At 36.7% G+C, this 144,179-nt stretch overlaps 4 protein-coding genes across 9 annotated transcripts in view; 2 read left to right on the top strand and 2 right to left on the bottom strand.

Moving 5' to 3' along the window:
* Positions 1–16,732, top strand: part of LOC133647135 (excitatory amino acid transporter 5-like) — an 18,000-nt gene extending 1,268 nt beyond the window's left edge. Inside the window, exons 2-11 of the mRNA XM_062043266.1 lie at positions 1,231–1,310; positions 2,783–2,998; positions 10,357–10,399; positions 10,468–10,681; positions 10,755–10,854; positions 12,437–12,670; positions 12,748–12,942; positions 14,449–14,583; positions 14,653–14,809; positions 16,217–16,732. Of these exons, the coding sequence (XP_061899250.1) occupies positions 1,231–1,310; positions 2,783–2,998; positions 10,357–10,399; positions 10,468–10,681; positions 10,755–10,854; positions 12,437–12,670; positions 12,748–12,942; positions 14,449–14,583; positions 14,653–14,809; positions 16,217–16,363 (1,521 nt within the window). The 3' untranslated portion in view covers positions 16,364–16,732. The remainder of the gene's footprint in view (positions 1–1,230; positions 1,311–2,782; positions 2,999–10,356; positions 10,400–10,467; positions 10,682–10,754; positions 10,855–12,436; positions 12,671–12,747; positions 12,943–14,448; positions 14,584–14,652; positions 14,810–16,216) is intronic.
* A 6,802-nt stretch (positions 16,733–23,534) lies between these two features.
* On the bottom strand, positions 23,535–51,273 carry LOC133647134 (ELAV-like protein 1). Of its 2 annotated transcripts, XM_062043263.1 has the most exons (7): positions 51,115–51,266; positions 45,313–45,372; positions 37,081–37,264; positions 29,475–29,578; positions 28,978–29,131; positions 28,683–28,908; positions 23,535–24,990 (listed from the first exon to the last, which is right to left on the bottom strand). In XM_062043263.1, exons 2-7 carry the CDS (start codon positions 45,346–45,348, stop codon positions 24,681–24,683), a joined length of 1,014 nt encoding a protein of 337 aa, XP_061899247.1. In that variant the 5' UTR covers positions 45,349–45,372; positions 51,115–51,266; the 3' UTR covers positions 23,535–24,680. The 2 variants fall into 2 exon arrangements, with proteins under 2 accessions (XP_061899247.1, XP_061899248.1); XM_062043264.1 differs by lacking the exons at positions 29,475–29,578; positions 45,313–45,372 and having other exon boundaries at positions 51,115–51,273.
* A 3,392-nt stretch (positions 51,274–54,665) lies between these two features.
* Positions 54,666–126,425, bottom strand: LOC133647133 (serine/threonine-protein kinase PAK 2-like). 2 transcript variants are annotated; one of them, XM_062043262.1, is made up of 15 exons: positions 115,453–115,513; positions 108,262–108,455; positions 107,125–107,231; positions 106,814–106,961; positions 106,721–106,737; positions 106,540–106,650; positions 101,218–101,329; positions 99,752–99,815; positions 98,387–98,435; positions 96,323–96,435; positions 96,137–96,254; positions 90,875–90,974; positions 88,509–88,705; positions 87,521–87,658; positions 54,666–55,130 (listed from the first exon to the last, which is right to left on the bottom strand). In XM_062043262.1, the coding sequence occupies exons 2-15, from the start codon at positions 108,437–108,439 to the stop codon at positions 55,044–55,046; spliced, it is 1,539 nt and encodes a 512-aa protein (XP_061899246.1). In that variant the 5' UTR covers positions 108,440–108,455; positions 115,453–115,513; the 3' UTR covers positions 54,666–55,043. The 2 variants fall into 2 exon arrangements, with proteins under 2 accessions (XP_061899246.1, XP_061899245.1); XM_062043261.1 differs by lacking the exon at positions 115,453–115,513 and adding an exon at positions 126,223–126,425 and having other exon boundaries at positions 54,667–55,130.
* Positions 126,426–135,304: 8,879 nt separating this feature from the next.
* hltf (helicase-like transcription factor) overlaps positions 135,305–144,179 on the top strand; it is a 53,953-nt gene continuing 45,078 nt past the window's right edge. For all 4 annotated transcript variants that reach the window (XM_062043257.1, XM_062043258.1, XM_062043256.1 and 1 more), the window contains exons 1-3: positions 135,305–135,802; positions 139,772–139,938; positions 140,007–140,131. In XM_062043257.1, the coding sequence (XP_061899241.1) occupies positions 135,608–135,802; positions 139,772–139,938; positions 140,007–140,131 (487 nt within the window). In that variant the 5' untranslated portion in view covers positions 135,305–135,607. The remainder of the gene's footprint in view (positions 135,803–139,771; positions 139,939–140,006; positions 140,132–144,179) is intronic.

The raw sequence follows: 144,179 nt of genomic DNA, 5'->3' as shown, positions 1-144,179 counted from the left end.
ATGGATGTAAAGTCCAATAGATAGCCAGCGGCATGGCTGTACAGAGGGACGGATGGATGACTGGACAGAGTAACAGTTGGGACTAATGGACAATGGATGGTCTAAACATTGAATAAACGGTGACATAAAGTATATGGATAAGGTTGGACAGACTGACAGATTAAATTATGACTCAAATAGCCGCTGAGACCATGGATCATGGATTGTGATAAAATGGCAACCAAGGTCATCAAAAAGGTTAACCAACGAACGAGATTTCTCTACAGAATTTCCTCTCTGGTCAACAAAAGCACCTTGAGGATTCTGGCGGGAACTCTCGTTCAACCCTTTTTCGATTACGCATGCACCTCCTGGTACCCTAGCACCTAAAAAACCCTCAAATCTAAACTCCAAACATCTCAGAACAAGCTAGTCAGGTTACTTCTAGACCTCCACCCCAGATCCCACCTCACTCCTACCCACTTCTCTAAAGTGGGCTGGCTCAAGGTGGAGGACAGAGTTAAACAACTTGCACTGAGCCTAGTCTATAAAATCCGCTACACCTCCCTGATACCGAAGTACATGTCAAACGACTTCCTTAACGTAAATGACCGCCATAACCACAACACCAGGGGGAGCTCCACCAACCACGTTAAACCCAGATTCCGAACTAACAAAGGTCTTAACTCATTCTCTTTCTATGCCACATCAATGTGGAATGCGCTCCCAACAGGTATAAAAGAAAGGGCATCTCTATCCTCCTTCAAAACCGCAATAAAAGTTCACCTCCAGGCAACTACAACCCTAAACTAACACCCTCCCCGGATTGCTAATAATCAAATGTAAACAATCAAATGCAGATACTTTTTCTTTTTCTTATGCCTTCTGATCTCTCTCTCTCTCTCTCTCTCTCTCTCTCTCTCTATGTCCACTACTTGATGTCCATATCCCCCCTCCCCAACCCCCCCCCCCCCCCCTCCCTTCACACCCCTGATTGTAAATAATGTAAAAAATATTGTATTGTGGGACAGATGGGAGTATAGGTTGATAAATGTTTGGAAACAAACAAATGGACATGCAGAGGTTAGATCCATGAATTAACTGACTGAAGTTGGACAAACGGGTGGATGGATCGTACAACAGTGGCTGGGAGGACGTTGGATGGATGGACTTTTTCTGCCTAATTGATGTCTCCAAAACCACGCGGCATCAAAAATCTGTTTCATTTTCTCACGGTTGTCTGTCACACAGGCCAAGATCTACTTTTCCTTCCCCGGGGAGTTGCTGATGAGGATGTTAAAGATGCTGATTCTGCCTCTCATCACATCCAGGTACAACACGCGCTTTCCTAAAAGCAGCCAACTTCCAAACCTCCTTCCTAAGTATCTCAGTTTATACTTCTTTCTGCTCCTTTTCATTCGTGATTTATTTTCATGTTGTATGGATTGTTTTCAGTTGACTTTGACTTCAAAGGGTGTTTGCAATAACAAAAAGTCTCCTTTCGACATCCTGCCGACCGTCTTTCATTACCGTTCAACTTTTATGTCATCCATCCATTTTCTACCGCTTGTCCCTTTCGGGGTACTTTTATATCATCTTACTTACTAAATCAGTCAGAGTAACAATCTAAATGTTATGTTATCACTGCACCTTAACCATAATCTGAACACATAAGTAAAGCACCACCCACCTCTTTCGAGGCGCACAGCAGGCGTTTGCTGCAGGGATGTCGCCTCTTCTCGCTGCGAAAAATACTCCTTTCTTGTCGGGAGAACAACTTGCCATGGCTTTGAACCTGATATTTCCAGAAAGTAGACTTTCCTTTGTCCATTTCTGCTCTCTTGTGGCTTATCAGTTGGATGTGAACTGCAGCCAAGTTCCCCCGCTATGGCATGGCCGGAGTGTCAAAAAGGAAGTGTTCGCGTTAATCCAGCCATCCATTTTCTACCGCTTGTGCCGTTCGGGATACTTTTAGGTCATCTTACTTACTAAATCAATCACAGTAACAATCTAAATGTTATGTTATCACCGCACCTTAACCGTAATCTGAACACGTAAGTGAAGCACCACCCACCTCTTTCGAGGCGCGCAGCAGGCGTTTGCTGCAGGGATGTCGCCTCTTCTCACGGCGAAAAATACTCCTTTCTTGTCGGGAGAACAACTTGCCATGGCTTTGAACCTGATATTTCCAGAAAGTAGACTTTCCTTTGTCCATTTCTGCTCTCTTGTGGCTTATCAGTCGGATGTGAACTGCAGCCAAGTTCCCCCGCTATAGCATGGCCGGAGAGTCAAAAAGGAAGTGTTTGCGTTAATCCAGCCATCCATTTTCTACCGCTTGTGCCGTTCGGGATACTTTTAAGTCATCTTACTTACTAAATCAATCACAGTAACAATCTAAATGTTATGTTATCACCGCACCTTAACCGTAATCTGAACATGGAAGTGAAGCACCACCCACCTCTTTCGAGGCGCGCAGCAGGCGTTTGCTTCTCATGAAGAAAAAGAGGTCTTTCTTGTCGGGAGAACAACTTGCCATGGCTTTGAAACTGATATTTCCAGAAGGTAGACTTTCCTTTGTCCATTTCTGCTCTCTTGAGCTCAACGTAAGAGGGCGTAAGTAAGGTAAGTTAGTAAGTAAGAGGGCGGGAGATATTGTTTAAAATACATTGGAAAGTTAGCAAACAGTCCATTTAATGAACAAATATTGATCTTTCCTGTAAGTTTTCTTAGAGCCTGTTGAAGATGAATTACGACAAATGTAATCTCTTCTAACCGTGCGCCTCTTTCATTTGTACTCTTGTAGTCTTATGTCCGGTTTGTCAGCCATGGACACAAAGGCCAGCGGTCGCCTGGGTGTCCTGACCGTCACCTACTACCTGTGGACCACCTTCATAGCGGTCATCGTCGGCATCGTGTTGGTCCTCATTATCCACCCGGGCTCGGGCGCCGACAAGGACGGCCACCACGCGCACTCTGGTCCGGTTATGACTTCGGCTGATGCTCTGTTGGACCTCATCAGGTAAACATCCTTGGTTGTCACGGGTAGAGCAACGTAGATCGTCTCCGGTCCTTAGCTTTCTGAAAAAGTGGTCTTTGGAAGAACTTAGTTGAAAAGCCCTTGTACAAACCCCGTTTCCATGTGAGTTGGGAAATGGTGTTAGATTTAAATATAAACGGAATACAATGATTTGCTAATCATTTTCAAGCCATATTCAGTTGAATATGCTACAAAGACAACATATTTCATGTTCAAACTCATAAACTTTATTTTTTTTTGTGCAAATAATCATTAACTTTAGAATTTGATGACAAGGAAGTTGGGAAAGGTGGCAATAAATACTGATAAAGTTGAGGAATGCTCATCAAAGACTTATTTGGAACATCCCACAGGTGAACGGGCAAATTGGGAACAGGTGGGTGCCATGATTGGGTATAAAAGTAGATTCCATGAAATGCTCAGTCATTCACAAACAAGGACGGGGCGAGGGTCACCACTTTGTCAACAAATGCCTGAGCAAATTGTTGAACAGTTTAAGAAAAACCTTTCTCAAGGAATTTAGGGATTTCACCATCTACGCTCCGTAATATCATCAAAGGGTTCGGAGAATGTGGAGAAATCACTGCACGTAAGCAGCTAAGCCCGTGACCTTCCATCCCTCAGGCTGTACTGCATCAACAAGCCACATCGGTGTGTAAAGGATATCACCACATGGGCTCAAGAACACTTCAGAAAAACCACTGTCAGTAACTACAGTTGGTCGCTGCATCTGTAAGTGCACGTTAAAACTCTCCTATGCAAGGCGAAAACCGTTTATTAACAACACTCAGAAACGCCGTCGGCTTCGCCGGGCCCGAGCTCATCTAAGATGGACTGATGCAAAGTGGAAAAGTGTTCCGTGGTCTGACGAGTCCACATTTCAAATTGTTTTTGGAAACCGTGGACGTGGTGTCCTCCAGACCAAAGAGGAAAAGAACCATCCGGAGTGTAAAAGGCAGCATGTGTGATGGTATGGGGGTGTATTAGTGGCCAAGACATGGGTAACTTACACATCTGTGAAGGCGCCATTAATGCTGAAAGGTACATACAGCTTTTGGAGCAACATATGTTGTTATCATGGACGCCCCTGCTTATTTCAGCAAGACGATGCCAAGCCACGTGTTACAACAGAGTGTGGGTACTAGACTGGCCTGCCTGTAGTCCAGACATTGAGGCTAAAATATGAGAAGGGAGACTGTTGAACAACTTAAGCTGTACATCAAGCAAGAATGGGAAAGAATTCCACTTCAAAAATGTGTCTCCTCACTTCCCAAACCTTTACTGAGTGTTGTTAAAAGGAAAGGCCATGTAACACACTGGTAAAAATGCATTTTTTGCAATGTGTTGCTGCCATTAAATCCTAACTTCATGATTATTTGCAAAAAAATAACAAAGTTTCTCAGTGTGAACATGAAATATCTTGTCTTTGCAGTCTATTTAACACAATAAAAGCACATCCGCTTGCACACCCTTCAAAACAACGGTCGTATATTACATAACAAAACAGAAATACATTCACTAAGCAGCATTTAACAGTTGTCCCTTTCAATACGTTTTTTTTAAATGAAGATCCTTAGGAAGAATATGATGAGTTTCATTCCACAAAACCCAAATGTCTTAAAAAGCAAAGACACAAAATGTCTGTTAGTTGTTTAAAAGTCCAACAGTTGCAGAGTCATGGCTGTCTAAGACCAGGAAGCCACTTAGTGGTCATCAGATAATCCTGCACTTTCCCTGCTGGCTGGCTGGCTTAGTGCAGCTGCATTCACGTAACACATCCACTAATAAACTCCTGCTCATCTCATTAGTCAAGAGGAGCAGCCAGAGGTCAGCTCAGGACCTCACAGTCCTGCTGGCATCAAGTCCTGCTGGCATCAAGTCCTGCTTTAAGTACGCTCTTTGGACCTGCTCTCAGTTCAAGCACACACAGTTGGAGTTCATCAAATGTTGAATATTCCCACGGGAGCTCATGGAAATTAATTTCTAGAACTTTACCGGCAATTTCTAATGAAATATACCATATTTTCCAGACTATAAGGCGCACCTAAAAAGCTATTTTATTTGGTACATGGTGTAATGATAAGTGTGACCAGTAGATGGCAGCCACACATAAGAGATACGTGTAGACTGCAATATAATGGCAGTCACACATAAGAGATACGTGTAGACTGCAATATGATGGCAGTCACACATAAGAGATACGTGTAGACTGCAATATGATGGCAGTCACACATAAGAGATACGTGTAGACTACAGTATGATGGCAGTCGCACATAAGAGATACGTGTAGACTGCAATATGATGGCAGTCACACATAAGAGATACGTGTAGACTGCAATATGATGGCAGTCACACATAAGAGATACGTGTAGACTGCAATATGATGGCAGTCACACATAAGAGATACGTGTGGACCGCAATATGATGGCAGTCACACATAAGAGATACGTGTAGACTGCAATATGATGGCAGTCACACATAAGAGATACGTGTAGACTGCAATGTGATGGCAGTCACACATAAGAGATACGTGTAGACTGCAATATGATGGCAGTCACACACAAGAGATACGTGTAGACTGCAATGTGATGGCAGTCACACATAAGAGATACGTGTAGACTGCAATATGATGGCAGTCACACACAAGAGATACGTGTAGACTGCAATATGATGGCAGTCACGCATAAGAGATACGTGTAGACTGCAGTATGATGGCAGTCGCACATAAGAGATACGTGTAGACTGCAATATGATGGCAGTCACACATAAGAGATACGTGTAGACTGCAATATGATGGCAGTCACACATAAGAGATACGTGTAGACTGCAATATGATGGCAGTCACACATAAGAGATACGTGTGGACCGCAATATGATGGCAGTCACACATAAGAGATACGTGTAGACTGCAATGTGATGGCAGTCACACATAAGAGATACGTGTAGACTGCAATATGATGGCAGTCACACACAAGAGATACGTGTAGACTGCAATATGATGGCAGTCACGCATAAGAGATACGTGTAGACTGCAGTATGATGGCAGTCGCACATAAGAGATACGTGTAGACTGCAATATGATGGCAGTCACACATAAGAGATACGTGTAGACTGCAATATGATGGCAGTCACACATAAGAGATACGTGTAGACTGCAATATGATGGCAGTCACACATAAGAGATACGTGTGGACCGCAATATGATGGCAGTCACACATAAGAGATACGTGTAGACTGCAATGTGATGGCAGTCACACATAAGAGATACATGTAGACTGCAATATGATGGCAGTCACACACAAGAGATACGTGTAGACTGCAATATGATGGCAGTCACGCATAAGAGATACGTGTAGACTGCAGTATGATGGCAGTCGCACATAAGAGATACGTGTAGACTGCAATATGATGGCAGTCACACATAAGAGATACGTGTAGACTGCAATATGATGGCAGTCACACATAAGAGATATGTGTAGACTGCAATATGATGGCAGTCACACATAAGAGATACGTGTGGACCGCAATATGATGGCAGTCACACATAAGAGATACGTGTAGACTGCAATATGATGGCAGTCACACATAAGAGATACGTGTAGACTGCAATGTGATGGCAGTCACACATAAGAGATACGTGTAGACTGCAATATGATGGCAGTCACACACAAGAGATACGTGTAGACTGCAATATGATGGCAGTCACACATAAGAGATACGTGTAGACTGCAGTATGATGGCAGTCGCACATAAGAGATACGTGTAGACTGCAATATGATGGCAGTCACACATAAGAGATACGTGTAGACTGCAGTATGATGGCAGTCGCACATAAGAGATACGTGTAGACTGCAATATGACTCAAGTAAACAACACCCAACATTTTATATGTTCCATTGAAGGAGCTAATTGTTTAGCGGCCCCGCCACACATTCTGGAAATACTATTGTAAAAATAAAAAAGAACATTAAAAAAAGTGGAATGAGGTGAAATCTAACGAGAAAAAGTTGCAATGTTGACACAAAAGCTGCCATGCAGGCTGTTCTTTGTTACTTTTGTCTTTCTTTATTTTTCTTTTTTTTTTTGCCATTGCTCAAAAAATAATAATAATGACAAAAAAATCCATGTTATAATGAATTATTTCCAGGGCTCCAATTACTTCAAATATTTCACTTTCAAATGTTTTATGTGGTAAATATTGCATACATTGTGTAGTAGCCATGTAAAAACATCAACGTTTTCTTTGACAAAAGCGCATGAAACAAACAAAATAATAGTTCCAGCATAAAATGGACAAGATATATCTGAAGTTGACCTTGTAACTTAAGTGTTGAAAGTCAAAGAAAAACCTACTCACTTTATGAGTGGGCCACCTTTTGGATCCCAAATATATTTAGTGATTTTTTTTTTATCTTTTCACTGTGATTACTCAAAAATATGAAATAATTAAAATCAATGGTGTCCTGCATTATTGATATTTTAGGGCTCTAATTACTAAATACTGCATATTTCAGTTTTACTATAAAAAAATGTGTTGTTTTTGACAGAAAAGCCATAAAACATTTTTTTAATTTGTATTATTTTATATCAACTTGAAGTTGATATAGAGATTTACTGTAAGCGTTAAATAATTAAAAAAATAATAATAATCTGACTTATTTTTAACATTTTAATGACTGAGACTAGGGATGTCCGATAATGGCTTTTTGCCGATATCCGATATTGTCCGACTCTTTAATTACCGATACCGATATCAACCGATACCGATATCAACCGATATATACAGTCGTGGAATTAACACATTATTATGCCTAATTTGGACAACCAGGTATGGTGAAGATAAGGTACTTTTAAAAATAAAAATAACAAAAAAATAAGATAAATAAATTAAAAACATTTTCTTGAATAAAAAAGAAAGTACAACAATATAAAAACAGTTACATAGAAACTAGTAATGAATGAAAATTAGTACAATGAAGTGTTAAAGGTTAGTACTATTAGTGGAGCAGCAGCACGCACAATCATGTGTGCTTACGGACTGTATCCCTTGCAGACTGTATTGATATATATTGATATATAATGTAGGAAGCAGAATATTAATAACAGAAAGAAACAACACTTTTGTGTGAATGAGGAGGGAGGTTTTTTGGGTTGGTGCACTAATTGTAAGTGTATCTTGTGTTTTTTATGTTGATTTAATTTTAAAAAAAAAAAACAAAAAAAAAAACGATACCGATAATAAAAAAACCGATACCGATAATTTCCGATATTACATTTTAACGCATTTATCGGCCGATAATATCGGCAGGCCGATTTTTCGGACATCCCTAACTGAGACCCTTTATGGTCCCCGGGACCCCTAAAGGTAAAATAAATAAAAAAATCCATATATTTTGTTATGGTTTGAAAATGAAAAATATCAAAATGGCCCCCCACATGCTTTAATTTTTCCGTGTGTGGCCCTCAGTGGAAAAAGTTTGGACACCCCTGCTCTACTCCCATCTGGTGTTGGATATATTTTTTTCATCATTCTAGCTATAGTGGAAAGGGGGGCCCTCACAACCTACTGACCAAACGTGGGTCCACACAAAGTAGGCAAGACGTGTGTGTGTGTGTGTGTGTGTGTGTGTGTGTGTGTGTGTGTGTGTGTGTGTGTGTGTGTGTGTGTGTGTGTGTGTGTGTGTGTGTGGTACACAGAACATCAATTTCCACACTTCTATTAGCCCAGGGTGCAGTGGACCCGGACATCTTATATGTAACAGAAAAGTGTATGGTGTGTGGTCATTAAATATGTATTCTGATATATGTTCTTCACAGAAAATGAGCCAAAGTCAGTGAGTCTCAGTTTGAAAAATTAATTGCATCATTTGTCTTTTTATAAAAACCGAAAACGGGTCTCACAGACCCGAACGCCACACAAGGGTTAACTCAAAGGCCTACTGAAATGATTTTTTTTTTTATATGTGTCATACTTGATCATTTCGTGATATTGCCATATTTTTGCTGAAAGGATTTAGTAGAGAACATCGACGATAAAGTTCGCAACTTTTGCTCGCTGATAAAAAAAAAAGCCTTGCCTGTAGCGGAAGTAGCGTGACGTCACAGGTTGAAAGGCTCCTCACATTTCACCGTTGTTTACACCGGCAGCGAGAGAGATTCGGACCCAGAAAGCGACGATTACCCCATTAATTTGAGCCAGGATGAAAGATTCGTGGATGAGGAACGTGAGAGTGAAGGACTAGAGTGCAGTGCAGGACGCATCTTTTTTCGCTCTGACCGTAATTTAGGTACAAGCTGGCTCATTGGATTCCACACTCTCTCCTTTTTCTATTGTGGATCACAGATTTGTATCTTAAACCACCTGGGATACTATATCCTCTTGAAAATGAGAGTCAAGAACGTGAAATGGACATTCACAGTGACTTTTATCTCCACGACAATACATCGGCGAAGCACTTTAGCTACGGAGCTAACGTGATAGCACATCGGGCTTAAATGCAGATAGAAACAAAATAAATAATGGAAGGATAGACAGAAGATCAACAATACTATTAAACCATGGACATGTAACTACACGGTTAATGCTTTCCAGGCTGGCGAAGCTTAACAATGCTGTTGCTAACGACGCCATTGAAGCTAACTTAGCAACGGGACCTCACAGAGCTATGCTAAAAACATTAGCTATCCACCTACGCCAGCCAGCCCTCATCTGCTCATCAACACCCGTGCTCACCTGCGTTCCAGCGATCGACGGTCATAGATGCGGAGACGGAGGAAGTCAAGGTGAGGTCGGCGGCTAGCGCGTCTGCTATCCATCTCAAAGTCCTCCTGGTTGTGTTGCTGCAGCCCGCCGCTAATACACCGATCCCACCTACAACTTTCTTCTTTGCCGTCTCCATTGTTCATTAAACAAATTGCAACAGATTCGCCAACACAGATGTCCAGAATACTGTGGAATTATGAGATGAAAACAGAGCTTTTTTGTATTGTATTCAATGGTGTACCAATACTTCCGTTTATCTAATGACGTCACGCGCATACGTCATCATACATAGACGTTTTCAAGCGGAAGTTTAGCGGGAAATTTAAAAGTGCACTTTATAAGTTAACCCGGCCATATTGGCATGTGTTGCAATGTTAATATATAAACTATCAGACTGCGTGGTCGCTAGTAGTGGCTTTCAGTAGGTCTTGAATTATCCTTTCCATCCTTACCCTTTTTTAAGTGAGCTACAGTGTGAATCAATAAAGTTTGTCTAAGTCCAAGTCCATCCCTAGTTAAAGTTTAAGGAAGTGCTAAATGGCCGTGGATCTTTGACTTGGTGTTTTGTCTCTCCCAGGAACATGATCCCGTCCAATCTCATCGAAGCTACCTTCCAGCAGGTAAGAGGATCAAGTCCGGGGCTCCTCCGCCGTCACACTCTCTTAACGCTCCCCTTGTCCGACAACAGTACCGAACGGACCTGATACCGATCGTGCAGAGCGCCAACACCAAAGAGTCGCAGGCCAACTACGTGTACGTCATGCCCGACTACCACAACCCTCGCCTGGGCCACCCCGTCTTCCTGGAGATCACCCCGGCGCCCGACGTCAAGTACAAGATGGTGCCCAGCACCAGCAAGGGCATGAACGTCCTGGGCATCGTCATCTTCTCCGCCACCATGGGTGAGCACCACCACCACCACCACGATGACGACTTGACAGTCGGGAAAGGGTGTGACCTTTGCATGTTCCTCAGGCCTGCTGCTGGGCAAGATGGGCGAGCGAGGAGCGCCGCTGGTCAACGTGTGTCAGTGCATCAACGAGTGCGTCATGAAGATCATCAACGCCGCTATGTGGTGAGCCTGCGCTGTCACGCCAGCGCGCACACACGCAGCGTTGGTAAATAAAGCCCTCAGATTAGGGCTAAAAATAAGACGTCACAACAGCTCAGCGGGAGGAAGGACAAAAAAGATGTCTTACCTTTGCAGCCGCCTCAGGACCCAACGTCCTCTGCAGTGGACATTTGGTTTTAGTCTCCTTCAAGGACTCCTGTTGCAAAACAACACCCAAAAGCAGTGAAGTTGTCACTAAATGGTAAATAAAAAGAGAATACAACAAATCCTTTTCAACTTATATTCAACTTAATAGACTGCAAAGACAAGATATTTCATGTTCACACAGAGAAACTTTCTTTTTTTTGCAAATAATCATGAATTTAGAATGTAATGGCAGCAACACGTTGCAAAAAAGGCATTTTTACCACTGTGTTACATGGCCTTTCCTTTTAACAACACCCAGTAAAGGTTTGGGAAGTGAGGAGACACATTTTTGAAGTGGAATTCTTTCCCATTCTTGCTTGATGTACAGCTTAAGTTGTTCAACAGTCTCCCTTGGCATCGTCTTGCTGAAATAAGCAGGGGCGTCCATGACGACAACATATGTTGCTCCAAAAGCTGTATGTACCTTTCAGCATTAATGGTGCCTTCACAGATGTGTAAGTTACCCATGTCTTGGCCACTAATACACCCCCATACCATCACACATGCTGCCTTTTACACTTTCACCCTAGAACAATCTGGATGATTATTTTCCTCTTTGGTCCACAGTTTCCAAAAACAATTAGAAATGTGGACTCGTCAGACCACTTTTCCACTTTGTATCAGTCCATCTTAGATGAGCTCGGGCCCAGCAAAGCCGGCGGCGTTTCTGGGTGTTGTTGATAAACGGCTTTGGCTTTGCATAGTAGAGTTTTAACTTGCACTTACAGATGTAGCGACCAACTGTAGTTACTGACGGTGGTTTTCTGAAGTGTCCCTGAGCCCATGTGGTGATATCCTTTACACACCGATGTGGCTTTTTGATGCAGTAGCGCCTGAGGGATCCAAGGAGTGTAATATCATGGCTTACGTGCAGTGATTTCTCCACATTCTCCGAACCTTTTGATGATATCACGGAGCGTAGATGGTGAAATCCCTCAATTCCTTGTTGAGAAATGTTGTCCTTCAACAATTTGCGCAGGCATTCGTTGACAAAGTGGTGACCCTCGCCCCCGTCCTTGTTTGTGAACAACTGAGCATTTCACGGAAGCTGCTTTTATACCCAATCATGGCACCCACCTGTTCCCAATTAGCCTGTTCACCTGTGTGTTGTTCCACATAAGTCTTTGACGAGCATTCCTCAATTTTCTCACTCTTTTTTGCCACTTGTGCCAGCTTTTTTGAAACATATTGCAGGCATCAAATTCCAAATGAGCTAATATTTGCAAAAATAACAAAGTTTACCAGTTCGAACGTTAAGTATCTTGTCTTTGCAGTCTATTCAATTGAATTTTTATTTACCATTTACACAACGTGACAACTTCACTGCTTTCGTATGTTAGAAAAAAACACCCCCTTTACCGTTTGTCACCTACTTTCAATGACTTCCTTATCCCCGCAGGTACTTCCCCTTTGGGATCGTGTTCCTGGTGGCAGGGAAGATTCTGGACATGCATGACCCCGCCCACTTGGGGGAAAAACTGGGCATGTACTTCATCACGGTTCTGTCCGGCCTCTTTGTGCACGGCCTCATCCTGCTGCCCCTCTTCTACTACTTCTTCACCCGCAAAAACCCCTTCACCTTCATCCGGGGCCTGCTGCAGGCTCTCGTCATCGCCTTGGCCACCTCGTCCAGGTAAGCGGTCCCGCCCGGGGGGGAGGGGGAGAACCCTCGCCCCGTTCTGACAATCCCTGCCGGTGGTCGCCCTTCAGCTCGGCCACCCTCCCCATCACCATGAAGTGTCTGTTGGAGAACTGCGGAGTGGACCGGCAGATCGCTCGCTTCGTGCTACCCGTGGGAGCAACCATCAACATGGACGGGACGGCCCTGTACGAGGCGGTGGCGGCCATCTTCATAGCTCAAGTCAACGAGTACGACTTGGACTTTGGCCAGCTGGTCACCATCAGGTACTTAAAGCTACATGTCAGGTTCAAACACTTATGACATTTATTAAACAAGACAAGAAGCAAAGAATCAAACAGAGACAGAATTTAATTTAGACTCAATTTTGAGGAGAGACGCGGCCACTGTACTCTCTGGACAGTCTTGCACCACGCTCTGCCAAAAGATTGCACTCCTCCTTCTTTATTTGACTTTCTCCCCCCACCTGACCACAGCTGCTTCCAGAGGGAAGTGGGTCGTAAACAGCGTTGCCTTTGGTTACCATCCATCCATCTTCTTACGCTTATCCGAGGTCGGGTCGCGGGGGCAGCAGCTTAAGCAGGGAAGCCCAGACTTCCCTCTCCCCAGCCACTTCGTCCAGCTCCCAAGGCGTTCCCAGGCCAGCCGGGAGACATAGTCTTCCCAACGTGTCCTGGGTCTTCCCCGTGGCCTCCTACCGGTCGGACGTGCCCTAAACACCTCCCTAGGGAGGCGTTCGGGTGGCATCCTGACCAGATGCCCGAACCACCTCATCTGGCTCCTCTCCATGTGGAGGAGCAGCGGCTTTACTTTGAGCTCCCCCCGGATGGCAGAGCTTCTCACCCTATCTCTAAGGGAGAGCCCCGCCACCCGGCGGAGGAAACTCATTTCAGCCGCTTGTACCCGTGATCTTGTCCTTTCGGTCATAACCCAAAGCTCATGACCATAGGTGAGGATGGGAACGTAGATCGACCGGTAAATTGAGAGCTTTGCCTTCCTTCTTCACCACAACGGATCGATACAGCGTCCGCATTACTGAAGACGCCGCACCGATTCGCCTGTCGATCTCACGATCCACTCTTCCCTCACTCGTGAACAAGACTCCGAGGTACTTGAACTCCTCCACTTGGGGCAGGGTCTCCTCCGCAACCCAGAGATGGCACTCCACCCTTTTCCGGGCGAGAACCATGGATTCGGACTTGGAGGTGCTGATTCTCATCCCAGTCGCTTCACACTCAGCTGCGAACCGATCCAGCGAGAGCTGAAGATCCTGGCCAGATGAAGCCATCAGGACCACATCATCTGCAAAAAGCAGAGACCTAATCCTGCAGCCACCAAACCGGATCCCCTCAACGCCTTGACTGCGCCTAGAAATTCTGTCCATAAAAGTTATGAACAGAATGGGTGACAAAGGGCAGCCTTGGCGGAGTCCAACCCTCACTGGAAACGTGTCCTTTGGTTACCGAACAGTTCAAAAGGAGAGGTGGTAGAATAGTTCAAAAAGAGTTCCATAAAATAGCTCAAAGAGAGTTCCATAAAATAGTTCAAAAAGAGTTCGTCTGGAAGTTGGGCAGATCCTGCCATCCGTCCGCTTTGAAGTCACAGTGGAGTTTTACGAGCCTTCCTCCTGGTAGGCCCCAAAGACAGCTCCCGTCCCCCGGCCAGGAAGTCAATGTAATACAAAGCTTTTGTGATCATTTAGAAACAATTATTCTAACACTGCACAGATCAATCCATAGTTGCTATTTCATCTCTCACATCTTTCTCCGTAGCATCACAGCCACAGCAGCGAGCATCGGGGCGGCGGGGATACCTCAAGCCGGTCTGGTAACCATGGTGATAGTCCTGACCTCTGTGGGGCTACCGCCTGCTGACATCTCCCTGATTGTGGCCATTGATTGGGTTCTGTGAGTCTGCACAGCACGGCGCACGTTGAAAAGCTCAGGCGTGTTAAAAGTCTTGTCTGGTTTCGGCAGCGATCGCTTCAGGACCATGATCAACGTCCTCGGCGACGCCTTAGCAGCAGGGATCATGGCGCATGTGTGCAAGAAAGACTTCGAGAGGGCGGCTGCTGCCGAAGCTGCGACCGTTGCTAACAACTCGTCCGTCAGTAAGGGAGGAGGACCCAAACGGGTAAGCTTGAGCTTTGAATCCTGAGTTAGTCTGCCTTTAAATCAAGGATTAGGTCAGGGTTGCCAGGCTGAGGCTGGAGTTCTGGTGGGAAACGCTTGGTTTCTGGCTTCGGAGTTAGATCAGGGTTTGGGATTCCAGATGGAAAGAAAGTTTGTAGTTCTGAGGTGAAGCCTGTGGTCTCAGTCTGGGGGAAAGTATGTCTGGGTTTGAGGAATCCTAGGTCCGCCACAGGCTAAATTGAGGCCATTAAAATAATTATTATAGGAACCCCCCCAGGGAAGGGAAGTTATATTCATATCCATGACGGAGCATTAAACGGCTAGAAATAGGTTTGCAATACAATTTCATATGAAGCTGCTCCTCCACATGGAGAGGAGCCAGATGAGGTGGTTCGGGTATCTGGTCAAGATGCCACCCGAGCGCCTCCCTAGGGAGGTGTTTAGAACACGTCCGACCAGTAGGGAGAAGACCCAGGACAAGTTAGGAAGACTATGTCTCCCGGCTGGCCTGGGAACGCCTCTGGGATCCCCCGGGAGGAGCTGGACGAAGGGGCTAGGGAGAGGGAAGTCTGGGCTTCCCTGCTTCGGCTGCTGCCCCTGTGACCAGACCTTGGATAAGCGGAAGAAGATGGATGGATGGATGAAGCACCATGTCATTTATTTACATTTTACATGCGCTTCGTCACACAAAACGGGGGAGACTCCAGCACGGCGTGTGTTCTACATTTATGATGAGGCTGCCTTGGTCCTGGGTTTGCAATCCAGGAGAATCTATAAGGGGAATGTAGTTCTGTGCTTGAATCACCATTAGGTAGAGGCGATTGTTTGGGTTGTAGTGCTGGAGGTCTCAGTCAGGGGAAGGTAGTCCCATGTTTGGGTCAAGGTTAAGGGTCTGCCTTCTCTGGAAAGGTTAGGGTACTGGGTCAGCATTTTAGGGTTTAGGTGCGGTTTTTGGTTTTGGAGTTTTAGAGGTGAAGTCAGGAGTCTCCATTTGGTAGAAGGTACTTACAGTATGTGCTTGGATTAAGGGTTTGAGAAATCAATCAATCAAAGTTTATATATAAAGCCCTTAATCACAAGTGTCTCAAAGGGCTGCACAAGCCACAACGACATCCTCGGCTCAGATCCCACATCAGGGCAAGAAAGAACTCAACCCAATGGGCACAATGAGAAACCTCGGAGGGGACCGCAGATGTGGGGCGACCGGTGCAATGGCTGTCGAGTGGATCTAGTTAATAATGTGAGAGTCCAGTCCATAGTGGGGCCAGCAGGGGATCATATTGAATGGAGAGGTGCAAGTCCTGGCTTGTGTTTTTTTTATTTTGTGGCTCAGGTGTTAGGCCATGTTTGGGTTTTTAGGTTGCGTTTGGACTGTGTTTCTGATATCTGATTCCCTCTTTCAAACCAGAGAGACACGGTGATCTCGGTGGGCAACCAGAGCGTGACACTGTCGGACGCGCCCCTGATGGCACACCGCTGCGATTTCGTGTTCGAGGTGGACGGAGACAACATCCTGGAGAAACCTGTGGCCTGCTACAACCTCTGCCAAGTCTAGAGACACTCACGTCAGCAGTGCTCCAACTCACAGGAGACCGCATTTTTGCCAGTGCCATGCCTAAAGAGAAACCTTCACTACTTGACGCATCTTTTCAATCGTCCGTCTGCAGCCAGTAGCGACTTCGGCTTTTAGAACCTCCACCATAGAGATTGTGCTAGCTAGACTCCAGTCATGTTGCCTTAAAAAGTGGTCTCACCCAAACTGGGACAGCAGTAGCTGACTGACAAGCAGGGACACTTTGCCCAAGCTGCGACCCTGGTATACAACGAAAACCGCAACATTTTCTTAGAAGTCACATTAGGATGGTTGTTTTTATACCGATGGTTGTTGTTTTTTTGTCTGCTTATGTTTTCCAAATAAAACTTGCCTCACTTAACGTATGCTGCCCTCTACTTGTACCTTGTCAAAGTTGCGTCTGAGTTTGGTTAGACCGAGGGTATCCAAAGTGCGGCCCTGGGGCCCATTCGCGGTCAGAATCAATCAAAGTTTACTTATACAGCCCTCAATCACAAATGTCTCAAAGGGCTGCACAAGTCACGACGACATCCTGGGCTCAGATCCCACATCAGGGCAGGAAAAAACTCAACCCAATGGGATGACAATGAGGAACCCTGGAGGGGACCGCAGTTTTATTGGCTTGCTACACATTCTGAAGACAAGATTAACACATCCCGGACTAGAACACTACACAAATTGCGTTTGGACGCTGAAATGCGCGAGTCGAAGATTGTATTCCTCCTTCTTTATTTGACTTTCTCCGACCACATGACCACAGCTGCTTCCAGAAGGAAGTGGGTCGTAAACAGCGTCGCCTTTGGTTACAGAACAGTTCAAAAGAAAAGGTCGTAAGCGAGTTCGAAAAGACGTTCGTAAAACAGTTGGAAAAAGGAGGTTCAAAAAGAGGTCGTCTGGAAATTGGGAAGATCCTGCCTTCTCTCCACTTTGAAGTCCTTGGGTTAGACCAATATCTTTTCTGTTGATTACCATACATGAAAGAAAACAGAACACCTTCATTTTGCTTGGAGTTTTACGAGCCTTACTCTTGGTAGGTTTCAAAGACAGCTTTTGCTTCTCACCGGACACTCAATGTAACATATTCTAACACAAAGTAAGCGTCAAGTACCATGTTATATGACTGAGGTGTTGTAGTATTGATATTTTTAATTGATTGAGGTGTTTTTAGGGTTGAAAATGATACATTTAGAAGAGAACTGCGTAGAATATGTTGTGTTATTGGTAACACAAAGCTAAGATGTGGATGTTGTGTTCAGAGAGTTTAGCATATATTGATAGTCCCACATTGTATTGGTTGTAGTATCTGTAATGTACAAAGTGTATTGAAGTGGCCTTCGATTTTTTTTGTACGGAGCCCCCGCTGGAAAAAGGTTTAACACCCCTGGGTTGGATGCCTGGAGGCAAGGCAGCACAGATAATTACATTCAGTCCAGATCCACTTCACCCTCTCTCTGCCTGAAGAGACGAAATAGATCTAATCTTCAGGGATCACAAGGATCCCAGGAGCTGACATAACAGACTTGTCAGCAAATCCTGTGTCACAAGTCACAGAGACTATAATCTCCTCTTGAAATCTTGCCGCATGCTTTGTATGGGCAAAAGTGGCATCCTCAAATATCAGCTTTTTAGCTCGAAAGTCAGAATTCTGAAGTGAGATCGTAACATGATTAATTCACTTATGGAGTCAGAATTCCGGTATGCTGGGTTTAAAGTGAGCTAAAAAGAAACAACTTTATTTCAACAGTTTTTAAAAAGGCAGAGCTCTCAAACTCCATTTACCTGGAGTTTACTGAGTTAGCATTTTAGGGTTTTTGGTTTGGAGTTTTAAAGGTGAGGTCTGGAGTCTCCATTAGGGAGAAGGTACTTACCGTATGTGCTTGGATTAAGAGTATGAGAAATAGGCGTAAATCCTGGATTGTGTTTTCCAAATAAATCTTTCCTCACTTAACTTGTCATAAAAGTTTAAATAGACAGTCTGGGCAAAATGTGTTCTATCACATGTCATCTACATTGATACAAAATGTCTTAAATAATCAATTAATAGAGTTAGTGCAGGGGTGTCAAACTGGTTTTTATTGAGGGCCACATGGCAGTTATGGCTGCCCTCAGAGAGACGCTTGTAACAGTGAATAATGTATGTATGAATATGAATGCATAGAAATTCTACCATTATATCCTACAATTGCCTATGCATTTGATTATGAAAAGATGTTAAAAAAAATAATGTTTAGATTTACATTAATAAAAAGACCTGGTAGCTTAGTCGCTTCAATTTTACAGTACAATGTATGGTGGTTTTACAGCATATTACTGTAAATGGAAAAAGTGTACTATAGTTTTTTTTAACGGTAAAATTCTGGCAACTGTTATTTTTACAGTGTAACATTTTATGGAAAAATTCATAAGCAATCATAAGCAGATATTTATCCTTATTTTTAACCAAAAAAGTTTGAAATGAATGTAGTATTGTATTTATTGCATTAATAGATTATAATAAAATATAAGATATACAAGTGTTTGCAATACGTGTATTTTTTTGTAATAGTATTGTATTTGTTGCATAAATAAATGTTAAAATATAAAATATATACAATTGCATGCAATACTTGTATTTTTTCTAATAGTATTGTATTTGTTGCATTAATAAATTATATTAAAATATAAAATATATCCATCCATTTTCTACCGCTTATTACCTTCGGGGTCGCGGGGGCGCCGGAGCCTATCTCAGCTACAATCGGGCGGAAGGCGGGGTACACCCTGGACAAGTCGCCACCTCATCGCAATACAATTGCATGCAATACGTGTACCGGTATTTCTTTTCTGATAGTATTGTATTTGTTGCATTAATAAATTATATTAAAATACATGCAATTGCATGCAATACGTGTAATTTTTTCTAATAGTATTTTATTTGTTGCATTAATAGATATTAAAATATCAAATATACACAATTGCATGCAATACGTGTATTTCTTTTCTGATAGTATTGCATTTGTTGCATTAATAAATTATATTAAAATATATGCAATTGCATGCAATACGTGTATTTTTTTCTAATAGTATTGTATTTGTTGCATTAATAGATATTAAAATATAAAATATATACAATTGCATGCAATACGTGTATTTCTTTTCTGATAGTATTGTATTTGTTGCATTAATAAATTATATTAAAATATATGCAATTGCATGCAATACGTGTATTTTTTTCTAATAGTATTGTATTTGTTGCATTAATAGATATTAAAATATAAAATATATACAATTGCATGCAATACGTGTATTTTTTTCTAATAGTATTATATTTGTTGCATTGATAGATATTAAAATATAAAATACACACAATTGCATGCAATACGTGTATTTCTTTTCTGATAGTATTGTATTTGTTGCATTAATAAATTATATTAAAATATATGCAATTGCATGCAATACGTGTATTTTTTTCTAATAGTATTGTATTTGTTGCATTAATAGATATTAAAATATAAAATATATACAATTGCATGCAATACGTGTATTTCTTTTCTGATAGTATTGCATTTGTTGCATTAATAAATTATATTAAAATATATGCAATTGCATGCAATACGTGTATTTTTTTCTAATAGTATTGTATTTGTTGCATTAATAGATATTAAAATATAAAATATATACAATTGCATGCAATACGTGTATTTCTTTTCTGATAGTATTGTATTGTTGCATTAATAAATTATATTAAAATATACAATCTATACAATTGCATGCAATACGTGTATTTCTTTTCTGATAGTATTGTATTTGTTGCATTAATAAATTATATTAAAATATAAAATCTATACAATTGCATGCAATACGTGTATTTCTTTTCTGATAGTATTGCATTTGTTGCATTAATAAAATAAATTAAAATATATGCAATACCTGTATTATTTTGTAATAGTATTGTATTTGTTGCATTAATAGATATTAAAATATAAAAGATATGCAATTGCATGCAATATGTGTAATTTTATCTAATAGTATTGTATTTGTTGCATTAATAGATATTAAAATATAAAATATACACAATTGCATGCAATACGTGTATTTCTTTTCTGATAGTTTTGTATTTGTTGCATTAATTATATTAAAATATATGCAATTGCATGCAATACGTGTATTTTTTTCTAATAGTATTGTATTTGTTGCATTAATAGATATTAAAATATAAAATATATACAATTGCATGCAATATGTGTATTTCTTTTCTGATGGTATTGTATTTGTTGCATTAATAGATTATATTAAAATATATGCAATTGCATGCAGTACGTGTATTTTTTTCTAATAGTATTGTATTTGTTGCATTAATAGATATTAAAATATAAAATATATACAATTGCATGCAATACGTGTATTTCTTTTCTGATAGTATTGTATTTGTTGCATTAATAAATTATATTAAAATACATGCAGTTGCATGAAATAAGTGTAATTTTTTCTAATAGTATTTTATTTGTTGCATTAATAGATATTAAAATATAAAATATATGCAATTGCATGCAATACATGTATTTCTTTTCTGATAGTATTGTATTTGTTGCATTAATAAATTATATTAAAATATATGCAATTGCATGCAATACGTGTATTTTTTTCTAATAGTATTGTATTTGTTGCATTAATAGATATTAAAATATAAAATATATACAATTGCATGCAATACGTGTATTTCTTTTCTGATAGTATTGTATTTGTTGCATTAATAAATTATATTAAAATATATGCAATTGCATGCAATACGTGTATTTTTTTCTAATAGTATTGTATTTGTTGCATTAATAGATATTAAAATATAAAATATATACAATTTCATGCAATACGTGTATTTCTTTTCTGATAGTATTGTATTTGTTGCATTAATAAATTATATGCAATTGCATGCAGTATGTGTATTTTTTTCTAATAGTATTTGTTGCATTAATAGATATTAAAATATAAAATATATACAATTGCATTCAATACGTGTATTTCTTTTCTGATAGTATTGTATTTGTTGCATTAATAAATTATATTAAAATACATGCAATTGCATGCAATACGTGTATTTGTTACTGATAGTATTGTATTTGTTGCATTAATAGATCACATTAAAATATAAAACATACGCGTTATTTTTTTTCCTATCAAAATAGAAATGCATTTTGTAAGAAAAGATACAGTACTTTATTGATGCATGTCATTTCATAGCTTTCACGGGCCACTTTAAATGTGGCAGGGCAGATTTGGCCTCCGAGCCTTGAGTTGGACAGCTGTGCCTTAGAACTTTCCTCGTCTTTCCCACATGATTTTGCAAATAAATGTTTGGAGTTATTTGTTTTGGCTGCAGAATTAGTACACAACTATTAAAAGTTTCCTTTTTGCAATCTGCATGTACATTTTTCAAAATGAGTCATTTTTGTTGTTAGAAACAATTCATTTGCGTCCCAAATCAGCAGGATGACTGTTTAAAGGAAAAACTCCACGAAAAAATATATTGGTTTGCTCAAAACATGAAAAACTAAGATATGTTTTTGAGCATGAACCTTCACCTTTTTTTTTTATCTGCACCTAGCCTGCCATCCCTGCACCATGCGGTCCCGACCAAAAACACCCAACTAGGGAGGATGTTTGATAAGAAATTATCGAGTTCGAGCCTATTATCGAATCCTCTTATCGAACCGATTCCTTATCGATTCTCTTATGGAGTCCAGATAGGTTGTTGTATATGGAAAAAAACACAATATTTGGTTTAACAAAAGCTCACTTTTATTATATAACAAAAAAATAAAATCTAATAAATAAATAAATATTGACTGTTACCCACCTAAAAAAATAAAATATAATAAATAAATATTGACTGTTGTTACCCAAAGTATATTAAGTGGGATTTTTCAGAGAAACAAATATATACAGTAACACAAAAACAAGCTGTCTCTGTGATCACTATAGGTGTATAAATAATAATATAGTGTTAAATAAAATCAGTCCCTTGGGCACAAAACTGAAAATAATACAGCTCTCCAAAAAGTGCACTTCTGCTGCTATTGGAACATAACTGTTTGTTATGATGCTTTGACATTTTTACACTTTATTTCTTTATTGAAAGAACATTCTATGAAGAGAAAAGTTGTTTGCAAATGTGGTTACAATGCTAAAAAATGAAAAGTTAAAGCTAAAAAAAGAAATACACTTTATTGAGTTAACATTATTTCTTTATGGGGGAAAAAATGTTATGAGCTAGAGAATATAACAACTACACTACCCAGCATGCAACGGGAGTTACGAGCATGCGCGGTAGCCCCGAAAAGTGTTGCATGTTGCCACGCTGTGAAAGTAAACGTCAAGAACTCAGCCAACACGCCTCGTCTGCATTATTTATAATTAGACAGACAACACATATACAGTGTGATTTTGTTTTGTTTACAAGGAAAGAAAAAGAAAAGTTAAAAAAGGGAGATATGTTGTATATATATATGTATGTGCTGCGGTTGTTTTAAGAACGTTGCGACAGCTGCCGTAAAGGAGGTGCGTTGCTAGCCTGGTTGCTATGTTTCCGGTTGGTGGTAAAAGTGTCCGTCATGTGTTTTACCCTGCTCAAATCTCTCAGTAAAGTTATTCGATGGATTATAGCTTTTGTTTTGAACTTTATTACACCTTGGAGCGCTTTTTCCCGTCCATTGTTTTCCTGCTTTCGCTATCTGCGCCTAATGACTGAGCTACGTGACGTCATTTCTTGTGATGTCCCACGGAGCATTTCTGGTCGGGACGGGATTCGAATAAAGAATCAACTCTTTTCCTTTACTATAGTGGTCTCGATAACGGGTACCGGTTCTCAAAAAGGGATTCGAGTCCGAGGACTCGGTTCTTTTCTTATCAAACAACCGGGAAAACCGGTTTCGAGTATCATCCCTACACCCAACACCGGAACGTAACAAAATCTTGAAAAAAAACAAAAATAAATTAACTTTTCTGTTAAAAGAGATATTAAAATATTAAATACTATTTGAGTCAAAACACAATGTTTGGCCGTGCGATAAACAAGACGGTGTACGGAAATTGGTGCAAACTATGGGTGAAAATCTTCGTCCAAAACAATATACTATGCTGACGAATCAAATAATTTCCTCCCCTCGAAGCACACAAGTTCATTCTTTGAAATAAAAGCCACCATTGCTTTATTGAAATGATCCGACATTTTTACACACACTTTAGTATTGACGGCTGCATACATGAACAGATAGTTTGCGTACCTTCACAAAGGAACCACACAGCGCCTTCTCTCGCTAATTTAAGGCCCAAAGCAGCATCTTTTTGCTTGCATTCCAAGCAGTGGCAGCTGTCAGTAGAAAAACAAATCAAGATGAACATACATTAGAGTTGTTAGCTGCCTTGAGAAAGGCAGCACATATTGGCATGTTTGCACACATTTTAAGACTCCGAGGGGCAAAAATAAAGTTAGTTCAACGTGTCGGGAAATTACAGCTCGTTGCCAACACAAAAAGAAATTGCACATGCTGGAGGTTCAAATCCCTACCAGAACCCAGCCTCTTTAATTTATTCATATATTATTTTAGAAAAGCTTTAAATCTTTTGTATACAGGATATATTCTTTTAACTAATCCATTTGGGCCATTCAAAACTTAAACTGCTGTGAAAAGAAATGAACCAAAGCAAACGTTTGGCAAAACAAAAGTAAATTTAATGGTGGAAGTGGAGGGGGAACAAGTGAAAGAAAAAGGGAAAGCAATTAAAAAGTAAAAATTAGTAACAAGGCTGTTCATTTCACTCCAAACTTAAGATGAGCACTAAAAACAACTACGTAAAAGAAGTCAAAACAAGTAAAGATGCATTGAGTCTGATGGAAATCTTCGTACCGCTTGACAAAAAACTAACAGCTTTTGGTCCATCACACCGACTTGAGCACAAATATAACCATCATCAAAGTTCACTTGCAGGAAGGGACAGAAAGACAAAGTGCTGGATGACAATTGAAGGCTTTTACGTCTCCCTACTGTGTACTTACTGCTTTTCTGCTCACAGCTAACCTTGGCTCCACGTGAGGGCGTTAATCAAAGAAACGTGGACACCATTTCACAGGAAGTCTGCCTCCTGGGCGCACACTCGTCGCCACAGGTGACTTTTCCTGTGTTTGGGATTTTTGCCGCCATGTTTCAAATGTGAAAACCGAGAACAAACAACATGAATAGTTCCGAGACACTTTTTAGACAAGGTGCAGAAGACTGAACATCATTAACCGTGTGGAAACACCGACCGGACATTCCCCCGGCTGTTACTTGTGGCCCTTGCTGGTCTTGAAGGACACTTGCAGCGTCTTGTCTCCCAGCCGGTAGCCGTTGAGGCTGGCGATGGCCATGGCGGCCTCCTCGTAGTTAGTCATGGTGACGAAGCCGAAGCCTTTGCACTTGTTGGTGTTGAAGTCGCGGATCACCTTGACGTTGGTGACGGCGCCGAAGGGCCCAAACATCTGCCAGAGGACGCTCTCGTCGGCGTCCTGGTTCAGGTTGTAGATGAAGATGCACCAGCCGGACGCGGGGTTCCCGGGGACGCCGCCCATGTGGTCCACGCTCATCGGGGAGAACCTACGGGAGGACAACCAGCATGGAGTGAGACACAAATTGTTAGGCATTAAGCATTGATGTCAACCCAGAGCCATCCAAAATGTTTAAAGTACTACTGAAATGAATTTTTTTTATTTAAACGGGGATAGCAGATGTGTCATACTTGATCATTTCGCGATATTGCCATATTTCTGCTGAAAGGATTTAGTAGAGAACATCGACGATAAAGTTCGCAACTTTTGGTCGCTGATAAAAAAAAAGCCTTGCCTGTACCGGAAGTATCGTGACGACACCGGAGGAAGGGCTCCTCACATTACACCATTGTTTACACCAGCAGCGAGAGCGATTCAGACCGAGAAAGCGACGATTACCCCATTAATTTGAGCGAGGACGAAAGATTTGTGGATGAGGAACGTGAGAGCGAAGGACTAGAGTGCAGTGCAGGACGTATCTTTTTTCGCTCTGACCGTAACTTAGGTAAAAGGGCTCATTGGATTCCGCACTTTCTCCTTTTTCTATTGTGGATCACGGATTTGTATTTTAAACACCTCGGATACTATATCCTCTTGAAAATGAGAGTTGAGAACGCGAAATGGACATTCACAGTGACGATACGTGATAGCATCGTGCTTAACTGCAGATAGAAACAAAAGAAATAAGCCCCTGACTGGAAGGATAGACAGAAGATCAACAATACTACTATCAGGAGACACCGAACCAAACACTGGACCTGTCACTACACGGTTAATGCTGTGCCGCCTGTCGAAGCCCAGCAACGCCATTGAAGCTAACTTAGCTACGGGACCTCGTCAGAGCTATGATAAAAACATTAGCTATCCACCTACGCCAGCCAGCCCTCATCTGCTCATCAACACCCGTGCTCAACTGTGGTCCGAGCTTTCAGGAAGGCAGGAATTGTCACTGAACTGCTAGACAACAGCAGCGACACAGACTCCATTAATGACGACTTCCACGAGACGGATGTCGTATTCACCCAACTGTTTAATTCGGACACTGAAGAAGAAGAATTCGAGCGATTCGTGGATGAGGAATAACTTCATAAAGTGAGCTTTACATGTTTATTTTGTGTGTTGTGTTGTGTGACATTAACGTTTGAGCAACGTTGAGTTATTGATATATTGTTATTGCTCTGCACTATTTACTATATTGTGATTTATATATTGATTTACCGTAACATGAGTAAATCAGCTGTTTATTCATTTTGGGAGTGAACAGAGTTGTCAGAACGCTGGTTTGTAATCGATTAATAAAGTTTGACTGACCTATCTGACTGTTTTGTTGACATTCCCTTTAGCGCAGCTCCATCTAATGCAGACCTGGGCATTCTGCGGCCCGCATCCGGCCCTTTGTGCGTCCCTGTCCGGCCCGCGTGAGGCCAATTATAAATTACAAAATAAATTTTAAAAAGTATCTATGTCGAGTGTGCAATACAACGGTGCTGCTTTTGTTTTGAAAATCGTTATTTGTATTACTTCTGTGTGGACGTGTGCGCGTGCGTGATTGTGAGTGAATGTGAACAACTGCAATGACAAATTACAAAATAAAGTTGAAAAAACATCTATGTCGTGCGCGCAATACAACTGTGCTGCTTTTATTTTGAAAAGTATTATTTATGGGCGTGTGTAACCTGCGAGTGAAGGTGCACATGCAGCGACAAGTGATGCACAGTTTACACCCGAGACGCTAAAAAGAGAAAAGTTGATGAAGAATGGCGTGTTTTCAACAAGACATGGACTGCCAAGCAACGTTCCCTCTAAGGTGCGTGCCTGCGCAATTGCGCACTGCTCAAGCGTCCGCTGCGTACAGCAAATATATGCCGCGCACCAAATCAAATCCCATCTGAATTCTAAACAAAATAAACATATTTATTTTATGTAATTTTGCAATGCAACTTTGAGTGACAGTGACAACAAGCGGCCCTAACGGTGTTCGTCAACACCGTTCAATTGAACACCGTTCAATTATTGTAACGTCTATCGAGATGCTTCGAGGACAGGAATTATATCCATCACTTTATTGAGCAAAACTGTTTATATTCGGACATAACCACACCAAAAACATGAGTAAAACACTTCTATCTGGAAAAACTAGTCATTTTCTGCCGTACAAACCAGACCAAAAGCAACTTGTCATCTGTCACCAACACGCATAGCACTAAACCACTGGTGCGTTTATGGCCACACAAAAAGTCGGACAACTCAAACACCACACAATGTTACACTAAGACTCCTCAGTCATACGTGTGCTTATTTTACTGTCATTTATTATTAATGTTCATTCATTTATATTAATCATGGAATGCTGTTACACACACTATGTTGAAGTATTACTATTATTATTAATTATTATTATTTATCTTACGGTATATATCAAAAATAATATTGAGCAAAATTTAATTGAAATATTGTCGATGTGGCCCTCCAGCAGTGCTCGGGTTGCTCATGCGGCCCCCGGTAAAAATGAATTGCCCACCCCTGATCTAATGGGTGCATAGGTGTGCCTTATAATCCGGTGCACCTTATATATGAACAAAGTTTTGAAATATGCCATTCATTGAAGGTGCGCCTTATAATCCGGTGCGCCTTATAGTGCGGCAAATACGGTAACTTGAAGTGTTTTGTCAAGAGGATTATTTGTGATATGTAAATTTTTAGTAAAACAAAGAAAACAAGTTGAAGTTGTCGTAGTTGTACTTTTAAGTTATTATGCCGTGATTTTACCCGTCCGGCCCACGTGGGAATACATTTTCCTCCGTGCGGCCCCTGAGCTAAAATGAGTTGGACACCCTCGCTCTAGAACTACCACTGGTTCGGAACCAACGGTGTTAGGTTGGTGATCATCCAAATATGATCAGAAGCAAAGCGAAATAGAAACGAGGAACCAAAAGCGTCTAAATTCAGAGGATATTGTTGGGTTTCACTTGAGGTAGACTCCAGCTGGGCTAGCTCTGAGGCTAGTGAGTGCATAGAACACAGTGTTTCCCATAAACTGCCAAGATACCTGTGGCGGTGGGGGCGTGGCTATGGGCGTGGTCACCATGACATCATCGAGTAATTTGCATAATTTACTACAATATGATTTTCTCTAAAAAGGCTCAAAAAATGTATACTTACTAATTAATAATAACAGTTTTGTTTTAAACGTCCATCCATCCATCCATTTTACAATATAATTACAACACTTAATGTACATATTTATATACAGATTTGAACAATAAGTTATTCACTGAAATATATTTATTAATTGTGGTTCTTACAAAAAATATATCTTATAAAATATGAAAGCTAAAATGTCTCTTAAAGCTCTGCCCCTTTAATTAGTGCATACTAAATAATTTAACTTTAGCCTACTACTACAAGCATATTATTTACCAGCAACATAAAGTGAAACAGAGGCAGAGGTGTCCTGCCACAGTCAGTAACAAATAAACAGAAAACAGTAGTGGTCAAATACAAATAAGGCAACAAGAGAAGTATCCTACACTTCTCTTTTGTAAAGTAAATCTGAACAGCCTATATGGGCATCTACATCAACTATATGATTTGCCTGAGAAGCTGGACAGGACATTTTTATTTTTTATTTGTGGCGGACGTAATTCTTTTGTGGCGGGCCGCCACAAATAAATGAATGTGTGGGAAACACTGGAACATAATAGACATTTCCTTGGAGTATGGTGAGCTGAAAGAACAGACCTGAAGCGCTGAGCCTGGTGGTGCATGGGCCCGGGGAAGCGCCTGGACTGGTTGTGGTAGAGCTGGGAGACGATTTGGCTGTTCTTCACCTGATTGGGGTTGCCAGCAAACCTGACCGCGATAGGATCAGAGACCCCGTGCGGCTTTTGACCGTTGAGGCTCTTGACCGCCTCCTCGGCCTCGGACCGCTTATCAAAGCGGATGAACGCCACCCCGCGGGACATGCCTGGAACGCAAAGAGGATGCAATGAGCTCGTCCCAAGTCCTCCCGGGAATCAGCTGCCCGGCATCGTACCTGAGTTCTGGTCGACGAGCACGCGGGAATTAATGATGCGGCCAAAACATGTAAACATTTTCTCCACGTCCTTTTGGGTCATGGACATGGGCAGGCCGCTGATATACAGGTTGGCATCCTTGATGGTATCAGAGCTGGGCCGTGCGTACGACACCTGCAACAGGAAGCAGTGACGGCACAATGAAACCCCACCGATGCAGCGCGAGCACTGGAATCTATCAAAGACGTTTCTACTTAAACATTCTTGTGTTCAAACCCGCCATAGAGAAATTGTCCAAACAAATTGAACTAAAGTGTAGCTGTGAGGTGTATTTAAAAACAAACATTACAGGCACAACGCATCAAACAATGGAACTAAAGCAAACCAGTGTGCAGCTTTCTGCGGCTGTCTGACACGTGCTAGCGAGTTAGCGCCCATCGCAGAAGCGTGTGTTTGCATGACATGACAAATCGTTGGCATCTTGTTGACAATTGTAGAACACCTTAGTGCACGTTACCTTGATAGTTTTGGACTGTAGCCTTAGTCCGTTCAGTGATTCGATAGCTCTGCCTGCATCACTAGGGTTAACATAGTTAACAAATCCGTACCCTAAACTGTGGCCTAGAGAAAAAAAAAAAGGAAAACAATAAAATAAAACAAAAAAACGTGTAAATACCCACCCCACCCAAAACAAATAAATCTGCAAACAAACAAAAAGTATGTAAGAACAAAGTCAATTGTTGACATTGCATGCTAGTCAAAAACAAACAAAATGTTGACAAGAGTATGCTGTTAAGGGAATTATGCTCGGGTGTTGAAATATCTTGGACTTTTTACCCAAAATAGAGGAAATAAGAGAAGCTGACCCATTAAAGGAGAACTGCATTTTTTTTACAATTCATATGTAAGACAAGAACACGTTTTTCTTTTTTTCCTGCATTCTAACTACAGGCATGTGATTTGAACTTAATGAAAAAGACTGAAAATAAGGTCTGGGGGCCGAAGCTCCTGGTTTTTCAGCAATTGAACATGCAAAAATTAGCCCAAAAAAAGCACCATTTATAGATGTTTTAGTGTTTAAAGTAGAGATGTCCGATAATATCGGCCTGCCGATAATATCGGCCGATATATGCGTTAAAATGTAATATCCGAAATTATCGGTATCGTTTTTTTTATTATCGGTATCGTTTTTTGGGGGTTTTTTTTTATTAAATCAACATAAAAAACACAAGATACACTTACAATTAGTGCACCAACCCAAAAAACCTCCCTCCCCCATTTGCACTCATTCACACAAAAGGGTTGTTTCTTTCTGTTATCAATATTCTGCTTCCTACATTATATATCAATATATATCAATACAGTCTGCAAGGGATACAGTCCGTAAGCACACATGATTGTGCGTGCTGCTGCTCCACTAATAGTACTAACCTTTAACACTTAATTTTACTCATTTTCATTCATTACTAGTTTCTATGTAACTGTTTTTATATTGTTGTACTTTCTTTTTTATTCAAGAAAATGTTTTTAATTTATTTATCTTATTTTACTAATTTTTTTAAAAAGTACCTTATCTTCACCATACCTGGTTGTCCAAATTAGGCATAATAATGTGTTAATTCCACGACTGCATATATCGGTTGATATCGGTATCGGTTGATATTGGTATCGGTAATTAAAGAGTTGGACAATATCGGCATATCGGATATCGGCAAAAAGCCATTATCGGACATCCCTAATTTGAACTTAATGAAAAAGACTGAAAATAAGCCGGGGGTCTGGGGGCCGAAGCTCCTGGTTTTTCAGCAATTTAACATGCAAAAATTAGCCAAAAAAAAAAGCACCATTTATAGATGTTTTAGTGTTTAAAGCATTGAAAAATGATCAAAAGTTGACATAAATACATACCCTATTCATCCAAATGAATCACTGTGTCTGTTTCAGTCACTATGTTATTTAGTCACTACAGTAATTACAACTGGAACCACATGGGTTAGCCTACTCTATACAGCAGGGGTCACCAACCTTTTTGAAAGCAAGAGCTACTTCTTGGGTAGTGATCAATGCGAAGGGCTACCAGTTTGATACACACTTAAATAAATTGCCAGAAATAGCCAATTTGCTCAATTTACCTTTAACTCTATGTTATTATTAATAATTAATGATATTTACACTTAATTGAACGGTTTAAAAGAGGAGAAAACACGAAAAAAAATGACAATTCAATTTTGAAACATAGTTTATCTTCAATTTCGACTCTTTAAAATTCAAAATTCAACCGAAAAAAAGAAGAGAAAAACTAGCTAATTCGAATCTTTTTGAAAAAATTAAAAAAATTATTTATGGAACATCATTGGTAATTTTTCCTGATTAAGATTAATTTTAGAATTTTGATGACATGTTTTAAATAGGTTAAAATCCTATCTACACTTTGTTAGAATATATAACAAATTGGACCAAGCTATATTTCTAACAAAGACAAATCATTATTTCTTCTAGATTTTCCAGAACAAAAATTTGAAAAGAAATTCAAAAGACTTTGAAATAACATTCAAATTTGATTCTACAGATTTTCTAGATTTGCCAGAATATTTTTTTTTAATTTTAATCATAATAAGCTTGAAGAAATATTTCACAAATATTATTCGTTGAAAAAACAGAAGCTAAAATGAAGAATTAAATTAAAATGTATTTATTATTCTTTACAATAAAAAAAATTAATTTACTTGAACATTGATTTAAATTGTCAGGAAAGAAGAGGAAGGAATTCAAAAGGTAAAAAGGTATATGTGTTTAAAAATCCTAAAATCATTTTTAAGGTTGTATTTTTTCTCTAAAATTGTCTTTCTGAAAGTTATAAGAAGTAAAGTAAAAAAAAAAAAAAAAATGTATTTAAACAAGTGAAGACCAAGTCTTTAAAATATTTTCTTGGATTTTCAAATTCTATTTGAGTTTTGTCTCTCTCAGAATTAAAAATGTCGGGCAAAGCGAGACCAGCTTGCTAGTAAATAAATACAATTTAAAAAATAGAGGCAGCTCACTGGTAAGTGCTGCTATTTGAGCTATTTTTAGAACAGGCCAGCGGGCTACTCATCTGGTCCTTACGGGCTACCTGGTGCCCGCGGGCACCGCGTTGGTGACCCCTGTTATACAGTATTTACAACCTTATTAGTGTTCACTTCACAGCCACAGATGGTTCATCTAGTTATTTACATTATTTACACATTACTTTGGCATTTTTGCTTCGATGGCTCTGACATGAGCCTTCTGGGCAAATTTCTGAGCAGCTTGCATTTTCCTTTTTGTTTCTGCTTTAGATAATTTGATAGACAATTTATGTCTCTTTGACTCCCTCTCCAGTTCTAACTGCTCCAAACACAAAAATCCTGAAGAGTACAAACAATGTTTATTCTATTAGCTAACTTCCTTTATCTGAATAGCCATTTGTGATTTAAAGCATGAAATAACAAATATCTTGCAGTCGTGTTGTTTGTTTCAAAATGATTCAACTATTCAAGGTCAAAATATAAAGAGTAGAAATAATGAACAAAATGTCAGGTACTTGTTGTAAAACACCAATGGAAATTAAATGTAGCATTTAGACGGGCTATACCAGACCTGGGCATTATGCGGCCCGCGGGCCGCATCCGGCCCTTTGTGCGTCCCTGTCCGGCCCGCGTGAGGCCAATTATAAATTACAAAATAAATTTTAAAAAGTATCTATGTCGAGTGTGCAATACAACGGTGCTGCTTTTGTTTTGAAAATCGTTATTTGTATTACTTCCGTGTGGACGTATGCGCGTGCGTGATTGTGAGTGAATGTGAACAGCTGCAATCACAAAATAAAGTTGAAAAAACATCTATGTCGTGCGCGCAATACAACTGTGCTGCTTTTATTTTGAAAAGTATTATTTATGGGCGTGTGTCCGTGTGTAACCTGCGAGTGAAGGTGCACATGCAGCGACAAGTGATGCACGGTTTACACCCGAGACGCTAAAAAGAGAAAAGTTGATGACGAATGGCGTGTTTTCAACAAGACATGGACTGCCAAGCAACGTTCCCTCTAAGGTGCGCGCCTGCGCAATTGCGCACTGCTCAAGCGTCCGCTGCGCGCAGCAAATATATGCCGCGCACCAAATCAAATCCCATCTGAATTCTAAACAAAATAAACATATTTATTCTATGTAATTGTGCAATGCAACTTTGAGTGACAGTGACAACAAGCGGCCCTAACGGTGTTCGTCAACACCGTTCAATTGAACACCGTTCAATTATTGTAACGTCTATCGAGATGCTTCGAGGACAGGAATTATATCCATCACTTTATTGAGCAAAACTGTTTATATTCGGGCATAACCACCCCAAAAACATGAGTAAAACAATTCTATCTCGAAAAACTAGTCATTTTCTGCCGTACAAACCAGGCCAAAACCAACTTGTCATCTGTCACCAACACGCATAGCACTAAACCACTGGTGCGTTTATGGCCACACAAAAAGTCGGACAACTCAAACACCACACAAAGTTACACTATGACTCCTCAGTCATACGTGTGCTTATTTTACTGTCATTTATTATTAATGTTAATTTATTTATATTAGTCATGGAATGCTGTTAAACACACTATGTTGAAGTATTACTATTATTATTAATTATTATTATCATTATTATTATTTATCTTACGGTATATATCAAAAATAATATTGAGCAAAATTTAATTGAAATATTGTCGATGTGGCCCTCCAGCAGTGCTCGGGTTGCTCATGCGGCCCCCGGTAAAAATGAATTGCCCACCTCTGGGCTATACTGTAGCAAAAGTCATCACATGTCTGCCACTTAAATGTGTATTCCACCTCTTCCATGTCGAGAGCAGTTTTGATTTAGTATTACATGGTAAACAACTAAAATAAATGTGTTGGGCATTGTTTGATCCAGATGCATATATTTGTCCAAATGTGGCCAAGTAGACGAATTGTGGGTTTCCTGGACGTGGTCTACGTCGCGAAAAGAAAAATCTAAGGCTTCCACTACTTTTTTTAATACATAAATCGCCCGCTTGAATATTCTCTCTTCTCTTCTCCGACTCTCTCCTCGTCATTCGGGATGTCTGTTGTGATTTCACTTCCTGGTTCCATGACCCCGCCCTAGCTTGCCTCTGATTGGCCTGTCTCTAATGTTTTGCCCTAATCTTAACCAATCGTGACTCATCATAGTAAAACCAACCAACCAATCATGGATATTCTTATACATAAACCAACCCAACCATCATTGATTTTCCCTTATATTTTGTCCCTTGCCCGTGGAGTTGCTTCGATTTTTAAGTTTATCATTTTTAATGGAAAACCGTTTTTTTTCCTATCACTGGATTATCAGAAACTGTACTCATGACGGGTAAACCGTAGTTGTTGGCAGGTATGGCAAAGAGACGGATCGAGATTTTAACACACATTGTAGGTCGGAAAAAAAGAACGGAAACTTTATTTTTTTTAGATTTTTACAGAGATAAAAAAAAGACGGATTTCCAACTATCGACGGAAAAATCAAATGCCTGTAACTAGGGAATAAGCGGTAGAAAATGGATGGATAGTAAATAAATGTAAGCAAAAGTCAGCTAACAATGGAGCTAAAGGGAGTCGCTATATTCCTAAGTTAAAGTTAAAGTACCAATGATTGTGACACACTAGGTGTGGTGAAATTTGTCCTCTGCATTTGACCCATCACCCTTGTTCACCCCCTGGGAGGTGAGGGGAGCAGTGGGCAGCAGCGGTGGCGGCGCCCGGGAATCATTTTTGGTGATTTAATTAATGAAATTATTTAAACAAGTGAAGACCAAGTCTTTCAAATATTTTCTTGGATTTTCAAATTCTATTTGAGTTTTGTCTCTCTTAGAATTAAAATGTCGGGCAAAGCGAGACCAGCTTGCTAGTAAATAAATACAATTTAAAAAATAGAGGCAATTCCAAGCCTTGATGCTGAGTGCCAAGCAGGGAGGTAATGGCTCCCATTTTTATAGTCTTTGGTATGACTCGGCCGGGGTTTGAACTCACAACCTACCCATCCCAGGGCGGACACGCTAACCGCTAGGCCACTGAGTAGGGCATAGGTAAATATTCTGCCCCTAAAGCACTCTAAAAAACCTCCGTCGACGTGTTATATACACGCTGTATGTAATGTAGTAACAGGCACAAACATAATAACATTTAATATTTATGTATTTTGCTCATTTTAAGCATTTGATAATCATTTTACAGACGCAATACGGAGGTTCGCTTTGACCTTCAACAACACCACCACTACTGATCATGGCAGACTTCATGAAAGACAACAAAGACTACTCTGGGACAAATGTCTATCTGTGTTGGCCCTGCGATTCAGGCGGCAACTTGTCCAGGGTGTACCCTGCCTTCCGCCCGAATGCAGTGGAGATAGGCTCCAGCACCCCCTGTGACCCAGAAAGGGACAAGCGGTAGGAAATGGATGGATGGAAGGAAACTTATATTTTTGATCCTAAATATAAGGAGGACAGTGTTTCCCACACATTCATTTATTTGTGGCGGCCCGCCACGAAATAATTACGTCCGCCACAAATTTAAAAAATAAATAAATAAATAAATTTTAAAAAATTATTTTTTATTTTTTTGTCCTGTCCAGCTTCTCAGGCAAATCATATAGTTGATGTAGATGCCCATATCGGCTGTTCAGATTTACTTTACAAAAGAGAAGTGTAGGATACTTCTCTTGTTGCCTTATTTGTATTTGACTTGATTAAATGTATTTATATTAGAAACACAACATGTGTATACAACAAAGGGTGCAAAGTCTGCAGGCAGTAGGAAACACATGGTTAAGTGTAGGGAGTAAAACTGATGGCAGTCTAAAGTTCAACATTTTTGGAGCTCTTTGTTCAGTGGATCAGATGTTTGATGAAGCTCTGTGTCTATCTACCACCACTACTGTTTTATGTTTATTTGTTACTGACTCTGCCTCTGTTTCACTTTATGTTGCTGGTAAATAATATGGTTGTAGTAGTAGGCTAAAGTTACATTATTTAGTATGCACTAATTAAAAGGGCAGAGCTTTTATGAGACATTTTAGCTTTTATATTTTATAAGATATATTTTTTGTAAGAACCACAATTAATAAATATATTTCAGTGAATAACTTATTGTTCAAATCTGTATATAAATATGTACATAAAGTGTTGTAATTATATTGTAAGATGGATGGATGGACATTTATAAATTTTTTTTAGCCTTTTTAGAGAAAATCATATCATTGTAGTAAATTATGCAAATTACTCGATGATGCCATGGTGACCACGCCCACAGCCACGCCCCCACCGCCACAGGTATCTTGGCAGTTTATGGGAAACACTGGAGGATGTAATTTTTTAAAAGCTGTGTGCAAAGCAAATTCAGCATTAGTGCAACACTAAGCATCGTGTAACTGTATTTCTACTCGCTAAACAAGGTATACAAATAATAAAACAATCACTTACTGTGCAACGTCTGCTGTGACTGAAATGCCGACTGGATGAAGAAGTAATCATAATACAGTACTCTTGAACGGTTAAAAAAACAAACAGCCAGAGCGTTTTTTTTGCGTCTTTCTCGCCATCTCGGGCTCTAACTTGAATGTCAAAGATGACTAACTTCTCGGTTTATGGCCACAAGCTTCTACTACCCAGGCGAGAGGCATGATTCATAATCTAAACTGAACTTTTACCAACTCAGAGGCGATGCAGCAGCTCAGTGTGTCAATGTAGCAGCATAAGCTGGCTAGCTCTCTGTGATCACGACGCCGCTAAAAATAGTTAATCTGTTATAATAAGAATATTGCTAATACTTGGTAGATATTCAGGTCTTGACATGTAAATGGAGTATTGGCGGTTTTTGAATGTATTTTAAAGAGCTTTGCGGGCGCAATAGAGGGACTCCAATTGACTCTTAGCTGATTTTTATTTATGAATTACAATGCATAAACCACATATGTTCTTGCCTTACATAAGGATAATGAACAGAAGGCAAAATTCCCCCCAAAAAGTGCAGTTCCCCTTAAAAAGGACACTCAGCGTTTCCCAATTTAACACTTCAACCTAAAGCCTGAGTTTGCCGGCGGCGTACCTGCGACTTTGTCTCGAATCAGCTTGGCTGACTCCACTTCGCCTACGGTGCTGAAGAGCTTGCGCAAGTCCTCCTGCGCCATGCTCTGGGGCAGGTAGTTGACGATCAGGTTGGTCTTGGGGTCCTTGGCGTCCTCCCCCGCCATGTGGTCTTCGTATCCGTTGGACATGTCGTATACCTCCTGCTGCTCGGAAACAAAATAGAAAAGGCAAAATGAGGCGAGTAAACATGAACTACTGTACATGAAAAATAATATGTGTCCTTTGTACTTCAACAATTAGCTTAAATGCTACAGTTAACGAGTCTTCTGTAGTTGCTGGACGCGGGGTCTACTATAATAAATAACCCCTGGGGGTCAGCAGTGCTGTACGGTGCGACAAATTTACTCGCAAATGCGCCTAAAAATAGACGGTGCAACTTTTTTTAAACTGTCGCACACGTGCGAAAAGGAGTTTAAACTCTTGTTGAAATTTGCAAATAAAATAAATCCATGCAAAATTGCTAAAACTAGAGTAAAATGTTCACCAATAAATTTCATCCATAACCAAATGGACTGTGATTGATCACTCATGTGTATCTCTGTTTGTGTCTGTATTTTTAAGTAACACATTAATACATTTCCCTAGTAAATACATTTATTAAAGAGTAATTCAATTAATTTTTTTTATGAAGTAACGAGTAAATAAAATGAAGTCACAGCATAATAAAGCAGTTGGCAGGTTGGTGTTCCTGGCTAACATATTTGTGTGTATGTCCTATAATGTTTACCTATAAAAACACCATTGTTAAAGGTCCATTATTTTTATGTTGCTGCTGACCTTTCAACATGTCCTCTTAAACCAGAGCACTTTATTTCAAATGTTGTTCTTTTGCGGTTTTGTTAGCTGAATAATTTCAGCATAGCTAAATGTTTTCAAAGAAGATTGGACTCGCAAATCCGCCTAAAAATAGACGGTGCAACTTTGTTTAAACTGTCGCACACGTGCGAAAAGGAGTTTAAACTCTTGTTGAAATTTACTCATAAAATAAATCCATGCAAATTTGATAAAACTAGAGTAAAATGTTCACCCATCTGTATAGCATGTTTGAAATAAATTTCATCCATAACCAAATGGACTGTGATTGATCACTCGTGTGTATCTCTGTGTTTGTGTCTGTATTTTTTAAGTAACACATTCATTAATTTCCCTAGTAATTACATTTATTAAAGAGTAATTCAATTAATTTTTGTTTAATGAAGTAACGAGTAACTAGAATGAAGTCACAGCATAATAAAGCAGTTGGCAGGTTGATGTTCCTGGGTAACATATTTGTGTGTATGTCCTATAATAATGTTTACCTATAAAAACACCATTGTTAAAGGTCCATAATTTTTATGTTGCTGCTGACCTTTCAACATGTCCTCTTAAACCAGGGCACTTTATTTCAAATGTTGTTCTTTTGTGGTTTTGTTAGCTGAATAATTTGAGCATAGCTAAATGTTTTCAAAGATTGGACTCGCAAATGCGCCTAAAATAGACGGTGCAACTTTTTTTAAACTGTCGCACACGTGCGAAAAGGAGTTTAAACTCTTGTTGAAATTTGCTCATAAAATAAATCCATGCAAATTTGATAAAACTAGAGTGAAATGTTCGCCCATCTGTATAGCATGTTTGAAATAAATTTCATCCATAACCAAATGGACTGTGATTGATCACTCGTGTGTACCTCTGTTTGTGTCTGTATTTTTTAAGTAACACATTAATACATTTCCCTAGTAATTACATTTATTAAAGAGTAATTCAATTAAATTTTTTAATGAAGTAACGAGTAAATATAATGAAGTCACAGCATAATAAAGCAGTTGGCAGGTTGGTGTTCCTGGCCAACATATGTGTGTGTATGTCCTATAATAATGTTTACCTATAAAAACACCATTGTTAAAGGTCCATCATTTTTATGTTGCTGCTGACCTTTCAACATGTCCTCTTAAACCAGGGCACTTTATTTCAAATGTTGTTCTTTTGTGGTTTTGTGAGCTGAATAATTTGAGCATTGCTAAATGTTTTCAAAGAAGATTGGACTCGCAAATGCGCCTAAAAATAGACGGTGCAACTTTGTTTAAACTGTCTCACACGTGCGAAAAGGAGTTTAAACTCTTGTTGAAATTTGCTCATAAAATAAATCCATGCAAATTTGATAAAACTAGAGTAAAATGTTCACCCATCTGTATAGAATTTTTGAAATAAATTTCATCCATAACCAAATGGACTGTGATTGATCACTCGTGTGTATCTCTGTGTTTGTGTCTGTATTTTTTAAGTAACACATTAATTAATTCCCCTAGTAATTACATTTATTAAAGAGTAATTCAATTCAATTTTTTATGAAGTAACGAGTAAATAGAATGAAGTCACAGCATAATAAAGCAGTTGGCAGGTTGGTGTTCCTGGCCAACATATGTGTGTGTATGTCCTATAATAATGTTTACCTATAAAAACACCATTGTTAAAGGTCCATTATTCTTATGTTGCTGCTGACCTTTCAACATGTCCTCTTAAACCAGGGCACTTTATTTCAAATGTTGTTCTTTTGTGGTTTTGTTAGCTGAATAATTTCAGCATAGCTAAATGTTTTCAAAGAAGATTGGACTCGCAAATGCGCCTAAAAATAGACGGTGCAAATTTTTTTAAACTGTCGCACACGTGCGAAAAAGAGTTTAAACTCTTGTTGAAATTTGCTCATAAAATAAATCCATGCAAATTTGATAAAACTAGAGTAAAATGTTCGCCCATCTGTATAGCTTGTTTGAAATAAATTTCATCCATAACCAAATGGACTGTGATTGATCACTCGTGTGTATCTCTGTGTTTGTGTCTGTATTTTTTAAGTAACACATTCGTTAATTTCCCTAGTAATTACATTTATTAAAGAGTAATTCAATTCAATTTTTTATGAAGTAACGAGTAACTAGAATGAAGTCACAGCATAATAAAGCTGTTGGCAGGTTAGTGTTCCTGGCTAACATATTTGTGTGTATGTCCTATAATAATGTTTACCTATAAAAACACCGTTGTTAAAGGTCCATAATTTCTATGTTGCTGCTGACCTTTCAACATGTCCTCTTAAACCAGGGCACTTTATTTCAAATGTTGTTCTTTTGTGGTTTTGTTAGCTGAACAATTTGAGCATAGCTAAATGTTCTCAAAGAAGATTGGAGACTATATTTCACTTTTCTTTCACATTGAAATTTACAGTTTTTGCTACCAACTCGACAAGATTGACGCCGTTAAAGCACTTCAGAACGTCATGCGTTAAGTTGCTTTTAAGGAATGATGCGCTGTTATTGCTGGCCAAGTTCATTGTTGCTGTTGTGTAACATACTTGTTCATAAACGAATACATATGGTCAATGAGAGTCGCCACATGTTCATTTCCACTTTCTCATGCACATACGCAGGCACAATCGGGACATCTGTACCGAATGTGGACTAGAGGTCCCGGAGTCATAAATGGCAGACACCCTCGAATGTGGTTGACATTTTTGGGGACTCCCACTTCCAGGCAGACAAAATGGTGATGGCCAAGCAGCCTGAGATAATGGTGATGGATTAACATCAGAAGACAGCGGTGGTAATAGAAGCAGCAATCCAAAGTCAGAACAACATCCAGAAAATGGAACAGCAAGCTAGAGAAAACGCGGGGTGTGAAGGCAACAGTGCAGGACCCTGGTGGATGACTCCAGCAGATACCAGGAACAACATGACATCAGAGGACCATAATATCGGGAACATCCAAGATCCAGCGTAGAAGCCTCAAGCTCACAAAACCTCTAGTAGATTTAGGAACAGCACTGCATTGTCAAAAAAGTGCATTTTTAGTAACTAAATACATAGTATTCTTATTGAAGTGTACTGATACACGTTTGATCGGAAAAAAAAAAAAGGAAAAGGGTGACGAGTGAATGCAATGCATTGTGGGTTTCATGGGAATCTGCATGAAAAAGCATATTTACACGGCCGAATGGAAGACTCTGTCCTAAGTTTTTAACAAGTTCAAAACATGGTGCAAAGGTGCTGCATCATTAACTTCCACTATAGTTTACATGCTCTAGCACAGGGGTCACCAACATGGTGCCCGTAAGGACCAGATGAGTAGCCCGCTGGCCTGTTCTAAAAATAGCTCAAATAGCAGCACTTACCAGTGAGCTGCCTCTATTTTTTAAATTGTATTTATTTACTAGCAAGCTGGTCTCGCTTTGCCCGACATTTTAATTCTAAGAGAGACAAAACTCAAATAGAATTTGAAAATCCACGAAAATATTTTAAAGACTTGGTCTTCACTTGTTTAAATAATTTCATAAATTTTTTTACTTTGCTTCTCATAACTTTCAGAAAGACAATTTTAGAGAAAAAAATACAACCTTAAAAATGATTTTAGGATTTTTAAACACATATACCTTTTTACCTTTTAAATTCCTTCCTCTTCTTTCCTGACAATTTAAATCAATGTTCAAGTAAATTTATTTTTTTTATTGTAAAGAATAATAAATACATTTTAATTTAATTCTTCATTTTAGCTTCTGTTTTTTCGACGAAGAATATTTGTGAAATATTTCTTCAAACTTATTATGATTAAAATTCAAAAAAATTATTCTGGCAAATCTAGAAAATCTGTAGAATCAAATTTAAATCTTATTTCAAAGTCTTTTGAATTTCTTTTAAAATTTTTGTTCTGGAAAATCTAGAAGAAATAATGATTTGTCTTTGTTAGAAATATAGCTTGGTCCAATTTGTTATATATTCTAACAAAGTGCAGATTGGATTTGAACCTATTTAAAACATGTCATCAAAATTCTAAAATTAATCTTAATCATGAAAAATTACTCATGATGTTCCATAAATTATTTTTTTAATTTTTTCAAAAACATTCGAATTAGCTAGTTTTTCTCTTCTTTTTTTTCGGTTGAATTTTAAAGAGTCGAAATTGAAGATAAACTATGTTTCAAAATTTAATTGTCATTTTTTTCCGTGTTTTCTCCTCTTTTAAACCGTTCAATTAAGTGTAAATATCATTAATTATTAATAATAAAAGAGTTAAAGGTAAATTGAGCAAATTGGCTATTTCTGGCAATTTATTGAAGTGTGTATCAAACTGGTAGCCCTTCGCATTAATCACTACCCAAGAAGTAGCTCTTGCTTTCAAAAAGGTTGGTGACCCCTGCTCTAGCAACTGTGATATTGACAAAAACAAATGTCTTAAAAGCACAAAAGATGGCAACTGTAAAGCATGCTTTATGGACGCTGGAAAACTTACAGACGTAATTTTCATCTATCCTCGGTTAATTTACTTATCGAATATCGACCCAGGCCTATTTACACATAGTCACGGGTAATCACAAAAATTATAATTCTTTTTGGAGAAGAGGCGCCGTAATCAAATATTTTGAAAGTAATAATGGCCGTGTTTTTTCTTGGTACATCGGCTTAGGAAATGAATGAATGAATTCAAATCTCTTGTCCATTGGACGTGCTCGTATGGATTAATCCCACCAATTTTACTTTATTCCCCGAGCCTTTGTACAAAAGCCAAAAGCGGTGAAGTTGTCACGTTGTGTAAATGGTAAATAAAGAGAGAATACAACAAATCCTTTTCAACTTATATTCAATTGAATAGACTGCAAAGACAAGATATTTCATGTTCACACTGAGAAACTTTGCAAATAATCATGAACTTAGACTTTAATGGCAGCAACACATTGCAAAAAAGGCATTTTTACCAGTGTGTTACATGGCCTTTCCTTTTAACAACACTCAGTAAAGGTTTGGGAAGTGAGGAGACACATTTTTGAAGTGGAATTCTTTCCCATTCTTGCTTGATGTACAGCTTAAGTTGTTCAACAGTCTCCCTTCTCATATTTTAGCCTTCACACATTTGCAATGTCTGGACTACAGGCAGGCCAGTCTAGTACCCGCACTCTTTTACTATGACTGTTGTAACACCTGGCTTGGCATCGTCTCGCTGAAATAAGCAGGGGCGTCAATGATAACAACATATGTTGCTCCAAAAGCTGTATGTACCTTTCAGCATTAATGGTGCCTTCACAGATGTGTAAGTTACCCATGTCTTGGCCACTAATACACCCCCATACCATCACACATGCTGCCTTTTACACTTTCACCCTAGAACATGTCTTGACCACTAATACACCCCCATACCATCACACATGCTGCCTTTTACACTTCCACCCTAGAACAATCCGGATGGTTCTTTTCCTCTTTGGTCCGGAGGACACCACGTCCACAGTTTCCAAAAACAATTTGAAATGTGGACTCGTCAGACCACGGAACACTTTTCCACTTTGCATCAGTCCATCTTGGGTGAGCTCGGGCCCAGCGAAGCCGGCGGCGTTTCTGGGTGTTGTTGATAAATGGCTTTGGCTTTGCATAGGAAAGTTTTTAACTTGCATTTACAGATGTAGCGACCAACTGTAGTTACTGACAGTGGTTTTCTGAAGTGTTCCTGAGCCCATGTGGTGATATCCTTTACACACTGATGTGGCTTTTTGATGCAGTACCGCCTGAGGGATGGAAGGTGCGTAATATCATGGCTTACGTGCAGTGATTTCTCCAGATTCTCGGAACCTTTTGATGATATTACGGAGCGTAGATGGTGGAATCCCTAAATTCCTTGTTGAGAAATGTTGTTCTTCAACAATTTGCTCGGGCATTTGTTGACAAAGTGGTGACCCTCACCCCCGTCCTTGTTTGTGAACGACTGAGCATTTCATGGAATCTACTTTTATACCCAATCATGGCACCCACCTGTTCCCAATTAGCCTGTTCACCTGTGGGATGTTCCCAATAAGTCTTTGATGAGCATTCCTCAACTTTCTCACTCTTTTTTGCCACTTTTGCCAGCTTTTCTGAAACATGTTGCAGGCTTCTAATTCCAAATGAGCTAATATTTGCAAAAAATAAAGTTTCTCAGTGTGAACATGAAATATCTTGTCTTTGCAGTCTATTCAATTGAATATACCGTATTTTCCGGACTATAAGCCGCTACTTTTCCCCCTCGTTCTGGTCCCTGCGGCTTATACAAGGGTGCGGCTTATATACGGCCTGTTCTTCTCCGACACCGACGAAGAGGATTTCGGTGGTTTTAGTACGCAGGAGGAAGACGATGACACAATGATTAAAGACTGACTTTTCATATACGGGTAGGCTGGTTATTTTGATAACGTACAGGCGAGCACTTTGTATTACTTTGCAGCGTTGTATTATTTGTACTCTGCACGAATGCTGTTCGCCATGTCAAAGATGTGAAAGTTTGATTGAATGATTGAAAGATTTATTGTTAATAAATGGGACGCTTTGCGTTCCCAAACAGTCATCTCTGTCCCGACAATCCCCTCCGTGGTAGCAGGAACCCCTATATACTACGCTAATTACACTATATACTACGCTAATTACACTATATACTACGCTAATTACACTATATACTACGCTAATTACACTATATACTACGCTAATTACACTATATACTACGCTAATTACACATCAAACCCTGCGGCTTATACAAGGGTGCGGCTTATATATGGAGCAATCTGTATTTTCCCCTAAATTTAGCTGGTGCGGCTTATAGTCAGGTGCGGCTTATAGTCCGGAAATTACGGTGAGTTGAGAAGGATTTGTTGTATTCTCTTTTTATTTACCATTTACACAAACGTGACAACTTCACTGCTTTTGGGGTTTGAACATTCCATTTTCATCCAGTTTGTTGCTGCCTCTTTCAAGGTCCAGCCATGTAAACAAAAGCAGAAATGGCGACCAGAGCCCCACAATGCCTTGCAGAATCCCGTGCCCTGTACTCTATTTACTTCCAAGCCTTTTATTAGGCAGTAAACTTCGAGGAAAAAATAGCAGTGCATCAAAGTGGAGACTGCGGCTACCAATGGTAGTGCGTTTCATTTGATATTTTGGCGAACACTCCTTGACTAAACGGCGCCGGCAAAGTAGGCAGATTTGGGTGAATAGTTTTGCTGTTGGCGGACACACAGAGGGGAGACCACATGGTCACCAGGACAGAGCTTCATTGAAGAACCATAAGGCTGGCACGCTCAGCTGCTAGTAAGCAAACCGCCGATTCACTGATTCAGGGGTCACGCTCCCATTTATTGGCACAGACGTATATCGCTGTGATGCACAAAAGACTTCAACCCTAAACAGAACTGTATCGATCCGTAACAACTTACATCCAAGTACTGAATGTGTCCTCTACGAACTGCCATGAAGACACTTCACTGCTCCAGAGGCTGAATAAGGATAGAATGAAATCATACATCAATATTATACGATGCATGCAAGGTAATAATACATACGCGACTAATGCGTGCATCGGGCATGCTCACTAACGAGCCAAAGGACAAAGAAGTATTCAAGACTTATGTTAGTATGGAAGAGTCCAACATTATGTCAGCAGCACTTGGAGTAAAATAAGAGAAACTATTCAGCAACTATGCTGATAACTTGACTCGCCCGTGCTGAGTCCATCTTTACACCACACTTTGGAGAATTGGTAGTGCAGGTATGTACAGTGGTGGTGAAAAGTGCACATACACTTGTAAAGAACATCATGTCATGGCTGTCTTGACTTTACAATCATTTCTACAACTCTTATTTTTTTGTGATGTAGTGATTGGAGCACATACTTGTTGGTCATAAAAAAACATTCATGAAGTTTGCTTCTTCTATGAATTTATTGTTGCGTTCGACCAGATGTTCCTCCAGGGAATTTAAGTTTCTGGTCACTCCCAAGTTCTTTCGATGACACATAGCTGAGCTCAAATTGAACACCAAACAGAATAAGTATTTTGTGATTTATTTTCAAAGCTTTGAAAACAAGCGTTCACTAGCGCAGCTAAGATCGATCTCCCCCCCAAACCCACGGAAGTGCTGTGTTTCTTCCCTCTGTCCCTCGCTCCCACCCTCGTTGTTATGGCTACTCCCTGCATACCAAACTATCAAGGCCGACACACAGTACTTGCAGACCAAAAGAGCACAATTGGAAGAACACTAGCTGTTTTGTAATATGACTATGAAAATAAAGAAGTAACACTTAAATATAGATATATGAAAACATCTGCTTCCGTCAGTCTACTGAAAATGTGACCAATCAAAAGTATACATACAGCAATGTTAATATTTGCTTACATGTCCCTTGGCAAGTTGACCTGCAATAAGGCGCTTTTGGTAGCCATCCACAAGCTTCTGCTTGACCACTTGACCACTAAATTGCTGCAGTTCAGCTAAATGTGTTGCTTTTCTGACATGGACTTGTTTCTTCAGCATTGTCCACACCTTTAAGTCAGGACTTTGGGAAGGCCATTCTAAAACCTTCATTCTAGCCTGATTTAGCCATTCCTTGACCACTTTTGAGGTGTGTTTGGGGTCACCCAACTGCGCCCAAGACCCAACCTCCGGGCTGGTGATTTTAGCTTGTCCTCAAGATTTTGGAGCTAATCCTCCTTTTTCATTGTCCCATTTAAAGCAGCAGTTCCATTGTGGGAGTTTTTCCAGTTCAACAAACAACTTTGTTTTTTTTGTCCTGATTAAGAGGAATTATTTGACGGTTGAAAAGTAGTCGCCAGAAAAAAGGGTGGAAATAGGGCTTTGCAAAAAATGGAATTCTGGAAAATCCTGGAATTTTTTTTAACTTGAAAAAATGGTAGTTTGAATGTCCAGGATTAGTGGAATGTGTTGAAGGTGGAATGGTTGGAATGGGTTGAAAAATGTGGAAATTGTGCAACTTGGAAAAATGTCCCATTCATTTTGAATGGGGAAAAATGTCCCTGAAAACTGGGAATTCTTGGAAATCTGGGATTTTTTTTAAAATTGTTGAAGGAGAGCACACAATTTTGAAAATGTTGAATATTTTGGAGTTGGAACGGTTTGAATCGGATGAAAAAATTGTGGAACTTTGAAAAATGTCCCATTTCATGAAAATGTGTGACTTTTGGGAAAAGCTGGATTATTTTTTTTTAGCAAATGTTAAAAGACTTGAATTTGGAAGTAATGCTCCTTTTTCATTGTCCCACTAAAGCAGCAGTTCCATTGGCAGCAAAACAGGCCCAGAGCATAATACTACCACCACCATGCTTGACGGTAGGAATGGTGTTCCTGGGATTAAAGGCCTCACCTTTTCTCCTCCGAACATATTGCTGGGTATTGTGGCCAAACAGCTCCATTTTTGTTTCATCTGACCACAGAACTTTCCTCCAGAAGGTCTTATCTTTGTCCGTGTGATGTCAGATGAAACAAAAATTGTTTGTATACTTTTGACCCAGCAGATTTGCTCACATTTTCAGTAAACCCGTAATAAATTCATAAAAGAACCAAACTTCGTGAATGGTTTTTGTGACCAATGCCCTAAAAAATTGACCAACATGCAACAACATGCCATGACCGCCCTTGACTTTTTACTTGTTGATGGATGAGGGATGTAACAATAAACGATATAATGATAATTTGCGATAAAATTCCCGACGGTTAGTAATACCGTCTAATTTTTTAATTAATCAAAAAACCGTCATTATTAATGCATTTTAGGAAACACGAAGTGCGCACCAGCGTCGTTTGGCGGACTAACTACACAGACTTTGCTCCGGAGATTTCCTCTTGGAGTAAACGGGGGCCAAGCGCTTTTTTAACGTCAGTTTCCCACGCTTCCCAGCGTGCGTTTAAGAGCGTTTGGATCAGACCTGGGCAAATTAAGGCCCGGGGGCCACATGCGGCCCGTTAAGATTTTCAATCTGGCCCGCCGGACATTCCCAAATAATTTTTTTAGAGCTTTAAGATGGAAAGTGTAGCTGCCATTACGATGTGCACTCATGTTTTCTAATGACCGGAAGTCTTCAACTATACAAAGTATTTCAATAGTTGGAATCTGCACTTTGGGATGATATACCAGTTACTATGGTCATCTAATTAGTTACTATGGTCATCTAATTAGTTACTATGGTCATCTACGTCACAGCAGCTCAGACGAGGCACCAAGCAGTGTGGGCGGGAAGCGTTTCCACAGACGCGGAAGGAGATTTTCACAACAAAGTTCTAAAGCTTAGTGATATATCAGATATATCAGATTGTAGGTGGGTTTATTTTGTATCCTTCGCGTTCATATTTTACTGTTTGTTGCATTTTTGTTGCGTTCCACTCGATTGTAAAATATGTCGATCGAAAGGGGGTGTGACATTCAAAATGTCATCAATATTCAGTGTTTTATCGTTCATAGAAAAATTTAAAATACCATTACGTTTTTTAAGGCGGTCTGTCATAACGTTTTTAGTAGGGATGTCCGATAATGGCTTTTTGCCGATATCCGATATTCCGATTTTGTCCAACTCTTTAATTACCGATACCGATATCAACCGATACATGCAGTCGTGGAATTAACACATTATTATGCCTAATTTGGACAACCAGGTATGGTGAAGATAAGGTACTTTAAAAAAAAAATAAATAAATAAGGTAACTAAATTTAAAACATTTTCTTGAATAAAAAAGAAAGTAAAACAATATAAAAACAGTTACATAGAAACTAGTAATTAATGAAAATGAGTAAAATTAACTGTTAAAGGTTAGTACTATTAGTGGACCAGCAGCACGCACAATCATGTGTGCTTACGGACTGTATTCCTTGCAGACTGTATTGATATATATTGATATATAATGTAGGAAGCAGAATATTGATAACCGAAAGAAACAACCCTTTTGTGTGAATGAGCGTAAATGGGGGAAGGAGGTTTTTTGGGTTGGTGCACTAATTGTAAGTGTATCTTGTGTTTTTTATGTGGATTTAATTTTTAAAAAACGGGGGAAAAACGATACAGATAATAAAAAAAACGATACCGATAATTTCCGATATTACATTTTATCGCATTTATCGGCCGATAAGCCGATATTATCGGACATCCCTAGTTTTTAGCATTCAATCAGACATTATTGTGAGGTTTTGTATTAATGTTCCTAAAAATAGATATACCAGCCCCCAGACACATTTTTTTCTCTAAATGTGGCCCCCTCCCCCCGAGTCAAAATAATTGCCCAGGCCTGCTTTAGATGGAGACAGGTGTGGACAGTATTGTCCCCACACTAAAAGTATAGCAGATTTGCTCACATTTTCAGTAGAGCCATAAATAAATTCATAAAAGAAGCAAACTTCATGAGACAGCCATGACTAGGGATGATACTCGAAACCGGTTTTCCCGGGTGTTCGATAAGAAAATAACCGAGTCCTCGGACTCGAATCCCTTTTTGAGAACCGGTACCCGTTATCGAGACCACTATAGTAAAGAAAAGAGTTGGTTCTTTATTCGAATCCCCCGTCCCGACCAGAAATGCTCCGTGGGACATCACAAGAAATGACGTCACGTAGCTCAGTCATTAGGCGCAGATAGCGAAAGCAGGAAAACAATGGACGGGAAAAAGCGCTCCAAGGTGTAATAAAGTTCAAAACAAAAAGGTATAATCCAATGAATAACTTTACTGAGAGATTTGAGCAGGGTAAACAAACTCATGAAGAACACTTTTACGACCAACCGGAAACATAGCAACCAGGCTAGCAACGCACCTCCTTTACGGCAGCTGTCGCAACGTTCTTAAAGCAACCGCAGCACATACATATATATACAACACATCTCCCTTTTTGAACTTTTCTTTTTCACACTGTATATGTGTTGTCTGTCTAATTATAAATAATGCAGACGAGGCGTGTTGGCTGAGTTCTTGACGTTTACTTTCACGGGTGACGACATGCAACAACACTTTTCGGGGCTACCGCGCATGCTCGTCACTCCCGTTGCATGCTGGGTAGCGTAGTTGTTATATTCCCTAGCTCATAACATCTTTCCCCCTATAAAGAATGTTAACTCAATAAAGTGTATTTCTTTTTTTAGCTTTAACTTTTCATTTTTTAGCATTGTAACCACATTTGCAAACAACTTTTCTCTTCATAGAATTTTCTTTCCTTCTTTAAAGTACAAAAATGGTCAAAGCATCATAACAAACAGTTATGTCAAATAGCAGCAGAAGTGCACTTTTTGGAGAGCTGTATTATTTCCAGTTTTGTGCCCAAGGGACTGATTTTATTTAACACTATATTATTATTTATACACCTATAGTGATCACAGAGACAGCTTGTTTTTGTGTTACTGTATATATTTGTTTTTCTGAAAAATCCCACTTAATATACTTTGGGTAACAACAGTCAATGTTTATTTATTTTATTTTTTAAGGGGGGTAAAAGTCAATATTTATTTATTAGATTAAATTGTTTTGTTATATAATAAAAGTGAGCTTTTGTTCAACCAAATATTGTGTTTTTTTCCATATACAACAACCTATCTGGACTCGATAAGAGAATCGTTAAGGAATCGGTCCGATAAGAGGATTCGAACTCGATAATTTCTTATCAAACATCATCCCTAGCCATGACATGATGTTCTTTACAAGTGTATGTACACATATGACCACTAATGTATATCAGGACTAGCAGCAGTTATGTAAATAAACAGTGCTAACAGTTCAGTTAGCACTGCTAGCTCGTCACAAGACGAACCACTCACGACTGGCCATAAAGTCATAAAATGTTCAGTGCTATTTCAAAGATATCAACAATGCGTTTAAGTGTGTTTGTGGTCAAAAATGAGCTGCATTTGGAGAAAACTTACGAGCATTAGCATTAGCATTAGCCACGATGCTAGCAGCAATGGACCGTCCGCTGCGGTTCCAAGAGGCGTCAAGTGAGTGACTTTACTGCGTCATAAAGGAGCTGAAAACATCAAACCAGACTGGCGTTCGTCGCTCACTCGCGTTAAGGGCCGGGGTATCCATTTGAGTAAGCGGCGAGCAGAGACACTTCCGCGGCCTAAACTCCCAAGCAGGCCTCGGAGCCCGCCGTTAGCATTAGCATTAGCCGTGACGTTCACACGTACACACTTAAATAAACGACTGATAAATGTTGTAGGCGCGCCACAAGAAATGACTTTACGTCTTACCAGTTTTTCCCAAGGATCTCTTTAAATGTTTTTATTGGTGCTCGCCTCCTTCCGCGGCTTCTGCGTGCGCCTTCTTGCAGCTCGCCCGGTTCTCTCAAGGAGCTTGGTGACGTCACGCGGGCAGCCACGCCCACCCTGGCCGCCGCCGCCGAGGCTCCCCGGAGCCCCCCGGAGCCCCCCGGAGCCCCCCGGAGTCGGTGTCCTGTCGAAGTTGGCAGCTTCCTCGGGGAAAATGTTACTTTAAGTTTCGTGGCGCCGATTTAGATACCAAATTGCGCTCCCACTGTAGAATTGCAATGATTACCTTCTTTAATTATTATTATTATAATTATGATTATATAACATAATTATTCTAATTATGATTTTGCCAGGTTTACATTGTTTGTTAGCGACATAAATACTTTCCTAAACACAGATTTAGATATCAAATAACGCTCCCACTGTAGAATTGCAATGATTACCTTCTTTAATTATGTTTTTGCCAGGTTTACATTGTTTGTTAGCGACATAAATACCTTCCTAAACACAGAATTATATATCAAATTACGCTCCCACTGTCAAATTGCAATGATTACCTTCTTTAATTATGTTTTTGCCAGGTTTACATTGTTTGTTAGCGACATAAATACCTTCCTAAACACAGAATTATATATCAAATTACGCTCCCACTGTCAAATTGCAATGATTACCTTCTTTAATTATGTTTTTGCCAGGTTTACATTGTTTGTTAGCGACATAAATACCTTCCTAAATGCAGATTTAGATATCAAATAACACTTCCACTGTCAAATTGCAATGATTACCTTCTTTATTTATGTTTTTGCCAGGTTTACATTGTTTGTTAGCGACATAAATACCTTCCTAAACACAGAATTATATATCAAATTACGCTCCCACTGTCAAATTGCAATGATTACCTTCTTTAATTATGTTTTTGCCAGGTTTACATTGTTTGTTAGCGACATAAATACCTTCCTAAATGCCGATTTGGATATCAAATAACGCTCCCACTGTAGAATTGCAATGATTACCTTCTTTAATTATGTTTTTACCAGGCTTACATTGTTTGTTAGCGACATAAATACCTTCCTAAATGCCAATTTGGATATCAAATAACGCTCCCACTGTAGAATTGCAATGATTACCTTCTTTAATGATGTTTTTACCAGGCTTACATTGTTTGTGAGGAACGAGAGTTCCCGCCAGAATCCTCAAGGTGCTTTTGTTGACCAGAGAGGAGATTCTGTAGAGAAATCCCGCTCGTTGGTTGACCTTTTTGATGACCTCGGTTGCCATTTTATCACAGGAAAGGTGAGCCTCTAGAATGGAACTTAGGTAGGTGACCTCATCTTTCCTGGTGATAACAATGTCACCCACTTTGGATGGCCATGAGTCCACCTGGACTGGCTGGTGTCCTGGTGCAGCCTCAACACCTACAAGAGATGATCGTGGACTTCAGGAAAGTCCCAGCCCCACCATCCCCCTGATGGACTCTACCACACCCGTCTGTTACCTACGGCGGGGGAAGGAGACAACACCAAAGCAAGAATCGGTTCAAAAGGTTTATTGAACCTCTTGATGAGTGTGTGGGAGGTGTATGCTACTCTATGTGTTTGGTGCTACATGATGTGTAGAATTAACAATGATAATATTACCAGGGTGCTGGATGACTCTTTGGTCAGACCAGAGGGTCAAGGCGAGAAGCAACGAGGCCCGTGTCCAAGCAGGGGTGGAGGCACACAGCTCGATCACGGGGAAACAGGAAAGGCACGGCGGAGAACACAAAGGACATAAGACACTGGAACTGGGAAGTCACAGAGAGAGAGCAAGTACGCAGGAGGGAAGCCAGAGACGGGATGCTTACTACGAGGAGTGAGCTACGTTCCGGCGCTGGATCTTCGGGTACGCTGCTTTTTATGCTGCCTGCCCTCATTAGTTCCAGGTGCGCTGATTACTGATTGCCTGCAGCTCTGCCGGAGCGTGGCGCGCTTCCAGCGGAGACGTCGGCCGAGCTAGTAGCGGAAGGCGCGAGGGATTGCGCGGGCGCCGTGACACCGTCTCCATCGTGGACTCCTTCCGTTTCCTGGGCACCACCATCACCCGGGACCTCAAGTGGGAGCCGACCATCAGCGGCCCTTCATCGAGAAGGCCCAGCAGAGGATGTAGTTCCTGCGGCGGCTGAGGATCCTGGTGCAGTTCTACTCGGCCATCATGGAGTCCATCCGTACCACCACCATGCTTGACGGTAGGCGTGGTGTTCCTGGGATTAAAGGCCTCCCCTTTTCTCCTCCAAACACATTGCTGGGTGTTGTGGCCAAACAGCTCCATTTTTGTTTCCCAGGAAGCAGCCACATTGGTCAGAACAGGAGCCCACACTGAGGATTCCTGACTCTAAAGTCCACGCTGATGTCCTATGAGATATATTTCAATACCTCCGAGACCCAAACAGAAGACTCCACTTCAAAATATAAAAACATGTACAATTTGGTATAAAAAGTGGTTGTAGTCCACTAAGAATGATGGCATATTCATTACCTTGTGCACAGGAGTTCTCTCTCTTCTCATCCACGTCTCTGACAGTAAACAAGGCCTACACAATATTCTAACCCTCAATACTGCCCTCTTGTGGAAGAATGCCATAACCAATCAATGGATGAATAATTTACCAACCTTTTTTATTCATCTCCAGTCAGTTCTTTCCAAATAAACCACTTCTTAGAAGAAGTTCATCAGTCACTCACATCACCAAGTTTATATCCACAGTCTTTATATCACCAAGTTTATATCCACAGTCTTTATATCACCAAGTTTATATCCACAGTCTTTATATCACCAAGTTTATATCCACAGTCTTTATATCACCAAGTTTATATCCACAGTCTTTATATCACCAAGTTTATATCCACAGTCTTTATATCACCAAGTTTATATCCACAGTCTTTATATCACCAAGTTTATATCCACAGTCTCACCTAAACTTCTTATCAGTCAGGGAGATAAACTCCTTTCCTCATTTCAACACTTTGTCATTCAAGGCAAACATTGTGTCATCTCTGTTTTGGGACACACACACACACACACACACACACACACACACACACACACACACACACACACACACACACACACACACACACACACACACACACACACACTGTGCTACCTTCTTTTGTGATGGTGGCTACCAAATAATTTTATTTCTTTTAAATAAAAACAACTTTTGTCCATGACATCATACATTGTGTTTATAAAACCTATTAGTCTGCTATATCATACAGATTTTTCTTTATAAAAACAACTTGTCATCATAAACATTTTTCATAAGAAGAACTAGTCATTTACATCATAACAACTAGTTGTCCGCCACATCATATTTAATACAACTAGTTGTGGTCATTGCTTATATGTACTGTACATATTGATGACATATAAGCATGTACATGAGTTATATGTACTGCACATATTGATGACATATAAGTCATGTACATGCTTATATGTACTGTACATATTGATGACATATAAGTCATGTACATGCTTATATGTACTGTACATATTGATGACATATAAGTCATGTACATGCTTATATGTACTGCACATATTGATGACATATAAGTCATGTACATGAGTAATATGTACTACACATGTACATGACAGGAAGAGGGTGGCAGATGATGTAACTCTGTCAAATGCTCCCCACACGTAATGACTTGTGTCAGTGTGGATGTGAACGAGCCCTAAAAGAATGTTGGCAGAAGTATAAAAAAAAAAACCCGCTGGTGTTATGACTGTGTGGCGTACCCTCCTCTCAGACGCTAACTTAGCGGTTGCTCCTCTCAGACGCTAACTTAGCGGTTGCTCCTCTCAGACGCTAACTTAGCGGTTGCTCCTCTCAGACGCTAACTTAGCGGTTGCTCCTCTCAGACGCTAACTTAGCGGTTGCTCCTCATGGCCTCCTTGGCAGCCAGGATGAGAGGAGTCAGGCTGGACAGAGGCTTGGCCAGCTTGAGGAAAGGATGCTGCAGACACATAAATACTCTGTGTCATAACATGACATCTATTACGTTGTTGTATGTGATATATGACATCTATTACATTGTTGTATGTGATATATGACAGCTATTACATTGTTGTATGTGATATATGACATCTATTACGTTGTTGTATGTGATATATGACATCTATTACGTTGTTGTATGTGATATATGACATCTATTACATTGTTGTATGTGATATATGACATCTATTACATTGTTGTATGTGATATATGACATCTATTGCATTGTTGTATGTGATATATGACATCTTTAACGTTGTTGTATGTGATATATGACATCTATTACGTTGTTGTATGGGATATATGACATCTATTACATTGTTGTATGTGATATATGACGACTATTACGTTGTTGTATGTGATATATGACATCTATTACGTTGTTGTATGTGATATATGACATCTATTGCGTTGTTGTATGTGATATATGACATCTATTACGTTGTTGTATGTGATATATGACATCTATTACGTTGTTGTATGTGATATATGACATCTATTACGTTGTTGTATGTGATATATGACATCTATTACGTTGTTGTATGTAATATATGACATCTATTACGTTGTTGTATGTTATATATGACATCTATTACATTGTTGTATGTGATATATGACATCTATTACGTTGTTGTATGTGATATATGACATCTATTACATTGTTGTATGTGATATATGACATCTATTACGTTGTTGTATGTGATATATGACATCTATTACGTTGTTGTATGTGATACATGACATCTATTACATTGTTGTATGTGATACATGACATCTATTACATTGTTGTATGTGATACATGACACCTATTACGTTGTTGTATGTGATATATGACATCTATTACGTTGTTGTATGTGATATATGACATCTATTACGTTGTTGTATGTGATATATGACATCTATTACGTTGTTGTATGTGATATATGACATCTATTACGTTGTTGTATGTGATATATGACATCTATTACGTTGTTGTATGTGATATATGACATCTATTACGTTGTTGTATGTGATATATGACATCTATTACGTTGTTGTATGTGATATATGACATCTATTACGTTGTTGTATGTGATATATGACATCTATTACGTTGTTGTATGTGATATATGACATCTATTACGTTGTTGTATGTGATATATGACATCTACTACAGTGTTGTATGTGATATATGACATCTATTGCGTTGTTGTATGTGATATATGACATCTATTGCGTTGTTGTATGTGATATATGACATCTATTGCGTTGTTGTATGTGATATATGACATCTATTGCGTTGTTGTATGTGATATATGACATCTATTGTGTTGTTGTATGTGATATATGACATCTATTGCGTTGTTGTATGTGATATATGACATCTATTACGTTGTTGTATGTGATATATGACATCTATTACGTTGTTGTATGTGATATATGACATCTATTACGTTGTTGTATGTGATATATGACATCTATTACGTTGTTGTATGTGATATATGACATCTACTACAGTGTTGTATGTGATATATGACATCTATTACATTGTTGTATGTGATATATGACATCTATTACATTGTTGTATGTGATATACGACATCTATTACGTTGTTGTATGTGATTTACGACATCTATTACAATGTTGTATGTGATATACGACATCTATTATGTTGTTGTATGTGATATACGACATCTATTACGTTGTTGTATGTGATATATGACATCTACTACAGTGTTGTATGTGATATATGACATCTATTACATTGTTGTATGTGATATATGACATCTATTACATTGTTGTATGTGATATACGACATCTATTACGTTGTTGTATGTGATTTACGACATCTATTACGTTGTTGTATGTGATATATGACATCTATTACATTGTTGTATGTGATACATGACATCTATTACATTGTTGTATGTGATACATGACACCTATTACGTTGTTGTATGTGATATATGACATCTATTACATTGTTGTATGTGATATATGACAGCTATTACATTGTTGTATGTGATATATGACATCTATTACGTTGTTGTATGTGATATATGACATCTATTACGTTGTTGTATGTGATATATGACATCTATTACATTGTTGTATGTGATATATGACATCTATTACATTGTTGTATGTGATATATGACATCTATTGCATTGTTGTATGTGATATATGACATCTTTAACGTTGTTGTATGTGATATATGACATCTATTACGTTGTTGTATGGGATATATGACATCTATTACATTGTTGTATGTGATATATGACGACTATTACGTTGTTGTATGTGATATATGACATCTATTACGTTGTTGTATGTGATATATGACATCTATTGCGTTGTTGTATGTGATATATGACATCTATTACGTTGTTGTATGTGATATATGACATCTATTACGTTGTTGTATGTGATATATGACATCTATTACGTTGTTGTATGTGATATATGACATCTATTACGTTGTTGTATGTAATATATGACATCTATTACGTTGTTGTATGTGATATATGACATCTATTACATTGTTGTATGTGATATATGACATCTATTACGTTGTTGTATGTGATATATGACATCTATTACATTGTTGTATGTGATATATGACATCTATTACGTTGTTGTATGTGATATATGACATCTATTACATTGTTGTATGTGATACATGACATCTATTACATTGTTGTATGTGATACATGACATCTATTACATTGTTGTATGTGATACATGACACCTATTACGTTGTTGTATGTGATATATGACATCTATTACGTTGTTGTATGTGATATATGACATCTATTACGTTGTTGTATGTGATATACGACATCTATTACGTTGTTGTATGTGATATACAGACAAGATGGCGCCGTCGTGTGTGGCTGGCCGTCTACCGCTCTCAGTCTGGTTTCAGTTTTTGTTGATTTTATCCTACTGCACTAAACAGTTCGAGTCTCTGCTGGTGTATGATCGCCAAGAATTGTTGTTTTTTCGACCACCTATCAAAAATAATTGTTCTTTTGATCTTGGTGGTCCAAATGTTTTGCCCCCGTTGCTGTCAGGAATACCAGCTCACCTCTTCCGGGTTCCAGCCCTGAGCTTTCCGCGGAAGCGTCGCCGCGGCACCCGTAGTGGCCGCCGGGTAAAGCAGAGAGTGCTGTTGGCGTGCTCTTCCAGCGCTGCCCGGACGGGAAATGGATTAAGCGGTTCCCTTGTTGCTTGCTGGACCTCCGTGGATCCAACGGGTTACCCTGTACCGAAAATCGGCCCCGTTGAGAGACCCGGGACGCGCCGCACCCGCACCTGCTCAGCCCGGTGCCGCCAACGTGGGGTGAATCCCTCCAATTTAAAGTTGTTGTGCCGGGATTCACGGTATGCTGCGACGCCGGTCTCATCTCCTGCCAGAATTGGTCTGGTAAACGCCAGATCAGTGGCGAACAAAACGTTTCCACTCAGGGATTTCTTCGAGTCACGCTGTCTGGACTTCATGTGCATAACGGAGACGTGGCTCGGTACCGGTGAGTCCAGCGTTTTCTCCGAACTTCTGCCGGCAGACTGTTGCTATTTTAACTCTCCTCGTGCATCAGGCCGTGGAGGAGGAACGGCGACACTTTATAAAAATGACTATAAATGTAAGCAATGCTTTCCTTCGTCATTTTTTGCCAGCTTTGAATTGACTTTATTTGAGGTGTGTCGCGCTGACGCGGTGATGTGCGCTGTCATTTACCGCCCGCCCAAATACAATAAGGACTTCATCGATGACTTTTCGGACTTTTTAGCAGGAATTATGCCCCGCTATGATCGTGTCCTCATTGTTGGAGATTTTAATATCCATGTATGCTGTCCCGACAAACCACTGGTGAAGGATTTTTTAAACCTTATTGACTCTTTTAATTTGACACAGTTTGTGTCTGGCCCCACACACGGACGTGGTCACACGCTTGATCTTGTCCTTTCATATGGTCTACCTGTGTCTAACTTGGACATTTGTGACAATGTGCTTTCAGACCATATGCCTGTCATATTTGAGGCCAGTTTTAACCGCTTGACAGCTGGAGCGCGCGCTCCTGCGCGTCTCTGTCGAGTTTTTAACCCTTCCACTGCTGGTCAGTTTATTACTGCTTTTAACCAGGTTTTTTTACCCTCTGACTCTGTTTTTTCTAGCACAGAGTCTGTTTTTTCTGACACTGAGAAACTCAATGTATTGTTTGACTCCACCTGTGACACAGTCTTGAACTCAGTGGCTCCTTTAAAAATCAAAAAGGCCAAAACTAAATCAGAACCCTGGTTTAATGAGAGAAGCCGTGCGATCAGACGTGAGTGCCGCAAAGCTGAACGCAGGTGGAAGAAGGACAAGCTTCAGGTGTCACTCCAGATTTTAAAGGACTGTTGGCATCGATATCAGAGCACAGTAAAAGAGGCAAAAAGAGAACATTTGGCAAACATTATTGCCTCAAATAGTCTTGACCCTCGTGTTTTATTCAAAACCATTGACTCTGTTCTTAATGCCCCTCAGCCTACATGTTTGGAACCCTCCTCTGAATTGTGCAATGCCTTTTTAAAGTATTTTATTGATAAGATTGCCACAACGAGGGCTCTCATCTCTGTTCCGACCTCTGACCCTTCTGTCCCGTTTAACTACTCTGCTGTTTTTAATCAGTTTGAGCAAGTGACTCTGCGGCAGTTACAAGAGTTAACTAATCATATGAAGCCCTCAGGTTCCCCCCATGATGCTGTCCCTCCTACATTTTTTAAAGAAGTGTTTTCTTGTATAGGGCAGCCTGTTCTTAACATTTTAAATAGCAGTTTGTTTTCTGGTGTGGTTCCTACCAGTTTTAAACACGCTGTGGTTCAACCACTTTTAAAGAAACCTGGTCTGGACAGTTCAGTTTTAGCCCATTTTAGACCCATTTCTAAGCTGCCTTTTCTCTCAAAAATCTTGGAGAAGATTGTTTTTACCCAGTTAAACACTTTTTTAGAGGACTCTGATATTTTAGAAGTCTTTCAGTCTGGGTTTAAACCCCTCCATAGTACCGAGTCAGCATTAGTAAGGGTTTTTAATGACATCTTTCGAGCAACAGACTTAGGTGATCATGTGATTTTAGTTTTACTCGATCTAACAGCAGCATTTGATACGGTGGACCATAATATTTTAATTAGCCGCCTACAACATCAAGTGGGCATCTGTGGTACTGCCCTGAGTTGGCTGAAGTCATATTTGACTAACAGGACCTTCTCTGTAAATGTTGCTGGTTCTGAATCTTCTGTTGCTCCCTTAACATGTGGGGTCCCACAGGGCTCAGTTTTAGGACCACTGCTCTTTTCTATTTATTTACTTCCCCTGGGCTCAATCCTAAGAAAGCATGGTATTTGTTTTCATTGTTACGCTGATGACACACAAATGTATTTTCCGTTAAAGAAAAATCATGCCTCTTCAATACAGCCATTACTTGCTTGTCTTGATGACATCAAGGCCTGGATGGCCCTAAACTTCTTAAACTTCAATGAAAAGAAGACAGAAGTAATAGTGTTTGGACCTAGTGGTACCTGTGAGCTTCCCCCTGTTGACTTTGGCCCCTTGGCTTTGTACGTTAAGCCCATGATCACCAACCTGGGTTTTCGTATTGACAGTGATTTTAAATTGGACCGTCAGATTGGCACAGTGGTGAAAGCCAGCTTTTTTTATTTACGTCAGCTGGCTAAGGTTAAAAACCTGCTTTCTAGGCAACAGTTTGAGACAGTAATCCATGCCTTTATTACATCTCGGCTGGATTACTGTAACGCTTTATATTTTGGAATTAGTCAGTCCTCCCTCTCACGTCTGCAGCTGGTCCAAAATGCAGCTGCCCGACTTTTAACAAACACAAGAAAAAGAGAGCACATTACTCCTGTTTTAGCCTCCCTCCACTGGCTGCCTGTGTCTTTTAGAGTCCATTTTAAAATAATCTTACTTGTTTTTAAATCCTTACATGGTCTTGCCCCACCTTACCTCTCTGAGCTGCTCCACCTCTATGCCCCCACCCGGTCCCTCAGGTCAGCTGATCAGCTGATCCTGGAGGTACCCAAATCCAAGCGTAAGCTCAGGGGGGACAGAGCCTTCTCTGTTACGGGCCCAAAACTCTGGAATGATCTTCCACTTCATGTGAGACAGGCCCCTTCTTTGGCTATTTTTAAGACCCTTCTTAAAACCCATTTTTATTCACTGGCTTTTAACCCAGCATGAGACTTTAAACTGTTTTTAACTTTTAACTTTTTTAACTGCTTTTTATCTAACAAAATTGTTCTTAGGGTAATTTTGTATTTGCTTTTTTAATGTGTATTTTACTTCTGTTTTAAATTTTATTTTTTAGTCTGTCCTTTGCCTTTATTTCTTTGTGGTGTACAGCCCTTTGTTTTTCAACTGTGGTTGTTTTTAAAGGGCTTTATAAATAAAGTTGGTATGGTATGGTATGGTATATACGACATCTATTACGTTGTTGTATGTGATTTACGACATCTATTACGTTGTTATATGTGATATACGACATCTATTACGTTGTTGTATGTGATATACGACATCTATTACGTTGTTGTATGTGATATACGACATCTATTACGTTGTTGTATGTGATATACGACATCTATTACGTTGTTGTATGTGATATATGACATCTATTACGTTGTTGTATGTGATATATGACATCCATTACGTTGTTGTATGTGATATATGACATCTATTACGTTGTTGTGTGTGATATATGACATCTATTACGTTGTTGTATGTGATATATGACATCTATTACGTTGTTGTATGTGATATATGACATCTATTACATTGTTGTATGTGATACATGACATCTATTACATTGTTGTATGTGATACATGACACCTATTACGTTGTTGTATGTGATATATGACATCTATTACATTGTTGTATGTGATATATGACAGCTATTACATTGTTGTATGTGATATATGACATCTATTACGTTGTTGTATGTGATATATGACATCTATTACGTTGTTGTATGTGATATATGACATCTATTACATTGTTGTATGTGATATATGACATCTATTACATTGTTGTATGTGATATATGACATCTATTACGTTGTTGTATGTGATATATGACATCTATTACATTGTTGTATGTGATATATGACATCTATTACGTTGTTGTATGTGATATATGACATCTATTACATTGTTGTATGTGATATATGACATCTATTACGTTGTTGTGTGTGATATATGACATCTATTACGTTGTTGTATGTGATACATGACATCTATTACATTGTTGTATGTGATACATGACATCTATTACATTGTTGTATGTGATACATGACACCTATTACGTTGTTGTATGTGATATATGACATCTATTACGTTGTTGTATGTGATATATGACATCTATTACGTTGTTGTATGTGATATATGACATCTATTACGTTGTTGTATGTGATATATGACATCTATTACGTTGTTGTATGTGATATATGACATCTATTACGTTGTTGTATGTGATATATGACATCTATTACGTTGTTGTATGTGATATATGACATCTATTACGTTGTTGTATGTGATATATGACATCTATTACGTTGTTGTATGTGATATATGACATCTATTACGTTGTTGTATGTGATATATGACATCTATTACGTTGTTGTATGTGATATATGACATCTACTACAGTGTTGTATGTGATATATGACATCTATTGCGTTGTTGTATGTGATATATGACATCTATTGCGTTGTTGTATGTGATATATGACATCTATTGCGTTGTTGTATGTGATATATGACATCTATTGCGTTGTTGTATGTGATATATGACATCTATTGCGTTGTTGTATGTGATATATGACATCTATTGCGTTGTTGTATGTGATATATGACATCTATTACGTTGTTGTATGTGATATATGACATCTATTACGTTGTTGTATGTGATATATGACATCTATTACGTTGTTGTATATGATATATGACATCTATTACGTTGTTGTATGTGATATATGACATCTACTACAGTGTTGTATGTGATATATGACATCTATTACATTGTTGTATGTGATATATGACATCTATTACATTGTTGTATGTGATATACGACATCTATTACGTTGTTGTATGTGATTTACGACATCTATTACAATGTTGTATGTGATATACGACATCTATTACGTTGTTGTATGTGATATACGACATCTATTACGTTGTTGTATGTGATATATGACATCTACTACAGTGTTGTTTGTGATATATGACATCTATTACATTGTTGTATGTGATATATGACATCTATTACATTGTTGTATGTGATATACGACATCTATTACGTTGTTGTATGTGATTTACGACATCTATTACGTTGTTGTATGTGATATACGACATCTATTACGTTGTTGTATGTGATATACGACATCTATTACGTTGTTGTATGTGATATACGACATCTATTACGTTGTTGTATGTGATATACGACATCTATTACGTTGTTGTATGTGATATATGACATCTATTACGTTGTTGTATGTGATATATGACATCTATTACGTTGTTGTTGTATGTGATATATGACATCTATTACATTGTTGTATGTGATATATGACATCTATTACGTTGTTGTATGTGATATATGACATCTATTACATTGTTGTATGTGATATATGACATCTATTACGTTGTTGTATGTGATATATGACATCTATTACGTTGTTGTATGTGATACATGACATCTATTACATTGTTGTATGTGATACATGACATCTATTACATTGTTGTATGTGATACATGACACCTATTACGTTGTTGTATGTGATATATGACATCTATTACGTTGTTGTATGTGATATATGACATCTATTACGTTGTTGTATGTGATATATGACATCTATTACGTTGTTGTATGTGATATATGACATCTATTACGTTGTTGTATGTGATATATGACAGCTATTACGTTGTTGTATGTGATATATGACATCTATTACGTTGTTGTATGTGATATATGACATCTATTATGTTGTTGTATGTGATATATGACATCTATTACGTTGTTGTATGTGATATATGACATCTATTACGTTGTTGTATGTGATATATGACATCTACTACAGTGTTGTATGTGATATATGACATCTATTGCGTTGTTGTATGTGATATATGACATCTATTGCGTTGTTGTATGTGATATATGACATCTATTGCGTTGTTGTATGTGATATATGACATCTATTGCGTTGTTGTATGTGATATATGACATCTATTGCGTTGTTGTATGTGATATATGACATCTATTGCGTTGTTGTATGTGATATATGACATCTATTACGTTGTTGTATGTGATATATGACATCTATTACGTTGTTGTATGTGATATATGACATCTATTACGTTGTTGTATGTGATATATGACATCTATTATGTTGTTGTATGTGATATATGACATCTATTACGTTGTTGTATGTGATATATGACATCTACTACAGTGTTGTATGTGATATATGACATCTATTACATTGTTGTATGTGATATATGACATCTATTACATTGTTGTATGTGATATACGACATCTATTACGTTGTTGTATGTGATTTACGACATCTATTACAATGTTGTATGTGATATACGACATCTATTACGTTGTTGTATGTGATATACGACACCTATTACGTTGTTGTATGTGATTTACGACATCTATTACGTTGTTGTATGTGATATACGACATCTATTACGTTGTTGTATGTGATATACGACATCTATTACGTTGTTGTATGTGATATACGACATCTATTACGTTGTTGTATGTGATATATGATATCTATTACGTTGTTGTATGTGATATATGACATCTATTACGTTGTTGTATGTGATATATGACATCTATTACGTTGTTGTATGTGATATATGACATCTATTACGTTGTTGTATGTGATATATGACATCTATTACATTGTTGTATGTGATACATGACATCTATTACGTTGTTGTATGTGATACATGACACCTATTACGTTGTTGTATGTGATATATGACATCTATTACGTTGTTGTATGTGATATATGACAGCTATTACGTTGTTGTATGTGATATATGACATCTATTACGTTGTTGTATGTGATATATGACATCTATTACGTTGTTGTATGTGATATATGACATCTATTACGTTATTGTATGTGATATATGACATCTATTATGTTGTTGTATGTGATATATGACATCTATTACATTGTTGTATGTGATATATGACATCTATTACATTGTTGTATGTGATATATGACATCTATTGCATTGTTGTATGTGATATATGACATCTTTAACGTTGTTGTATGTGATATATGACATCTATTGCATTGTTGTATGTGATATATGACATCTTTAACGTTGTTGTATGTGATATATGACGACTATTACGTTGTTTTATGTGATATATGACATCTATTACGTTGTATGTGATATATGACATCTATTACGTTGTTGTATGTGATATATGACATCTATTACGTTGTTGTATGTGATATATGACATCTATTGCGTTGTTGTATGTGATATATGACATCTATTACGTTGTTGTATGTGATATATGACATCTATTACGTTGTTGTATGTGATACATGACATCTATTACGTTGTTGTATGTGATATATGACATCTATTACGTTGTTGTATGTGATATATGACATCTATTACGTTGTTGTATGTGATATATGACATCCATTACATTGTTGTATGTGATATATGACATCTATTACGTTGTTGTATGTGATATATGACATCTATTACGTTGTTGTATGTGATATATGACATCTATTACATTGTTGTATGTGATACATGACATCTATTACATTGTTGTATGTGATACATGACACCTATTACGTTGTTGTATGTGATATATGACATCTATTACGTTGTTGTATGTGATATATGACATCTATTACGTTGTTGTATGTGATATATGACATCTATTACGTTGTTGTATGTGATATATGACATCTATTACGTTGTTGTATGTGATATATGACAGCTATTACATTGTTGTATGTGATATATGACATCTATTACGTTGTTGTATGTGATATATGACGTCTATTACGTTGTTGTATGTGATATATGACATCTATTACGTTGTTGTATGTGATATATGACATCTATTACGTTGTTGTATGTGATATATGACATCTATTACGTTGTTGTATGTGATATATGACATCTACTACAGTGTTGTATGTGATATATGACATCTATTACATTGTTGTATGTGATATATTACATCTATTACGTTGTTGTATGTGATATATGACATCTATTACGTTGTTGTATGTGATATATGACATCTATTACGTTGTTGTATGTGATATATGACATCTACTACAGTGTTGTATGTGATATATGACATCTATTACATTGTTGTATGTGATATATGACATCTATTACGTTGTTGTATGTGATATATGACATCTATTACGTTGTTGTATGTGATATATGACATATATTACGTTGTTGTATGTGATGTATGACATCTATTGCGTTGTTGTATGTGATATATGACATCTATTACGTTGTTGTATGTGATATATGACATCTATTACGTTGTTGTATGTGATATATGACATCTATTACGTTGTTGTATGTTATATATGACATCTATTACGTTGTTGTATGTGATATATGACATCTATTACGTTGTTGTATGTGATATATGACATCTACTACAGTGTTGTATGTGATATATGACATCTATTACATTGTTGTATGTGATATATGACATCTATTACATTGTTGTATGTGATACACGACATCTATTACGTTGTTGTATGTGATTTACGACATCTATTACAATGTTGTATGTGATATACGACATCTATTACATTGTTGTATGTGATATACGACATCTATTACGTTGTTGTATGTGATATATGACATCTACTACAGTGTTGTATGTGATATATGACATCTATTACATTGTTGTATGTGATATACGACATCTATTACGTTGTTGTATGTGATATACGACATCTATTACGTTGTTGTATGTGATATACGACATCTATTACGTTGTTGTATGTGATATATGACATCTATTACGTTGTTGTATGTGATATATGACATCTATTACGTTGTTGTATGTGATATATGACATCTATTACATTGTTGTATGTGATATATGACATCTATTACGTTGTTGTATGTGATATATGACATCTATTACATTGTTGTATGTGATATATGACATCTATTACGTTGCTGTATGTGATATATGACATCTATTACGTTGTTGTATGTGATATATGACATCTATTACGTTGTTGTATGTGATATATGACATCTATTACGTTGTTGTATGTGATATATGACATCTATTACGTTGTTGTATGTGATATATGACATCTATTACGTTGTTGTATGTGATATATGACATCTATTACATTGTTGTATGTGATATATGACATCTATTACGTTGTTGTATGTGATATATGACATCTATTACATTGTTGTATGTGATATATGACATCTATTACGTTGCTGTATGTGATATATGACATCTATTACGTTGTTGTATGTGATATATGACATCTATTACGTTGTTGTATGTGATATATGACATCTATTACGTTGTTGTATGTGATATATGACATCTATTACGTTGTTGTATGTGATATATGACATCTACTACAGTGTTGTATGTGATATATGACATCTATTACATTGTTGTATGTGATATATGACATCTATTACATTGTTGTATGTGATATACGACATCTATTACGTTGTTGTATGTGATTTACGACATCTATTACGTTGTTGTATGTGATATATGACATCTATTACATTGTTGTATGTGATACATGACATCTATTACATTGTTGTATGTGATACATGACACCTATTACGTTGTTGTATGTGATATATGACATCTATTACATTGTTGTATGTGATATATGACAGCTATTACATTGTTGTATGTGATATATGACATCTATTACGTTGTTGTATGTGATATATGACATCTATTACGTTGTTGTATGTGATATATGACATCTATTACATTGTTGTATGTGATATATGACATCTATTACATTGTTGTATGTGATATATGACATCTATTGCATTGTTGTATGTGATATATGACATCTTTAACGTTGTTGTATGTGATATATGACATCTATTACGTTGTTGTATGGGATATATGACATCTATTACATTGTTGTATGTGATATATGACGACTATTACGTTGTTGTATGTGATATATGACATCTATTACGTTGTTGTATGTGATATATGACATCTATTGCGTTGTTGTATGTGATATATGACATCTATTACGTTGTTGTATGTGATATATGACATCTATTACGTTGTTGTATGTGATATATGACATCTATTACGTTGTTGTATGTGATATATGACATCTATTACGTTGTTGTATGTAATATATGACATCTATTACGTTGTTGTATGTGATATATGACATCTATTACATTGTTGTATGTGATATATGACATCTATTACGTTGTTGTATGTGATATATGACATCTATTACATTGTTGTATGTGATATATGACATCTATTACGTTGTTGTATGTGATATATGACATCTATTACATTGTTGTATGTGATACATGACATCTATTACATTGTTGTATGTGATACATGACATCTATTACATTGTTGTATGTGATACATGACACCTATTACGTTGTTGTATGTGATATATGACATCTATTACGTTGTTGTATGTGATATATGACATCTATTACGTTGTTGTATGTGATATATGACATCTATTACGTTGTTGTATGTGATATATGACATCTATTACGTTGTTGTATGTGATATATGACATCTATTACGTTGTTGTATGTGATATATGACATCTATTACGTTGTTGTATGTGATATATGACATCTATTACGTTGTTGTATGTGATATATGACATCTATTACGTTGTTGTATGTGATATATGACATCTATTACGTTGTTGTATGTGATATATGACATCTACTACAGTGTTGTATGTGATATATGACATCTATTGCGTTGTTGTATGTGATATATGACATCTATTGCGTTGTTGTATGTGATATATGACATCCATTGCGTTGTTGTATGTGATATATGACATCTATTGCGTTGTTGTATGTGATATATGACATCTATTGCGTTGTTGTATGTGATATATGACATCTATTGCGTTGTTGTATGTGATATATGACATCTATTATGTTGTTGTATGTGATATATGACATCTATTACGTTGTTGTATGTGATATATGACATCTATTACGTTGTTGTATGTGATATATGACATCTATTACGTTGTTGTATGTGATATATGACATCTACTACAGTGTTGTATGTGATATATGACATCTATTACATTGTTGTATGTGATATATGACATCTATTACATTGTTGTATGTGATATACGACATCTATTACGTTGTTGTATGTGATTTACGACATCTATTACAATGTTGTATGTGATATACGACATCTATTACGTTGTTGTATGTGATATACGACATCTATTACGTTGTTGTATGTGATATATGACATCTACTACAGTGTTGTATGTGATATATGACATCTATTACATTGTTGTATGTGATATATGACATCTATTACATTGTTGTATGTGATATACGACATCTATTACGTTGTTGTATGTGATTTACGACATCTATTACGTTGTTGTATGTGATATACGACATCTATTACGTTGTTGTATGTGATATACGACATCTATTACGTTGTTGTATGTGATATACGACATCTATTACGTTGTTGTATGTGATATACGACATCTATTACGTTGTTGTATGTGATATATGACATCTATTACGTTGTTGTATGTGATATATGACATCTATTACGTTGTTGTTGTATGTGATATATGACATCTATTACATTGTTGTATGTGATATATGACATCTATTACGTTGTTGTATGTGATATATGACATCTATTACATTGTTGTATGTGATATATGACATCTATTACGTTGTTGTATGTGATATATGACATCTATTATGTTGTTGTATGTGATACATGACATCTATTACATTGTTGTATGTGATACATGACATCTATTACATTGTTGTATGTGATACATGACACCTATTACGTTGTTGTATGTGATATATGACATCTATTACGTTGTTGTATGTGATATATGACATCTATTACGTTGTTGTATGTGATATATGACATCTATTACGTTGTTGTATGTGATATATGACATCTATTACGTTGTTGTATGTGATATATGACATCTATTACGTTGTTGTATGTGATATATGACATCTATTACGTTGTTGTATGTGATATATGACATCTATTACGTTGTTGTATGTGATATATGACAGCTATTACGTTGTTGTATGTGATATATGACATCTATTACGTTGTTGTATGTGATATATGACATCTATTATGTTGTTGTATGTGATATATGACATCTATTACGTTGTTGTATGTGATATATGACATCTATTACGTTGTTGTATGTGATATATGACATCTACTACAGTGTTGTATGTGATATATGACATCTATTGCGTTGTTGTATGTGATATATGACATCTATTGCGTTGTTGTATGTGATATATGACATCTATTGCGTTGTTGTATGTGATATATGACATCTATTGCGTTGTTGTATGTGATATATGACATCTATTGCGTTGTTGTATGTGATATATGACATCTATTGCGTTGTTGTATGTGATATATGACATCTATTACGTTGTTGTATGTGATATATGACATCTATTACGTTGTTGTATGTGATATATGACATCTATTACGTTGTTGTATGTGATATATGACATCTATTATGTTGTTGTATGTGATATATGACATCTATTACGTTGTTGTATGTGATATATGACATCTACTACAGTGTTGTATGTGATATATGACATCTATTACATTGTTGTATGTGATATATGACATCTATTACATTGTTGTATGTGATATACGACATCTATTACGTTGTTGTATGTGATTTACGACATCTATTACAATGTTGTATGTGATATACGACATCTATTACGTTGTTGTATGTGATATACGACATCTATTACGTTGTTGTATGTGATTTACGACATCTATTACGTTGTTGTATGTGATATACGACATCTATTACGTTGTTGTATGTGATATACGACATCTATTACGTTGTTGTATGTGATATACGACATCTATTACGTTGTTGTATGTGATATATGACATCTATTACGTTGTTGTATGTGATATATGACATCTATTACGTTGTTGTATGTGATATATGACATCTATTACGTTGTTGTATGTGATATATGACATCTATTACATTGTTGTATGTGATATATGACATCTATTACATTGTTGTATGTGATATATGACATCTATTACATTGTTGTATGTGATATATGACATCTATTACGTTGTTGTATGTGATATATGACATCTATTACGTTGTTGTATGTGATATATGACGTCTATTACGTTGTTGTATGTGATATATGACATCTATTACATTGTTGTATGTGATATATGACATCTATTACATTGTTGTATGTGATATATGACATCTATTACGTTGTTGTATGTGATATATGACATCTATTACGTTGTTGTATGTGATATATGACATCTATTACGTTGTTGTATGTGATATATGACATCTATTACGTTGTTGTATGTGATATATGACATCTATTACGTTGTTGTATGTGATATATGACATCTATTACGTTGTTGTATGTGATATATGACATCTATTACGTTGTTGTATGTGATATATGACATCTATTACGTTGTTGTATGTGATATATGACATCTATTACGTTGTTGTATGTGATATATGACATCTATTACGTTGTTGTATGTGATATATGACATCTACTACAGTGTTGTATGTGATATATGACATCTATTACATTGTTGTATGTGATATATGACATCTATTACATTGTTGTATGTGATATACGACATCTATTACGTTGTTGTATGTGATTTACGACATCTATTACAATGTTGTATGTGATATACGACATCTATTACGTTGTTGTATGTGATATACGACATCTATTACATTGTTGTATGTGATATACGACATCTACTACAGTGTTGTATGTGATATATGACATCTATTACATTGTTGTATGTGATATACGACATCTATTACGTTGTTGTATGTGATATACGACATCTATTACGTTGTTGTATGTGATTTACGACATCTATTACGTTTTTATATGTGATATACGACATCTATTACGTTGTTGTATGTGATATACGACATCTATTACGTTGTTGTATGTGATATACGACATCTATTACGTTGTTGTATGTGATATACGACATCTATTACGTTGTTGTATGTGATATATGACATCTATTACGTTGTTGTATGTGATATATGACATCTATTACGTTGTTGTATGTGATATATGACATCTATTACGTTGTTGTGTGTGATATATGACATCTATTACGTTGTTGTATGTGATATATGACATCTATTACGTTGTTGTATGTGATATATGACATCTATTACATTGTTGTATGTGATACATGACATCTATTACATTGTTGTATGTGATACATGACACCTATTACGTTGTTGTATGTGATATATGACATCTATTACATTGTTGTATGTGATATATGACAGCTATTACATTGTTGTATGTGATATATGACATCTATTACGTTGTTGTATGTGATATATGACATCTATTACGTTGTTGTATGTGATATATGACATCTATTACATTGTTGTATGTGATATATGACATCTATTACATTGTTGTATGTGATATATGACATCTATTGCATTGTTGTATGTGATATATGACATCTTTAACGTTGTTGTATGTGATATATGACATCTATTACGTTGTTGTATGGGATATATGACATCTATTACATTGTTGTATGTGATATATGACGACTATTACGTTGTTGTATGTGATATATGACATCTATTACGTTGTTGTATGTGATATATGACATCTATTGCGTTGTTGTATGTGATATATGACATCTATTACGTTGTTGTATGTGATATATGACATCTATTACGTTGTTGTATGTGATATATGACATCTATTACGTTGTTGTATGTGATATATGACATCTATTACGTTGTTGTATGTAATATATGACATCTATTACGTTGTTGTATGTGATATATGACATCTATTACATTGTTGTATGTGATATATGACATCTATTACGTTGTTGTATGTGATATATGACATCTATTACATTGTTGTATGTGATATATGACATCTATTACGTTGTTGTATGTGATATATGACATCTATTACGTTGTTGTATGTGATACATGACATCTATTACATTGTTGTATGTGATACATGACATCTATTACATTGTTGTATGTGATACATGACACCTATTACGTTGTTGTATGTGATATATGACATCTATTACGTTGTTGTATGTGATATATGACATCTATTACGTTGTTGTATGTGATATATGACATCTATTACGGTGTTGTATGTGATATATGACATCTATTACGTTGTTGTATGTGATATATGACATCTATTACGTTGTTGTATGTGATATATGACATCTATTACGTTGTTGTATGTGATATATGACATCTATTACGTTGTTGTATGTGATATATGACATCTATTACGTTGTTGTATGTGATATATGACATCTATTACGTTGTTGTATGTGATATATGACATCTATTACGTTGTTGTATGTGATATATGACATCTACTACAGTGTTGTATGTGATATATGACATCTATTGCGTTGTTGTATGTGATATATGACATCTATTGCGTTGTTGTATGTGATATATGACATCTATTGCGTTGTTGTATGTGATATATGACATCTATTGCGTTGTTGTATGTGATATATGACATCTATTGCGTTGTTGTATGTGATATATGACATCTATTGCGTTGTTGTATGTGATATATGACATCTATTACGTTGTTGTATGTGATATATGACATCTATTACGTTGTTGTATGTGATATATGACATCTATCACGTTGTTGTATGTGATATATGACATCTATTATGTTGTTGTATGTGATATATGACATCTACTACAGTGTTGTATGTGATATATGACATCTATTACATTGTTGTATGTGATATATGACATCTATTACATTGTTGTATGTGATATACGACATCTATTACGTTGTTGTATGTGATTTACGACATCTATTACAATGTTGTATGTGATATACGACATCTATTACGTTGTTGTATGTGATATACGACATCTATTACGTTGTTGTATGTGATATATGACATCTACTACAGTGTTGTATGTGATATATGACATCTATTACATTGTTGTATGTGATATATGACATCTATTACATTGTTGTATGTGATATACGACATCTATTACGTTGTTGTATGTGATTTACGACATCTATTACGTTGTTGTATGTGATATACGACATCTATTACGTTGTTGTATGTGATATACGACATCTATTACGTTGTTGTATGTGATATACGACATCTATTACGTTGTTGTATGTGATATACGACATCTATTACGTTGTTGTATGTGATATATGACATCTATTACGTTGTTGTATGTGATATATGACATCTATTACGTTGTTGTTGTATGTGATATATGACATCTATTACATTGTTGTATGTGATATATGACATCTATTACGTTGTTGTATGTGATATATGACATCTATTACATTGTTGTATGTGATATATGACATCTATTACGTTGTTGTATGTGATATATGACATCTATTACGTTGTTGTATGTGATACATGACATCTATTACATTGTTGTATGTGATACATGACATCTATTACATTGTTGTATGTGATACATGACACCTATTACGTTGTTGTATGTGATATATGACATCTATTACGTTGTTGTATGTGATATATGACATCTATTACGTTGTTGTATGTGATATATGACATCTATTACGTTGTTGTATGTGATATATGACATCTATTACGTTGTTGTATGTGATATATGACAGCTATTACGTTGTTGTATGTGATATATGACATCTATTACGTTGTTGTATGTGATATATGACATCTATTATGTCGTTGTATGTGATATATGACATCTATTACGTTGTTGTATGTGATATATGACATCTATTACGTTGTTGTATGTGATATATGACATCTACTACAGTGTTGTATGTGATATATGACATCTATTGCGTTGTTGTATGTGATATATGACATCTATTGCGTTGTTGTATGTGATATATGACATCTATTGCGTTGTTGTATGTGATATATGACATCTATTGCGTTGTTGTATGTGATATATGACATCTATTGCGTTGTTGTATGTGATATATGACATCTATTGCGTTGTTGTATGTGATATATGACATCTATTACGTTGTTGTATGTGATATATGACATCTATTACGTTGTTGTATGTGATATATGACATCTATTACGTTGTTGTATGTGATATATGACATCTATTATGTTGTTGTATGTGATATATGACATCTATTACGTTGTTGTATGTGATATATGACATCTACTACAGTGTTGTATGTGATATATGACATCTATTACATTGTTGTATGTGATATATGACATCTATTACATTGTTGTATGTGATATACGACATCTATTACGTTGTTGTATGTGATTTACGACATCTATTACAATGTTGTATGTGATATACGACATCTATTACGTTGTTGTATGTGATATACGACATCTATTACGTTGTTGTATGTGATTTACGACATCTATTACGTTGTTGTATGTGATATACGACATCTATTACGTTGTTGTATGTGATATACGACATCTATTACGTTGTTGTATGTGATATACGACATCTATTACGTTGTTGTATGTGATATATGACATCTATTACGTTGTTGTATGTGATATATGACATCTATTACGTTGTTGTATGTGATATATGACATCTATTACGTTGTTGTATGTGATATATGACATCTATTACGTTGTTGTATGTGATATATGACATCTATTACATTGTTGTATGTGATACATGACATCTATTACGTTGTTGTATGTGATACATGACACCTATTACGTTGTTGTATGTGATATATGACATCTATTACGTTGTTGTATGTGATATATGACAGCTATTACGTTGTTGTATGTGATATATGACATCTATTACGTTGTTGTATGTGATATATGACATCTATTACGTTGTTGTATGTGATATATGACATCTATTACGTTGTTGTATGTGATATATGACATCTATTACGTTGTTGTATGTGATATATGACATCTATTACATTGTTGTATGTGATATATGACATCTATTACATTGTTGTATGTGATATATGACATCTATTGCATTGTTGTATGTGATATATGACATCTTTAACGTTGTTGTATGTGATATATGACATCTATTGCATTGTTGTATGTGATATATGACATCTTTAACGTTGTTGTATGTGATATATGACGACTATTACGTTGTTTTATGTGATATATGACATCTATTACGTTGTTGTATGTGATATATGACATCTATTACGTTGTTGTATGTGATATATGACATCTATTACGTTGTTGTATGTGATATATGACATCTATTGCGTTGTTGTATGTGATATATGACATCTATTACGTTGTTGTATGTGATATATGACATCTATTACGTTGTTGTATGTGATACATGACATCTATTACGTTGTTGTATGTGATATATGACATCTATTACGTTGTTGTATGTGATATATGACATCTATTACGTTGTTGTATGTGATATATGACATCCATTACATTGTTGTATGTGATATATGACATCTATTACGTTGTTGTATGTGATATATGACATCTATTACGTTGTTGTATGTGATATATGACATCTATTACATTGTTGTATGTGATACATGACATCTATTACATTGTTGTATGTGATACATGACACCTATTACGTTGTTGTATGTGATATATGACATCTATTACGTTGTTGTATGTGATATATGACATCTATTACGTTGTTGTATGTGATATATGACATCTATTACGTTGTTGTATGTGATATATGACATCTATTACGTTGTTGTATGTGATATATGACAGCTATTACATTGTTGTATGTGATATATGACATCTATTACGTTGTTGTATGTGATATATGACGTCTATTACGTTGTTGTATGTGATATATGACATCTATTACGTTGTTGTATGTGATATATGACATCTATTACGTTGTTGTATGTGATATATGACATCTATTACGTTGTTGTATGTGATATATGACATCTACTACAGTGTTGTATGTGATATATGACATCTATTACATTGTTGTATGTGATATATTACATCTATTACGTTGTTGTATGTGATATATGACATCTATTACGTTGTTGTATGTGATATATGACATCTATTACGTTGTTGTATGTGATATATGACATCTACTACAGTGTTGTATGTGATATATGACATCTATTACATTGTTGTATGTGATATATGACATCTATTACGTTGTTGTATGTGATATATGACATCTATTACGTTGTTGTATGTGATATATGACATATATTACGTTGTTGTATGTGATGTATGACATCTATTGCGTTGTTGTATGTGATATATGACATCTATTACGTTGTTGTATGTGATATATGACATCTATTACGTTGTTGTATGTGATATATGACATCTATTACGTTGTTGTATGTGATATATGACATCTATTACGTTGTTGTATGTGATATATGACATCTATTACGTTGTTGTATGTGATATATGACATCTACTACAGTGTTGTATGTGATATATGACATCTATTACATTGTTGTATGTGATATATGACATCTATTACATTGTTGTATGTGATATACGACATCTATTACGTTGTTGTATGTGATTTACGACATCTATTACAATGTTGTATGTGATATACGACATCTATTACGTTGTTGTATGTGATATACGACATCTATTACGTTGTTGTATGTGATATATGACATCTACTACAGTGTTGTATGTGATATATGACATCTATTACATTGTTGTATGTGATATACGACATCTATTACGTTGTTGTATGTGATATACGACATCTATTACGTTGTTGTATGTGATATACGACATCTATTACGTTGTTGTATGTGATATATGACATCTATTACGTTGTTGTATGTAATATATGACATCTATTACGTTGTTGTATGTGATATATGACATCTATTACATTGTTGTATGTGATATATGACATCTATTACGTTGTTGTATGTGATATATGACATCTATTACATTGTTGTATGTGATATATGACATCTATTACGTTGCTGTATGTGATATATGACATCTATTACGTTGTTGTATGTGATATATGACATCTATTACGTTGTTGTATGTGATATATGACATCTATTACGTTGTTGTATGTGATATATGACATCCATTACGTTGTTGTATGTGATATATGACATCTATTACGTTGTTGTATGTGATATATGACATCTATTACATTGTTGTATGTGATATATGACATCTATTACGTTGTTGTATGTGATATATGACATCTATTACATTGTTGTATGTGATATATGACATCTATTACGTTGCTGTATGTGATATATGACATCTATTACGTTGTTGTATGTGATATATGACATCTATTACGTTGTTGTATGTGATATATGACATCTATTACGTTGTTGTATGTGATATATGACATCTATTACGTTGTTGTATGTGATATATGACATCTACTACAGTGTTGTATGTGATATATGACATCTATTGTGTTGTTGTATGTGATATATGACATCTATTGCGTTGTTGTATGTGATATATGACATCTATTGCGTTGTTGTATGTGATATATGACATCTATTGCGTTGTTGTATGTGATATATGACATCTATTGCGTTGTTGTATGTGATATATGACATCTATTGCGTTGTTGTATGTGATATATGACATCTATTACGTTGTTGTATGTGATATATGACATCTATTACGTTGTTGTATGTGATATATGACATCTATTACGTTGTTGTATGTGATATATGACATCTATTACGTTGTTGTATGTGATATATGACATCTATTACGTTGTTGTATGTGATTTACGACATCTATTACGTTGTTGTATGTGATATACGACATCTATTACGTTGTTGTATGTGATATACGACATCTATTACGTTGTTGTATGTGATATACGACATCTATTACGTTGTTGTATGTGATATACGACATCTATTACGTTGTTGTATGTGATATACGACATCTATTACGTTGTTGTATGTGATATATGACATCTATTACGTTGTTGTATGTGATATATGACATCTATTACGTTGTTGTTGTATGTGATATATGACATCTATTACATTGTTGTATGTGATATATGACATCTATTACGTTGTTGTATGTGATATATGACATCTATTACATTGTTGTATGTGATATATGACATCTATTACGTTGTTGTATGTGATATATGACATCTATTACGTTGTTGTATGTGATACATGACATCTATTACATTGTTGTATGTGATACATGACATCTATTACATTGTTGTATGTGATACATGACACCTATTACGTTGTTGTATGTGATATATGACATCTATTACGTTGTTGTATGTGATATATGACATCTATTACGTTGTTGTATGTGATATATGACATCTATTACGTTGTTGTATGTGATATATGACATCTATTACGTTGTTGTATGTGATATATGACAGCTATTACGTTGTTGTATGTGATATATGACATCTATTACGTTGTTGTATGTGATATATGACATCTATTATGTCGTTGTATGTGATATATGACATCTATTACGTTGTTGTATGTGATATATGACATCTATTACGTTGTTGTATGTGATATATGACATCTACTACAGTGTTGTATGTGATATATGACATCTATTGCGTTGTTGTATGTGATATATGACATCTATTGCGTTGTTGTATGTGATATATGACATCTATTGCGTTGTTGTATGTGATATATGACATCTATTGCGTTGTTGTATGTGATATATGACATCTATTGCGTTGTTGTATGTGATATATGACATCTATTGCGTTGTTGTATGTGATATATGACATCTATTACGTTGTTGTATGTGATATATGACATCTATTACGTTGTTGTATGTGATATATGACATCTATTACGTTGTTGTATGTGATATATGACATCTATTATGTTGTTGTATGTGATATATGACATCTATTACGTTGTTGTATGTGATATATGACATCTACTACAGTGTTGTATGTGATATATGACATCTATTACATTGTTGTATGTGATATATGACATCTATTACATTGTTGTATGTGATATACGACATCTATTACGTTGTTGTATGTGATTTACGACATCTATTACAATGTTGTATGTGATATACGACATCTATTACGTTGTTGTATGTGATATACGACATCTATTACGTTGTTGTATGTGATTTACGACATCTATTACGTTGTTGTATGTGATATACGACATCTATTACGTTGTTGTATGTGATATACGACATCTATTACGTTGTTGTATGTGATATACGACATCTATTACGTTGTTGTATGTGATATATGACATCTATTACGTTGTTGTATGTGATATATGACATCTATTACGTTGTTGTATGTGATATATGACATCTATTACGTTGTTGTATGTGATATATGACATCTATTACGTTGTTGTATGTGATATATGACATCTATTACATTGTTGTATGTGATACATGACATCTATTACGTTGTTGTATGTGATACATGACACCTATTACGTTGTTGTATGTGATATATGACATCTATTACGTTGTTGTATGTGATATATGACAGCTATTACGTTGTTGTATGTGATATATGACATCTATTACGTTGTTGTATGTGATATATGACATCTATTACGTTGTTGTATGTGATATATGACATCTATTACGTTGTTGTATGTGATATATGACATCTATTACGTTGTTGTATGTGATATATGACATCTATTACATTGTTGTATGTGATATATGACATCTATTACATTGTTGTATGTGATATATGACATCTATTGCATTGTTGTATGTGATATATGACATCTTTAACGTTGTTGTATGTGATATATGACATCTATTGCATTGTTGTATGTGATATATGACATCTTTAACGTTGTTGTATGTGATATATGACGACTATTACGTTGTTTTATGTGATATATGACATCTATTACGTTGTTGTATGTGATATATGACATCTATTACGTTGTTGTATGTGATATATGACATCTATTACGTTGTTGTATGTGATATATGACATCTATTGCGTTGTTGTATGTGATATATGACATCTATTACGTTGTTGTATGTGATATATGACATCTATTACGTTGTTGTATGTGATACATGACATCTATTACGTTGTTGTATGTGATATATGACATCTATTACGTTGTTGTATGTGATATATGACATCTATTACGTTGTTGTATGTGATATATGACATCCATTACATTGTTGTATGTGATATATGACATCTATTACGTTGTTGTATGTGATATATGACATCTATTACGTTGTTGTATGTGATATATGACATCTATTACATTGTTGTATGTGATACATGACATCTATTACATTGTTGTATGTGATACATGACACCTATTACGTTGTTGTATGTGATATATGACATCTATTACGTTGTTGTATGTGATATATGACATCTATTACGTTGTTGTATGTGATATATGACATCTATTACGTTGTTGTATGTGATATATGACATCTATTACGTTGTTGTATGTGATATATGACAGCTATTACATTGTTGTATGTGATATATGACATCTATTACGTTGTTGTATGTGATATATGACGTCTATTACGTTGTTGTATGTGATATATGACATCTATTACGTTGTTGTATGTGATATATGACATCTATTACGTTGTTGTATGTGATATATGACATCTATTACGTTGTTGTATGTGATATATGACATCTACTACAGTGTTGTATGTGATATATGACATCTATTACATTGTTGTATGTGATATATTACATCTATTACGTTGTTGTATGTGATATATGACATCTATTACGTTGTTGTATGTGATATATGACATCTATTACGTTGTTGTATGTGATATATGACATCTACTACAGTGTTGTATGTGATATATGACATCTATTACATTGTTGTATGTGATATATGACATCTATTACGTTGTTGTATGTGATATATGACATCTATTACGTTGTTGTATGTGATATATGACATATATTACGTTGTTGTATGTGATGTATGACATCTATTGCGTTGTTGTATGTGATATATGACATCTATTACGTTGTTGTATGTGATATATGACATCTATTACGTTGTTGTATGTGATATATGACATCTATTACGTTGTTGTATGTGATATATGACATCTATTACGTTGTTGTATGTGATATATGACATCTATTACGTTGTTGTATGTGATATATGACATCTACTACAGTGTTGTATGTGATATATGACATCTATTACATTGTTGTATGTGATATATGACATCTATTACATTTTTGTATGTGATATACGACATCTATTACGTTGTTGTATGTGATTTACGACATCTATTACAATGTTGTATGTGATATACGACATCTATTACGTTGTTGTATGTGATATACGACATCTATTACGTTGTTGTATGTGATATATGACATCTACTACAGTGTTGTATGTGATATATGACATCTATTACATTGTTGTATGTGATATACGACATCTATTACGTTGTTGTATGTGATATACGACATCTATTACGTTGTTGTATGTGATATACGACATCTATTACGTTGTTGTATGTGATATATGACATCTATTACGTTGTTGTATGTGATATATGACATCTATTACGTTGTTGTATGTGATATATGACATCTATTACATTGTTGTATGTGATATATGACATCTATTACGTTGTTGTATGTGATATATGACATCTATTACATTGTTGTATGTGATATATGACATCTATTACGTTGCTGTATGTGATATATGACATCTATTACGTTGTTGTATGTGATATATGACATCTATTACGTTGTTGTATGTGATATATGACATCTATTACGTTGTTGTATGTGATATATGACATCCATTACGTTGTTGTATGTGATATATGACATCTATTACGTTGTTGTATGTGATATATGACATCTATTACATTGTTGTATGTGATATATGACATCTATTACGTTGTTGTATGTGATATATGACATCTATTACATTGTTGTATGTGATATATGACATCTATTACGTTGCTGTATGTGATATATGACATCTATTACGTTGTTGTATGTGATATATGACATCTATTACGTTGTTGTATGTGATATATGACATCTATTACGTTGTTGTATGTGATATATGACATCTATTACGTTGTTGTATGTGATATATGACATCTACTACAGTGTTGTATGTGATATATGACATCTATTGTGTTGTTGTATGTGATATATGACATCTATTGCGTTGTTGTATGTGATATATGACATCTATTGCGTTGTTGTATGTGATATATGACATCTATTGCGTTGTTGTATGTGATATATGACATCTATTGCGTTGTTGTATGTGATATATGACATCTATTGCGTTGTTGTATGTGATATATGACATCTATTGCGTTGTTGTATGTGATATATGACATCTATTACGTTGTTGTATGTGATATATGACATCTATTACGTTGTTGTATGTGATATATGACATCTATTACGTTGTTGTATGTGATATATGACATCTATTACGTTGTTGTATGTGATATATGACATCTATTACGTTGTTGTATGTGATATATGACGACTATTACGTTGTTGTATGTGATATATGCCATCTATTACGTTGTTGTATGTGATATATGACATCTATTGCATTGTTGTATGTGATATATGACATCTATTACGTTGTTGTATGTGATATATGACATCTATTACGTTGTTGTATGTGATATATGACATCTATTACGTTGTTGTATGTGATATATGACATCTATTACGTTGTTGTATGTGATATATGACATCTATTGCATTGTTGTATGTGATATATGACATCTATTACGTTGTTGTATGTGATATATGACATCTATTACATTGTTGTATGTGATATATGACATCTATTACATTGTTGTATGTGATATATGACATCTATTGCATTGTTGTATGTGATATATGACATCTTTAACGTTGTTGTATGTGATATATGACATCTATTGCATTGTTGTATGTGATATATGACATCTTTAACGTTGTTGTATGTGATATATGACGACTATTACGTTGTTTTATGTGATATATGACATCTATTACGTTGTTGTATGTGATATATGACATCTATTACGTTGTTGTATGTGATATATGACATCTATTACGTTGTTGTATGTGATATATGACATCTATTGCGTTGTTGTATGTGATATATGACATCTATTACGTTGTTGTTGTATGTGATATATGACATCTATTACGTTGTTGTATGTGATACATGACATCTATTACGTTGTTGTATGTGATATATGACATCTATTACGTTGTTGTATGTGATATATGACATCTATTACGTTGTTGTATGTGATATATGACATCCATTACATTGTTGTATGTGATATATGACATCTATTACGTTGTTGTATGTGATATATGACATCTATTACGTTGTTGTATGTGATATATGACATCTATTACATTGTTGTATGTGATACATGACATCTATTACATTGTTGTATGTGATACATGACACCTATTACGTTGTTGTATGTGATATATGACATCTATTACGTTGTTGTATGTGATATATGACATCTATTACGTTGTTGTATGTGATATATGACATCTATTACGTTGTTGTATGTGATATATGACATCTATTACGTTGTTGTATGTGATATATGACAGCTATTACATTGTTGTATGTGATATATGACATCTATTACGTTGTTGTATGTGATATATGACGTCTATTACGTTGTTGTATGTGATATATGACATCTATTACGTTGTTGTATGTGATATATGACATCTATTACGTTGTTGTATGTGATATATGACATCTATTACGTTGTTGTATGTGATATATGACATCTACTACAGTGTTGTATGTGATATATGACATCTATTACATTGTTGTATGTGATATATTACATCTATTACGTTGTTGTATGTGATATATGACATCTATTACGTTGTTGTATGTGATATATGACATCTATTACGTTGTTGTATGTGATATATGACATCTACTACAGTGTTGTATGTGATATATGACATCTATTACATTGTTGTATGTGATATATGACATCTATTACGTTGTTGTATGTGATATATGACATCTATTACGTTGTTGTATGTGATATATGACATATATTACGTTGTTGTATGTGATGTATGACATCTATTGCGTTGTTGTATGTGATATATGACATCTATTACGTTGTTGTATGTGATATATGACATCTATTACGTTGTTGTATGTGATATATGACATCTATTACGTTGTTGTATGTGATATATGACATCTATTACGTTGTTGTATGTGATATATGACATCTATTACGTTGTTGTATGTGATATATGACATCTACTACAGTGTTGTATGTGATATATGACATCTATTACATTGTTGTATGTGATATATGACATCTATTACATTGTTGTATGTGATATACGACATCTATTACGTTGTTGTATGTGATTTACGACATCTATTACAATGTTGTATGTGATATACGACATCTATTACGTTGTTGTATGTGATATACGACATCTATTACGTTGTTGTATGTGATATATGACATCTACTACAGTGTTGTATGTGATATATGACATCTATTACATTGTTGTATGTGATATACGACATCTATTACGTTGTTGTATGTGATATACGACATCTATTACGTTGTTGTATGTGATATACGACATCTATTACGTTGTTGTATGTGATATATGACATCTATTACGTTGTTGTATGTGATATATGACATCTATTACGTTGTTGTATGTGATATATGACATCTATTACATTGTTGTATGTGATATATGACATCTATTACGTTGTTGTATGTGATATATGACATCTATTACATTGTTGTATGTGATATATGACATCTATTACGTTGCTGTATGTGATATATGACATCTATTACGTTGTTGTATGTGATATATGACATCTATTACGTTGTTGTATGTGATATATGACATCTATTACGTTGTTGTATGTCATATATGACATCCATTACGTTGTTGTATGTGATATATGACATCTATTACGTTGTTGTATGTGATATATGACATCTATTACATTGTTGTATGTGATATATGACATCTATTACGTTGTTGTATGTGATATATGACATCTATTACATTGTTGTATGTGATATATGACATCTATTACGTTGCTGTATGTGATATATGACATCTATTACGTTGTTGTATGTGATATATGACATCTATTACGTTGTTGTATGTGATATATGACATCTATTACGTTGTTGTATGTGATATATGACATCTATTACGTTGTTGTATGTGATATATGACATCTACTACAGTGTTGTATGTGATATATGACATCTATTGTGTTGTTGTATGTGATATATGACATCTATTGCGTTGTTGTATGTGATATATGACATCTATTGCGTTGTTGTATGTGATATATGACATCTATTGCGTTGTTGTATGTGATATATGACATCTATTGCGTTGTTGTATGTGATATATGACATCTATTGCGTTGTTGTATGTGATATATGACATCTATTACGTTGTTGTATGTGATATATGACATCTATTACGTTGTTGTATGTGATATATGACATCTATTACGTTGTTGTATGTGATATATGACATCTATTACGTTGTTGTATGTGATATATGACATCTATTACGTTGTTGTATGTGATATATGACGACTATTACGTTGTTGTATGTGATATATGCCATCTATTACGTTGTTGTATGTGATATATGACATCTATTGCATTGTTGTATGTGATATATGACATCTATTACGTTGTTGTATGTGATATATGACATCTATTACGTTGTTGTATGTGATATATGACATCTATTACGTTGTTGTATGTGATATATGACATCTATTACGTTGTTGTATGTGATATATGACATCTATTGCATTGTTGTATGTGATATATGACATCTATTACGTTGTTGTATGTGATATATGACATCTATTGCGTTGTTGTATGTGATATATGACATCTATTACGTTGTTGTATGTGATATATGACATCTATTACGTTGTTGTATGTGATATATGACATCTATTACATTGTTGTATGTGACAGTCTCACCTGTAGCAATTCTCTGCCTGAGCCTCGTTTCTCCACGTCCATCTCCAGACATCGGGACAGGAAGGACTTGAAGACTGGAGACAACTTCTCTGGACTCTGCAGCTCAGGAGTCCCGTTGGTGGCAATGAGGTACAAGGCCTGAGTCCAACACAGAAATGAGGTACAAGGCCTGAGTCCAACACAGAAATGAGGTACAAGGCCTGAGTCCAACACAGAAATTAAGTACAAGACCTGAGTCCAACACAGAAATGAGGTACAAGGCCTGAGTCCAACACAGAAATTAAGTACAAGACCTGAGTCCAACACAGAAATGAGGTACAAGACCTGAGTCCAACACAGAAATGAGGTACAAGGCCTGAGTCCAACACAGAAATTAAGTACAAGACCTGAGTCCAACACAGAAATGAGGTACAAGGCCTGAGTCCAACACAGAAATTAAGTACAAGACCTGAGTCCAACACAGAAATGAGGTACAAGGCCTGAGTCCAACACAGAAATGAGGTACAAGGCCTGAGTCCAACACAGAAATGAGGTACAAGGCCTGAGTCCAACACAGAAATGAGGTACAAGGTCTGAGTCCAACACAGAAATGAGGTACAAGGCCTGAGTCCAACACAGAAATGAGGTACAAGGCCTGAGTCCAACACAGAAATGAGGTACAAGGTCTGAGTCCAACACAGAAATGAGGTACAAGGCCTGAGTCCAACACAGAAATGAGGTACAAGGCCTGAGTCCAACACAGAAATGAGGTACAAGGCCTGAGTCCAACACAGAAATGAGGTACAAGACCTGAGTCCAACACAGAAATGAGGTACAAGGCCTGAGTCCAACACAGAAATTAAGTACAAGACCTGAGTCCAACACAGAAATGAGGTACAAGGCCTGAGTCCAACACAGAAATTAAGTACAAGACCTGAGTCCAACACAGAAATGAGGTACAAGACCCGAGTCCAACACAGAACACGACTAAGTCTTGGGACATACTCACCCTGAGAGGGTTCTCGTTGAGATAGGGGGGCTCCCCCTCCACCATTTCTATGGCCATGATGCCCAGGGACCAGATGTCCACCTTGGGTCCGTAGGCCTTCCGGGTCACCACCTCCGGAGCCATCCAGTAGGGAGTTCCCACCATGGTGCTGCGCTTGCTCTGCTCCGGTGTGATCTGAGCACAGAAGCCAAAGTCGGCTGCCAGGGACAGAAAGAAAGACCCGGTTCAAGACCACCTGTGTGTTCCAAGGTCTGAATGTCTCTAAGGAGGAATACATGTTTGAGGTATGAATATAAATATTAGTGTTTGGTGTATGAATGTAATATTAGTGTTTGGTGTATGAATGTAATATTAGTGTTTGGTGTATGAATGTAATATTAGTGTTTGGTGTATGAATGTAAATATTAGTGTTTGATGTATGAATATGAATATTAGTGTTTGGTGTATGAATGTAAATATTAGTGTTTGATGTATGAATATGAATATTAGTGTTTGGTGTATGAATGTAAATATTAGTGTTTGATGTATGAATATGAATATTAGTGTTTGGTGTATGAATGTAAATATTAGTGTTTGGTGTATGAATATAAATATTAGTGTTTGGTGTATGAATGTAAATATTAGTGTTTGATGTATGAATATGAATATTAGTGTTTGGTGTATGAATGTAAATATTAGTGTTTGATGTATGAATATGAATATTAGTGTTTGGTGTATGAATATAAATATTAGGGTTTGGTGTATGAATATAAATATTAGTGTTTGGTGTATGAATGTAAATATTAGTGTTTGGTGTATGAATGTAAATATTAGTGTTTGATGTATGAATATGAATATTAGTGTTTGGTGTATGAATGTAAATATTAGTGTTTGATGTATGAATATGAATATTAGTGTTTGGTGTATGAATATAAATATTAGGGTTTGGTGTATGAATATAAATATTAGTGTTTGGTGTATGAATGTAAATATTAGTGTTTGGTGTATGAATATAAATATTAGTGTTTGGTGTATGAATATAAATATTAGTGTTTGGTGTATGAATGTAAATATTAGTGTTTGGTGTATGAATATAAATATTAGTGTTTGGTGTATGAATGTAAATATTAGTGTTTGATGTATGAATATGAATATTAGTGTTTGGTGTATGAATATAAATATTAGTGTTTGGTGTATGAATGTAAATATTAGTGTTTGGTGTATGAATATAAATATTAGTGTTTGGTGTATGAATGTAAATATTAGTGTTTGGTGTATGAATATAAATATTAGTGTTTGGTGTATGAATGTAAATATTAGTGTTTGATGTATGAATATGAATATTAGTGTTTGGTGTATGAATATAAATATTAGGGTTTGGTGTATGAATATAAATATTAGTGTTTGGTGTATGAATATAAATATTAGTGTTTGGTGTATGAATATAAATATTAGTGTTTGGTGTATGAATGTAAATATTAGTGTTTGGTGTATGAATATAAATATTAGTGTTTGGTGTATGAATATAAATATTAGTGTTTGGTGTATGAATGTTAGTGTTTGGTGTATGAATGTCAATGTTTGGTGTATGAATATGAACATAAAAGACTTGGTGGTGGTCTGATTATAAATTAGCAGCCATGTTTCCATCAGTCTAACCTAGGACAGCTGTGACTGCAAATGTAACTTAGTACCTATTGTGTATAGTAAATGTGTATAATATTATTATTAATATGTAACTTAGTACCATAAATGTGTATAATATTATTATTAATATGTAACTTAGTACAATAAATGTGTTTAACATAATTATTAATATGTAACTTAATACCATAAATGTGTTTAATATTATTATTATTAAATGGAGCTTAGTACCATAAATGTGTCTAATATTATTATTATTAAATGGAGCTTAGTACCATAAATGTGTCTAATATTATTATTATTAAATGGAGCTTAGTACCATAAATGTGTCTAATATTATTATTATTAAATGGAGCTTAGTACCATAAATGTGTCTAATATTATTATTATTAAATGTAGCTTAGAACTGTACTGATGTGAAATTTAGACCAGACGTATCAGGAAAAATATGCCAATGTATCTTTTTATTATATTACATTTATTATTTTGCACTTCAAAAATAAATGTCTGTACAATTTGTTAGCCATGAATTAGTTTTAGAACAAAAGATGCACCAAATCAAATTCACCTTTGAGCAAAAAAGTATAAAAATTGTTTCTCATAAATACAAGTGGAAAAATGCAATGAGGAAAGTTACAAGTCAAATTCTGCTTAGGGCCTCCATTTTGCCTGTGGGTGTGCGTGTGTGTGTGTGTGTGTGTGTGTGTGTGTGTGTGTGTGTGTGTGTGTGTGTGTGTGCTTACTGAGTTTGACTGATCCATCCATTCCCAGCAGAACATTGTCACTCTTGATGTCTCGATGGATGACTTGATTGGCGTGAAGAAACTCCAGCGCTTGGAGGACCTGAAGACAAAGACCAGAAAGTGTCATTATTATATGGAATATACACTTTATTGCCAAAAGTATCCAAATGATGAGAACCAGGGGCCGTACTTATCAAGCTTCTTAGAATGACTCCTAAGAAGTCTGCTAAGAGTTGACTTAAGAGTAAATAAATTCTTGGCTGAAAGCTGCACTTAAAAGTTAGTTATCAAGCGTCTTACTCACACTTTCAGCGAAGTGTAGGACTGAATCTTAAGTGTCACACTCAGAGCTGAATTACGACATTACTATATGCCGTAAACGCAATTTTAGGTGACGTCATTTCTGTGTCCATAGAAATGACCAATCACGGAAGGGAATCCGTTGTCTAAGAATAAAGAAATATCTTGGAAATATTTAAGTGGACAATGGGAGTGTATATTTTGACAATAAACTACAAAATAATACAAAACAAACTAGTCCCCGCCGGCACTCACGCTACCGCTCCCTCTCTTCTCTCGCCCACACACTCACTGACGTCACTCACCTCACGGCCACACACATACGCTACTGTCATAACATTTTCTTTCCAATTCATTAATTAGGCAACTAATTTGAAACTGGTGTGGGTGGCTCTATATATACTAGCCCACTGCAGACACATGCAGAAATCAACATGGAATCGAAAAGTATTAAATCTGTGACAAAAATAATACCCGCTCTGTCTAAACGATACCGTTTGATCAGCTGCTCGTCATCAAACAAATCCAGGACATCGTTCCGCTCCCTGAACGTTGGCGCACGTCTCTCTCGCCTCAGTGCCACCCCCTGCTGGCAACTCCTAACCACTTAAGACACCTCTGAAGGTCTCTTAAATATCGTGGAGAGTAGGAGTGATTCTTAGACTTAAGAACGTTGATAAAAAGCTTTTATTCTTAAGTTTGAGAGTAGGACTAAATTTCGCAAATTCTCAGGACTTAAGTGTAAAATGGCACTCTAAGAAGCTTGATAAGTACGGCCCCAGGTGTCCTAATCACTTGGCCCGGTGTATCAAATCAAGCACGGAGACTGTTTCTACAAACATGTGTGAAAGAATGGGCCACTCTCAGTGATTTCCAGCGTGGAACAGTCATGGGATGCCACCTGTGCAACAAATCCAGTCCTGAAATGTCCTCGCTTCTAAATATTCCAAAGTCAACTTTATTCTAATAAAAGTGACGAGTTTGGGAACAACAGCAACCAAGTGGTAGGCCAGGTAAACTGACAGAGAGGTCAGCATAGTGCAAAGACTTTCTTTGCACAGTCACTTGCTACAGAGCTCCAAATTTCACGTCACCTTCCAATTAGCCCACGTACAGTACGCAGAGAGCTTCGTGGAATGGGTTTCCATGGCCGGGCGGCTGCGTCTAAGCCATACATCACCAAGTCGCCACTGGACTGTAGAGCAGTGGAGACGCCTTCTCTGGACTGATGAATCCCACTTTTCCATCTGATGGACCAGTCTGGGTTTGGAGGCTGCCAGGAGAACGCTACATTTCGGACCGCATTGTGCCGAGTGTGACATTTGGTGTGGGGTTGTTTTTCCAGGAGTTGGGCTTGGCCTCTTAGTTCCAGTGAAAGGAACTTTGAATGCTCCAGGATAGCAAAACATGTTGGACAATTCCATGGGATGGCACTTCATGTTCATATGTGAGTCAAGGCAGGTGGCCAAATACTTTAGTCAATATAGTGTACATCATAGTCAAGTATAATGATGTGTAAATATTAAAGTGAAAATGATTACATATTATATAATTGTGTAAGTGAAATGTTTACATATTATATCATTATTAAACTGAAATGATTATATATTATATTGATGTACAAGTTAAATCATTAATTATTATATAATTATTAAAGTGACATGATTATGTATTATATAATTATTCAAGTAAAATTATTATATATTTTATAATTATATAAGTAAAATGATTATATATTATATACCTATATAAGTGAAATTATTATACATTATATAATTATATAAGTTTATTATTATATATTTTTTATAATTAAATGATTGTATATCATAATATTATATAAGTAAAAAAATTATACATGATATAATTATATGGACGAAATGAATATATATTATAATGTTATATAAGTGAAATGATTATGTATTATATTGTTGTATACAGTAAGTTAAATCATTACATATTATATAATTATTAAACTGAAATGATTATATATTATATTGATGTATAAGTTAAATAATTAATTATTACATAATTATTCAACTGAAATGATTATATATTATATAGTTACATGAGTGAAATGATTACATATTAAATAATTTGTAACGACGGGGTCGCATCGTTGTGCGAGGTTGTTCTCCCAGGTATGCAGACGGCTTCGGACACAGCGTGCAGGTAGGAAAATGATTTATTTAAGCAAATAAATCCGACAGAAAAAACAAAAACATGCGCATAGCACGGAAGACAAAAAAAACAAAGGGACTAGCGTGGGAGCTAGCAAGTAAAATAGCATAGCATGAAAACTAGCAGGAATCAAAGTAGTCGTTAGCTGTTGCGTAAGAGCAAATTAGGCAGCCAGGCCGAGTGAGGCCCGGGCAAAGACTAAATAGCCCTCTGATTAGCGCTCGGGCAACAGGTGCGCGTCCCGAACGCTAACCAGAGGCAGGTGAGCACAATCTGCCGTCATGGCAACAGAAACAAAAAACAAGGTGCTGAAAACACATGTGACTTGAAAACGTAAACAAACTATGATCCGGGCAGCGGATCCTAACATAATTACTAAGGTAAAATGATTATACAGTATATTGTTATATAAGTTAAATCATTATCATATAATTATTCAACTGAAATGATTACATATTATATAGTTACATTAGTGAAATGATTACATATTATAAAATTATTAAGCTGAAATTATTGTATATTATATTGTTGTATAAGTTAAATCGTTAATTATTATATAATTATTAAAGTGAAATGATTATGTATTATATAATTATTCAAGTAAAATGATTATATATTTTATAATTATATAAGTAAAATGATTATATATTATATACCTATATAAGTGAAATTATTATACATTATATAATTATATAAGTTTATTATTATATATTTTTTTATAATTAAATGATTGTACATCATAATATTATATAAGTAAAAAAATTATACATGATATAATTATATGGACGAAATGAATATATATTATAATGTTATATAAGTGAAATGATTATATACTATATTGTATACAGTAAGTTAAATCATTACATATTATATAATTATTAAACTGAAATGACTATATATTATATAGTTACATAAGTGAAATGATTACATATTAAATAATTACTAAGGTAAAATTATTATATTATCGGCCGATAAATGCTTTAAAATGTAATATCAGAAATTATCGGTATCGTTTTGTTTATTATCGGTATCGTTTTTTTTTTTTTTTTTTTGTTTTTTTATTAAATCCACATAAAAAACACAAGATACACTTACAATTACAACCCAAAAAACCTCCCTCCCCCATTTACACTCATTCACACAAAAGGGTTGTTTCTTTCTGTTATTAATATTCTGCTTCCTACATTATATATCAATATATATCAATACAGTCTGCAAGGGATACAGTCCGTAAGCACACATGATTGTGCGTGCTGCTGCTCCACTAATAGTACTAACCTTTAACACTTCATTTTACTCATTTTCATTAATTACTAGTTTCTATGTAACTGTTTTTATATTGTTTTACTTTCTTTTGTATTCAAGAAAATGTTTTTAATTTATTTATCTTATTATTATTATTTTTTAAAGTACCTTATCTTCACCATACCTGGTTGTCCAAATTAGGCATAATAATGTGTTAATTCCACGACTGTATATATCGGTTGATATCGGTATCGGTAATTAAAGAGTTGTACAATATCGTAATATCGGATATCGGCAAAAAGCCATTATCGGACATCCCCAATAATGTTATATAAGTGAAATTATTATATATTATATTGTTGTATACAGTAAGTTAAATCATTACATATTATATAATTATTAAACTGAAATGATTATATATTATATTGATGTATAAGTTAAATAATTAATTATTATATAATTATTCAACTAAATGATTATATATTATATTGATGTATAAGTTAAATAATTAATTATTATATAATTATTCAACTGAAATGATTACATATATAGTTACATAAGTGAAATGATTACATATTATATAATTACTAAGGTAAAATGATTATACAGTATATTGTTATATAAGTTAAATCATTATTATATAATTATTAAACTGAAATGATTACATATTATATAGTTACATTAGTGAAATGATTACATATAAAATTATTAAGCTGAAATTATTATATATTATATTGTTATTTAAGTTAAATCCGTAATTATTATATAATTATTAAACTGAAATTATTATATATTATATAGTTACATAAGTGAAATGATTACATATTATATAATTACTAAGCTGAAATGATTATATATTATATTGTTATATAAGTTAAATCATTATTATATAATTATTAAACTGAAATGATTACATATTATATAGTTACATTAGTGAAATTATTACATATTATAAAATTATTAAGCTGAAATTATTATTTTATATTGTTATATAAGTTAAATCCTTAATTATTATATAATTATTAAACTGAAATGATTACATATTATATAGTTACATAAGTGAAATGATTACATATTAAATAATTACTAAGGTAAAATGATTATATAGTATATTGTTATATAAGTTAAATCATTATTATATAATTATTAAACTGAAATGATTACATATTATATAGTTACATAAGTGAAATGATTACATATTATAAAATTATTAAGCTGAAATTATTATATATTATATTGTTGTATAAGTTAAATCCTTAATTATTATATAATTATTAAACTGAAATGATTATATATTATATAGTTACAGTACATAAGTGAAATGATTACATATTATATTGTTATATAAGTTAAATCATTATTATATAATTATTAAAGTGAAATGATGATATATTATATTGATATATAAGTTAAATCATTATTATATAATTATTAAAGTGAAATGATGATATATTATATTGATATATAAGTTAAATCATTAATTATGATATAATTATTAAAGTGAAATGATGATATTAAATGGATGCAGTGATGACAAACCTCTCTGCACACGGCTGCGATTTGCGCCTCGTCCATGCAGGTCTCTGTCACCACGTCAGTCAGGGAGCCACCCGCCAAGTAATCCATCACCACGAAGAGCTCCTCCCCCACCAGGAAACTACACCAAGCACGAGCACACACACATCAGCAAACACTTCTACACACACTTGCAGCTTTTGTCCTCACCTGTCCACAAAGTTGACAATGTTGGGATTCTTCATTTCCTTCATGACCAGGATCTCGTTGATGATCAGTTCTTTCTTTGGCTGCTTCTGCAAGTTGATCTGCTTGATGGCCACCTGCACAACACAACATCTCATCAATCACACACACTAACAAACACATGTTTTCGACGCACAATTCCTGTGTACTCATGACATGTGAAAGTGTGTTATTGACGAGGCAGGAGGTGAAGATGAAGGTCTGTTTTGTAACCAAAGGAGACGGCTGTTTACGACCCCCCTCCCTTAGAAACAGCTGTTGCCATGTAATCGGGGAAAGTCCAAATAAAAGAGGAGGCGTACAATCTTTCGTCAGAGCGTGGTGGGACACTGTGCAAGGGTACAGGTCTACGCGTGTCTCCTCGTTGAGCCAAATTTAATTCTGTCTCCGTTTAATTCCTTGCTTCTTTGTCTGTTTAATACAGGGGTCACTAACCTTTTTGAAACCAAGAGCTACTTCTTGGGTAGTGATTAATGCGAAGGGCTACCAGTTTGATACACACTTAAATAAATTGCCAGAAATAGCCAATTTGCTCAATTTACCTTTAACTCTATGTTATTATTAATAATTAATGATATTTACACTTAATTGAACGGTTTAAAAGAGACAATTAAATTTTGAAACATAGTTTATCTTCAATTTCGGCTCTTTAAAATTCAAAATTCAACCGAAAAAAAAAGAGAAAAACTAGCTAATTTGAATCTTTTAGAAAAAATAAAAAAAATAATTTATGGAACATCATTAGTAATTTTTCCTGATTAAGATTAATTTTAGAATTTTGATGACATGTTTTAAATAGGTTAAAATCCAATCTGCACTTTGTTAGAATATATAACAAATTGGACCAAGCTATATTTCTAACAAAGACAAATCATTATTTCTTCTAGATTTTCCAGAACAAAAATTTTAAAAGAAATTCAAAAGACTTTGAAATAAGATTTAAATTTGATTCTACAGATTTTCTAGATTTGCCTGAATAATTTTTTTGAATTTTAATCATAATAAGTTTGAAGAAATATTTCACAAATATTCTTCGCCGAAAAAACAGAAGCTAAAATGAAGAATTAAATTAAAATGTATTTATTATTCTTTACAATAAAAAAAATAAATTTACTCGAACATTGATTTAAATTGTCAGGAAAGAAGAGGAAGGAATTTAAAAGGTAAAGAGGTGTTTAAAAATCCTAAAATCATTTTTAAGGTTATATTTTTTCTCTAAAATTGTCTTTCTGAAAGTTATAAGAAGCAAGGTAAAAAAATTAATGAATTTATTTAAACAAGTGAAGACCAAGTCTTTAAAATATTTTCTATTTGAGTTTTGTCTCTCTTAGAATTAAAAATGTCGGGCAAAGCGAGACCAGCTTGCTAGTAAATAAATACAATTTAAAAAATAGAGGCAGCTCACTGGTAAGTGCTGCTATTTGAGCTATTTTTAGAACAGGCCGGCGGGCTACTCATCTGGTCCTTACGGGCTACCTGGTGCCCGCGGGCACCGCGTTGGTGACCCCTGCTTTCATAGATGTCATCAGTGTTTGAACCTGACAATAGCAGTCTCAGTTAGCCTAAATGTGCCACATTTTGACGGATTTTAAAGTGTAATGTTCTATATTCTCAGTGAAACATCAAAGGTTTGGATTTGCTTGCTTACGGGGTACTTGCTAGCATCATTTATTGAACAGGCGTCAACTTGCAGTCCGCACGTACTTGTACCCCTTATGTGTTACTGCCATCTGCTGGTCATACGTATCATTACACCATGCGCCAAGTAAAATAGCTTCGAGGTCGGTAAGCACAACCAGAATTGTTCCGTACACTAGGCGCTGGTTTATAAGGCGCACTGTTAATTTTTGAGAAAATGAAAGGATTTTAAGTGCGCCTTATAGTCCCAATAATACTGTAATAAGATTGTGCTTAATCTGATATTAAACGTGTTACATCCCTTTCCAAAATTCCCGATATTCTAAACCATTTAAGGCTTTTTAAGGCCTGAAAACATACAGTATGTAGAAAAGGAAGATAAATATATACCTCTTGACCTGTTGCAACATCTGTGGCTGTGTAAACAGTTCCAGACGCCCTGCGAGGGAAAAACAAGGCACAATAAATACAATCAAAGTCCAACTGATCTTTTTCAAGGCCACCAGGGGGCGGTCAAAGGAGAAAATGTAGAGAAGAACCTCAAAAGGCTGACCAACATCTTATCTGTTGGGACTTTACAAATGATCCGTTCCAGTCTTTTTTGTCCACGGACGGTTAGAATATTTATAAATATGAAAGGATACACTATATTGCCAAAAGTATCCAAATAATGAGAATCACTAATCACTTGGCCCGGTGTATCAAATCAAGCACGGAGACTGTTTCTGCAAACATTTGTGAAAGAATGGGCCGCTCTCAGTGACTTCCTGTCATAGGATGCCACCTGTGCAACAAATCCAGTCCTGAAAGTTCCTCGCTCCTAAATATTCCAAAGTCAACTTTATTAGAAGAAAAGTGAAGAGTTTGGGAACAACAGCAACCAAGTGGCAGGCCACGTAAACTGACAGAGAGGTCAGCATAGTGCAAAGACTTTCTGCACAGTCGGTTGCTACAGTGCTCCAAACTTCATGTCACCTTCCAATTAGCCCACGTACAGTACGCAGAGAGCTTCCTGGAATGGCTTTCCATGGCCGGGCGGCTGTGTCTAAGCCATGCATCAAGTCCAATGCAAAGCGTGGGATGCAGTGGTGTAAAGCAGTGGTCCCCAACCACCACAAGAATTTAAAAAAAAAAAAAATTTTTTTTTTTTTTAAATTTTTTTTTTAATTTTTTTTAATGAAATCAACATAAAAAACACAATATATACATTCTATATCAATATAGATCAATACAGCCTGCAGGGATACAGTCCGTAAGCACACATGATTGTATTTATTTATGTAAAAAAAAGAAAATAAAAAAAATAAAAACATTTTTTTGGACAATTCCATGCTCCCAACCTCTTCCAACATGACTGATAAAGCAAGGTCCATAAAGACATGGATGACAGAGTCTGGTGTGGATGAACTTGACTGGCCTGCACAGAGTCCTAACCTGAACCCAATAGAACACCTTTGGGATGAATTAGAAGGGAAACTGAGAGCCAGGCCTTCTCCACCAACTTAACCAATGCGCTTTTGGAAGAATGCTGGAAAATTGCTATAAAGACACTCTGCAACCTTGTGGACAGCCTTCCCAGAAGAGTTGAAGCTGTAATAGCTGCAACATTGAACCCTATGGGTTAGTAATGGGATGGCACTTCAAGTTCATATGTGAGTAAAGGCAGGTGTCCAAATACTTTTGGCAATATAGTGTATATAACACAGATTTTAATCAGTTGATGGTTCACCCGATGAGGTCAAGTCTGCGTCTTACCCTTGCCCGATCTTCTCGTATCGCGTGTACTTCTTCTTGGGATCTCCGATGCTGACGATAGTTCCTTAAACACCGACAAAAGACAACATTCATCAGGATTATCTTAACTTATGCCTGGTTCACACCAACGGCGCTTGCCGCGCTTTAAAGCGGCGAGCAAAGCGGCGAGCAAAGTGGCGAGCAAAGTGGCGAGCAAAGCGCCGTCATTTTTGTCAATTTTTCCACGAATATCCCGATCTCTGAAGTAATGTTATGCTCTGATACCCTCTGATACCCTCTGATACGAATTAGTTGCTGCTTGGTTACCGTTCCTCACGCTTTGATCCCGCTTTAAATCGCGCTTTGATACGTTTTATTACGCTTTATTGAACTTTATTACGCTTTGATGCGATCCTGACGCTTTAAATCAGGCTCTGACACGATTATCAAGCTCTGTTGTGCATTGTTACAACAAAAATAAGAAAAAAAATTGAAAAACTCAGTATACTGAAATCCACAAATTTTTTATATTCATTTATTTTTTCAATTTCTCTTTTTTTTCCGTTATATTATGTTTTATATCTTCATTTCTTTTATTTTTGTCATCTTAATAAATATCTATCTTTCATTTCTTATGCTAGTTGAAAATAATAAAAGGCAATTATCCACACATTTTTTATATTCATTTATTTTTTCAATTTCTCTTTTTTTCCCCGTTATATTATGTTTTATATCTTCATTTCTTTTATTTTTGTCATCTTAATAAATATCTCTTTCATTTCTTATGCTAGTTGAAAATAATAAAAGGCATTTCTTTTATAAAACGTAACATATTCTCTTTATTATTAACGGCGTGGCGAAGTTGGTAGAGTGGCTGTGCCAGCAATCGGAGTGTTGCTGGTTACTGGGGTTCAATTCCCACCTTCTACCTTCCTAGTCACGTCCGTTGTGTCCTTGGGCAAGACACTTCACCCTTTGCCTCTGATGGCTGCTGGTTAGCGCCTTGCATGGCAGCTCCCGCCATCAGTGTGTGAATGGGTGAATGTGGAAATACTGTCAAAGCGCTTTGAGTACCTTGAAGGTAGAAAAGCGCTATACAAGTACAACCCATTTATCATTTATCATTTAACATTTTCATACAGAAAATGGGGTCCGCGCTTTGAACCAAGATCTGTTAAGCTTTCCTACGCTTTTAGTCAAGTTTTGCTGAGCTTTGTCACACTTTTTCACGCTTTGATACGCTCTCGGCGTTTTATTCCATTCTTGACAGAGCGCAGAATTTTTTTAAACCGTTTAAAAAATGTTGGCGATCTTGCCGCATGTCCCGCTTCACTACAAGCTTTCCCACGATCCATTAGGACCCTCACGCTTTAATCGCGCTTTGTTACGCTTTAACGCCGCTTTGCATGCCGCTTTAAAGCGCCGTCAAAGCGCCGTTGGTGTGAACCTAGCATTAAATATTCCAAGAGGGCGTCACTGAGGCTTACTGAGTTTCTCCATGATCTCCTCATCCGTCATCTTGCCTCCCTTCTTCTTCTGCCTGGAGGCTGCGTCGCCCTCCGGAGGCGGCAGCGGCTCGATGACCGACCTCGTGTAAACCTTGTCAGATGGAACTCAAAAGTTTGGTATTTGAAGGACTCTTCAATGCAACTCTTAGCCAAAAAAAAAAAGTCCAAATAAAACAAGGAAAAGGAGGAAGGAATACAAAAGTGTCAAAAACAACTAATTTGTTAATAATCAATAGATAGTAGGGATGTCCGATAATGGCTTTTTGCCGATATCCGATATTCCGATATTGTCCAACTCTTTAATTACCGATACCGATATCAACCGATATATACAGTCGTGGAATTAACACATTATTATGCCTGATTTGGACAACCAGGTATGGTGAAGATAAGGTACTTTTTTAAAAAATTAGCAAAATAAGATAAATAAATTAAAAACATTTTCTTGAATAAAAATTAAAGTAAAACAATATAAAAACAGTTACATAGAAACTAGTAATTAATGAAAATGAGTCAAATGAAGTGTTAAAGGTTAGTACTATTAGTGGAGCAGCAGCACGCACAATCATGTGTGCTTACGGACTGTATCCCTTGCAGACTGTATTGATATATATTGATATATAATGTAGGAAGCAGAATATTAATAACAGAAAGAAACAACCCTTTTGTGTGAATGAGTGTAAATGGGGGAGGGAGGTTTTTTGGGTTGTAATTGTAAGTGTATCTTGTGTTTTTTATGTGGATTTAATAAAAAAAAATTTTTAAAAAACAAAAAACGATACCGATAATAAAAAAACCGATACCGATAATTTCCGATATTACATTTTAACGCATATATCGGCCGATAATATCGGCAGGCCGATATTATCGGACATCTCCAATAGATAGTAATTATAAAGACATAAATATATAAATTCAAATAGAAAGACAGATAGATACAGTGGTGGTCACTTGTAAAGAACATCATGTCATGGCTGTCAATCATTTCTACAACTCTTATTTTTTTGTGATGTAGTGATTGGAGCACATACTTGTTGCTCACAAAAAACATTCATGAAGTTTGGTTCTTTTATGAATTTATTATGTGTCTACTGAAAATGTGAGCAATCAAAAGTATACATACAGCAACATACATGATCAATGTTAGTGATGTAGAAAAGCTACAATCAAATCAAATGAGCTTCACGGCCTCTTAACTTCATGTGAGTGATTATGATTGACGACACCTGTTGACTTCTCTGGGCTCATGTGATGCGGTCATTAAGACTCGCTTACAAACGCCACAATGGGAACGTCAAAGGAACTCAGCACAGATCTGAAAAAAAACGAATCATTGACTTGAACAAGTCAGGAAAGTCACTTGGAGCCATTTCAAGGCAGCTTAAGGTCCCAAGAGCAACTGTGCAGACAATTGTTCGGAAGTATAAAGTGCATGGCACAGTTTTGTCACTGCCACGATCAAAAAGAAAACGCAAGCTATCACCTGCTGCTGGGAGAAAATTGGTCAGGATGATCAAGAGTCAACCGAGAACCAGCAAAAAGCAGGTCTGCAATGAATTGGAAGCTGCTGGAACACATGTGTCAGTGTCCACAGTCTGAGAGGCTACCATGCAAGAAGGAAGCTCTTGCTCCAGAAGCCACACCTTAAGGCTCGTCTTAAGTTTGCTGCTGATCACATGGACAAAGATAAGACCTTCTGGAGGAAAGTTCTGTGGTCAGATGCAACAAAAATGGAGCTGTTTGGCCACAATACCCAGCAATATGTTTGGAGGAGAAAAGGTGAGGCCTTTAATCTCAGGAACACTATACCTACTGTCAAGCATGGTGGTGGTAGTATTATGCTCTGGGCCTGTTTTGCTGCCAATGGAACTGCTGCTTTAAATGGGACAATGAAAAAGGAGGATTAGCTCCAAATTGTCCAGGACAAGCTAAAATCATCAGCCCGGAGGTTGGGTCTTGTTGGGTGTTCCAACAGGACAATGACCCCAAACACACCTCAAAAGTGGTCAAGGAATGGCTAAATCAGGCTAGAATGAAGGTTTTAGAATGGCCTTCCCAAAGTCCTGACTTAAAGGTGTGGACAATGCTGAAGAAACAAGTCCATGTCAGAAAAGCAACACATTTAGCTGAACTGCAGCAATTTAGTGGTCAAGTGGTCAAGCAGAAGCTTGTGGATGGCTACCAAAAGCGCCTTATTGCAGGTCAACTTGCCAAGGGACATGTAAGCAAATATTAACATTGCTGTATGTATACTTTTGATTAGTCACATTTTCAGTAGACCCATAATAAATTCATAAAAGAAGCAAACTTCTTCAAGTATGTGCTCCAATCACTACATCACAAAAAAATAAGAGTTGTAGAAATGATTGTAAAGTCAAGACAGCCATGACATGATGTTCTTTACACGTGTATGTACACTTTTCACCACCACTGTACGTGGGTAAATTCCGGTATCTCCCATAGCTCACGCAACAAAGGACGTGCACATTACACATTAAAAAATGAGAATACAAACAATAAAAAACAGGCTAAAATAAAGATACAAGGACTACATTAAAGGTAAAATGCATGTAATACAGATAAGTCTAGACTACAGAGTCTGGAAGATGATCAGTTGAAATTTCTATCAAACATCCTAAGGACGTCCTGTAGTGTTCAGTCCTGGAGTGCAGAGAAATGCCTCCTGCCAGGCCGCAGATCAAAATAATCGTCCTAAAATAATTACTGATAATGATTCAAATGTATTTGAAATGATTGAATGTAAAAAATAAATGTAAAAATTAGTAATTTTTGATCATTTATTTAAAATGGTGAAAAAATAAGTTATGTTATATTACAATTTCCATTATTGTAAATAAATCACTATTATATAACAACATAAACTAAAATATATTCAATGACAATTTTTGTACGGCATTTTTTTTCTTAAATGATTGTTTTTATACATATGCATTTTTCATGATTACAACTACCAATTTTGGCTAATTGGTTGGGAGGAATCACACGGTTGATATTGATTTAATTTACCAAATATTGTTCCTTTGTCCTGTAAAAATGCCTACAAACAATTTACTCACCTTTATCATTCAAATACATAAGTACAAAATATGATTTATTAAACCTTTCTTGTTGATGCACAAACAAATTCTTCAAATACAAACAGTCCTTTGCACTATTTATTTATTTATTTACAGGGGTGTCCAAACTTTTTCCCCTGAGGGCCGCACACGGAAAAATGTAAGCATGCGGGGGCCATTTTCATATTTTCCATTTTCAAACCATAACAAAATATAGGGATTTTTTTGTTTGTTTTAACCTTTAGGGCTCACGGGGACCATAAAGGGTCTCAGTCATTAAAATGTTAAAAATAAGTCAAATTATTATTATTATGTTTTATTTAACGCTTACAGTACTAGGATGACAGGGGATGCAAAACAATAGCAGTGAAATACTTTTTCATAACATGGTCACTACTGCCTAGTTTCTCTTGTTATATTCTTATTTTACTGTTATATTTTTATTCTCATCGTTGCTTTTTATTTTTATTCTATTGTAATATTTTTCTATTTTGTCTCCATTTATACCCCCATTATTTACTTTTTACTTTTTACAATTTTGTACACTGCTGCTGGAATTTAAATTTTCCTGAGGGAACTCTCCTGAAGGAATCAATAAAGTACTATCTATCTATCTATCTATCTATCTATCTATCTATCTATCTATCTATCTATCTATCTATCTATCTATCTACAGTAAATCTCTATATCAACTTCAGGTTGATAAAAAGTTAAAAAAAAGGTTTTATGCCTTTTCTGTCAGACAACTTTGTTTTTTATAGTAAAACTGGAAATATGCAGTATTTAGTAATTAGAGCTCTAAAAGATCAATAATGCAGGAAACCGTTGATTTGAATTATTTTATATTTTGGAGTAATCACAGTGAAAATATTAATAAAATCCCACTAAATATATTTGGGATCCAAAAGGTCCCCCACTCATAAAGTGATACATTAAAAAAAAATAAAAATCAATAAATCAATAAATAAAAAAATTAAAAAAATTAAAAATAAAATAAAAATAAAAATAAAATAAAAATAAAAATAAAAAAAATAAAAAAGTGATACATTTTTATTAGTTTTTTTTTACTTTCAACACTTAAGTTACAAGATCAACTTCAGATATATCTGTCCATTTTACTTTTGAACTATTATTTTGTTTGTTTTTATGCTCTTTTGTCAAAGAAAACTTTTATATGGCAACCACACAATATATGCAATATTTTTTCCACATAAAACATTTTATTTTTTTTTTTTTTTTTTATTTTTTTATTTTTTTATAATGTCCTGCCCAGCTTCTCAGGCAAATCATATAGTAGATGTAGATGCCCATATAGGCTGTTCACATTTACTTTACAAAAGAGAAGTGTAGGATACTTCTCTTGTTGCCTTATTTGTATTTGACTTTATTAAATGTATTTATATTATCATTTGGTGCAGCCGGGCCGCAGCAGGAGGGGATAGAAAGAGAGAAAAAGGAAGACAGAGGGGGGAGTTGTGGGGACAAGAGGGGGATTAGACAGAGAGACAAAAACAACAACAGCAAACACAACAACAACAACAACAACAGAGCAACATCAGCAAATAGGACATGTACAAATATGATGGTAAAAGTAATAGCAAATAAGCAGTTAGTGAAAATAAAAAATAATACAGAAATGACTAAAAATGGAGCAATATGAATACCAATAGAAATAGTGCTATTGATAATAAACAATACCAATACTTTACCTTTATTATCAACAATACAATTGTCCAAATGCAACAATACATATACGTCATGATAGCTTGAGATACGAAAGAATGCAGAAAAATGGAGGGGAAGAAAGAGAAGCAACCTACATTAACCTTGTAGATTGTTATAGTAACAATAGATTAAGCTTTGTCAGTGTGCCATGTGTTATAAAACACTTTAAAGTGAAATATTTGAAATAATTGGAGCCTTGAATAGGTAAATAATTCATTATAACATAGATTTTTTGTCTTTTTTTTTTTAGCAATGGCAAAAAAAAAGATAAAGAAAGAAAGACAAAAGACAAGAAAAACAGCCTGCATGGCAGCTTTGTGTCAATATTGCAACTGGTTTATTTTCACCTCATTCCACTTTTTTAAATGTTTTTTTTAATTTTTGCAATACTATACATTTTGCAATTTTTTGCCGGTAAACAATTAGCTGCGGGCCGCACTTTGGACACCCCTGCACTAGTACTACTACTAAAGTAAGACACGATCTTATAACAACTCACAGATTTGGTGTGTTCCGGCCTGGGCGCCACAATTGGCGGCGGCGCGTCGTCGTCATCGTCGTCGCCGTCTTTCCTCCCCGGCGACGAGTTGTTGGCGCTCTGCTTGTCCAGCTGCGGCAGGTTCACAAGCGGGTTTGAAAGCGGACCAATGAGAGCGCGGGAAATGAGCTGGGCGACTCACCGACTGGGAATCTTTATCTGAAAGGAGACGAGGTAAAGGAGTGAGGCGAGACTCCCACACACCCGAAGTGTGGACTCGCTGAGGTGAACCCACCTGAGGCGGAGAAACTGAGGTACTTCTGCTTCCCGCTGGTGGAGTCGTAGAACTTGAGGATGTCAAGAACCGCCTGCGGGTTCTGCTTCTGCTCCGATTTAGTGATGTTGGAGGTCTGAAGGAGGCGGGCCCACTGCTCCGGCATGCCCTGGTCACACACACACTTAGGATCAGAGTCTGCTTGCTGAGCCTTTCAGCGTGGAAGCCAGCAGAAGAAAAGCTCAGACACTTCATACGTCTTTCATGGGGGCGGAGCATAGACAGCAAAGAGGAAAGATAGAAGGAAGACTTTAGAACAAACTATTCCTCACAGTGAACTCCCCGGTGACGGCGTCAAAGCCCACATGGATGGTGTGCTCAAAGTCTGACGGGGAGGAGATCTCTGGTCTGTCCTTGTCCCGGTCCTTCTTCCTGCCTCCTGCAAGACAATCTTACTTATTCAAGGTGACCTCTTTTGCAGAAATGACGTAATAGATGTCATTTATCACATACAACAACGTAATAGATGTCATCCATGACATCTATTACGTTGTTGTATGTGATATATGACGACTATTACGTTGTTGTATGTGATATATGACATCTATTACGTTGTTGTATGTGATATATGACATCTATTACGTTGTTGTATGTGATATATGACATCTATTACGTTGTTGTATGTGATATATGACATCTATTACGTTGTTGTATGTGATATATGACATCTATTACGTTGTTGTATGTGATATATGACATCTATTATGTTGTTGTATGTGATATATGACATCTATTACGTTGTTGTATGTGATATATGACATCTATTACGTTGTTGTATGTGATATATGACATCTATTACGTTGTTGTATGTGATATATGACATCTATTACGTTGTTGTATGTGATATATGACATCTATTACGTTGTTGTATGTGATATATGACATCTATTATGTTGTTGTATGTGATATATGACATCTACTACGTTGTTGTATGTGATATATGACATCTACTACGTTGTTGTATGTGATATATGACATCTATTACGTTGTTGTATGTGATATATGACATCTACTACGTTGTTGTATGTGATATATGACATCTACTACGTTGTTGTATGTGATATATGACATCTACTACGTTGTTGTATGTGATATATGACATCTACTACGTTGTTGTATGTGATATATGACATCTACTACGTTGTTGTATGTGATATATGACATCTATTACGTTGTTGTATGTGATATATGACATCTATTACGTTGTTGTATGTGATATATGACATCTATTACGTTGTTGTATGTGATATATGACATCTATTACGTTGTTGTATGTGATATATGACATCTATTACGTTGTTGTATGTGATATATGACATCTATTATGTTGTTGTATGTGTGTGTGTGTGTGCATGCGTGTGTGCGTGCGTGTGCGTGCGTGTGTGTGTGCGTGCGTGTGTGTGTGTGACCTTTCTCCGAGGCGAACATGGAGATGATTTTGTTTCTGGGCTTCTTTTCTTCCGGGACAGACGGCAGAGGTCGAGAGTTGTGATTGGTGGACTGGGGGTCCTTGGCTCCTCCTCCTTGGCTGCTCATTCTGACAGGGGGGGCCGGGGGCTTGTCCTCACACACACTGCTGTCGCACATCTACACACACGTAGACCTGGGAGGGAGCAACAAAGTCCTCCATCATATCTTGCAGGCACAGATTTCAAGCTTGTGGGTGTCACATGAATGAGGAAGGAGAGACCAGCTGTGAGATGATTTTGCAAATATTAGCTCATTTGGAATTTGATGCCTGCAACATGTTTAAAAAAAAGCTGGCACAAGTGGCAAAAAAGAGTGAGAAAGTTGAGGAATGCTCGTCAAAGACTTATTTGGAACATCCCACAGGTGAACGGGCTAATTGGGAACAGGTGGGTGCCATGATTGGCTATAAAAGTAGATTCCATGAAATGCTCAGTCGTTCACAAACAAGGACGGGGCGAGGGTCACCACTTTGTCAACAAATGTCTGAGCAAATTGTTGAAGAACAACATTTCTCAACAAGGAATTGAGGGATTCCACCATCTACGCTCCGTAATATCATCAAAAGGTTCAGAGAATGTGGAGAAATCACTGCAGGTAAGCCATGATATTACACACCTTGGATTCCTCAGGCACTACTGCATCAAAAAGCAACATCAGTGTGTAAAGGATATCACCACATGGGCTCAGGAACACTTCAGAAAACCACCGTCAGTAACTACAGTTGGTCGCTACATCTGTAAGTGCAAGTTAAAACTCTACTATGCAAAGCCAAAGCCATTTATCAACAACACCCAGAAATGCTTCGCTGGGCCCGATCTGATGCAAAGTGGAAAAATCTTCTTGTTTTTGGAAACTGTGGACGTGGTGTCCTCCGGACCAAAGAGGAAAAGAACCATCCGGACTGTTCTAGGGTGAGAGTGTAAAAGGCAGCATGTGTGATGGTATGGGGGTGTATTAGTGGTCAAGACATGGGTAACTTACACATCTGTGAAGGCACCATTAATGCTGAAAGGTACATACAGCTTTTGGAGCAACATATGTTGCCATCCAAGCAACGTTATTATGGACGCCCCTGCTTATGGTTACATCCCGAGTGCTCATCCATCATTACTGTGCAGTAGGTGTACAGTTGGTACACCACTGTAGTAGTAGTACTGTAGTGCATTAGGTGTACCACTGTAGTAGTAGTACGGTAGTGCATTAAGTGTACCACTGTAGTAGTAGTACTGTAGTGCATTAGGTGTACCACTGTAGTAGTAGTACTGTAGTGCATTAGGTGTACCACTGTAGTAGTAGTACGGTAGTGCATTAGGTGTACCACTGTAGTAGTAGTACGGTAGTGCATTAAGTGTACCACTGTAGTAGTAGTACGGTAGTGCATTAGGTGTACCACTGTAGTAGTAGTACGGTAGTGCATTAGGTGTACCACTGTAGTAGTAGTACTGTAGTGCATTAGGTGTACCACTGTAGTAGTAGTACTGTAGTGCATTAGGTGTACCACTGTAGTAGTAGTACGGTAGTGCATTAGGTGTACCACTGTAGTAGTAGTACTGTAGTGCATTAGGTGTACCACTGTAGTAGTAGTACGGTAGTGCATTAGGTGTACCACTGTAGTAGTAGTACGGTAGTGCATTAGGTGTACCACTGTAGTAGTAGTACTGTAGTGCATTAGGTGTACCACTGTAGTAGTAGTACGGTAGTGCATTAGGTGTACCACTGTAGTAGTAGTAGTACTGCAGTCCATTAGGTGTACAGTTGCTACACCACTGTAGTAGTAGTAGTACTGCAGTCCATTAGGTGTAAAGTTGGTACACCACTGTAGTAGTAGTAGTACTGTAGTCCATTAGGTGTACAGTTGGTACACCACTGTAGTAATAGTACTGTAGTCCATTAGGTGTACAGTTGGTACACCACTGTAGTAGTAGTAGTACTGTAGTCCATTAGGTGTACAGTTGGTACACCACTGTAGTAGTAGTAGTACTGTAGTCCATTAGGTGTACAGTTGGTACACCACTGTAGTAGTAGTAGTAGTACGGCAGTCCATTAGGTGTACAGTTGGTACACCACTGTAGTAGTAGTAGTAGTACTGTAGTCCATTAGGTGTACAGTTGGTACACCACTGTAGTAGTAGTAGTACTGTAGTCCATTAGGTGTACAGTTGGTACACCACTGTAGTAGTAGTAGTAGTACTGTAGTGCATTAGGTGTACAGTTGGTACACCACTGTAGTAGTAGTAGTACGGCAGTCCATTAGGTGTACAGTTGGTACACCACTGTAGTAGTAGTACGGCAGTCCATTAGGTGTACAGTTGGTACACCACTGTAGTAGTAGTAGTAGTAGTACTGTAGTCCATTAGGTGTACAGTTGGTACACCACTGTAGTAGTAGTAGTACTGTAGTCCATTAGGTGTACAGTTGGTACACCACTGTAGTAGTAGTAGTACGGCAGTCCATTAGGTGTACAGTTGGTACACCACTGTAGTAGTAGTAGTACTGCAGTCCATTAGGTGTACAGTTGCTACACCACTGTAGTAGTAGTAGTACTGCAGTCCATTAGGTGTAAAGTTGGTACACCACTGTAGTAGTAGTAGTACTGTAGTCCATTAGGTGTACAGTTGGTACACCACTGTAGTAATAGTACTGTAGTCCATTAGGTGTACAGTTGGTACACCACTGTAGTAGTAGTACTGTAGTCCATTAGGTGTACAGTTGGTACACCACTGTAGTAGTAGTAGTACTGTAGTCCATTAGGTGTACAGTTGGTACACCACTGTAGTAGTAGTAGTAGTACGGCAGTCCATTAGGTGTACAGTTGGTACACCACTGTAGTAGTATTAGTAGTACTGTAGTCCATTAGGTGTACAGTTGGTACACCACTGTAGTAGTAGTAGTACTGTAGTCCATTAGGTGTACAGTTGGTACACCACTGTAGTAGTAGTAGTAGTACTGTAGTCCATTAGGTGTACAGTTGGTACACCACTGTAGTAGTAGTAGTAGTACTGTAGTGCATTAGGTGTACAGTTGGTACACCACTGTAGTAGTAGTAGTACGGCAGTCCATTAGGTGTACAGTTGGTACACCACTGTAGTAGTAGTACGGCAGTCCATTAGGTGTACAGTTGGTACACCACTGTAGTAGTAGTAGTAGTAGTACTGTAGTCCATTAGGTGTACAGTTGGTACACCACTGTAGTAGTAGTAGTACTGTAGTCCATTAGGTGTACAGTTGGTACACCACTGTAGTAGTAGTAGTACGGCAGTCCATTAGGTGTACAGTTGGTACACCACTGTAGTAGTAGTAGTAGTAGTAGTACGGCAGTCCATTAGGTGTACACACCTTTTCCTGTTCCCGCTGACTTGATAGGTCTGGCACTGCACCGCTACAAGTCAAAAGACTTGGATGTGTTTGTGCTGGTTTGTTTGGACAAGAGATGTAATTTGCTATGTAGAGTCAAAGATGCCAAGTTTCACAAACTGACAAGAGTGAGTCTTTAGTGATGCGTTCAAAGACTATTTGCCCTTTTTTGAACGTGGATTTATACCTCAAGACGGATGTCTTCACCTCCAGCGGCCAGAGTGTGGCCCCCGTTTGATTGAATACTGTTCAACTGTGGTCCTCAAAGTGGATTCCAGGGACTCTGTAGGTTCCTTCAGGGCGGTCTGAAGTGACCCTTACAAGGTCTGGAACTCTGACAGTGTTCGGTCCATTCAGGTCCATTTGTACATTGTCAGAGTTAAGACATACCTTGAAATGAACATTTCTGAGGGTGGTGGTGGTCTAAATGTATATTTACAAGTCTGTAAGTGACTGACACACATACTGTACATCTTTTTACAGTGTGGACTGTCTGTAAGTGACGGACACACATACTGTACATCTTTTTACAGTGTGCAGTTAGCAGCTGTAAAACAATACTTATTCATGTATGATGTTTGGTTAGCTTGCTATGTAGCGTATAATGGTTGGTTAGCTTGCTATGTAGCATATAATGGTTGGTTAGCTTGCTATGTAGCGTATAATGGTTGGTTAGCTTGCTATGTAGTGTATAATGGTTGGTTAGTTTGCTATGTAGCGTATAATGTTTGGTTAGTTTGCTATGTAGCGTATAATGGTTTGTTAGTGTGCTACGTAGCGTATAATGTTTGGTTAGCTAGCTATATAGGGCATAATGGTTGGTTAGTTTGCTATGTAGCATATAATGGTTGGTTAGTTTGCTATGTAGCGTATAATGTTTGGTTAGCTAGCTATATAGGGCATAATGGTTGGTTAGTTTGCTATGTAGCGTATAATGTTTGGTTAATTTGCTATGTAGCGTATAATCATTGGTTAGTTTGCTATGTAGCGTATAATCATTGGTTAGTTTGCTATGTAGCGTATAATCATTGGTTAGTTTGCTATGTAGCGTATAATTGAGGGTTAGCTTGCTATGTTGTGTAAATTCTTTGGTTAGTTTGCCATGGGGCTTATAATGGCGAGGGTTATCTAGCCATAATGCTTGTCTACTGTGCTCACAGCAGTGTTTTATACCAACATTTTACATGTTGTTCCCCCTCTTTCGTCTCTGAAGTTTGTTTAAATTATTAATAATCGACAAGGTATATTACACATGTTAAAAAGCTATATGACGGTAAAAAGGGGAGATCTTATCGCCAATGTCACCTAAATGGAGGTATTACTGTGGGCAGCATCTTTGTGGAATATACATGATGTAAGACAGTATGTAGTGTTAGTTTGTGGAATATACATGATGTAAGACTGTATGCAGTGTTAGTTTGTGGAATATACATGATGTAAGACAGTATGTTAGTGTTAGTTTGTGGAATATACATGATGTAAGACAGTATGTTAGTGTTAGTTTGTGGAATATACATGATGTAAGACAGTATGCAGTGTTAGTTTGTGGAATATACATGATGTAAGACAGTATGTTAGTGTTAGTTTGTGGAATATACATGATGTAAGACAGTATGCAGTGTTAGTTTGTGGAATATACATGATGTAAGACAGTATGTTAGTGTTAGTTTGTGGAATATACATGATGTAAGACAGTATGCAGTGTTAGTTTGTGGAATATACATGATGTAAGACAGTATGTTAGTGTTAGTTTGTGGAATATACATGATGTAAGACTGTATGCAGTGTTAGTTTGTGGAATATACATGATGTAAGACAGTATGTAGTGTTAGTTTGTGGAATATACATGATGTAAGACAGTATGTAGTGTTAGTTTGTGGAATATACATGATGTAAGACAGTATGTAGTGTTAGTTTGTGGAATATACATGATGTAAGACAGTATGTTAGTGTTAGTTTGTGGAATATACATGATGTAAGACAGTATGCAGTGTTAGTTTGTGGAATATACATGATGTAAGACAGTATGTAGTGTTAGTTTGTGGAATATACATGATGTAAGACAGTATGTAGTGTTAGTTTGTGGAATATACATGATGTAAGACAGTATGTAGTGTTAGTTTGTGGAATATACATGATGTAAGACAGTATGTAGTGTTAGTTTGTGGAATATACATGATGTAAGACAGTATGTAGTGTTAGTTTGTGGAATATACATGATGTAAGACAGTATGCAGTGTTAGTTTGTGGAATATACATGATGTAAGACAGTATGTAGTGTTAGTTTGTGGAATATACATGATGTAAGACAGTATGTTAGTGTTAGTTTGTGGAATATACATGATGTAAGACAGTATGCAGTGTTAGTTTGTGGAATATACATGATGTAAGACAGTATGCAGTGTTAGTTTGTGGAATATACATGATGTAAGACAGTATGTTAGTGTTAGTTTGTGGAATATACATGATGTAAGACTGTATGCAGTGTTAGTTTGTGGAATATACATGATGTAAGACAGTATGTAGTGTTAGTTTGTGGAATATACATGATGTAAGACAGTATGTAGTGTTAGTTTGTGGAATATACATGATGTAAGACAGTATGTAGTGTTAGTTTGTGGAATATACATGATGTAAGACAGTATGCAGTGTTAGTTTGTGGAATATACATGATGTAAGACAGTATGCAGTGTTAGTTTGTGGAATATACATGATGTAAGACAGTATGTTAGTGTTAGTTTGTGGAATATACATGATGTAAGACTGTATGCAGTGTTAGTTTGTGGAATATACATGATGTAAGACAGTATGTAGTGTTAGTTTGTGGAATATACATGATGTAAGACAGTATGCAGTGTTAGTTTGTGGAATATACATGATGTAAGACAGTATGTAGTGTTAGTTTGTGGAATATACATGATGTAAGACAGTATGTAGTGTTAGTTTGTGGAATATACATGATGTAAGACAGTATGCAGTGTTAGTTTGTGGAATATACATGATGTAAGACAGTATGTAGTGTTAGTTTGTGGAATATACATGATGTAAGACAGTATGTAGTGTTAGTTTGTGGAATATACATGATGTAAGACAGTATGTAGTGTTAGTTTGTGGAATATACATGATGTAAGACAGTATGTAGTGTTAGTTTGTGGAATATACATGATGTAAGACAGTATGCAGTGTTAGTTTGTGGAATATACATGATGTAAGACAGTATGTAGTGTTAGTTTGTGGAATATACATGATGTAAGACAGTATGTAGTGTTAGTTTGTGGAATATACATGATGTAAGACAGTATGTAGTGTTAGTTTGTGGAATATACATGATGTAAGACTGTATGTAGTGTTAGTTTGTGGAATATACATGATGTAAGACTGTATGTAGTGTTAGTTTGTGGAATATACATGATGTAAGACAGTATGCAGTGTTAGTTTGTGGAATATACATGATGTAAGACAGTATGCAGTGTTAGTTTGTGGAATATACATGATGTAAGACAGTATGTAGTGTTAGTTTGTGGAATATACATGATGTAAGACAGTATGTAGTGTTAGTTTGTGGAATATACATGATGTAAGACAGTATGTTAGCTCAATGGCTTCAAAACCCTCTCCTGGACTACAGCCTTCAACAAGTAACGTCATACAGGAAAGAAGGAAGCAGCACTTATAACAAAGAGCTTTCGTTCCACGTTCTTGCAAACGTCTCAACACGCAGTCCTGTTAGTTCAACACACGTTATTTCCACAGCTTTCACCTCTTCTTCTGCACTCACCCGTCTGCTGCCTCTTCCCGGAGGACCAAAAGAACAGTTGTGACTACCTGCCTCCTCACCAACTCACCACTGTCCTCTCCTCTCAGGGCAGGTCTGGGCCTGCAGCCTCATTCCTCAGCCTGGCTGCCAGGTGGACAAGTGTGTTCTTGCCCCCCCGCTGGGTAACAAATATTAGCCTAGAAGTGTGTTCTTGCACAATTATTCCCACTTACATCCACCTGCGCTGTTGTGGTGTGTGAACGCTGGCCGAGCTGGGACACGTTCTTCTTCTCTCACTGCAGGAATCTCAGTCATAGCTGCAGGGCTGCGACTGCGGACTTCCAGCACGGAGGCCAAACCTCACGCTTTCAGTCTGACACTCACCCGATTTAACCCATTCTCGTGACTAACTCTGATTGACCGACCAAGATAACCAATCCCAGACTAATCCATCACTACCCAAAAGCAGTGAAGTTGTCACGTTGTGTAAATAGTCAATAAAAAGAGAATACAACAAATCCTTTTCAACGTATATTCAATTGAATAGACTGCAAAGACAAGATATTTCATGTTCACACTGAGAAACTTTGTTATTTTTTGCAAATATGAGCTCATTTGGAAATTGATGCCTGCGACATGTTTCAAAAAAGCTGGCACAAGTGGCAAAAAAGAGTGAGAAAGTTGAGGAATGCTCGTCAAAAGACTTATTTGGAACACCCCACAGGTGAACAGGCTAATTGGGAACAGGTGGGTGCCATGATTGGGTATTGACGGATGCATATATCCACATTTATCCATAATTAAGAGTTACTTCTTTTATATGACTATAGTCATATTTTAAATAGCTAATGTTCCATCTTGTACTCTTTTCCTTTTTTGCATCATCTCATGACAAAGTGCTTGCACTGTGGACGGCCTTGAAGTAGGAGGCAGAGAAGAGGAGTCCTCCCTGCTTCCCTTCTCGGGCCGACTTGAGATAACGGACACAATGGGCATCTGTGCGGGCGTGAGGACCGATCTGGACCGGGCTAAGGAACGCTTGGGTGCTGGGTTGGTCTCAGGTTTGTCCTCTAAGCTTTGAGAATAAACCACAAAATACCAACTACTGCCTGTTGATTGAATATAAACGTCAGTTTATTGCCATAAAAAGAATCTGGGAGAGACTAGCAATTTGAATTCCCCATTGGAGGAATGCTGGTCGACGCAACAGTATAAAAGCAGCTTCCGTGAAATGCTCAGTCGTTCACAAACAAGGACGGGGGCGAGGGTCACCACTTTGTCGACAAATGCCTGAGCAAATTGTTGAAGAACAACATTTCTCAACAAGGAATTTAGGGATTTCACCATCTACGCTCCGTAATATCATCAAACGGTTCAGAGAATCTGGAGAAATCACTGCACGTAAGCCATGATATTACACACCTTGGATCCCTCAGGCGGTACTGCACCAAAAAGCCACATCGGTGTGTAAAGGATATCACCACGTGGGCTCAGGAACACTTCAGAAAACCACTGTCAGTAACTACAGTTGGTCGCTACATCTGTAAATGCAAGTTAAAACTCTACTATGCGAAGCCAAAGGCATTTTTCAACAACACCCTGACTTAAACGTGTGGACAATGCTGATGAAACAAGTCCATGTGAGAAAACCAACACCTTTAAATGAACTGCACCAATTTAGTGGTCAAGTGGTCAAGCAGAAGCTTGTGGATGGCTACCAAAAGCGCCTTATTGCGGGTAAACTTGCCAAGGGACATGTAAGCAAATATTAACATTGCTGTATGTATACTTTTGATTAGTCACATTTTCAGTAGACTCATAATAAATTCATAAAAGAAGCAAACTTCATGAATGTTCTTTGTGAGCAACAAGTATGTGCTCCAATCACTACATCACAAAAAAATAAGAGTTGTAGAAATGATTGTAAAGTCAAGACAGCCATGACAAGATGTCCTTTACACGTGTATGTACACTTTTGACCACCACTGTATATTTAACTTATAAGAATACACTTATGAATTTAATTTCAGTTTTAATTAACAACCACATTGTCATTATTTACAGAATTAAATAAAATTAAAGCTGCAAGCAGCGATGGACGGGACCGACTTTGAGGGCTCATAAAATCCAAACCGGAGCAGTAATTAAAACTCTTTCATCAACTTTTAATCAGAAGGGTTCAATCTCTCTCCTGTGCTAATTTGAAGCCGACACGACAAACGCGCTCAGAGGAGATAATGTTTGAAAAAAGGTGACTGTTTTTACTCAACTTTTGTTTTGAAGGTGGAATTGCAAACTTCCTGTTGATTTTTGCTGAGGGTTGTCAGTGTATGAAATCTAGGTCTAAGTGAGACCTACATAGAGGTTTTTGTTTCATGTCTCTACGACATTCCTACTGGAAGTTACAGGCAGTTTTGTCTGTGTTTTCTTCCTAGGAGCAGATTTGTCTGTGTTTTCTTCCTAGGGGGCACTAGAGCGCAATTTTGAGTTTTGGGGTTGGTTTTTTTATTAGATCGCAATTTTTGCCAGTCCTGATGTGTGTGTCCAGTTTGGTGAGTTTTGAAGCATGTTAAGGGGGTCAAATTATAGCTCAAAGAGGCAAAGGTGACTGTTTTTACAAAACTTTTGTTTTGAAGGGGGAATTGCAAACTTCCTGTTGATTTTTGCTGGGGGTTGTCAGTGTATGAAATCTAGGTCTAAGTGAGACCTACATAGAGGTTTTTTTTCATGTCTCTACGACCTTCCTACTGGAAGTTACAGGCAGTTTTGTCTGTGTTTTCTTCCTACGAGTAGTTTTGTCTGTGTTTTCTTCCTAGGGGGCACTAGAGCGCAATTTTGAGTTTTGGGGTTGGTTTTTTTTATTAGATCGCAATTTTTGCCAGTCCTGATGTGTGTGTCCAGTTTTGGTGAGTTTTGAAGCATGTTAAGGGGGTCAAATTATAGCTCAAAGAGGCAAAGGTGACTGTTTTTACAAAACTTTTGTTTTGAAGGTGGAATTGCAAACTTCCTGTTGATTTTTGCTGGGGGTTGTCAGTGTATGAAATCTAGGTCTAAGTGAGACCTACATAGAGGTTTTTGTTTCATGTCTCTACGACATTCCTACTGGGAGTTAGAGGCAGTTTTGTCTGTGTTTTCTTCCAAGGGGGCGCTAGAGCGCAATTTTGAGGTTTGGTTTTTGATTAGATCGCAATTTTCGCCAGTCCTGATGTGTGTGTCCAATTTGGTGACTTTTGAAGCATGTTAAGGGGGTCAAATTACAGCTCAAAGAGGCGGCGGTATAATAATAAAATGCTAGAAATTCAATAGGGTCCTCTGTCCCAAAGGGACTCGGTCCCTAATAATGCAGACGGCGCTCATCTAGGGATGGTCACTTTTTCAACACGCCCCAAAGACTTGGGGGTCAACTAGCCGACCCAAAACCCACACACACGCGAGCACGTCCTCACAGACGCACAATCACACGTCAATCTGTTTACAGGAAGTGGACGGTGAGTCTTTTGTGTTCCGCTTCTATAAAAGGAGATTGTGCAGAGGACTTCCAGCTGGAAGAAGTGATGATGACGACGCCTGCACACACGTCGGACACTCGCGGACAAAAAGAAACACGCACAACAGGAAGAAAGAAACACACTCGCAGAAATAAACACACAACAGGAAGAAAGAAACACACAATGTGAAGTGACCACTCAGTGGTGTCTGGCAGTGAGTGAAGTGTAAACTTCACTTCCTGTTATTCAAACATAACTTCAGTCTCTTCCACATCGCTGCTCACACTGGCCATTGTTTCCCATGGATTGCCTTAAAGGGTCAAAGCCTAGGTCATTAGCTCACAATCTTCCACACATGCTAACTGTTAGCATGTTAGCATTCCGAAAAATGTTGTTGGTTGGTTCGGGCGACCCAAAACGTAGAAGAGCCGCATAAAATTAAAAGTCTTATATAAGTGTTATGATGAAGACAACACATGATGTAAGTGTCTATATTAGCTATATTAGCCTACTATCAAAATGACTTTAAAAGTCTTATATAAGTGTTATGATGAAGGCAACACATGATGTAAGTGTCTATATTAGCTATATTAGCCTACTATCAAAATGACTTTAAAAGTCTTATGTAAGTGTTATAATGAAGACAACACATGATGTAAGTGTCTATATTAGCTATATTAGCCTACTATCAAAATGACTTTAAAAGTTTTATATAAGTGTTATAATGAAGACAACACATGATGTAAGTGTCTATATTAGCTATATTAGCCTACTATCAAAATGACTTTAAAAGTCTTATATAAGTTATAATGAAGGCAACACATGATGAAAGTGTCTATATTAGCTATAATAGCCTACTATCAAAATGACTTTAAAAGTCTTATATAAGTTATAATGAAGGCAACACATGATGTAAGTGTCTATATTAGCTATAATAGCCTACTATCAAAATGACTTTAAAAGTCTTGTATAAGTGTTATAATGAAGGCAACACATGATGTAAGTGTCTATATTAGCTATATTAGCCTACTATCAAAATGACTTTAAAAGTCTTATATAAGTGTTATAATGAAGACAACACATGATGTAAGTGTCTATATTAGCTATATTAGCCTACTGTCAAAATGACTTTAAAAGTCTTATATAAGTGTTATAATGAAGGCAACACATGATGTAAGTGTCTATATTAGCTATATTAGCCTACTATCAAAATGACTTTAAAAGTCTTATATAAGTGTTATAATGAAGACAACACATGATGTAAGTGTCTATATTAGCTATATTAGCCTACTGTCAAAATGACTTTAAAAGTCTTATATAAGTGTTATAATGAAGACAACACATGATGTAAGTGTCTATATTAGCTATAATAGCCTACTATCAAAATGACTTTAAATAAATAAAATGACTTTAAAAGTCTTATATAAGTTATGATGAAGACAACACATGATGTAAGTGTCTATATTAGCTATAATAGCCTACTATCAAAATGACTGTGTCACAGGCTGAAGCAAATCTTCGTTGACAGAAATGTTGAAATGTAATATTTATTCTACACATTTTTACATTAGAAAATATTAGTAAAACTTCTCAGAGGGTGAGATAACTCCTGGAAATGAGTGTCTTAGAATGGCCAAAGGTATAGATGTGTGTGTCCAAGTTAAAGGAAACGGCAGGCTGTCTTCTTCTAATAGATTTATTACAATCTTTGTAAGCTGGGTAATATTTGCTGTGGTCTGGAACAACATGGCACACAAACAACTATCAGAAATGCAGCCGATATTACATACAGATAATGTGTCATGTGACATGCAAAACTAGAGGATGAAAGTAAAGGAAATTAAGCAATATGTACATACAGCTAGCCTAAATAGCATGTTAGCATCGATTAGCTTGCAGTCATGCAGTGACCAAATATGCCTGATTAGCACTCCAACAAGTCAATAACATCAACAAAGCTCACCTTTGCGCATTCACGCACAGCATAAAACTTTTGGTGGACAAAATGAGACAAAGGAGTGGAATATTTGACATGTACACAAACTGTTGCATCACAGTCCACACTATGGTGAGTTCAAGAACCACGGAAATTAGCAGGACAAAACGATGTTCACCAAATACTGTCATCAGTGAAGCATACACACAAACATATTAAACATTTCTAACAATTGGGAAGGTTTTGCTTATAGACAAAGTATATTTTATTTTCATGTTTGTTTTATTTAACTAGGATGTTTCAAAGTTTACAATGTTAAAATATAAGAGGAATACAAGTTTATTGCATTCAAAAGGGTATACTTTCAATATTATCATGTATCACCATACCAAAAGCTTTCGTAACAAAGACACAAATTAACCTCTATACATCCATCCATCCATTTTCTACCGCTTGTCCCTTACGGGGTCGCGGGGGGTGCTGGAGCCTATCCCAGCTGCACACTATACATGTCCAGCATTCAAATATTACAATTAGTCTGCAGGCTCTAAAGCACAGGTGTCAAACTCAAGGTCCGGGGGCCAGATCTGGCCCGCAAAACCAGGAAATGATATGTGTCAATAAAGTAGTTCATATTTTCTCACTAAATGTCATTGATTTTTTTCGGGTGGTTGGGGGCGGGGGGTGTGGTTGGGGGCGTGGTTAAGAGGGGAGGAGTATATTTACAGCTAGAATTCACCAACTCGAGTATTTCATATATATATATATATATATATATATATATATATATATATATATATATATATATATATATATACATACATACACATACATACATACATACATACATATATATATACATACATACATATATATATATATTAGAGATGTCCGATAATATCGGTCTGCCGATATTATCGGCCGATAAATGCGTTAAAATGTAATATCGGAAATTATCAGTATCGTTTTTTTTATTATCAGTATCGGGTTTTTTTGGGTTTTTTTGTTTTTTTTTATTAAATCCACATAAAAAACACAAGATACACTTACAATTAGTGCACCAACCCAAAAAACCTCCCTCCCCCCATTTCTTTCTGTTATTAATATTCTGCTTCCTACATTTTATATCAATATATATCAATACAGTCTGCAAGGGATACAGTCCGTAAGCACACATGATTGTGCGTGCTGCTGCTCCACTAATAATACTAACCTTTAACACTTAATTTTAAACATTTTCATTAATTACTAGTTTCTATGTAACTGTTTTTATATTGTTTTACTTTCTTTTTTATTCAAGAAAATGTTTTTAATTTAGTTATCTTATTTTATTTGATTCATTTTTTTAAAAAGTACCTTATCTTCACCATACCTGGTTGTCCAAATTAGGCATAATAATGTGTTAATTCCACGACTGTATATATCGGTATCGGTTGATATCGGTATCGGTAATTAAAGAGTTGGACAATATCGGCATATCGGATATCGGCAAAAAGCCATTATCGGACGTCCCTAATATATATATATACATACATACATACATACATATATATATATATATATATACATACATACATACATACACATATATACATATATATAAATATATATATATATATATATATATATATGTATATATATAGTATATATATGTATGAAATACTTGACTTTCAGTGAATTCTAGCTATCTATATAAATATATATTTATTTTATTATACATATAAATAAAAGAAATACTTGAATTTCAGTGTTCCGGAGGCTATCCAGTAGATGGCAATATTGTCCTGTTTAAGAGTGTCACAACATTGCTGTTTACGGCAGACGAACTGCTTTACGGTAGACGAAAACGTGACTGCTGTTGTCGTGTGTTGTCACCGCGCTGGGAGGACGTTAATGAAACTGCCTAACAATAAACCCGCATAAGAAACCAAGAACTCGCCCTCGATCATTCTACAGTTATGACGTGATTGGGCAGGCACGCTGTTGATATCGTGGGAAAGCGGACGTGAAAACAGACTGTCGCCGCTGTCCCCGCTCAGGTCCGCATGGAGCTGGAGGGGGCGTGGCCTCCAGCTCCGGCTGAATTCCGGGAGTTTATCAGGAGAAAATTTCTTCCGGGAGGTTATCGCGAGAGGCGCTGAATTCCGGGAGTCTCCCGGTAAAACCAGGGCATACATACATTTTATATTTAACGCTTAAATCTCTGGAGTCTACATTAACTTCAAATCTATCCCTCATTTCAAAATGTTTTAGTTTTTTTATGTTGTTTTTTTGTTTGTTTTCCGCCCTTTTTCGTCAAACAAAACTATGTTTTTAATGGCAAACACACAAAATATGCAAAATCTTCCACCAAAAATATTTTCTTAGTGTAATATTTGATGTGACGTAATGGGAACCTTGGATAGGTCAATAATTCATAATAACATTGATTTTGATTCAATATTATGTTTTGAGCAATGACAGTTTGAAAGAAAAAAAAAAACAGCTTTGTTTTATTAGTCAACATTGCAACTTTTTCTAAATTACATTTCACCTTTAAGCTTTTTTTATTTCACTTTTGTTATGTTTTTGTTTATTTGAATAGTATTTTTAGAATGTGCCGTGGGCCTTTAACACATTAGCTGTGGGCCGCAAATGGCCTCCGGGGCACACTTTTAACACCCCTGCTATAGATAATAACAAATTAAATGTGATAAATCTATGGATAAAAAGCAGCATAACTCTCTCTCTCTCTGTCTCTGCCCCTCCCTCACCAATGCTGCTGTTTGTTTTGTTTTTAACCCTTTCTTAACCCTGAACGTACATTGAAAATACACGCAACCCTAACTCAAAATGCCGGACATTTGAGGCATTCAAAGTCCTACTGAAAGCCACTACTAGCGACCACGCAGTCTGATAGTTTATATATCAATGATGAAATCTTAACATTGCAACACATGCCAATACGGCCGGGTTAACTTATAAAGTGACATTTTAAATTTCCCGCTAAACTTCCGGTTGAAAACGCCTTTGGGTGATGACGTATGCGCGTGACGTAGCCAGTGAAACAGAAGTATCCGCCCCCCATTGAATACAATACAAAATAGCTGTTTTCCTCTCATAATTCCACAGTATTCTGGACATCTGTGTTGGTGAATCTTTTGCAAAGAAGAAAGTTGTAGGTGGGATCGGTGTATTAGCGGCGGACTACAGCAACACAACCAGGAAGACTTTGACTCGGATAGCAGACGCGCTAGCCGACGTTAGCCACCGACCGCACGGATGATCGTGGAACGCAGGTGAGCACGGGTGTTGATGAGCAGATGAGGGCTGGCTGGCGTAGGTGGAGCGCTAATGTTTTTATCATAGCTCTGTGAGGTCCCGTTTTACTAAGTTAGCTTCAATGGCGTCATTAGCAACAGCATTTTTAAGCTTCGCCAAGCTGGGAAGCATTAACCGTGTATTTACATGTCCATGGTTTAATAGTATTGTTGATTTTCTGTCTATCCTTCCAGTCAGGGGTTTATGTATTTTGTTTCTATCTGCATTTGAGCCCGATGCTATCACGTTAGCTCCCTAGCTAAGTTAGCTTCAATGGCGTCATTAGCAACAGCATTGTTAACCTTCGCCAGGCTGGAAAGCATTAACCGTGTATTTACATGTCCATGGTTCTATAGTATTGTTGATCTTCTGTCTATCCTTCCAGTCAGGGATTTATTTATTTTCTTTCTATATGCAGTTAAGCACGATGCTATCACGTTAGCTCCGTAGCTAAAGTGTTTCGCCGATGTATTGTCGTGGAGATAAAAGTCACTGTGAATGTCCATTTCGCGTTCTCGACTCTCATTTTCAAGAGGATATAGTATCCCAGGTGGTTTAAAATACAAATCCGTGATCCACAATAGAAAAAGGAGAGAGTGTGGAATCCAATGAGCCAGCTCGTACCTAAGTTACGGTCAGAGCGAAAAAAGATATGTCTTGCACTGCATTCTAGTCCGTCACTCTCACGTTCCTCATCCACGAATCTTTCATCCTCGCTCAAATTAATGGGTATGTCTTGCACTGCATTCTAGTCCGTCACTCTCACGTTCCTCATCCACGAATCTTTCATCCTCGCTCAAATTAATGGGTATGTCTTGCACTGCATTCTAGTCCGTCACTCTAACGTTCCTCATCCACGAATCTTTCATCCTCGCTCAAATTAATGGGTATGTCTTGCACTGCATTCTAGTCCGTCACTCTCACGTACCTCATCCACAAATCTTTCATCCTCGCTCAAATTAATGGGTATGTCTTGCACTGCATTCTAGTCCATCACTCTAACGTTCCTCATCCACGAATCTTTCATACTCACTCAAATTAATGGGGTAATCGTCGCTTTCTCGGTCCGAATCGCTCTAGCTGCATTGAAAATAGGAAAATATGAGGAGGCGATAAACTGACTACGTCACGCTACTTCCGGTAGGGGCAAGGCTTTTTTTTATCAGAGACCAAAAGTTGCGAACTTTATCGTCGTCGTTCTATACTAAATCCCTTCAGCAAAAATATGGCAATATCGCGAAATGATCAAATATGACACATAGAATGGATCTGCTATACCCGTTTAAATAAATAAAAAATTCATTTTAGTAGGCCCTTAAGAAACTCCGCAAAAGAGGACATGTCCGGGGAAAAGAGGACGTCTAGCCATAAGTGCCATGTGGCCCTCAATGAAAACCAGTTTGACACCCCTGGTCTCGATGTTTACGTTTGTGGAAAAGCAGCTAGGGCAATATAAAAGAAACATATCCAAAAAAAAATGTCTAATGACCCAAAAATGTGAAAACATTGCAGTATCTCTGCGGAACCCCTTGTGCTCTTTTGGATTAAAGGTGACTAGAATGTTCAAATCAGGTTTAAAAACTTATTTAGAAGGTAAACTAAACCGTTTTTGAAGATGTAGCCATGAAAATATCCGATTTATAATTCATCCTCATTTAGGCAAGGTCAGGGCCGGAAGTAGTCATGTGAAAAATAAACATTACAACTTGTGACACACCGGAAGTGACCAGCGGAGACATAAAGAAGGGAGTTAGATTTAAATAAACTCCCTTTCTGCCTACTCCTTTTCACGCGTGTGAACATGTAGTGTGTCACTTAGTCAACATGTTAGCAGCGAATGTAGCATTTAGTCAACATGTTAGCGGCTAAACTAGTAGACATGTTAGCAGCGAAACTAGCATTGTCAGCGTTCAAACTGGACAAAGTTGCCGCAAGCGGCGTTTCAGAATCAACTTTCCAACAACCTTCACATATCCATAAAGCAAACAACTCGCCACAATAATAGTTCTGATATTCATATCATTTTCATAAATCCAGTAAGTCAAGAGAAGAGCAAAGAGAACTCACCGCAAAAATAACAGGGTGCGCTTGATTCAAACTCCGCCCCCTTTTCCCCCACGTGACCAAAAAGAGGAAGTCCAGATAAAATGATTGCCTTGAGGGTATTTAAAAAAAACAAAACCGCTTTCGTTTTGAAGACGCGTCTTTCTTCCTGCTGCCTGCCGGTACGAGGAAGGGAGTGCGAGAGGAAGCGGAAAAACGTCGTACGGTTTGAGGGCGAGCGGCTTCCGTAGAAGCACCGCGGCGCGTAAACACAACTGAGTTCAAACACGTTGGCCGCAACCCCGGTTGAGCTTTTCAAAATAAATGCACTAAACCATAAACTAGGAGCGAAAACATACTTTAAAGTTTAAAGTATGTTTTCGCTCCTAGTTTATGATAACATGTCCAGCCCCCGAGCATCCAAAATCCGGCCCACGGGAAGTCCCAAGTTAAAAAAAAATATATATATTTTTTTATTTTTTTAAATCTTTAATTTCTAATCCATTTTCTACCGCTTGTTACTCTCGGTGTCTCCAAGCCGCTCAGGCAAATCATATTGTCTAAAAATTAATTTCCCCATCGATAACGTGACAATGTTAAATGTTGATGAGCATCAATGTTAATTGATGTTAAATGACAAAACGGATTAACTCGCTGGAATATAAAGACAATGTGTATATGTGTATATATATATATATATATATATATATATATATATATATATATATATATATATATATGTATATATATATATACATACAGCCCGGCCCCCGGCCAAATTTTTTTAACCCCGAGTCAAAAAGTTTGGGGACCCCTGCTTTAAACCCTCCACGTCAATCATAACATGTTACTAATATGTAACATGTTATGTGAAATATTAAGTGCTGAATCCATGTGGACCACACATGTTTCCAAATGTCCAGAACAAAATGTGTCATTGCGGAACCTTATTGTTTATTGTTTATTGAGGATCCCCATTAGCAGACACACAAACACCAGGCTAGTCTCCCTGGGGTCCTTTTCAAAAAAAAAAAAAATTTTTATTTTTTTATTTTTTTTATTGAACAACAAACATACATTTATAATTCACACAAAATTCAAATCACTTTCAACATCAAGGAAATAAAACAAAAGCAAATACAGATAGAGTAATAAAACAAAACAAAAAATGGGGGGAAAAAAGGACTACCTACAGAGCCCCTAAAAGGACATGGGGGAATTTTTTTTTTTTTTATTATTATTTTTTTTTTAGACATGTATCTCGTGCGCACGAGATACATGTCTAAAAAAATAAAATTAAAATTAAAATTATAATTTTTTTATATTTTTTTTTTATAACTTTATAAAAAGTTTCTCGTGCGAATGAGGACATGTCTAAAAAAAATTTTTAAAAAATTAAAATTAAACATTTTTTTAATTTTTTTTCTGTGCGCACGAGATACATGTCAAAAAAAAAAAAAAAAACTTTTTTTTTTTTTTTTTTATAACTTTATAAAAAGTTTCTCGTGCGCACCAGATACGTGTCTAAAAAAATGTTTTATTTTTTTATAACTTTATAAAAAGTTTCTCGTGCGCACGAGATACGTGTCTAAAAAAAAAAATTATAATTTTTTTTTTTTTATAACTTTATAAAAAGTTTCTCGTGCGCATGAGGACATGTCTAAAAAAAATTTAAAAAATTAAAATTATACTTTTTTTTTTTTTATAACTGTATAAAAAGTTTCTGTGTGCACGAGATACATGTCTAAAAAAATAATAATAATAATAATTTTTTATTTTATTTTTTATATAACTTTATAAAAAGTTTCTCGTGCGCACGAGATACGTGTCTAAAAAAAATTATATATATATTTTTTTATATAACTTTATAAAAAGTTTCTCGTGTGCACGAGATACGTGTCTAAAATTTTTTTTAATTTATTTAATTTTTTTATAACTTTATAAAAAGTTTCTCGTGCGCACGAGATACGTGTCTAAAAAAAAATAATATATTTTTAATTTTTTTATAACTTTATAAAAAGTTTCTCGTGCGCACGAGATACGTGTCTAAAAAAAATTATAATTTTTTTTTTTTATAACTCTATAAAAAGTTTCTCGTGCGCATGAGATACATGTCTAAATTTTTTTAAATTTTTGAATTTTTTTTATAACTTTATAAAAAGTTTCTCGTGCGCACGAGATACGTGTCTAAAAAAAATATATAATTTTTTTTTTTTTATAACTTTATAAAAAGTTTCTCGTGCGCACGAGATACGTGTCTAAAAAAAAATTACAATTTTTTTTTTTTTATAACTTTATAAAAAGTTTCTCGTGCGCATGAGGACATGTCTAAAAAAATTTAAAAAAATAAAAATTATACATTTTAAAAAAAAATTTTTTATAACTGTATAAAAAATTTCTGTGTGCACGAGATACATGTCTAAAAAAATAATAATAATAATTTTTTATTTTCTTTTTTATATAACTTTATAAAAAGTTTCTCGTGCGCACGAGATACGTGTCTACAAAAAATTATAAAAAATTTTTTTTATAACTTTATAAAAAGTTTCTCGTGCGCATGAGATACGTGTCTAAAAAAAAATATATATATATATATTTTTTTATAACTTTATAAAAAGTTTCTCGTGCGCACGAGATACGTGTCTAAAAAAAAATTATAATTTTTTTTTTTTTATAACTTTATAAAAAGTTTCTCGTGCGCACGAGATACGTGTCTAAAAAAAAATTATATATTTTTTTTTTTTATAACTTTATAAAATGTTTCTCGTGCGCATGAGGACATGTCTAAAAAAATGTAAAAAAATAAAAATTATACATTTTTTTAAGTTTTTTTTTATAACTGTATAAAAAGTTTCTGTGTGCACGAGATACATGTCTAAAAAAATAATAATAATAATTTTTTATTTTCTTTTTTATATAACTTTATAAAAAGTTTCTCGTGCGCACGAGATACGTGTCTACAAAAAATTATAAAAAAATTTTTTTATAACTTTATAAAAAGTTTCTCGTGCGCATGAGATACGTGTCTAAAATAAAAATTTTATTTTTTTTATTTTTTTATAACTTTATAAAAAGTTTCTCGTGCGCAAGAGATACGTGTCTAAAAAAAATTTATTTTTAATTTTTTTTTATAACTTTATAAAAAGTTTCTCGTGCGCACGAGATACGTGTCTAAAAAAAAATTATAATTTTTTTTTTTTTATAACTTTATAAAATGTTTCTCGTGCGCATGAGGACATGTCTAAAAAAATTTTAAAAAATAAAAATTATACATTTTTTTAATTTTGTTTTTATAACTGTATAAAAAGTTTCTGTGTGCACGAGATACATGTCTAAAAAAATAATAATAATAATTTTTTATTTTCTTTTTTATATAACTTTATAAAAAGTTTCTCGTGCGCACGAGATACGTGTCTACAAAAAATTATAAAACATTTTTTTTATAACTTTATAAAAAGTTTCTCGTGCGCATGAGATACGTGTCTAAAATAAAAATTATATTTTTTAAATTTTTTTATAACTTTATAAAAAGTTTCTCGTGCGCACGAGATACGTGTCTAAAAAAAATTTATTTTTAATTTTTTTTTATAACTTTATAAAAAGTTTCTCGTGCGCACGAGATACGTGTCTAAAAAAAAATTATAATTTTTTTTTTTTACAACTTTATAAAAAGTTTCTCGTGCGCACGAGACACGTGTCTAAAAAAAAAATTATATATATATTTTTTTTATAACTTTATAAAAAGTTTCTCGTGCGCACGAGATAAGTGTCTAAAAAAAATTATAATTTTTTTTTTTTTATAACTTTATAAAAAGTTTCTCGTGCGCACGAGATACGTGTCTAAAAAAAAAAAAAAAATTTTTTTTTTTATAACTTTATGAAAAGTTTCTCGTGCGCACGAGATACGTGTCTAAAAAAAAATTATAATTTTTTTTTTTTATAACTTTATAAAAAGTTTCTCGTGCGCACGAGATACGTGTCTAAAAAAAATTATTATTTTTTAAAAAATTTTATAACTTTATAAAAAGTTTCTCGTGCCCACGAGATACGTGTCTAAAAAAAAAATTATAATTTTTTTTTTTTTATAACTTTATAAAAAGTTTCTCGTGCGCATGAGGACATGTCTAAAAAAATTTAGAAAAATAAAAATTATACATTTTTTTAATTTTTTTTTATAACTTTATAAAAAGTTTCTGTGCGCACGAGATACATGTCTAAAAAAAAAAATAATAATTATTATTTTTGTATTTTTTTTAAAACTTTATAAAAAGTTTCTCGTGCGCATGAGATAAGTGTCTAAAAAAAATTATATATATATTTTTTTTTTTATAACTTTATAAAAAGTTTCTCGTGCGCACGAGATACGTGTCTAAAAAAAAATTATAATTTTTTTTTTTGTATAACTTTATAAAAATTTTCTCGTGCGCACGAGATACGTGTCTAAAAAAAATTATAATTTTTTAATTTTTTTATAACTTTATAAAAAGTTTCTCGTGCCCACGAGATATGTGTCTAAAAAAAAAATTATAACTTTTTTTTTTTTTATAACTTTATAAAAAGTTTCTCGTGCGCACGAGATACGTGTCTAAAAAATGTTTTAATTTTTTTAATTTTTTATAACTTTATAAAAAGTTTCTCGTGCGCACGAGATACGTGTCTAAAAAATGTTTTAATTTTTTTAATTTTTTATAACTTTATAAAAAGTTTCTCGTGCGCACGAGATACGTGTCTAAAAAATGTTTTAATTTTTTTAATTTTTTATAACTTTGTAAAAAGTTTCTCGTGCGCATGAGATACGTGTCTAAAAAATGTTTTAATTTTTTTAATTTTTTATAACTTTATAAAAAGTTTCTCGTGCGCACGAGATACGTGTCTAAAAAATGTTTTAATTTTTTTAATTTTTTATAACTTTGTAAAAAGTTTCTCGTGCGCACGAGATACGTGTCTAAAAAAAATTATAATTTTTAAATTTTTTTATAACTTTATAAAAAGTTTCTCGTGCCCACGAGATATGTGTCTAAAAAAAAAATTATAACTTTTTTTTTTTTTATAACTTTATAAAAAGTTTCTCGTGCGCACGAGATACGTGTCTAAAAAATGTTTTAATTTTTTTTTTTTTTATAACTTTATAAAAAGTTTCTCGTGCGCACGAGATACGTGTCTAAAAAAATAATAATATTTTTTTTTTTTTTTATAACTTTATAAAAAGTTTCTCGTGCGCACGAGATACGTGTCTAAAAAAAAATTATAATTTTTTTTTTTATAACTTTATAAAAAGTTTCTCGTGCGCACGAGATACGTGTCTAAAAAAAATTATTATTTTTTAAACATTTTCATAACTTTATAAAAAGTTTCTCGTGCGCACGAGATACGTGTCTAAAAAAAAAATTATAATTTTTTTTTTTTATAACTTTATAAAAAGTTTCTCGTGCGCACGAGATACGTGTCTAAAAAAAAAATTATAATTTTTTTTTTTTTTATAACTTTATAAAAAGTTTCTCATGCGCATGAGGACATGTCTAAAAAAATTTAAAAAAATAACAATTATACATTTTTTTTATTTTTTTTTATAACTTTATAAAAAGTTTCTGTGCGCACGAGATACATGTCTAAAAAAAAAATAATAATAATAATTTTTTTATTTTTTTTTAAACTTTATAAAAAGTTTCTCGTGCACACGAGATAAGTGTTTAAAAAAATTATATATATATATATTTTTTTATAACTTTATAAAAAGTTTCTCGTGCGCACGAGATACGTGTCTAAAAAAAAATTATAATTTTTTTTTTGTATAACTTTATAAAAAGTTTCTCGTGCGCACGAGATACGTGTCTAAAAAAATAAAAATAAAAATTATAAGAAATAAAATTTGCCCCATGTCCCTTTAGGGTCTCCGTAGCTACCTAAATCACTTTAAATGTTTTTAACAAGGATATCAATTTTAGGGCTTTTGTACTCTTAATCATTCTCCAACATTTGATTGATAATTGTATCCCATTAAGACAATTAGAAAATATAGGCCTTACTTTCACAAATGGGTCATTTTCAAAAGATACTTCAACATTTCTTGACTGATTTGAAAAATTCCAACACCAACCAATTCAGCTCATTTTCCTCCAAAAATCCCACTTTCCCCCAAATTCCAGGAAGTTCCAATTGAAATGAATGGGACATTTTTCCAAATTGCACAATTCCCACATTTTTTCCAACCGATTCAAACCATTTCAACATCAACACACTCAAATCATCCCGGAAATTCAAAAAACAATTTTTCCACGTTCAACAAATTTCCAGGAATTCCTGTTTTTCCCCCAAGCTTATTTCCAACCTTTTTTTAGTGTGATGACTCCTTTCGCATTTTTCAACTCGCTTCAACCGTTCCACGGTCAAAACATTCCTCTTAGTCGGGACAAAAACTTAGTAACATGAAAAATTCCCGGTTTTCCAGAAATTCTGTAATACAATTTTTCAATTAAAAAAAGTGTTAATACTTCAACATTTCTTGACCGATTTAAACAATTCCAACACCAACCAATTCAGCTCATTTTCCCCCCAAAAATCAAATTTTTCCCAAAATTCCCAAATTTCCAGGAAGTTCCCATTGAACTGAATGGAAATTTTTCCAAGTTGCACAATTCCCACATTTTCCAACCTATCCAAACCCTTCCAACATCAACACATTCCACTCATCCTGGACATTTAAACTAACACTTTCCCAAGTTCCAAACCAAATTCCAGTTTTCCTGGAAATTCAATCTCTTCAACATTCCAGGTTTTCCAGGACATTTTTCCCATTCAAAATGAATTGGCCATTTTTCAAACTTCCACCATTTCCACACAATCGATTCAAACCATTCCACCTTCAACACATTCCACTCATCCTGGACATTCAAACTATTGTTTTTCCAAGTTAAAAGAAATTCCAGGAATTACCCGAAATCCCGTTTTTTCAAATCCTTTTTTCACCCTTTTTTCTGTTGACTACTCCTTCCACAGTTTTCCACCCACTTCAACCGTTCTACCATCAAAACATTCCTCTTAATCACATTACCAGTTTTCCAGGAATTCCATAACACAATTTTTCAACTAAAACTGTTACTACTTCAACATTTCTTGACTGATTTGAAAAATTCCAACACGAACCATTTCAGCTCATTCAGAACATTCACATTTTGTAGCATTTAAAAAAAAAAATCCCGCTTTTTCCAAAATTTCCAGGAAGTTCCCATTGAACTGAATGGGACATTTTTCCAAGTTGCACAATTCCCACATTTTTCAACCTATTCAAACCATTCCACCTTCAACACATTCCACTCATCCTGGACATTCATTCCATCATTTTTTCAAGTTAAAAGAAATTCCAGGAATTCCCAGAAATCCCGTTTTTTTCAAACCCTTTTTTCTGTTGACTACTCCTTCCACAGTTTTCCACCCACTTCAACCGGTCTACCGTCAAAACATTCCTCTTAATCAAGACAAAAAACTAAGTTTTTTTTAAAACTGGAAAAATTTCCAGTTTTTCAGGAATTCCATAACACCATTTTTCAATTAAAACTGTTACTACTTGAGCATTTCTTGACTGATTTGAAAAATTCCAACACCAACCAATTCAGCTCATTTTCCTCCAAAAATCCCACTTTTCCCAAAATTCCAGGAAGTTCCCATTGAAATGAATGGGACATTTTTCCAAATTGCACAATTCACACCTTTTTTCCCAACCGATTCAAACCATTCCAACATCAACACATTCAAATCATCCTGGAAATTAAAAAAAAAATTTTTTTCCACGTTCAACAAATTTCCAGGAATTCCTGTTTTTCCCCCAACCTTATTTCCAACCTTTTTTAGTGTGATGACTCCTTTCACATTTTTCAACTCGCTTCAAGCGTTCCACGGTCAAAACATTCCTCTTAGTCGGGACAAAAACTTAGTAACATGAAAAATTCCTGGTTTTCCAGAAATTCCGTAATACAATTTTTCAATTAAAAAAAGTTTTACTACTTCAACATTTCTTGACCGATTTAAACAATTCCAGCACCAACCAATTCAGCTCATTTTCCCCCCAAAAATCAAATTTTTCCCAAAATTCCCAAATTTCCAGGAAGTTCCCATTGAACTGAATTGGAAATTTTTCCAAGTTGCACAATTCCCACATTTTTCAACCTACCCTTCCAACATCAACACATTCCACTCACCCTGGACATTCAAACTAACACTTTCCCAAGTTCCAAACCAAATTCCAGTTTTCCTGGAAATTCAATCTCTTCAACATTCCAGGTTTTCCAGGACATTTTTCCCATTCAAAATGAATTGGCCATTTTTCAAACTTCCACCATTTCCACACAATCGATTCAAACCATTCCACCTTCAACACATTCCACTCATCCTGGACATTCAAACTATTGTTTTTCCAAGTTAAAAGAAATTCCAGGAATTCCCCGAAATCCCGTTTTTTCAAATCCTTTTTTCACCCTTTTTTCTGTTGACTACTCCTTCCACAGTTTTCCACCCACTTCAACCGTTCTACCATCAAAACATTCCTCTTAATCAAGACAAAAAACAAAGTTGTTTTTTTAACTGGAAAAATTTCCAGTTTTTTCAGGAATTCCATAACACACTTTCTCAATTAAAAATCTTACTACTTCAACATTTCTTGACTGATTTGAAAAATTCCAACACCTACCATTTCAGCTCATTCAGAACATTCACATTTTGTAGCATTTAAAAAAAAAATCCCGCTTTTTCCAAAATTTCCAGGAAGTTCCCATTGAACTGAATGGGACATTTTTCCAAGTTGCACAATTCCCACATTTTCCAACCTATTCAAAGCATTCCAACATCAACACATTCCACTCATCCTGGACATTCAAACTAACACTTTCCCAAGTTCCAAACCAAATTCCAGTTTTCCTGGAAATTCAAACTCTTCAACATTGAAACTATTCTTCCATTCACACTACATTCTGTCAGCATTTCCCTTCAACTTCAGCATTGAAGCATTCACACCTCGTTTAGTTCTTAAATGCTTTTTTTCTTTTACTAGGAATAGTCCTAATATTTAAATGAGGAGTATTCCCTGCGAAACCGGAAGTGACGTAAAGACGCCGAGGCGGCAAGAAAGCGCGCGCGTCATCACGCACGTCGACGTCGCTTTGAAAAGTCGCCTGTTAGCCAGGGAAACACACAAGTCGGAATGTGTTGATGACAAACAACTCGCACACTTTATGTCCGCCGACCAGACGAGCTGTGAAACGTGCGCGCAGGATCGACTAAGACTTATCCCGCCGCCGCCGCCAGCTAAGCTAACTGCTACTGTCTAGTCAACATAGCTGCTAGCACTTAGCTCGTCCATCACCTGTGTTACCTGTGGCGCTCACTCACCTGTGCACACCTCACCTGTGCAGGCGACATGGCCTTCCGGAGGAGCTGGTTCAGTTGGGACCGCTACAGCGACGTGGATCTCTTCTCAGAGCGCCTAGACCGCACCAACAGCCTCTCTCAGGCCATCAGAGCCGCAGCAGCCGATGAGACGGACGCGGAGGGCAACGTCCTCTTTGGCCAGATCCAGGGCACCGTAGTCGGCCTCAGATATTACAGCGGCGTGGTGAGTATCCACCACGACCTCCGTCTTTAGTACCTGGTCCTAGTTGCACCTGTGTCCTGTCCATCCTTCTCAGTACCTGGTACTATTTGCAACTAGAACCTGGTCCTAGTTGCACCTGTGTCCAGTCCATCCTTCTCAGTACCTGATCCTATTTGCACTTAGTACCTGGTCCTATTTGCACTTAGTACCTGGTCCTATTTGCACCTGTGTCAAGTAAACTCTCCTTAGTACCTGGTACTATTTGCACTTAGTACCTGATCCTATTTGCACCTGTGTCCAGTCCATCCTTCTCAGTACCTGGTACTATTTGCACTTAGTACCTCATCCTAGTTGCACCTGTGTCCAGTCCATCCTTCTCAGTACCTGATCCTATTTGCACATAGAACCTGGTCCTATTTGCACCTAAAACCTGGTCCTATTTGCACCTGTGTCAAGTCCACTCTCCTCAGTACCTGGTCCTATTTGCACTTGGTACCTGGTCCTACTTGCACCTGTGTCAAGTCAACTCTCCTTAGTACCTGGTCCTATTTGCTTGTAGTACCTGGTACTATTTGCACCTGTGTCAAGTCAACTCTCTTTAGTACCTGGTCCTATTTGCATGTAGTACCTCATCCTATTTGCACCTGTGTCAAGTCCACTCTCCTTAGTACCTGGTCCTATTTGCACTTAGTACCTGGTCCTATTTGCACCTGTGTCAAGTCAACTCTCCTTAGTACCTGGTCCTATTTGCACTTAGTACCTGGTCCTATTTGCACCTGTGTCAAGTCAACTCTCCTTAGTACCTGGTCCTATTTGCATGTAGTACCTCATCCTATTTGCACCTGTGTCAAGTCCACTCTCCTTAGTACCTGGTCCTATTTGCACTTAGTACCTGGTCCTATTTGCACCTGTGTCAAGTCAACTCTCCTTAGTACCTGGTCCTATTTGCACTTAGTACCTGGTCCTATTTGCACCTGTGTCAAGTCAACTCTCCTTAGTACCTGGTCCTATTTGCATGTAGTACCTCATCCTATTTGCACCTGTGTCAAGTCCACTCTCCTTAGTACCTGGTCCTATTTGCACATAGAACCTGATCCTATTTGCATGTAGAACCTGGTCCTATTTGCACCTGTGTCAAGTCAACTCTCCTTAGTACCTGGTCCTATTTGCACGTACAACCTGGTCCTATTTGCACCTGTGTCAAGTCCACTCTCATTAGTACCTGATCCTATTTGCACGTAGAACCTGGTCCTATTTGCACCTGTGTCAAGTCAACTCTCCTTAGTACCTTGTCCTATTTGCACGTAGTACCTCATCCTAGTTGCACCTGTGTCAAGTCCACTCTCCTTAGTACCTGATCCTATTTGCACTTAGTACCTGGTCCTATTTGCACCTGTGTCAAGTCCACGCTCCTTAGTACCTGGTCCTATTTGCAACTGTGTCAAGTCAACTCTCTTTAGTACCTGGTCCTATTTGCTTGTAGTACCTGGTACTATTTGCACCTGTGTCAAGTCAACTCTCCTTAGTACCTGGTCCTATTTGCACGTAGTACCTCATCCTATTTGCACCTGTGTCAAGTAAACTCTCCTCAGTACCTGATCCTATTTGCACTTAGTACCTGGTCCTATTTGCACCTGTGTCAAGTCCACTCTCCTTAGTACCTGATCCTATTTGCACGTAGTACCTCATCCTATTTGCACCTGTGTCAAGTCCACTCTCCTTAGTACCTGGTCCTATTTGCACGTAGTACCTGGTCCTATTTGCACCTGTGTCAAGTCAACTCTCCTTAGTACCTGGTCCTATTTGCACGTAGTACCTGGTCCTATTTGCACCTGTGTCAAGTCCACTCTCCTTAGTACCTGGTCCTATTTGCACGTAGAAACTCATCCTAGTTGCACCTGTGTCAAGTCCACTCTTCTTAGTACCTGGTCCTATTTGCACTTAGTACCTGGTCCTATTTGCACCTGTGTCAAGTCAACTCTCCTTAGTACCTGGTCCTATTTGCACCTGTGTCAAGTCAACTCTCTTTAGTACCTGGTCCTATTTGCACGTAGAACCTGGTCCTATTTGCACCGGTGTCAAGTCCACTCTCCTTAGTACCTGGTCCTATTTGCACTTAGTACCTGGTCCTATTTGCACCTGTGTCAAGTCAACTCTCCTTAGTACCTGGTCCTATTTCCTTGTAGTACCTGGTCCTATTTGCACCTGTGTCAAGTCAACTCTCTTTAGTACCTGGTCCTATTTGCACGTAGAACCTGGTCCTATTTGCACCGGTGTCAAGTCCACTCTCCTTAGTACCTGGTCCTATTTGCACTTAGTACCTGGTCCTATTTGCACCTGTGTCAAGTCAACTCTCCTTAGTACCTGGTCCTATTTCCTTGTAGTACCTGGTCCTATTTGCAACTGTGTCAAGTCAACTCTCCTTAGTACCTGGTCCTATTTGCACCTGTGTCAAGTCAACTCTCCTCAGTACCTGGTCCTATTTGCATGTAGTACCTCATCCTAGTTGCACCTGTGTCAAGTCCACTCTCCTTAGTACCTGATCCTATTTGCACGTAGAACCTGGTCCTATTTGCACCTGTGTCAAGTCCACTCTTCTTAGTACCTGATCCTATTTGCACGTAGAACCTGGTCCTATTTGCACCTGTGTCAAGTCCACTCTCCTTAGTACCTGATCCTATTTGCACTTAGTACCTGGTCCTACTTGCACCCATGTCAAGTCCACTCTCCTTAGCACCTGGTCCTATTTGGTTGTAGTACCTGGTCCTATTTGCCCATAGTACCTGGTCCTATTTGCACCTGTGTCAAGTCCACTCTCCTTAGTACCTGGTCCTATTTGCTTGTAGTACCTGGTCCTATTTCCACGTAGTACCTGGTCCTAGTTGCACCTGTGTCAAGTCCACTCCTCAGTACCTGATCCTATTTGCACTTAGTACCTGGTCCTATTTGCACCTGTGTCAAGTCAACTCTCCTTAGTGCACCTAAGTGCAAATAGGACCGGGTACTAAGTGCAAATAGGACCGGGTACTAAGTGCAAATAGGTTTTGTATACAAAAGCAGTGAAGTTGTCACGTTGTGTAAATGGTAAATAAAAAGAGAATACAACAAATCCTTTTCAATTTATATTCAATTGACTAGACTGCAAAGACAAGATATTTCATGTTCACACTGAGAAACTTTGTTAGTTTTTGCAAATAATCATGAACTTAGCAACACATCGCAAAAAAGTTGTCACAGTGGCATTTTTACCACTGAGTTACATGGCCAATTTGAAATGTGGACTCGTCAGACCACAGAACACTTTTCCACTTTGCATCAGTCCATCTTAGATGAGCTCGGGCCCAGCGAAGCCGGCGGCGTTTCCGGGTGTTGTTGATAAATGGCTTTCGCTTTGTATAGTAGAGTTTTAACTTGCACTCACAGATGTAGCGACCAACTGTAGTTACTGACAGTGGGTTTCTGAAGTGTTCCTGAGCCCATGTGGGGATATCCTTTACACACCGATGTTGGTTTTTGATGCAGTACCGCCTGAGGGATCGAATGTCCGTAATATGGCTTACGTGCAGTGATTTCTCCAGATTCTCTGAACCTTTTGATGATATTACGGAGCGTAGATGGTGAAATCTCTAAATTCCTTGCAATAGCTGGTTGAGAAATGTTGTCCTTAAACAATTTGCTCAGGCATTTGTTGACAAAGTGGTGACCCTCGCCCCGTCCTTGTTTGTGAATGACTGAGCATTTCATGGAAGCTGCTTTTATACCCAATCATGGCACCCACCTGTTCCCAATTAGCCTGTTCACCTGTGGGATGTTTCCCAGTTCGAACGTTAAATATCTTGTCTTTGCAGTCTAGTCAATTGAATATAAGTTGAAAAGGATTTGTTGTGTTCTCTTTTTATTTGCCATTTACACAACGTGACAACTTCACTGCTTTTGTCCAACACATTGTTCCGCGTCCAGTGAGCTAACGCCATCATGTTGTGTGGACAGGTCAACCAGGGCGAGATGGTCGGTTTGGTGCGCGAGCCCCAGAATCCGTACGACCGCAACGCTGTGATGGTGGCCAACATCTACGGCAGTCAAGTGGGGCACATCAGGCGGGACCTGGCCAACGCCATGGCCCACGTCATGGACAACAAGCTGGCCAAAGTGGAAGGGTGAGATATCTGGTACCAGTACTAGTCCTGGCGCTTTGACCCAACTGACAATTGTCGTCTTCTGTCAGGGTGGTGCACTCTGGGACAAAAAACAAGTTCTCCATGCCAGTGGTGTTGTCCTTCTGGGGCAAAGAAGAGAACAAAAATGGGGTGACTCAGTGTTTGGCACGCCACGGGTATAAACTCAATACAGGTGAAGTTGGACTACACCCACACCTGGACACTTTCTGTGCATTAGGTACACCTGCACCAACCCACACACAATTTGCATATCTACTCAATCTTTAGAGAAATACTCTATGATCAGATAGTATCATAGTATAATGCAGTTATTCACTCTAAATGGCATGTTATGTTTTCTATGGAAATATTGTTTTTAGATTGCCTTTTCAAAAAGGTATCCTCTGTTGAAAACCCCATTTGAAAATTTAAGAGTTAAGAGCTATTTTTCCTGGTAATTGTAACGTTTCTACTCAACTTATTCAAATTATTAAAAATGAAACTTTCAAATTTTTCCCATTAAGTGATTTTCTTTGGGTTACTTAACTAATACATTTACTTTTTATTTCATGCATTTATTACAAATAATAAGGGAGCTATGTTTTGAAGTTCACTTTTCAAAAATTCCTATTTCCCTTAATTTTTGGTATGTCACATTGGTTCGAATACCATTGTAAAGTGTTTACCCAGGTCTTTGCAATGGTGTCATTTAAAAAAATATATTTTGGCCGCGCCCGAGAATCATTTTTGGTGATTTAACCCCCAATTCCAACCCTTGATGCTGAGTGCCAAGCAGGGAGGTAATGGGTCACATTTTTATAGTTTTTGGTATGACTCACAACTCACAAACTACCGATCTCAGAGCGGACACTCTAACCACTAGGCCACTGATATAGCGTGGTATATTTGGGAAGGTTGTAATCTTTTTATGGGATGGGAGGAGACGGTGCCAGGAATTGATTTGACTAACTCCAGCAGGAAGGCTTGGAATAATTTTAACCGCCTTACATGTAGAAGCTCCAGACATTCTCAATGCCCAGCGACAGCCAACTCCATAGCTGCACAGCTCCTTGCAAATGGCTGCTTCAAGAATACCAACAAGCATCACCCCTGATCCATCAAGCAAGAAACAACCAGCTTATGGCAAGCACCAGGAGTCCATGGCCATATATCAGTACCATTCTCAGCTGAAGAGTCGATGGCCATATATCAGTACCATTCTCAGCTGAAGAGTCGATTATCAGTACCATTCTTAGCTGAAGAGTCGATGGCCATATATCAGTAGCATTCTCAGCTGAAGAGTCGATGGTCATATCAGTACCATTCTCAGCTGAAGAGTCGATGGCCATATATCAGTACCATTCTCAGCTGAAGAGTCGATTTTCAGTACCATTCTCAGCTGAAGAGTCGATGGTCATATCAGTAGCATTCTCAGCTGAAGAGTCGATGGCCATATATCAGAACCATTCTCAGCTGAAGAGTCGGTTTTCAGTACCATTCTCAGCTGAAGAGTCGATGGTCATATCAGTAGCATTCTCAGCTGAAGAGTCGATGGCCATATATCAGTAGCATTCTCAGCTGAAGAGTCGATGGTCATATCAGTACCATTTTCAGCTGAAGAGTCGATGGCCATATATCAGTAGCATTCTCAGCTGAAGAGTCGATGGTCATATCAGTACCATTCTCAGCTGAAGAGTCGATGGCCATATATCAGTAGCATTCTCAGCTGAAGAGTCGATGGCCATATATCAGTAGCATTCTCAGCTGAAGAGTCGATGGCCATATATCAGTACCATTCTCAGCTGAAGAGTCGATGGCCATATATCAGTACCATTCTCAGCTGAAGAGTCGATTATCAGTACCATTCTTAGCTGAAGAGTCGATGGCCATATATCAGTAGCATTCTCAGCTGAAGAGTCGATGGTCATATCAGTACCATTCTCAGCTGAAGAGTCGATGGCCATATATCAGTACCATTCTCAGCTGAAGAGTCGATTTTCAGTACCATTCTCAGCTGAAGAGTCGATGGTCATATCAGTAGCATTCTCAGCTGAAGAGTCGATGGCCATATATCAGAACCATTCTCAGCTGAAGAGTCGGTTTTCAGTACCATTCTCAGCTGAAGAGTCGATGGTCATATCAGTAGCATTCTCAGCTGAAGAGTCGATGGCCATATATCAGTAGCATTCTCAGCTGAAGAGTCGATGGTCATATCAGTACCATTTTCAGCTGAAGAGTCGATGGCCATATATCAGTAGCATTCTCAGCTGAAGAGTCGATGGTCATATCAGTACCATTCTCAGCTGAAGAGTCGATGGCCATATATCAGTAGCATTCTCAGCTGAAGAGTCCATGGCCATATATCAGTAGCATTCTCAGCTGAAGAGTCGATGGCCATATATCAGTACCATTCTCAGCTGAAGAGTCGGTTTTCAGTACCATTCTCAGCTGAAGAGTCGGTTTTCAGTACCATTCTCAGCTGAAGAGTCGATGGTCATATCAGTAGCATTCTCAGCTGAAGAGTCGATGGCCATATATCAGTAGCATTCTCAGCTGAAGAGTCGATGGTCATATCAGTACCATTTTCAGCTGAAGAGTCGATGGCCATATATCAGTAGCATTCTCAGCTGAAGGGTCGATGGCCATATATCAGTACCATTCTCAGCTGAAGAGTCGATGGCCATATATCAGTACCATTCTCAGCTGAAGAGTCGATTTTCAGTACCATTCTCAGCTGAAGAGTCGATGGTCATATCAGTAGCATTCTCAGCTGAAGAGTCGATGGCCATATATCAGAACCATTCTCAGCTGAAGAGTCGATTATCAGTACCATTCTCAGCTGAAGAGTCGATTATCAGTACCATTCTCAGCTGAAGAGTCGATGGCCATATATCAGTAGCATTCTCAGCTGAAGAGTCGATGGCCATATATCAGTACCATTCTCAGCTGAAGAGTCGATGGCCATATATCAGTACCATTCTCAGCTGAAGAGTCGGTTTTCAGTACCATTCTCAGCTGAAGAGTCGATGGTCATATCAGTAGCATCCTCAGCTGAAGAGTCGATGGCCATATATCAGTAGCATTCTCAGCTGAAGAGTCGATGGTCATATCAGTACCATTTTCAGCTGAAGAGTCGATGGTCATATCAGTAGCATTCTCAGCTGAAGAGTCGATGGCCATATATCAGTACCATTCTCAGCTGAAGAGTCGATGGCCATATATCAGTACCATTCTCAGCGGAAGAGTCGATTATCAGTACCATTCTCAGCTGAAGAGTCGATTATCAGTACCATTCTCAGCTGAAGAGTCGATGGTCATATCAGTACCATTTTCAGCTGAAGAGTCGATGGCCATATATCAGTACCATTCTCAGCAGAAGAGTCGATTATCAGTACCATTCTCAGCTGAAGAGTCGATGGTCATATCAGTACCATTTTCAGCTGAAGAGTCGATGGCCACATATCAGTACCATTCTCAGCCTTTCCAATAAGTTAAAGTACCAATGATTGTCACACACACACTAGGTGTGGTGGTAAAGAGTGGAAAGGCCCAAGACCCTGACAACATCCCACCTATGTTTCTTATACACTGCGGCCAGAAATGCTTGGACTGGCTCCTGTCTCCTTTGTCAGTCGATACCCAAGATCTGGCGGAAGGCTACCGTCATTGCTCTGCCAAAACCAAGCAAACCTACAACTGACCCAAAAAACTACCACCCTGTTTCACTCCTCTGCGTCCCCTTCAAGCTCTTCGAACAACTCATCTTTGCCCGGTTGGAACTAGTCGTGGACCCCCAACTTCCTAACACACAAGCAGGCTTCGCGACTGAAGCCTGCTTGTGTGTTAGGAAGTTGGGGGTCCACGAGGACAGAGCACTGTACAACACATTTTGAAGCTTTGAAATGACATTGGAGTCAGCTTTGAAATAGGGGTTGAAAGGCGGGCGTCACCTTAGTGGTGACACTAGGGCCTGATTCTAAAACTCCTCCGAATCATCCCTGATTGCAACCTAGTGCGATTCATCACCAACATCCTCGCAAATCGCAGTTTCATACTGAAGACAAGCGATGGACAGTCCTGCCGCACAAGATCCCTAAGAAGGATCAGGACTGGCCCCTATGTTATTTAACATTTACATTAGTGACCTGCCATGCACAATATCTCTGCAGCACGGATATGCCGACGACCTCGCTCTTCTTCACTCTGGTAGACCGTAGAAGTGCTTTCGGCAGACATGGCAC

Source organism: Entelurus aequoreus, linkage group LG03 (genome assembly GCF_033978785.1).
Source record: "Entelurus aequoreus isolate RoL-2023_Sb linkage group LG03, RoL_Eaeq_v1.1, whole genome shotgun sequence".
NCBI classification, from domain to species: Eukaryota; Metazoa; Chordata; class Actinopteri; order Syngnathiformes; family Syngnathidae; genus Entelurus; species Entelurus aequoreus.
Note: the sequence above shows the minus strand (reverse complement) of the source record. Positions and strands in the feature narration are given on the sequence as shown.

Bases quoted from the DNA above. Each gene is read 5' to 3' on its own strand.
- LOC133647134 (XM_062043263.1), bottom strand. From the start codon at position 45,348: ATGGCAGTTCGTAGAGGACACATTCAGTACTTGGAT. The intron at 29,132-29,474 runs GTAACGTGCACT...TTCCTGTTGCAG, and splicing joins TACAGTCCAAAACTATCAAG to GTGTCGTACGCACGGCCCAG. The intron at 24,991-28,682 runs GTCTGTTCTTTC...GTCCTCCCGTAG, and splicing joins CACCAGGCTCAGCGCTTCAG to GTTCTCCCCGATGAGCGTGG.
- LOC133647133 (XM_062043261.1), bottom strand. From the start codon at position 108,439: ATGTGCGACAGCAGTGTGTGTGAGGACAAGCCCCCGGCCCCCCCTGTC. The intron at 107,232-108,261 runs GTCACACACACA...ATTGTCTTGCAG, and splicing joins CATGTTCGCCTCGGAGAAAG to GAGGCAGGAAGAAGGACCGG. The intron at 96,255-96,322 runs GTGAGGACAAAA...TGCTTGGTGTAG, and splicing joins ATTGTCAACTTTGTGGACAG to TTTCCTGGTGGGGGAGGAGC.